Below are 132743 nucleotides of genomic sequence, written 5' to 3'. Positions count from 1 at the left end.
GAGCACTCAGTGCAGATCAGCCGCGGGTCCTCGCACCAGGTGGAGTACGAGATCCTGTTCCCGGGCTGCGTCCTCAGGTAGGGACAGGCCCCTGTCCCGCCCGCCCCCCCCCCCCCCCGCTGGGTGCCAGCCCCTGGGGGACCCCTCAGACGGAGCGGGAACGTGTCCCTCGCCCCCCACCCCCATGTCCAGGTGGCAGTTCTACTCGGACGGGGCAGACATCGGCTTCGGCATCTTCCTGAAGACCAAGATGGGGGAGCGGCAGAAGGCGGGCGAGATGACCGAGGTGCTGCCCAGCCAGCGCTACAACGCCCACATGGTGCCCGAGGACGGCAGCCTCACCTGCTCCGAGGCCGGCGTCTGTGAGTGCACCCCCCGCCCCCCACCCAGCTCCTGAGGGCTGAAGCCACGTGTCCCAGGGTGTAGAGGGGGAAAGGGGGGCACTGCCCCCTGCCCCAGGCACAGGCCGTCTATGTTAGCGCCACTCAGTCACAAAGCTGCTCACTCGGCTCATCCTCCCCCGAGGGCATTTTTCCATTGATTTTTTATTTTATTTTTATTTTATTTTATTTTATTTTTTAAAATGTTTTTAATTGATTTTTTTACAGAGAGGAAGGGAGAGGGACAGAGAGTTAGAAACATCGATGACAGAGAAACATTGATCAGCTGCCTCTTGCACACACCCCACTGGGGATGTGCCCGCAACCAAGGTACATGCCCTTGACCGGAATCGAACCGAGGGCCCTTGAGTCTTCAGGCCAACGCTCTATCCACTGAGCCAAACTGGTTAGGGCTCCTTTGATTTTTAGTTTTTAGAGAGAGAAACATGGATGTGAGAGAAGCACATTGATTGGTTGGTTGGTTGCCTCCTGCACGGGCCCCTACCAAGGCCCGGGCCAGGGAGGAGCCTGCAACCAAGGTGGGCATGCCCTTGACCAGAATCGAACCCAGGACCCTTCGGCCAGGGTTGAAAGCTGCTCACTTGGTCCACATGTGTGTGCACCAAGAGCCAAGAGACCCGCGGACGCTGCAGGGGTTGAGAAACCTTGGTTCACAGGGACACAGGCAAGGGATGATGGGACAGGTGCCCCTCCCCCAGGAGGAGGCTGGGCACAGAGCCACACAGCTGCGCGTGGGGCCAGGAGGCCGCCTCAGCCTGGTGCTCGCCGCGTACCCCTGGGCGAACGTCTTTCCTGTCTGGGCCCTTGGCTTGCTCACCTGTGAAGCAGAGGCTACAAGCCCTGCTAGTAGGGGTGCCCGTGGGGCGGCAGCGGGCATGTGCAGGCCTGTCCCAGAACCCCAGGGAGGGGCTGGGCGGCCCCTGATGCTCCCCGATGGCCCCCCGCCGGCCCCCATGACGCAAGCGTCCAGGTGCAGACACAATGGGGTGCGGTGGCCATTGTTCCCGCTGCAACTGAAGCCGGGCTGGACACGGGCCAGGAGGCGGTCAGCGTCTGTCCAGGCCCGGCTCAGGGGTGGCAGTTCCCATGGGGAAGGAAACAGGAGTGGAGGGAACGTGGCTCTGCTTGGCAAACACAGGAAGGGGAAGCACAGCCAGCCCGCCCCCCACGGCGGGGGCAGGGACACAGGCGTGCAAAGCCAGGCCTCCAGCCACCGGCCTGTCCCTCTGTCTCCCCACCCACCCACCCCCAGACGTCCTGCGCTTCGACAACACCTACAGCTTCGTCCACACCAAGAAGGTCAGCTTCACGGTGGAGGTGCTGCTCCCGGACCAGGGCATGCAGAAGTATGAGGAGGAGCTCACCCCCATCTAGGTGCTGCGTCCTGCGCAGAGACCTCGGACCCTCCGCTTTTGTCTACGTCTGTCCCGTCCTCCCGCCAGACACGGATCGTTAGCTCCCCTGACCCTGACAGTAGCGAGTAGAGAAGGAGGAAGATTTTGGAGAAGGTTCAGAGGCTGCGGTCACATCAGGAAAGGTATGAGAGGCACAGCCTTGGAGGAGGCCAATGTCGCAGAAGAGAAAGAAGCGAGGGTCAAAGCGAGAGGCAGAGGTCGAGGAAACCCCAGAAGTAGGAAAAGGAATCTCCTGCCCTTGGCCCTCGCATCTCCTTCGATGCCTGAATTCCTTCCCTGAGAACTATGAGGCCGGCTGGCTGGCGTGGCTCCGTGGTTGAGCGTCGACCTACGAACCAGGAGGTCACGGTTCGATTCCTGGTCACGGCTAGGTTGTGGATGATCCCCAGTGGGGGATGTGCAGGAGGCAGCCAATCAATGATTCTCTCTCATCGTTGATATTTTTATCTCTCTCTCCCTCTCCCTTCCTCTCTGAAATCAATAAAAATATATTAAACGGAAAAGAACTATGAGCAGTTTGGGTTGGAGATGTTTTTTTATTTTTTTATTTTTTTTACTTCTACTCCCAAAAAGCATATACACTGAATGGCCCGATGATGATGATCTCTGACACATAGTAATCTGGCCACTCAGTGTATATCCTATAGAATAAAAGGCTAATGTGCAAATTGTCCCCTCGACCAGGAGTTCAACCAGCAGGCAGGCCAGCCAACTGCCCATGTCCCCGCCCCCTGGCCAGGCTGGCCGGACCCCACCCATGCACTAATTCATGCACTGGGTTATTATGTTATTATGTGTTGAGAGGCCATAATAAACAACAATCTGGCCGCTCCGTGTATATGTAAGGAGCACAACTTCACAGTGTATCCTTGTGAAGTTGAATGGAGAGAGGGAGCCGGTGACCAAGGACGGAAGGAGCATGACAGGAAGGAGCCTGCCAACCCGGGCAGATTTCAGCACCGTGGACAGGAACAGAGTCCTGGCGGGGGCGGGGCTCTCCTGGAGAAGCAGGCAGTAGCTGCTCCCTCAAGCAGGTAGGAGGTGCTCCCATGAGGACTCTTCCTGATTCAGGTGCAGAGCTCCCCCCACCCATCCCTCCCACCCTCGTTTCTTTCCCTTGGAACTTGCAGCTGGTGTTTTAAACAAAGGAAGTCATAGCTGACTCTAGCAGCTGTCTGGCGATGATGATGATGATGATGATGATGGTGGTGGTGATGATGATGATGATGATGGTGATGATGATGATGATGATGGTGGTGGTGGTGATGATGATGATGATGGTGATGATGGCGATGATGATGGTGATGATGATGATGATGATGATGGTGATGATGATGATGATGGTGATGATGACGACGATGATGGTGGTGATGTCAGAGCTACCATTCAGCGCGTGCTCTCTATGTACCACCCAGAGTGCCAAGCGCCTTATGAGTTCAGCTCATTTCCCTCTCCTGCCTCCCCCGGGGCTGCTCCTCGTGGCCACCTGACGGACAAGGGAAGGAACGAAGGCTCCGAGAGGCGCAGCCACGCCCCCAGCATCACACAGCCGCTCAGGAGCGGGGCCCAAACACAAGGTGTATTTTCTTTGCTTTTTCTTTACTCCAGAGACATGGCTCTGAGTCGCCCCCGAGCACCACTTCTCCAAGGCCCTGCTTGTGCCAAGAAGGAGAGAAGAAGTGACTGGTCCGTCCTAGACCTTCTATTAGTTAATCATAGCAGAGGCCTGGGTGTCTCCGTCTGCAATCCATGCCTGTGGGTAGGGGAGGTGTTATGCCCATCGGGCAGCGGAGCAATAGAGACACACAATGCTTAAGCCACTCGTCCAAGGAAACTCCCAGAAGGCCAGGCAGGGCTGGAGGCACAAAGCCCAGTGTCCTGCCCCCTCCCAGCCCCGCCCATGGCACGGCCTCCGGGAAGCACAGCCCCTGGCACCCACCTGGCCTCTGTGCTGCCAGCCAGGGACACAGACACGCTGGCCTGAGCCCCAGGTCCTGGCACAGCTACTGCCAGGGGAGCAAGTTACCCAGGCGTGGGCAGATGGGAACCAAAGGGCTTGGCTGGTGCCAGCAGACAGAGGCTCCTTGGGAAGAGCTGAAGGCCAGGCCTGCTAAGGCATGTGCCCTGACCCGGAATCAAACTGTGACCTCCTGGTTCCTAGGTTGATGCTCAACCACCGAGCCACGCCGGCCGTGCAGGAAGTAATGCCCACCAGTAGGATGATGGCGGTGGCATTGTCGTAGGCTCATAGGCAGGTTGCACAAACACGGTGCTGATCAGAGGGCCTGGTGACTCGTCAGAGCTCCACTCATGGGCTCTGTGGGTGTCATTTCGTAACTCTTGTGACGATGGAGCGCTGCACGGCAAGATGGTTCTGACTGGGAGAGGGCACCGGAGGCTGGGAGCAGAGGGAAGTGGGTGTGGCGAGGGCATTCCCGGCAGATGGCACAGCCTGAGCAAAGGCACGGAGGCCAGGTGTGCAGGGCATATCCCGGGAACGGCGAGGGGTCAGCGGAGGCGAGAACGGAGGGGCAGGGAGGTGTGGTGGTGAGAGCTGAGCCGGCCAAGGCCTGGAGGCTCGGAATGCCAGCCGCCGCGCTCAGCCTGGATCCCGGGCATCAGGACAGAGGCGGCGCTCGGGGACATTCGCCACCAGCACGGTCAGACCAGGAGAATGTCCCTGCATGCCCTGGGCATCCCGAGGGATCCCCCAAGAGTTTAGTTCGCACAAACAAGACCAGGAGGGTCACCCTCAGGTGCACGTCTGATGACCACCCACTTGTTCCCCTGATACATTCTCGGGAGTGGAGTCCCTGAGCCAGACCGCTGGCATGCTTTCTATCTGGGTTATCAGCCGATGGGAGGATCCATCGTCCACCCTGGCAGGGATGACGCTTGTCTATTAAGAACAGCCAATGCTGCCTGGCCAGCGTGGCTCAGTGGTTGAGCGTCGACCTATGAACCAGGTGCACCCTGTCTCCTGGTCACGGTTCAATTCCCGGTCAGGGCACAGGCCCGGGCTGCGGGCTCGATTCCCAGTGTGGGGCGTGCAGGAGGCAGCCAATCAGTGATTCTCATCACTGATGTTTCTCTCTCTCTCTCTCTTCCTGTCCTGTCCTCTCTGAAATCAATAACAATAAATTAAAAGGGGAATAAAAAGGGACAGCCAATGTTTGTGGAGCCCGGCCTGTGAGCCCTGCCCTGGCCGAACGCCTTCGGGAGCCATTTCTCCTGCCATCCTCACGGCAGCTGCGGGAGGTCGTTACGCAGAGTTGTCTGTGAGGAGACCAGAGCTCGGAGAGGTTGGGTAACTTGTCTTTGGTCACACAGCCTGTGCCACAGCAGGCTCTGCCCCCGACGCCGACGAAGAGAGCTGTGGGCTGGCAGGCAAGAGCCAGGGAACCAGTCCTGGGCTGGGGGACAGGTGAGGCGAGGCCGTGGGGCGGTCAAGGCCAATGGGACGTTGTGTGTGCGTTTGGGCCAGTGACTCCGACTCCAGGAAACAAGGACCTCACTGGGACGTGGTTGCCCGGAGTGAACGAGCCACACATGACCCAGGAAGCACTTCGCACTGGGCCAGGCGTTCTGGGAGCCGTTAGCTCATGCAGGGGTCCTCAAACTTTTTAAAGTGGGGGCCAGATCACGGTCCCTCAGAGAGCTGGAGGGCCGGACTATATGAACTAGTAATTCCTACTGTAACACCTTGGCTGCGCTCACTGCCCAAAAAACCTGGCGGGCCGGATCAGACTCCTCTGCGGGCCGCATGTGGCCCGCGGGCCATAGTTTGAAGACGCCTGCCAGGTGCTGCTCTCGGTAACCCGGGGAGCTGGTTGACCCAGCAGACACCGGCACCTTGGGAGATGCTGCCTCCTGGTGGGGATGCTGAGCATTGCCTGAAGGTGGCCACCGAGGGACCTGACTCCCAGCACGCTCTAGGGCAGTGTTTCCCAAGCTTCTCTCATGGCGAGAATCGCCTGATGGAGTTGTTAAACTACAGATTCCTGGATCCCAACTGAGAAGTGCCAAAACTGGAATTTTTGGGAACCTATAAGTAAAATTGTATAGTTAACTTAGTGATCTAAGCTTACAATTTTACCTCTATGTTCCCAAAAATTCTAGTGTAGCACTTCTCAGTTGGGATTCAGGAATCTGTAGTTTAACAACTCCCCCAGGTGATTCTTTGGGAAACACTGCTCTGGGGCAAAGGCCTGGGGGTGGGGAAAGACACCTCCCCCAGCCCAGCAGGGCTCTGCGGCAGCCTCCCAGGCCCTGCAGGAAGTGCTGAGCTGCGGGACCCCAGAGGAGGCTTCCAAGCCAGCCCTGGGGGTCAGAGGCCACCTTGAGGGGGTAAACTGAGGAAGGAGTGGGCTGTAGTCAGGAGAGAGGGTGCAGCTGTAGGAAGGGGGTGCGGGACGGCTGGAAGGGAGTGTCCCAATCGGAGGGAACAGGGTATGAGGAAGCCCAGTCAAGAGAACTTCCAGCCCGGCCGGCCTGGCTCAGTGGTTGAGCATCGACCTCTGAACCTGAAGGTCAGGGATCGATTCCCAGACGGGGCACATGCCTGGGTTCTGAGCTTGATCCCTAGTGTGAGTGTAGGGCGGTGGGTAGGGGGGAAATGGGGACGTGCAAGAGGCAGCTGATCATTGTTTCTCGCTCATTATTAGTGTTTCTCCCTCTCTGAAGTCAATACAAATATATTTTTAAAAAAGAGAAAGGCCCCCCAGCTCCAAGGGACCGAAAGGGACCGAATAGCCGCGGTGAACATTGGGGTGAGGGTGTCCAGGCCTCTGAGAGCCACCACCGGAGCCTGGGCCTGGGCCTGGACGTTTCAGAAGGAGGTGGCCAGATGAAGACAAGCTTGGAGGGAGGCAAGCTGGAGGCCACTGCCCTCACGCTGGCCAAGGGGCGTGATACTGGCCCGAGCAGCCAGCCTCCGCCTCGGAGGGCCCTCAGCCCTGACCTCCACCCACCACCACATCCCTGCACATCCCTGCCCATCCCCAACAGAGAGGAAGCCGACGACACTTCCTGAGGATTTATTAAACCAGGGCTGTCCTGCCTCCCGGCCAGGCCCAGCAGCCCCGGCCCCGAGGATCGGGGGATGAACTGGCCAGAGGCTCAGGCCTCAGGGTCCCCCACGCGGCATGCCCGGCTTCTCCCAGTGCCCGCTGCCCCTCTGTCCAGCCACACTGCCACGGGCGGACGGGCTGAGCCGCTGGGAGTCCTGGGGCCCCAGCTCGCCACGTGATCTTGGCCAGGTTCCTCGCCCTCTGCGGGCTCAGCCCCCGTCTCCTCCAGGGGAGGATGTTCCTTCCCGTCAGAGAGACCGGGCCCACGGCCGCTCGGTATCACCCAGTCCGGGGTTCAAGGCTTCTCGCCCCCGAGGCGCTGCGGTGGCTGCTCCTTCTTGTCCTTGTTTTCATCCAGTTCACACCCGCTCAGCTGCCTGGGCCTTGGGCCCCAAGGAGCCATGCTCCGAACCCCCTGGCAGCAGGAGGAGGTTGGAAAGCAGGGGGTGGGCCAGCCCCCGGGGCCGGGGGCCAGGCTGTGGTCAGGAGGAGCTGGGCTTCTCCGAGGAGGGGTACAGCTTGCGCAGGCTGGAGTCCAGGAGGAAGTCCACGGACCTGTGGGGCGGGGGAGGGTGATGAGCAAGCGGCGGGACCCCAGAGGAGGCTTCCAAGCCATCCCTGGGGGTCAGAGGCCACCTTGAGGGGGTAAACTGAGGAAGGAGTGGGCTGTAGTCAGGAGAGAGGGTGCAGCTGTAGGAAGGGGGGCCTGGGAGGCAGGAGGTCAGGGCCGGGGGGCGGGGCCCACCTGTCGATGGGGTGGATGATGACGGGGATGACCAGCAGCCCCAGGGCGGTGGTGGTCCACTTGCGGGCGGCCAGGGGCCAGCGGGTGGCGGCGCCCAGGACGTAGAGGGAGGCCGCGCACACGCGGTTGATGGTGAAGCCGGGGATGGCCACGGAGGCCAGGGCCTGCCATACGAAGGTGTCCACCACGGCCACGGTCACCCGGGTGCTGCGGCCGGCTTCGGGGCTTGGCGCCTTGGTGGGCACAAGAGAAACTGGATTCAGCGACGGGCGGCGGCAGAGCCAGGGAACCCTGTGGCCTGAGGCTGAGGGAAGTAGGGGGAGGGGGAGTGCAAGGGGAAGGAGGGTGGAGGGGGAGAGGGGAAGGGGAGCTGGGACAAACCCCGCTAGTATTTTATAAAAATATATATATTTTATTGATTTTTTACAGAGAGGAAGGGAGAGGGACAGAGAGCTAGAAACATCCATAAGAGAGAAACATCGATCAATTGCCTCCCGCACACCCCTTATTGGGGATGTGCCAGCAACCAAGGTACATCCCCTTGACCAGAATCGAACCTGGGACCCTTCAGTCCGCAGGCGGACGCTCTATCCACTGAGCCAAACCGGTTTTGGCAACCCCGCTAGGATTGAGTATTGGGATCTGGACTGTACCATATGCCACATTCCGTGCTGGGGGTAGACCTGTCCACAGGCAGGGCTGGGGCCGGGGAGGGGGTACACTACCCCACAAACAGGACTGGGAAGGGGCTGCCCGCATGCTTTGCCACAGTGAGGGTACCCCGTGCAAGGCTGTGGACTGGCCCTCCCGGGCGATGGCCTGGGGGGGTGGGTATTGAGGGGCAGGCTCGCACTCACCTCTCCTGCCTTCTTGCCCTTGTCGATGGCGTCAGCCAGCACGTAGGAGCTGGACACCCCATAGCTCAGCCACACCACGGCCGCGGGCACCATGGAGCGGAAGGCCTCCCCCACCTCATTGGCGTAGCCTGGACGGAGGAAAGGGGACATTTAATCCCGGGAGCAGCAGCCATTGTTCCACCAGGGGGCACTCCGGCCCCAGCCGGCACCACGGAAGCTGGAGGAGGATGACCTTGGGCATGGGATTGGTCGGGTCTCTCTGATCCTAGAAAACGGCCACCCAGGGATGCCCACCTCCAGGCTAGGGCCACCGTGGGAGAGCCGAGGGCAGTCACCACGATCACTCACTGGGCTGCCTTCCCAGTCCGGATGCTGGAAGCTTCTGCGTGAATGGAGGGGAGCAGGCAGCCACTGACTGACCGAGGGCACTGACCGAGGGCACTCACCTGGTGCCAGGCCTTCCTGTGCCCTCACAACCACCAGCTGGTGAGAGAGGCCCTGCCTGCGTCCGTCCCTGTTTGCCCAGGAGGAAGCTGAGCTCGGGCAGAGCCAGGGAGAAGCGGGGAGAGGGGTCCAGGACCTCGGGCTCCAGCCATGTCCGAGAAGGCCACCTGTTCACCCCATGCCTCCAAGGAGGGCCTGAGCTTCGATCTGGGAGACAGGACCAGCAGAGACTCCCCCCCCACCTCCCCCGTCCTCCCCTTCCAACCCCAAAAGGCAGGGCTGGGCCACCCGGAGCTGTGTGACCTTGGGCAAGTCCCTAACCCTCTCTGAGCCCCATCTCTGGTCTGATTGAGGGGGATCTGAGAACTAAGATCCCTCCGCCTGCTCCGGGACCAGAACCGGCCTAGGAACCGTTAACCAGTGAGCCCTGCTCCCCGCGCTGCGGGGCGGGGGAGTCCCCGCGCCGCCGGTGACCCTGCCCCGCGCTCACCCAGGTACCGCACCCACGTGTCCCGGTACAGGTCGCGCTCAGCGCCCCGCGGGGGCGGCTCGGACATGGCCCCTCCGCGGCCCCGGCGGCCCCGGCGGCCCCGGCGGCCGGTCCAGCCCCCTCGGCCGCGTCAGCTCCCCCGGGCCCTCCGGTCTCAGTCCGAGGCAGCGGACGGACTGAAGGACGGACAGGTGGTGCCGTCACCCAGCGCAGGGAGCGTCTGTAAATTCCCCCGCGCCGGAGCCCCTCTCCCCGGCCGGGAGGGGGCAGGGTCCGTCCCGTTATTTCTGGGGGTTCGAGGGCCGGCAGGCACCCCTCTAAGGACCACAGAGGCCGGCGTTCCAATGGGGGATCCCGTCCCTCCCGGCCGCACGTCACCGTGTGTGACCTCAGGCTTCTGTCCGGCTTGGACTATTGTAAAAAAAAAAAAAAAAAAAAAAATCGGGACGAGTCCCGCCAAAAGCGGGACGCCTGGTCCCTTTGTACTTGGAGCCTCACTTGATTCATTTCTTAATCTGGGACCCCCCCCCACCCCTCCTGGGACAACAAGGACGAATAACAAAGCCGTCTTGGGCTGTGTTGACTGCCGGCCAGACTGTTTGTTGGCCAGAGACTCACAGCTAAAGACTTGACGGGGAAAAGACTCTACAGACAGATGGCTTCCTCAAACCCTCCCCTCCACCCGGGACCCCCCACTTTACAAATGAGGAGACAGAGGCTCAGAGAAGATGGGGCACTGTCCCGGGACTGGCTTCAGATCCTGAGCTCTTAGGACCTCTCAATCCAGGTGCCAGGGAGAGTGAGGGTGGGGGGCACCCTGGCGGATGGATACTTGGGCTCCCAAGTCCCTTCCCGAGTTGCCATGATCCCGTCAGCACCGACATCCACACTGGATCAGGATGAAGACGAGACAGAACCCCTGGGGGACAGGACCCTGAAGGAAGGAAGGAAGGAATGATTGAATAATTGAATGATTGAATGATTGAATGAATGAATGAATGAATCACGAGGCCAGGGAACCAGGATTGGGGTGCAGGACTTCAGGGAAATGAGCAGAATAGAATGAGGAGGCTGGGGGGGGGGGGTAGGGATGACCAAGGAGGGAACTCTTCCCCTGCGGAACCTCAGTTTACCCGTGTGAGCAAGGAGTGCAGCTTCGTGAATCTTTTTGGAGGTGGGGGAGGGAGCAGAGCAAGCAAAGACACAGCCATAAAAGACAGGCAGTCCTGTTACCTGTTAGCCACGGCTGTAAAAAAAAAAAAAAAAGATAGTATTTATCTAATATTTATTGTGTGCTGACGTGTGCCGGGCTCTCTTCCAAGCGCTCTGCACACATGATTTCTCCGTAAGGACAGAGGTGTGTGGTACCCAGGAGGCGTTCTTTAAAGCATTCGCTTTTTTTTCAATTTATTTTTTTATTAAATTATTATCTGTGTACATATCTTACCATTGTCCCCTCCACCCCCACCCCTGCCACTCCCATCCATGCCCTCCCTCCCCAGAGTTTTGTGTCCATTGGTGATACTTCTATGCATGCATATAAATCCTTCGGTTGATTTCTTCGCTTTTATTATCACACAACAACACTGGGGGAAATGAAGTCTCCCGACTCCCTGCTGAGGGTCCCATTTTCAGCCCCGGGCGTCGCCGTCTCTGTCTCTGCGGGGTCGTGCCCAGCAGCCTGGGCTCAGCGCTCAAACGGATGCCCAGGCCCCTGAACGTCCCGGTCTCTGCCTCCCCATCACCGGCAGCGAGAGCGCAGAATTAGGAGACGGTCCCTAACGCCACGTGACCGCTCCTCCCCCGCCTCCCTCCCCCCTCCCTCCTCGGGCCCACCGCGGGCACCGGGGCGCTCGCCAGACCCACGTGTGTGTGTGTCGGCTTGCAAGGACCGCCTGGCTCCGGGAAACCAGGGTGGGGCGGGGTTTCCGCCCTGACAGTGAAGGCGCCCAGAGCACCCTGAGTGCCCTTAGCAAAGATGGCGGAAGACAGCCCACTGGGAAGGCCAATCAGGAGGCGAGTTGGCCGCGGGGCGCCAGAAAGCGCACGCCGGAGAAGCGCGGAGGGCGGCTTCTGCGCACGCGCGCCGCCCCAGGGCGGGTCCGTGTCGCCGCTGCGCGCAGGGCTGGCTCTCTGGGTGGTGCGTGAGCGAGCAGCAAAGAACGAGGCGGTACGCATGCACCTCCACTCGGTGTGCATTGAACGTTGCTTTTTATTCATTGGTTAATTTCCCTAACAGAGCGTTGTAAACCAAGGTCGGGATGTCCTCCTGAGGGCTCTGGCTGGGGCCCATGCGGGCTCAGGGGGACCCCCGCCCCCCTCCTCCTGCTGCTCCCTCCCGCTTCGCCAGACCAGCTCCCCAGGCCGGGCTGCCTTCCCGTGTCCTGTGCCTCTCTGCAGCCCAGGACCTGGTTTGCATTTGTTTGCAGGACGAAGGATTGGGATAAGTGCTATGGCTGCTCGAAGGGTCCTTGCCCTCCAGCTCCCTGTCGCTGAGCGGCCACATGGCCATCCCTGCTGGCCGCCGTGGGTGGAGGGGCCCAGGGCCTGCGAGGCTGTTTGTGGTGGGGCGGCCCCAGCCCCTGGCTCTCCCAGAAGCTGCTGGCCCTGCCTTGGGCCGCCTGCCCACCAGGCACTAGGAGCCCATGGCACCCGCCATACACCTCTCCTGGAGATGGGAGGGTCGACGGGCACCTTGGAAGGCTCGGACTGACAAATGCCCTCACTGAGTTCTGTCTGGATCCCACCTGCCATTTCTGTGTGGGCACCCCACACATGAAGCGTTGCTCCATGGGAGGCTGGAAGCCTCAGGGCTCGCACCCACCCCGGGCCTCCCTTCCCTCCCCAGAGCTGGGACCCCTGGAGGTAATTCCCTGCGCTGTGTTTGCATCGGAGGACAGTGGCGGGGTCCCCAAGCTCGCTGTCCCGGAAGCTCTGAATCAATGACAATCATCAGTAATTAAATCAGCAGCCGCAGAGGCCCCGGAGTTGCTGAAGTCCTCAAGGTGGGGGGAAGCCCTGCCTGTGTGTACCCCTGAGAGGGAAGCTCTGTGCAGACGGTGGGGAGGAGGGGGTGGGGGGACCCCAAGACCCCAGCCTCAGTGATAGAGTTCGGAAGCGCCTCTGACTCCAGCAACTCCTTGCTGCTGCTGCTCGTTATGATCTAGGCTTACACGGATTCTTCATTTGGTTGCAAGTTCCTCTCCCCTGCTGCTGGCCTCGCTGGAAATGTTACGGTTTCAGTCTCTCCCCTTTTCCGATTTCTTCCCTGCCGCCACCCCATGGGACCCCCTTTCTGTCACAGGTGGGTGTGCTGTCGGCACCGTTTTTAGGACAAACAGGTCCCATCGCAGTGCCCAGCCCCTTGAAAGGCCAGGAGATCCCCCCTCCAGCTCTGCTCCCTCTTCCTAATCCTGAAATGGAAACTCCCCAGATCCAAGCTGGGGTCCTTCTTCCAGCCCCGGTTCCTTTGGGCCTCGGGGCGCTTGGGAACATGGCTGCGACAGGGGATGGAAACGGACGGGGAGACACCGAGGGGGGCCAGGCCGGCGGCGGCGGGGGGAGGCATTACTTCGGGGTGCCCGCCCCCAGCTGCTGGATCTTCTCCTCGGAAGCCTTGTCCGGAAGCAGGACCTCCACGGTGAAGCTGACCTTCTTGGCGTGAATGTAGCTGTAGGTGTTGTCAAACCGCAGGACATCTAAGGGGAGGCAGAAAACAGGACACTGAGGCCATCCTGGCCAAGGGCGGGGGGAGGGGGGTATGGAGGGGGGAACAGCGAGCTTCGCGGACCAGGCACGGCCAGGGGGCGGCACTGAGGAGGGTGGGAGCGTACGCAGTGGCCCTTCGCCTCCTGCAAAGCCGTCTACCGGGATGGACAAGGTGTGCCCTAGCACAGGCCAGGTGCCAGGTGAGTGAGTGAGAATCGCTAAAAGCGTCTGGGACGCGTGGGAAAGCTCCAGGGTCCTAAGGGGAACGGCTTAGAAGGTTTCTATTGCAACCCGTGTGGAGAAACACTGATGGGAAAAGGAAGAATATATATATATATATTAAAATAAAAGCGGGGACAGAGAGCGCCCTGCGGAGTGAAATTATGCGAGAGGCCTCTTAGAGGAGTTAGAGCTTAAACTGGGCCCTGAATGTGAGGAGTAGAGCCCCAGCGGTTTGATCCGCGACCTAGGAACCTGGAGATCCTGGTTCGATTCCCGGACGGGGCCCATGCCCGGGCTGCGGGCTGGATCCCCAGTGGGGAATTGTGCGGGAGGCAGCCGATCGATGATTCTCTCTCATTATGGATGTTTCTGTCTCTGACTCCCTCTCCCTTCCTCTCTGCAATCAGTAAAAGTGAGGAGCAGCCAAAACCGGTTTGGCTCAGTGGATAGAGTTTTAGCCTGCGGACTGACAGGTTCCAGGTTCGATTCCGGTCAAGGGCATGTACCTTGGTTGCGGGCACATCCCCAGTCGGGGGTGTTCAGGAGGCAGCTGATCGATGTTTCTAACTCTCTATCCCTCTCCCTTCCTCTCTGTAAAAAAAAAAAAAAAAAAAATCAATAAAATATATATATTTTTAAAAAGATTAAATAAAAAAAGTGAGGAGCAGCATGCATAGCAGCAGCAGTCATTACAGCCATCAGAGGCATGGTAAGGATTGCTTGTTCAGTGAGTCAGCACCGGGCTGAGACTGATAGGTGCTACTTCCCTATTTCTCAAAATAACCCTGAGTTCAGCATGAGTCCCGTCTTGCATCCCCTACAGCAGGAGGTCCCTGTGTCACACGGCGGGGACGTGACAGAACCGGAATTCCCCTCTGCCTGACGTGGGCCCGGGACAGCCCTGCCCGGCCCGTGTCTGACGGAGGGTGGACGGTGCGGACGTTCTGAAGCAGGCGTGTGTGTGCCCCCCGGAATACACCCGGCGGAGGTGTGCCTGGCACCCCCGATGGGGAGACGGAAGGCGTGGGAAAGCTCCAGTGTCCTAAGCAGAACGGCCTCAAAGGTTTCTATTGCAACCCGTGTGGTGAAACACTGATGGGAAGAGGAAGAAGTCAGTCCTCCTACGAAGTGCCTGGGGGGAATGTCCACAGTTTATCCTCTGGCCAAAAAAAAAAAAAAAAATAAGTAAAATAAAAGTAAAAGTTGCAGAACAGGACGAATCGGTGGTGACATCTGGGCTCATACAGATTATCAAAACGACTTCGGCCTTTGCTGCTCTGACAGCCTGCACGCCCAGCGCTCCCGGGGGATACTGCCCGGGCGCCTGTCCCAGAGGCAGGCTTTCACATGGGGCCGTGCCGTCCCGAACACGCCTGCTCTTGCAGGAAAGGAATGTTCCTCAGACCCTGTGACAGGCGTTACAGTGTCGGAGATTCCTCCCGTCATACACTGGATGACAGGCGTGAATGGATGTGTGTGTGTGCATGTCCTGCGTATTAATGGCGACACGTGATGCTTCTAAAGGGACAGGACTCGGGGAGATGAGAGATCAGCCGAAGGACGTGTATGCGTGCGTACAAGCATAACCAATGGATGCAAAACACGGGGGTGAGGACATGTATGGGAGTGGAGGGGGGGGTCAATGGTAACAAATATATACATATAATACCTTAATAAATAAAAAGGGGAAAATCTATCCCTCTCCCTCTCTGTAAAAAATCAATAATATATATATTAAAATATATTTTATTGATTTTTTACAGAGAGGAAGGGAGAGGAGGAAGGGAGAGGGATAGAGAGCTAGAAACATCGCTGAGAGAGAAACATGGACCAGCTGCCTCCTGCACACCCCCTTCCTGGGATGTGCCCGCAACCAATGTACATGCCCTTGACCGGAATCGAACCTGAGACCTTTCAGTCCGCAGACCGATGCTCTATCCACTGAGCCAAAAGGTGTGTGTGTTTTTCTAAAGAAAGAAAGTCAAGTGTCTATGTACAAGGTGACATATGCTCTGTGGATGGCGTATCCCAGCCGGTGCCGAGCCTGTTCTTGCTGAAGCTCACGTACAGTCTATGCCTGCTCCCGCCCGGGCCCCAGCTGCTCGCTGACAAGGACTCTCCTCCCGGGGGAGCCGCATCACAGAGCATCAGGGAGGAGGTGGCTGCAGAGACTGGAGCCACCGGGATGTGGGCGAGGACACAGAGCCTGAGGTTGGGGTGCCGGTGTACAGACAGGCACCGAGGCCAGGAGAGCTGCCCGGCGGAGACCCTGGTGGCGTTGCCATGGAGAGGGAGCCCAGGGCTCCTCCCGCCCGCGGCTCTGTCTCCAGGACGGCCCTCCTCCCCCAGGTCCCGCCCTGATGCCGACAGCGGTGGGTGAGACGTGTGGAGGGCCCGCCGTGTCCCAGGCATCACGCTAAGGGCTACTTCGACCGTGTCACACGCCCTCCGAGGGAGGGAGCCGGATCCCCATCACGGCCATCAGGACACAGAAGCCCAGGAAGGTTGGTGAGTCACCTGCTGGAGGAGGACTAGTTAGCTGTCAGGGTTAACCCACTGGTTTTCCACGCCTAACCCCTGAGCTCTGACACAACGTTTCAGGAAACCAGTTCTGCTATAGACAGAGCATTGATATTCACTGAGTGGCCAGATGATGATCTCTGAACGCATAATAATCTGGTCACTCAGTGCTTATATATATATTAGGGCTCTGGTGCATGAATTCGTGCATGGGTGGGGTCCGGCCAGCCTGGCCAGGGGGAGGGGACATGGACGGTTGGCCGGCCTGCCTACTGGTCGAACTCCCAGTTGAGGGGACAATTTGCATATTAGCCTTTTCTTCTATAGGATAGACACTGAGTGGCCAGATAATAATGCGTCCAGAGATCATAATCATCTGGCCACTCAGTGTAGTTTCTTACAGCATGTTGCTGGTCACATCCTACATCTTTGTATCTCTGTGTCGGTAGCTCTGTCACCTTAAATTTCTAGACGTAGAGCCCTAACCGGTGTGGCTCTGTGGATAGAGCGCCGGCCTGCGGACTGAAGGGTCTCAGGTTCGATTCTGGTCAAGGGCATGTACCTTGGCTGCGGGCACATCCCCAGTGGGGGGAGTGTGCAGGAGGCACCTGATTGATGTTTCTCTCTCATCGATGTTTCTAACTTTCTCTCCCTCTCCCTTCCTCTCTGTAAAAAAAAAAAAAATAAAATAAAATAAAATCAATAAAATATATTTTAAAATAAACTTCTAGATGTAGAATTGCCGAGTCCAAGGGGATGTTCACCAATATCGTCAAGAGGTGCGATGCCTTCTCAAACGCCCACCTCCCATCCTTACGCCTCCTGAATCCAACTTCCTGTCCACCTGCTGTGCGCCCTGGAGACGAGGGACGCTCCGAGGGGTTGAGGCGGGGCTTTCCCGGACCCTGCTGCCCCCTCCTGCCCCCCGCCAGCCGGTCCCGCCTCTCTGACGTGTGGGGAGGAATTCCCAAGAGGTGTCTGATCACAGCCACAATCCCAGTTGGGCCTGGACCAGACAGGAAACGGTCCCCTGTCATCACCCAGGCCTGTGACTCACTGGTACCGGGTAGGACCGGGCGAGAGTCCCACCCTGCCGTCAACAGCCACGAACCCCGCTGTGGAGCAAGACAGGCCGCCTGCCCGCGCCCCAGGTCTCCCCTCCTGTGCAGGGGAGGGTCCCTCGGAGGGGATTCCGCCTGCAGCTCTCACGGCCGAGAGCCCCCGTGTCTGGAGGGAGAGGGGCCGCCCGGGCGGCAGGATGGGGACACTTACAGATGCCGGCGGTGCTGCAGGTGAGGCTGCCGTCCTCGGGCACCAGGTGGGCGTTGTACCTCTGGCTGGGCAGCACCTCGGTCATCTCGCCCGCCTTCTGCCGCTCCCCCATCTTCGTTTTCAGGAAGATGCCGAAGCCGATGTCTGAGCCTTCCGACGCGAACTGCCACCTGCGGGCGGGGGGGGACGGCGCCTTTCAGGACGCCATCGGGGAACCTCGGGGGGGGGGGGCCCCCCCGCCCCGGGGCCGCTCCCCACCGGACCCGCCGGGAAGGATCCGGAATCCGCCTACCGGAGCACGCAGCCGGGGAAGAGGATCTCGTACTCCACTTGGTGGGAGGAGGCGCGGGAGATCTGCACGCTGTGCTCGTACTGCTGCTTCAGCTGGTCCCGCACGTAGTAGGTCTTGGGGATGTCGCCCCCCCAGTTGATCTGGAGACGGAGCATGCCGTGAGCCTGGGTGCGCATGGGGGGCCGGCCTGCCCGGTCACCGGTCACCTCCAGCCCCCCCCCCCCCGGGGGACCCCCATACCTTGGATTTGCACTTGGGGTTCCCATCGGGATCGGTCATGGTGCCCCCATACTCCACGGGCACCTGGTCGGCGCTGATGTATTTCAGCAGAACTTCCTTCCAGTTTGCTGGCGGGGGAGGGAGGGATGGAGGGAGAGAGAAGGGTCACCACAGTCTACACCAAAGAGGCATGGAAGCTGAAACCGGTTTGGCTCAGTGGATAGAGCGTTGGCCTGCGGACCGAAGGGTCCCGGGTTCGATTCTGGACAAGGGCATGTACCTTGGTTGCGGGCACATCCCCAGTAGGGGGGTATGCAGGAGGCAGCTGATGGATGTTTCTCTGTCATCGATGTTTCTAACTCTATCCCTCTCCCTTCCTCTTTGTAAAAAAATCAATAAAATATATATTTTTTTAAAAAGAGGCAGGGAAAAGTCAACAACCATCCGTCCTCTCCCCCAACCCCCCAAAAAACACAGGCGTTCGGAGCACCCACGTGCCCACAGCACATTCCCCTGTGCAGGGGCAGCCCTGGCGCTGAGGACTGCCCTGCCCTGAGTCAGGGACCTGGGTCCCCACTGCCTGGGGCCAGGTCCTGTGGGCGTGAAGTGACCGTGAGAGGGTGGCTCGCCCGTGGGAGATGGCCCATCCCTCCGGGGAGGGGTGCACACGTCGGCAGTGCGACCGGGAGCACTGAGCAGGAGGGAGGGCACGCCCTGGGCGGGAACAGCCTGTGCGGCACACGGCGCACCTCCCCGCCCCACCCCCGTTCCTGCGACACTCGGCGTGCTTGGCTGTGACTGAGGGAGCGCACGCATCCCCGTGGGGCGACCCCGGCCAGGATTTCACATCTGCTCCTGGTTTGTTTGTTTTTTTAGACCATTTAGCTGCCAATCATTGGGTCTTTTTTTTTTGTAACCAGCCCTTTCCTGACTAGAAAAGTTTGACGCTAGGTCAGCCGTCGGAAAACCGCGGCTCTCGAGCCACATGCGGCTCTTTGGCCCCTGGAGCTTTTAGCAAAGGCCGGCTTAGGAGTGCCCTCATCAAGTTCATAACAATGCACCCACCTAGACAGTTTACGTTTAAAAAATGTGGCTCTCCAGAGAAATGTCGATCGTCGTCCTGCTGCTCTGGCTCTGCTGACTTGTTTTTTTAATGTGTTTCTTTTCGTTGATGTCAGAGAGGACGGGAGAGGGAGAGAGGGAGCTTGCCGACCGCGGCTCTAGGGCCACCGATGCCGCAGCCCACGGCCCCGCCGTCCCAAAGTCCGCCGGGCGCCGGCCAAGAACAATATTGTGACAGCGGCAGCCTGTCCCGCTGACACCAGGAGCCGCGGGGTGACCGCTCCGGGTCACGGTGCAGCCCGTGGACTCCCCACCGCGGCCCCGGACGCCCACCGCGGCCCCGGACTCCCCACCGCGGCCCCCGGACGCCCACTGCGGCCCCCGGACTCACCACTGCGGCCCCCGGACTCCTCACCGCGGCCCCCGGACGCCCACCGCGGCCCCCGGGCGCCCACCGCGGCCCCCAAGCGCCCACCGCGGCCCCCGGGCACCCACCGCGGCCCCCGCGCACCCACCGCGGCCCCCGGGCGCCCACCGAGGCCCATGGGCGCCCACCGCGGCCCCCGAGCACCCACCGCGGCCCCCGGGCGCCCACCGCGGCCCCCGAGCGCCCACCGCGGCCCCCGGGCACCCACCGCGGCCCCCGCGCACCCACCGCGGCCCCTGGGCGCCCACCGCGGCCCCTGGGCGCCCACCGAGGCCCATGGGCGCCCACCGCGGCCGGCCGGGGCCTGGCAGCCGGGGACGGCGGGCCCCTGTGGTCTCGGGGTGACGGCACCTGTCTTCCCGCCCGGCCAAGAGCCCGGGTGTGAGGTGTGGGTGGGAGGACACGCCGGGCTGCCAGGAAACCTCCCGGGTGTGTGTGTGCGTGTGTGCGTGTGTGCGTGTGTGTGCGTGTGTGTGTGTGTGTGTGTGGTATGTGTGTGGTGTGTGTGTGTCTGTGTGGTGTGTGTGTGTGTTTGTGTATGTGTGTGTGGTGTGTGTGTGTGTTTGTGTGTGTGTGTGGTGTGTGTGTGTTTGTGTGTGTGTGTGTGTGTGTGTGTGGGTGTGTGTGTGTGTGTGTGTGGTATGTGTGTATGTTTGTGTGTGAGTGTGGTATGTGTGTATGTTTGTGTGTGAGTGTGTGTGTATGTGTGTATGTTTGTGTGTGTGTGTGGTGTGTGTGTGTGTGTGGACAGCCCAGAAGCCAGAACCGCCGAGCCTTGGGGGAGATGCTGCAGGTCTCCCCCAGCTCAGGGCAGAGGGCGGTGGGTGGGGGACCCTTCCCGTCCTGCAGGGAGAGGCACTGAGGCGACCAGAGGCAGGGCCCAGGCCAAAGCCCAGAAGCCCCGGCTCTCCGACCGCCCCCCCCGCGCCCGGCCTCGCCCGCACACACTTGGCCATTCTCCACCGGCCACGTGTCGCCTGAAGGTGAACATTGAGAAACCGCCGGGTCCCGTGGCCCACGCCGCGCCCAGAGGTGGCCCCGAGTCTCCGGGATCGGCCGAGTCCCGAGCTGGCCTTCTGGTCCCTTCCTCCTCCGCGCTTGCGCTTCCTGCTCCGGCGACACCAGCTCCTGGCCGGGCCCTGGCTGCTGGGGTCCCCCTGAGCCCCGAGTGCCCCCCGAGGGCCCCCCGAGTGCCCCGCCTCCTTACAAGCCCCAGCCCTGCCCACCTGCTCCTCTGTCCACCTCCACGATCAATCCATCGATCAATCCATCGATCAATCGCGCCTCGGTCTCCCCGCTGGGCTCCTCTCCCTCTGCTGCCCTCCAGCTTGGCTGCCCCCAGCGCTCAGCTTGCTCTCCTGGGGGGCAGCCTTCTGTCCTCAAGGTCCTCACTGCTGCCTGCCTTGGACGGCTCCCACAGCCCCAGGCGGGAGCTCTCCCTCAGCTTCAGGCTCAAGTATCCCCAGGGTCTCTCTCTCTCTTCTCTCTCTCTCTCTCTCTCTCTCTCTCTCCCTCTCTCTAATATATTTTATTGATTTTTTACAGAGAGGAAGAGAGGGATAGAGAGCTAGAAACGTCGATAAGAGCGAATCACAGGTCAGCTGCCTCCTGCACGCCCCCCACTGGGGATGTGCCTGCAACCAAGGTGCATACCCTTGACCGGAATCGAACCCGGGACCTTTCGGTTCGCAGACCGATGCTCTATCCATTGAGCCAAACCGGTTTTAGCTCTTTTTTGTTTTTTTAATGTTTGTGTTTTTTAAATTGATGTCAGAGAGGGAGGGAGAGGGAGAGAAAGAGAGAAACATCCGTGATTGAGAGCGAATCACCGATCGGCTGCCTCCTGCACACCTCACACTGGGGACTGAGCTCGCAAGCGGGCAGGTGCCCTTGACCTCCTGGTTCATAGGCAATGCTCACCCTCTGAGCCACACGGGCTGGGCTCTCACACCCTCCTGAAGCTCAGCCTCCAGCTCACTCTTCCCCCGCCTTCCTCCATCGACCTCGTTGCGTCAGAGCGATCGCACCGGGCAGACAACTCACGCCAGACACGAGGACGTCATTCTCGGTTCCCCTTCCTCCTTCCTCTGCCCCATTGTCTGAGCTCTGCCGTGTGACTTCCCGGAGAAGGCCCCGGGCCACCCTCCGCGCCTCTCCCCACCGCCCCCACCGCCCCCAGTGCCCCCGCCCCGGCTCGCAACACCTGCCGCCTGGGCTGTGGCCACCGAGGCCAGCAGGCATCTGCCCTCCACCATCTCCCCGGTGCTCCCTGCTCAGTGCTCCCCTCGGACTCCGTGGCCTGCAGGGCCGCGGCCCAGCCCCCCAGCCCAGGCTCCCGGTTCCCTCCTCAGCCTCATCCCCTGCCCTGCACTCTAAGCTGCCGGTGCCATGGGGCAGGAGGCCTTTGCCCAATGCTGTTCCCTCTGCCGGGAACACCCGGCTCCTCTTAGAGCTCCAGGCCTCACCTCCTCCCCAGATCCAGTGTCCCGGTGACTCCCCGCCCCCAGAGGCCTGGGGCGCCGCAAGGGACTGGGGCCAATTCACCTTCGCAGCCCTGGCGCCTCGTCCGGGGCCTGGCACCCGCTAAGGGCTCTCAGCCGGCCCCCCCGGCTACAGGGAACCTCTGCTCCCGTGACCCGCGGCTCCTTCTCCGGGCCACGGCGAGCGCCTCTTCTAGCTGTGTCATCCGTCCTCCCCCAGGTCTCTCTCCCCGGCTGCTCGGTAAGCTCCCGGCCGCAATGCCTGGCACGGCATTCACCTTTGAACCTACGATGCTGAGTCTACCACCTTCTCCTAGGCCCGTGGTCGGCAACCCGCGGCTCTCGAGCCACAGGCGGCTCTCTGCCCCCTCGAGGGTGGCTCAGGCGGTCTGTGTTGAAGAAGTGGCATTAGAATGAGTTTACGTTTAAAAAATGTGGCTCTCCAGCTGAAACCGGTTTGGCTCAGTGGATAGAGCGTCCGCCTGCGGACTGAAAGGTCCCGGGTTCGATTCCGGTCAAGGGCATGTACCTTGGTTGCGGGCACATCCCCAGTAGGGGGTGTGCAAGAGGCAGCTGATCGATGATTCTCTCTCATCGATGTTTCTAATTCTCTATCCTTCTCTCTTCCTCTCTGCAAAAAACCAATAAAATATATTTTTTAAAAAAAATTTTGGCTCTCCAAAGAAATGTCAGTCGTTGTACCGTGGATATTTGGCTCTGCTGACAAATGAGGTTGCCGACCACTGGGCTACACTGTCTGAGAGAAAGGCTCTTATGGAAGCCGATGTGAAGCCCTGGCCGGTTTGGCCCAGTGGATAGCGTGTCTGCCCACAAACTCAAGGGTCCCGGGTCCGATTCCGTTCAAGGGCATGTCCCACGGCTCCGGTTGGGGCCTGTGCTGGAGACAGCCCATCGATGTTTCTCTCTCTCTCTCTCTCTTTCTCTCCCCCTCTCTCTAAAAGTCAATGGAAAAAAAGATCCTCGGGTGAGGCTGAACAATAATTGGATAAAGTACGCTTAAAAGAGAGAAAACGGACATGAAGACCCCAGCCCAGCCCCAGCCTGCTCCCGGGCCACACTGCCACCGGAGCAGCAGCCGGACCGTCCGCCCCGGTGGCCAGGGACCCCCGCTAACGCCACCCTGGCGCCGGGGCCGCAGGCCGGCCGCTCACCTCCCAGGACATGGATCTTCTTGCGCGTCTCCTCGCTCAGGAAAGGCTTGACCAGGTTGAAGGCCACGGGGAACAGCTTGGGGGCTGGAACAGAGGCCGACAGACGGCGCGAGTGAGGCTGGAGGCAGCGCCTGCTCTGTCCCCGACAGACAGCGTCGCCCCGGGCGCCCGGGTCGGCCTGCACGGGCCCCGGCGCCCTGGAGCCCACGTGGCTGCCGGGGCGTGAGGCTCAGCGCGGGCTCCGCGTCCATTGCCAGCTTCGCCCTCTGCACGGCGGGCAGAGTCCAGTGGGTCTCTGCCCCACCCCCTGGCTGGCCGGGAGGCACCGGTGCGCCCTAAACGCCGAGCGGACCCTGGAAAGCCGCCTGCACACGCCCAGGGCCTCCCGCTTCCCTGCTCCGGCTCCCAGGTGTCACTCTCCAATCCTGCCCCCCCACTTCCTCAGGCGGAGGCCCCCACTTACCTTTGATGACAAAGAGGCGCTTCAGGGTCTCGGGGTAATTGTCCTCCACCATGCACAGGAACTGCGGGGACAAAGCGGCGTGTCTGTGGGCACAGACCTCGGGGCCAGCCTGTGCCCCCATCGCCTCTGCCACCCACATGGCATCCCAGCAGAGGGGCCACTCCCCTATGCTCCCCCCCACGCCCCCCCCCCCCCCCCGTCCGGCCCCTCACCTCCCCGTAGGTCTCCACGGCCGGCTTCCAGAGGTGCTTGAGGCCCAGGCCCTCGCAGTCGTAGATCATGGTGATGCTGTCGATCTTCCTCCCCAGCTGCAGGGCACAGGGGGCGCAACGTCACCGCAGGCTCCCGCCCCCGGGGCCCACCCGGCTCAGGGCCAATGCTGATGGCATCACACGCTCACACGGCAGCCGGATGTGGGGATGCAGGCAGGGCCCTGCCCAGCTGCTCCCCGCTCCCTCTGCAGGCTCTGCCGTCCCCCGCCGGGCACTCGGCAGCGGCCTGTGCCTTGGCATGCAAGGCCTTCGCTCAGCGCTGTCCCGCCGGCCTGGACCGGTGCTGCCCGGCTCCATCCGGCTGCTCTTAGCCACAGCGCCGGGCTGAGGGAGGCCTCCCCTCTGCCCCAGACCAAGTGTGCTTGGTGTCTCCCTTCCCCAAAGGCCTAGAGCTCGTGCCCGGCCCGCGTGGCTCAGCGGTTGAGCGTCCACCTGTGAACCAGGAGGTCCCGGTTCGATTCCCGGTCGGGGGCCATATGCCCAGGGGGCGGCTCGATCCCCAGGGTGGGGCGTGCAGGCGGCAGCTGACCCAATGGTTCTCTCTCATCGAGGATGTTTCTCCCTCTCCCTACCTCTGTGCAATCAATAAAAAATGTATTTAAAACCAAAACAGCCAAAACCAGTTTGGCTCAGTGGATAGAGCATCGGCCTGCGGACTGAAAGGTCCCAGGTTTGATTCTGGTCAAAGGCATGTAGCTTGGTTGCAGGCACATCCCCAGTGGGAGGCATGCAGGAGGCAGCTGATCGATGTTTCTCTCTTATCAGTGTTTCTCACTCTCTCTCCCTCTCCCTTCCTCTCTGCAAAAAAATCAATAAAATATATATATTTTTAAATTATTTTTAAGTCCTTCCCGGGAAAAATAAAAATTTGGCAACATAGGTCAGTCCCGAAGCGTTGGAAATGTCGGTGGCCCACGCCCTCCAGAGGCCAGGCCTCCGCCCTGAAGCCGTGGGTGAGTCCCCGGGCGACGTCCCTGCGGCCGCGTGGCCGACCAACCGCCCGTCCCCGGTCGGCGCGCCCACTCGCCTTGGCCGTCTGGCTGTGGCACTCCTGCACCAGCCGCTCGCAGTCCCGCATCTTGGTCTTGAGCAGGTCCTGCTTGGTGGCCGAGAGGAGCAGCCCCCGGGCGTCCAGGGGCCCCACGATGTCGTACCAGATGGGAGAGCCCTCCTTGTCGTAGCCACACATGCCCCCGGACAGGTACAGCCGGACCACCTGGGTGGAGACGGAGGAGGCGCCCCGTCAGCCGGCGGGGGCAGGCGCCTTCCCCGCTCCCCAGGGCCTCCCTCGGGTGCCCCGGGCTCTCCCTGCACTGCCTGCACCCGGGGGCCCACGGGCACCCTCCCCGGGCACCACGGGGGCCCACGGGCACCCTCCCCGGGCAGCACGGGGGCCCACGGGCACAGCCAGAGCTTGCTCCGGGGTTCCGGGCCCGCAGACCCAGGACACGGGCCAGGAGCCTCTGTCTCACCTCTGGTGGCTGCCAGGTCAGGACGTTGTCGATGTCCTTCTGCTTCCGGAACTCCACGTGCTGCCAACACACAGTCAGGGCTTTATTGTCTATTTTGTTTTTAAATATATATATATTTTATTGATTTTTTTTACAGAGAGGAAGGGAGAGGGAGAGAGAGTCAGAAACAACGATGTGAGCGAAACACCGATCAGCCGCCTCCTGCACACCTTCTACTGGGGACGTGCCCGCAACCAAGGTACATGCCCTTGACTGGGAACGAACCTGGGACCGACGCTCTATCCACCGAGCTGAGCCGGTGAGGGCACCATCAGGGCTTTAAAAAAGGGATCCCAGCCTGGCCTGGCTCAGCGGCAGCACGTCGACCCAGCAAGCGAGAGGTCATCAGTGCGATTCCCCGTCAGGGCACAGCCCGGGTGGCAGGCTCCATCCCCAGGATGGGACGTGCAGGAGGCAGCCGATCAACGGTTCTCTCTCATCCTGATCTCTCTCTCCCTCTCCCTTCCTCTCTAAAATCAATAAAAATATTTATTTTCTGTTTTCTTTTTATTTATTTATTTATTTTTAAAAGGGAAAGCAGGACAGGGAGACCTCTTAACAGACATCTAGATCGTGGGTGACAGCAGGAAGGGGTGCGTCATGAGAAAGCAACGGGCAGCCGAAACCGGTTTGGCTCAGTGGATAGAGCGTCGATCAGCCTGTGGACTGAAAGGTTCCGGGTTCGATTCCGGTCAAGGGCATGTGCCTTGGTTGCGGGCACATCCCCAGTGGAAAGTGTGCAAGAGGCAGCTGATCGATGTCTCTCTCTCATCGATGCTTCTAACTCTCTGTCCCTCTCTCTTCCTCTCTGTAAAAAATCAATAAAATATATTAAAAAAAAAAAAAAAAAAATCCCCGGCCAGCCCAGGCCCAGGAGGGCTCCGTGTTTGCGGAGAAGGAAACGCACTTTTCCCAGAGGGAGCGGCTGGCACTCAGAGCTGTCGGACCACAGGCCGCGCCGGAGGCGGGCGGGGCGGGCGGAAGACGTTTACACCCAGCGCGAGGGGTAGACACGGAGGCAAACGTGTGACTCACCTTCCGCAGCATGGCCTCGGACTTCTGCAGGTCGAAGCTTCTCGCTGTAACAAGGAAACGCGGTCAGGGTTAGGCCAGCAGGCTGGGTGTCGGGGGGGCACGGAGCCCCTCCCTGTCCCCATTCCAGCTCCTCTCCGTCCACACCCCAGCTGGCTCTCGGTGCAAGCTCACGCGAGGACCTTCCCTGGAGGCGTCTAGAGGAACCACAGGCCCTGGAGAGCAAGGTCAAGGTTCGGGGCCCCGTGGGAGCAGCGTGGCAACGTCGGGGTCAAAAGCGTTGAGCCCCAGGGGGTGCGATCAGGCGGAGGGTCTTATCTCCTCTCGGGGAGCGTGGACCCTGGACTCCCTTATCAGGCGGCCTTCCCCCGACACCACGGTAATCTCTCCCGCAGCCTGACACCCAGTCCTGAGAGCCTGGCACACACAGTTCGAAGGTGAACTGGCCGGCCGGCGGCGTGGCTCCGTGGCTGGGCGTTGACCTATGAACCGGGAGGTCACGGTTTGATTGCCGGTCGGGGCACGTGCCCGGGTTGCGGGCTCGATCCCCAGTGGGGGGCGTGCAGGAGGCAGCTGATCCATGGTTCTCTCTCATCATGGATGTTTCATCTCTCTCCCTTGACTTTCTCTCTGAAACCAATAATATATACATATATATATATATATATATATATATATATATATATATATTTTTTTTTTTTTTTTTTAAAGATGAGAGAGAATCATGGATCGGCTGCCTCCTGCACGCCCCCCACTGGGAATCAATTCTGCAACCTGGGGCATGTGCCCTTGACTGGAATCGAACCTGGGACCCTTCAACCTGCAGGCTGACACTCTATCCACTGAGCAAAACTAACCAGGGCTGGTCCTTTTCTTTAAAAAAAATTTTTTTTTAAATTGGTTTCAGAGGGTAAGAGAGAGGGAGAGAGAGAGAGAAACTTCAATGATGAGAAAGAATCATGGACAGGCTGCCTCCTGCATGCCCACACTGGGGATGGAGCCCACAACCTGAAAATGTGCCCTCACCGGGAGTCTAACCGTGACCTCCTGGTTCATAGATTGACACTCAACCATTGAGCACACCGGCCTGACTGCTCTCTGGTTCTTTTTTTATTTTTTATTTATTATTATTATTATTATTATTATTGATTTTTTACAGAGAGGAAAGGAGGATAGAGAGTTAGAAACATCGATGAGAAACATGGATCAGCTGCCTCCTGCACACCCCCCACTGGGGATGTGCCCGCCACCAAGGTACATGCCCTTGACTGGAATCGAACCTGGGACCCTTCAGTCCGCTGGCCGACGCTCTATCCACTGAGCCACACCGGTTTCGGCTGCTCTCTGGTTCTTTAAGCGCTGCTCGCAGAGGTGCCCAGGCATATTCCCTGACTGTTCCCGTGACGTTCAGGGCGCTCAGCGTACCCCGGGAGGCCTGGCCCGCACCCCGCCTTCCATCGGCGCTGGACACACGTGTGCAGGCCTGCACAGCCCTCGCTCCAGACGGCCCGTTAGGTGCCAGCGTGGCAGCAGGGGCGGCTGTTAGAGGAGCAGAGCCCAGGGTTGCCTCTCAGCCTCTCCCCACCCCTGCCTGACCTTGAACCAGAGACTGTACTTCCCCGACGGGATCCTCTGATGAGCCAGACACACGGGGGAGATAGGAGGTGATGTGCTATCGCGATGGGGAGCAGGTGGACGCTGGGATACTCCGGAGGAGGAGGAGGAGGAGGAGGGACACCCCTCACTGCGAGGGGAGACCTTATCTCCCCGGCGAACAGGAGTGGCGGTGGACTGTGAGCCCCCTTATCTCGGGGAGCCCTTATCGGCCCGGGTCCAACTTCCAGGGGCTTCGGGCCCTCCCTCCGCTGCCCCTGGCCCGGTCCCTCCCCCCCCCTGCTGAGTCAGGCCCCTCGGGGGCTCCTGCAGCCCTGGCCAGGGGCGGGCAGCGCAGTGTGACGTGGGCCCTGGCCGGGTGGCTCCGTGGATGGAGCGTCGGCCCGAGGATGCAGGGTCCCGGGTTCGATTCCGGTCAAGGGCACATCCCTCGGCAGCAGGGCGCGATTCCCCGGCCCTGCTGGTCGGGGTGCGTGTGGGAGGCAACCCATGGATGCGTCTCTCTCACATTGATGTTTCTCTCCCTGTGTCTCTCTCCGTCTCCCTTCCACTCTCTCTCTCAAAAAAAAAAAAAAAAAAAAATATATATATATATATATCAATGGAAAAGTTTCCTTTGATGAGGAGTAACATATATATATTAATATATATTTACAAATTTTTAAAAGGTAATAAAAATAAAAGAAGAAGTGTAAAAAGCATGGCTCAGGGCCGAAACCGGTGTGGCTCAGTGGATAGAGCGTCGGTCTGCGGACTGGAAGGTCCCAGGTTCGATTCCGGCCACGGGCATGTACCTTGGTTGCGGGCACATCCCCGGTGGGGGGTGTGCAGGAGGCAGCTGGTCGATGTTTCTCTCTCATGGATGTTTCTAGCTCTCTATCCCTCTCCCTTCCTCTCTGTAAAAAAATCAATACAATATAAAAAAAATATACAATAAAAAAAAAAAAAAAAAGCGTGGCTCAGGGCCCTGCCTGAGAGGCCCACCCAGGAGCCACTCCCCCGAGGCCTGGGAAACGAGGCCGCCCCGAGGGCGCCACCACTTCCTTGTGTTTATTTGCCACCTGACTCTGCCCGCTGGAGTGCGGGGCGGCCACCGGCTGGGAGAGGCCCTGGGAGAGGCCCTGAGAGCGAGTGTCTGCTCTCGCCCGCGGCCGGGGGGACACCAGCGGGGAGGGGGAGGAGGGAGCTCGCTCACACCTGGGTTAGGAGGAGCCACGCCACGGGCATGCACCTCGCAGAGGCTCCCTGTAGAACCAAAGGGGGGAAGGGAAAAGTGTCTAAAAGAGAGAGAGAGAGCGAGAGGCCGCAGAAACCCTGATTGCAATTCACAGCAGCGTCTGCCCAGCCTGAGCTCCCGCCCGCCCGGGAGAGGGGAGGCGGCACGAATGAGCCTGAGGAGGAGATTCTGCCTCACACCAGCTGTGTGCCTTCGGGTGAGTGTCCTCCCCTCTCTGAGCCGCAGTGCGAGTGACCACCCTCTGCCATGGTCCTGCAAAGAGAGAGGCCCACCCGGGCCTGGGGAGCTGGGGGCGCCTGGGAGACCAGCGGCAGGAACCCAGGCTGCCTCCTCTTAGATCAAAGAGAGCGCCCTGGCTGGTGTGGCTCAGTGGATAGAGCACCAGCCTGCGGACTGAAGGGCCCCGGGTTCCATTCCGTGCCTGGGTTGTGGACTTCAACCCCAGTGGGGGGCGGGGGGGGGGCGTGCAAGAGGCAGCCGATCAATGATTCTCTCTCATCATTGATGTTTTTAATCTCCCTCTCCCTCTCTCTGAAATCAATAAAAGTATATTTTAAATATTTTTTATATATTTTATTGATTTTTTTTTTTTTTTTTTTTTTTTTACAGAGAGGAAGGGAAAGGGATAGAGAGTTAGAAACATCGATGAGAAAGAATCATCGATCAGCTGCCTCTTGCACACCCCCCATTGGGGATGTGCCCGCAATCAAGGTACATGCCCTTGACCTGGAATCAAACCCGGGACCCTTCAGTCCGCAGGCCGACGCTCTATCCACTGAGCCACTCTGGTTTCGGCAATAAAAGTATATTTTAAAGAGAGAGAGAGAGAGAGAGAGAGAGAGAGAGAGAGAGAGAGAGCGCTGCCTTGCTGTTCACAGCTCTCTGAAACTACACTTCTCCACCTAGCAGCAGTTGGGTAGTTGGTTGGAGGATCTGACAGCTGGCCCTTTAAGGCCGGGCTGGTTTTTCACTCTCTCCACCTACCCACCCCCTTGCAGCTACAGCCCTTCAGTGAGCTAGCTGCCGGCTGGGGCTGGGCGGGGGCTGTGGGTGTGCAGTGTTTGTGGGGAGGAAAGGGCAAGTGGCACTTCCCGGGGTGCACAGCCCCACGTGACTGGCTCTCCCGGCTGCCCCTGCCTTGGGGCGCCTGCAAGTGGTTTCTCGGAACGTGTGCCAGTCTGTTCCGTGTCTGCACAGAAACGGGAAACCCAGCTCCTCACCTGCCGGAGACTCTGTGCGCGTGTGCGTGTGCGTGTGCGTGTGTGTGTGTGTGCGTGTGTGTGTGCGTGTGTGTGTGCGTGTGTGTGTGCGTGTGTGTGTGTGTGTGTGTGTGTGCGTGTGGGGGTGCGGGGGTGAACTCTGCAGACACCGGCTGGGGTGCGTGGGGCACTCTGATTGTCCTGTATCTACAGATAAACAATCAGGCCTGATTTGTACTTTAATTTTTGAACTATGGTCCCACATCACAACCTAATCTCTGCTAATCTAAAGAAAGTGGAGTTTATTCTCTATTATGTTTATGTCTCGTAATAAAGTTTCTATAAAGAAGGAAAGGGGGGGGGGAGTGCGCCAAGCCGGTGTGGCTCAGTGACTGAGCATCGACCTATGAACCCAGGAGGTCCCGGCTCCAGTCCTGGTCAGGGCACATGCCCAGCTTTCGGGCGAACAGGAGGCAGCAGATCCATGAGTCTCTCTCATCAGTGATGTTTCTCTCTCTCTCTCCCTTTTCCTTCCTCTCTGACATCAATAAAAATATATTTTATTAAAAAAACATGGGGGGAAAAAGTGTCACAAGAGCCAGAGAGAAAGGCAGGTGACTCACCAAAACCGGTTTGGCTCAGTGGATAGAGCGTCAGCCTGTGGACTGAAGGGTCCCAGGTTCAATTCCGGTCAAGGGCATGGACCTTGGTTGTGGGCACATCCCTGGAGGGTGGGTGTGTGTGTGTGTGTGTGTGTGTGCAGGAGGCAGCTGATCGATGCTTCTCTCTCATTGATGTTTCTAACTTTCTCTCCCTCTCCCTTCCTCTCTGTAAAAAAAAAAAAATCAATAAAATATATTTAAAAAAAAAAAAAAAAGAAGGCAGGGGACTGGAATCTCAGAAGAGGGAAGGGTCACGAACAGAAGGATGTCAGGCGTTAGGGTGGGGGTTGAGTTTGGCCCCAGTGCTCAGAGCTCTGCCACGTCACATGCTACAACGGGCAGGGAGCCCTGTCTCGTCCTGCTGTCCCGGAGGGGGGCGGGGTGTGAGGGTAGATGCTCACCCCTGGCCCAGGGGCCACAGCCCGGCTGGAGCCGGAGGAGAATTGGCACTCGGGTCTCCCCATGGCCCTCACCTCCGAGCTGGTCGCAACTGGGAGGCCTGCCTCCCAACAGGCCACTGAGGGGCCCGGCCTCTCCCAGACGCCGGGGGGACCCCGGTTCTAAGCCTGCCTCCGCCTCCCCCGTCCCACACGCCTGGGGCCTTTCCCGAGCTGAGAGCCCAGCGGCAGCGGGATGGGAGGGCGCTGGGCTGGGACTCAGCCAGCCGGGCTCTCGCCCCCACGCTTTGCACTCCTGGCCGGCAGCTCAAGTGCTGTGTGGCATGGGGCGAGTCACCTCACCTCTCTGAGCCTCCTGTTATCTCTCCAGGAGGAGGGGGAGGTTATGTAACTGCCAGGGGCCCTTTGGCCCCTGAGGGCTGGCGACTCCGGGTCCTCAGATCGCCAGGCCCGGGGTTTCCGGAGGGTGCTATGGTGGGACCCCGAAGGAGCCCTGCCCCAGCCCCCGCAGCCCCTCTCCCCTCACCTCGGAGCCAGCGCAGCAGGAAGTGGTCGTCTGGGTCCGGCAGGGTGGGCAGCACGTCCCGGACATTCTCCCGAAACTGCAGGGAGAGGCGGCGGGGTGAGGGGCAGGGCCCGCCCGCTGCCCTCTGCCCGGGGGTCTCCACCGGGGCTTTGCTGGCCTCTCCCCACTCCTGCCCCCCATCCCCCTTCACCCCAAGCCAACTCGGCAGGCGCTGGCTGAGCATTGGGGCTGCACAGGCATTCTGTCTGCCCTGCCAGTGGGAGCCGGGCAGCGGGAGGGGGTGGGGAGGGAGTGAGACCCTGGGCCTGCCTGGCTGCGAGCCCGACCCCCCTCCACGGGGTGGGCTGGCGGCATCTTCTCGGCGAACGGAGACGGTAGACCAGGTGGGACCCGCCGCAGTCACTGGCCAGGCGTCCCCCGTGCCCAGCGCTGAGCTCGGCACTTGTCTTGTTCCTGCCTCACTCACAGTCCCGAGAGGTATTACTGTGCCCGTTTTACAGAGGCGGGGTCGGAGCTCAGAGAGGTTCAGAAACATGCCCGACGTGAAACAGCAGAGCTGGACGCAAAGCCAGGTCTGTCGGAGGCCAGAGCATGCCTGTCCCCCCCCCCCGAAGCCCCCCCAAACCCCACTAAGCAATGGAGGGAGAGCAATGTTCTGGGCAGGGGAGAGGGAAAGGGGGAGTTTGATTCTGATTCTGACCACAGCCAGCAACAGGGGGTCTCACATGGCTTCATTTTTTTTTTTTTTTAATGGCATTTGAGCCCGGTTGGCATGGCTCAGTGGTTGAGCGCTGACCTATGAACCAGGAGGTCCAGGTTCGAGTCCTGGTCAGGGCACATACCCGGGTTTTGGGCTTGATGCCCCATGGGGGTCGGGAGGTGGGGGGGCGTGCAGGAGACAGCCGATCGGTGATTGCCTCTCAAACATGGATGTTTCTGTCTCTCTCTCCCTCTCCCTTCCTCTCTGAAATCAATAAAAAAAAAATCTATTTTTTTAAATAGATTTTTTTTTTTATTGATATTTTACGGAGAGGAAAGGAGAGGGAGAGAGAGAGTCAGAAACATCGATGAGAGAGAAACATCGATCAGCTGCCTCCTGCACACCCCCCACTGGGGATGTGCTTGCACCAAGGTACATGCCCATGACGGGAATCGAACCTGGGGCCCTTCAGTCCGCAGGCCGACGCCCCATCCACTGAGCCAAATCGATCAGGCAATAAAAGAATATTTTTAAAAAGGCATTTGAGCTGGTCTTGAAGGAGGGGGAGGGGCCCTCGGGTGGAGGGAACGGTCCAGCGGGAAGCCAGGACGGTGGGAAGGTGCAGGGAGCGTCACCCGGAGACGTGACCCCAAGGCCTGGCCACGCCCCCTTCCAACGGTTCGCCGCCCGGTGTGTGAGCACACCTGCTGCCTGCCCTCCCCAGCCCAACGCTCCCCGCCGTCACCTCCCCCCGTCCCTGACCCTGACCCCGGGGCAGCCGCCGAGGGGCCCGTGAGGACCGCCACCTCTGCCCCTGGCCCGGGTCAGCCCAGGACTCAGGCCACCCAACCCCTGGCGGCTGCCCGACCCAGGACCCTCCCTGGCCCCCGTCCCAGTGAAATCACCACCTCACCGAATCCCCTGTCTGCCCGGCTTCCCCTGCCCGTCGGCAGGACCACCCAGAACCTTCCTTCCCAGCCTCGCGGGGAGGGGGCGGCCCGGCTGTCCAAAACCTTCCTGGGCCCTGCCTCGGCCTCTGTTCCCCTCACCGTGCCCGGCCACGGAGCCTGCAGACCCTGCGACCAGGCCCCATCGGCCCTCCTGGCTCCAAGAACAGCCACCCTGGCCCTAGCCCAGGGTCAGCAAACTCATGAGGCAACAGAGCCAAGTATCAACAGGACAACAACGATCGACATTTCTTTGGAGAGCCCCATTTTTTAAACCTAAAAAATTGTTATTGCCAGAACCGGTTTGTCTCAGTGGACAGAGCGTCGGCCTGCGGACGGAAGGGTCCCGGGTTCGATTCCGGTCAAGGGCATGTGCCTTGGTTGCGGGCACATTCCCACTAGCGGGGTGCAGGAGACAGCTGATCGAAGTTTCTCTCTCATCCATGTTTCTAACTCTCTATCCCTCTCCCTTCCCCTCTGTAAAAAAAAAAAAATCAATAAAATATATTTTAAAAAATTGTTATTAACTTAAGGAGGGTCCTCCTAAGCTGGCTTTTGCTAAACACTCCGGGGGCCAAAGAGCCGCATGTGGCTCGCGAGCCGCGGTGTGCTGACCACGGCCCTAGCCGGTGTGGCTCAGTGGATAGAGCGCCAGCCTGCGGCCTGAAGGGTCCCGGGTTCGATTCCGGTTCAGGGCACATGCCCAGGGGTCTCAGCCTCCATCCCCAGTGGGGGGCTGTGCAGGAGGGCAGCCGATCTGTGATTCTCTCCCATCACGGATGTTTCTGTCTCTTTCCCTCTCCCTTCCTCTCTGACATCACTAAAAACATTAAAAAAAAAAAAAAAGAAGAAGAAGAAGAAGAAGAAGAAAAAGAAAAGGAAAAAGAACAGCGAACCTCCCCCCCCCCCCCCCCCCCCGGCGACAGGTACATGGAGGTTCAGGAGGTGGGGAGGGGAGGGGTGCCCGCTGCCCAGGTGCCAGGGCAGAGCCAGGCCGGGAAGAGAGAGAGCCTCGCCTCGGACCAGGTCCCGGGAGGGCGGGCGAGGGCAGGATGCCGCCGGCCTCAGCGGGACGGCCCCCGGGAACCCCAACCCCTGAGTCACGTTGGGGATCCCAGACTCCCCACACGCCCAGCCTCTGGTCCAGCCCCTCCCGGCCCGTCACGGACACGCAGGACGGGCGGGCTGGCCCACGGTCGCCGGGGGACGCGGACCCCGGGCCGGGGGCCACCCTGGGAGCTGTCCAGGGCCCTTCCCATCGGGGCCCCTGCCCGGCCGCAGGAAATGCTCCCGGAAACGCTCGGAGCCCGGGGCCGGCTCCCGGCCCGCCCGGCTGCCAGTCCCGGGATGAATGTCGCCTTTGTGCCCCGAGCCGCCTCCCAGGCTCCCGGGCCAGCGCGTCCCCCCAGGTGGCACCCCGGGGGGCTCGCCCGGGCTGGGGCCGGCTGGGGTGCGCCAACCCCCCCCCCCCGGCCCTCGGCGGGGGTGCCCGCGGGCCCCAGGTGTCCCCAGCTGCCGCTGCCGCTGCCGCCCGCCTGGGACCGAGGATGGAGCTCCCGAGCTCGCCGGGGCTGGAGGGATGGGGCCACTGCCGGGGCCGGGATGGGCTCACCTTGGCCAGAGCCTCCTCCTGCTTGGGGCTCAGGTCGCCGACTCTCCCGCTCATCGTGGCTCGGTCGGGCTGGGCAGGCGGCGGCGGCTGATGGAGCTCCGAGCTCGGCTGGCTCTGCTGTCGGAGTCACCGACGTCCCAGCCTTTAGCCGGGGCCGCTGGCCAGCCGCCAAGCCCCGCCTTTTAAAGGATCCCCAGGGGCGGGGCGGGGCGGGGGGAGGATGCTCGGACTCCCCTTAGCCCTCCGCAGGTCGGCAGGGGGCCAGCAGGAGCGCCCCGGCCAAGCCCAGGCCAGAGGGCGCCGGAGGAGCAGGAAGTCTGGATTCCAGTCCCGGGTTATCTCCAGCTCACGGCGTGGCCCGGGGCCACACACCTGAGCTCCGGGGCCTCAGTTTCCCCGTCTGCGTTCTAAAGGGTTCTTGTACGATCAGACCTCCGTGGCACAGGATCTCTCCTCCCCTCCCCCCCCACCCCAGACGCAGGGAGCTTGCCTGGGGTGCCACTAGGGGCGGGGTGGAGGGATCAGGTCACCCTGACTGGCCTCCCTGGCTGACCTGAGTGCAGGGGGGGGGGGGGGGAGGGGCAGGGGAGGCTGGTCCTCATCGGCCCCCTCCTCCCGCGGGTCAGGCAGGCCGAGGGGGCGAGGAAGGACCTCGTCTCCGTCGCTCTGCCCACCCCGGACCTGACCTTCCCGGCAGGCACTTTGCGAGCTGTCCCTGAGCGGCTCGCACCCTCGGCCAGCACGGAGGAATGCTGCCGAGGCCGGGTTCGAGTTCTGCATCCTCACATCGCTGAGCCCAGGCAGCGGGCCGCGTCACCTGTCCGGGTCCGAGCTCCTCCATCTGCTCCGGGGAGGCGGACGGTCTGGACTTGCCGTCGGCAGGAGCGGGTCAGGGAGCTGAGGGCAGGGCCGTGCACAGGCTCTCCCTGGGGATCACTCCCGTGCTGCCCCGCACGGCCTCCCTCCGGCCAGCGGGGCTGGCCAGGCTCCCACCACCGCAGGGATGGGTGTGGTGGGGTGGTGGGTGGGGGCTGGGGGTGTGGGGAGGGAGCAGGGTGGACAAGAAGGAAGGAAGTCTTGGGCCGCCTGGCCAGCCGTTGCGGCTCAGTGGTTGAGCGTTGAACCTCTGGCCCAGGACAGCGGTCGGCAGACCGCGTCTCGCGAGCCACCTGCGGCTCTTTGGCCCCTTGAGTGTGGCTCTTCCACAGAATGCCACGGCCTGGGCGAGTCTATGTTGACGAAGTGGCGCTAGAAGAAGTTTAAGTTTAAAAAACGTGGCTCTCCGAAGAAACGGCAACCGCTGTGCTGTTGAGCGTTGGCTCTGTGGACGGATGAGTTTGCCGACCTCTGGCCCAGGAGGTCCGGGTTCGACTCCCGGTTGGAGCTCATGCCCAGGTTTCGGGCTCACTCCCCAGTGCGGGGCGTGCAGGAGGCGGCCGACCCATGATTCTCTCTCATCACGGGCGTTTCTGTCTCTCTCTCCCTCTCCCTTCCTCTCTGAAATCCTTGTACAATAAATAAAAACGGGTAAGTCATGGCCCAGTGACGTGAAGCTTGCTATCAGCTTATCTGCTTCCTCTCCCCCTCCCCTCCTTACACCCAGGGGTCGGAGCTGGGGGTTCCGGTGTGTAGCTACAGGTCTGACTGTCCTGCCATATACACCCCAGTCCCAGACCCTCCTCTCTGAGCCCCACAGCCCTCCCCACTCCTACCTACCGTGTTTCCCCCAAAATAAGACATCCTCCGAAAATAAGACCTACTTACAGGTTTCCTTCTGAGTGAAATAGAAGGCATCCCCCCGAAAATAAGCCCCCCCCCCGAGGCTAAACATGAGAGATTTGGTCCACTGATTCTGAAAGAAATGGAGTCACAGGAAATTCACCGGGAAATTCAGGAATTGGATCGTTAGGATGATGTTCCAGAAGATGATGACATGATTGTCATGGAATAAATGAGTACATTCTTGATCCTGTAGGATTCACAGTTTGTCTGGTTTGTGTTGACAACTACCGTACTACCGTACCGTATATACAGGTAATCAATTTCCTTTATTTTCATTTTACAATAAACGTGTACCGTATTCTTCTTCATGGAAAAAATAAGACATCCCCTGAAAATAAGACCTAGCGCATCTTTGAGAGCAAAAATTAACAGAAGACACTGTCTTATTTTCGGGGAAACAGGGTACCTCCGGCCCAGGCCTGGGGCCATTCTTCCCGCCCGCTGTGTACCAGGCCGCAGGCGCTGCTCTGAGGACCTGAATGAACCGGATCCCACCTGGCCCTTCCTCCCGAAGATCAGACGCCCCGGCACCCTCACCTACAAAGCGAGGGCCCGGGGTGCGTCCCCGGGAGGGGTGGCCGGTGACCGACCGACCGGGAAGTCACCCAGAGGAGGGGGCTGTCCGTGTGGGACTGGAGGAAGCCCCTCGGAAGCTTCCGGGGAGGCGTGGCGCTGGAACTGGGACTGGAAATGTGGGGCGGGAGGAACATAGAACGTTCCATTCATTCCGAGGGGACCCAGAGGCGTGAGCCGCGTGGCGATGGTGGGTGGTGGGACGCGTGACCAGAACGGGAAAGGCGGGGAGAGGAGGAGGCAGCGGGGACCGGCCGGACCTCGATGTGGCCCGGCTTATGCGGCCTTTACCCGGCTAGACCATCAGCCCCGGGCATCGGGCCCCGGGCCCCGGGCTGCTCACCCCGGAGCCCCCACGAGCCCGCTGCCCCGGCCGAGTATCCAGCACACGTCTAGGCTGTTCAGTACATGGATGCTGGCCTGGCTGGCGTGGCTCTGTGGCTGGGCATCGGCCTATGAACGGGCAGGTCACGGGTCAATTCCCAGTCAAGGGCACAGGCCCGGGTTGCAGGCTCCATCCCCAGAGGGGATCGATGACTCTCTCATCATCGTGGATGTTTCTATCTCTCTCCCCCTCTCCCTTCCTCTCTGAAATCAATTAAAAAAAATTGTAGCTCTGACTGGTTTGGCTCAGCGAGCAGATAGTGCGTCGGCTTACGGACTAAAGGGTCCCAGGTTTGATTCCGGTCAAGGGCATGTACCTTGGTTGCGGGCACATCCCCAGTGGGAGGTATGCAGGAGGCAGCTGATCAATGTTTCTCTCTCATCGATGTTTCTTTCTTTCGTTTCTTTTCTTTTAAATATATTTCTTTATTGATTTCAGAGAGGAAGGGAGAGGGAGAAAAAGCTAGAAACATCAGTGATGAGAGAGAATCACCGATCTGCTGCCTTCTGCACGCCCCCTACTGGGGATCCAGCCCGCAAACTGGGCATGTGCCCTTGGCTGAAATCGAACCTGGGACCCCCTCCCCGGACAGCAGACTGATGCCAAACCAGCCAGGGCTCTCTCATCGATGTTTCTAACTCTCTATCCCTCCTCCCTTCCTCTCTATAGAACAGCAATAAAATATATTTTTTAATTATATATAAAAAGATGAAGGAATCATCAGCTTCTGGCGTAGGGCAGGGCCTGGCTGCCTTCCTTGCTGGATCTGTGGCCAGGACCCTGTATCTAAGACCCTTCCGTGTCCCACCTACTCAGAGGGAAACAGAAGAACCGCCCGCCTGTGGGTTCAGCGCTTCCCAGTCGACAAGGCCTTTTCGGATCTGGCTTTTCCTTTAAGCCCCCGGGACCCTCCAGGGGGGAAGGTCCGGCCGTTTGTTGAGGAACCTGAGGGTGAGAGTGAGGGTGAGGGTGTGCAGAGCAGGGAATCCAGGCCCAGGTTTCTGGGCCACAGGTTGCCAGGTGCCGTGGGCCCAGGGACGGACTCACCTGGGAGCTGCCAGCAGGAGCCCACAGGGAAAACTTCCCCCGCGGGAACCAGCTCCAACCTCCCCCTGCACGCCCCCGCCCCCAGGAGTCCGGAGTTGCCCCTGACAAAGGCCCAGGTTACCCTTCCTCCGGTCTCCCCACTCCTTCCTCCACTCCTCCCACCGCCCACCCCCTGGGGAGCAGCCAGGTAATCTGATCAGATAAATCCTGGAATAATCACCTGGTAAACTCCTCCGGGCTGGTTCCTGAGAGAGGGGGGAAGGGGGGGGGGGGGAGAGAGAGAGAGAGAGAGAGAGAGAGAGAGAGAGAGAGAGAGAGAGAGAGATAAACAAGAGGAAGTTCTTAACATTTGCAACAACAACATGGATGGAGCTGGAGAGCATTGTGCTAAGTGCAAATAAGCCAGGCAGAGAAAGATAAATACCACAGGATCTCACTCATTTGTGGAATATAGTTCTGAGCAACATAAACGGATGAACAGGGACAGATCCAGAGACAGAGAAACAACCATCAGAACGTCAAACCCCAGGGAAGGTCGGGGAGGGTGGGGGTAAGGAGGAGAGATCAATCAACAGACTTGTGTGCATGCATATGGGCCTAACCAATGGACACAGACAGCAGGGGGTGGGGGCGTGAATGGGAGGCGGGAGGGGTAATGGGGGAATAAGGACCCACATGTAATACCTTAATCAATAAAGAAATTAAAAAAAAAGACCTACCCCCATCCCTTCCCAGCATCCCTTGTGGCCTCAACTGCCCCTGCCCTGTCTCCTCCTGCGAGATCCTCCCTGACCCGCAAAGCTCCGATCCAGGAACCTCTCCCCGACCTACCCAACCTCGCCTGACCTCTGCCACCCCGGGGCCTATGTCTCCTGACCTTGACCCTGACCCTGTGGGTTACAGTGGTGTCTGTCCAGCAGCAACCGCCCGGCCCCACAGGAAGAGGTCAGCCCCTGGGGTCCGGCCGGCCGCGAGGAGACCAGGCCCCGCCCCCTGGCAGCCCTGGGGTGGCTGTGCCCATCCCGGGTCCCTGGCCGGGCCCGGGGGTGTGGGCCGCCGAAAGCAGGCGGCGGGAGCCCTGAGAGCCAGGGGACAGAGGCTGAGGGTTCCCGGCCGCTCTGGGGTTGGGATTCACCCGGAAGCAGATCGGCACTTCAGGAGTCGGTCTGCGGTGTGCACGTGGGGCCTCCTCGGGGCTGTTAGCCCTTGACCTCTAGGCCTCGGACGCCTCTCCTCTCCAACAAGGACGTTGACCCGGAGATCAAAGGCCGGCGGGGGGGGGGGGGGGGACTGGCCTCCGATTCTGCCGTGTCAGCGGGAAAGGGCTGGCGCGGGGGCTGGCACAGGAACGGCCGGTTGGATGGAGCAGGCTTTTAAACCCCTCTGCAAATATTTGTGGGACACTCGACGGCCACGAGACCAGGCTGGCCCGTGGGCGGGCAGGCGGCCGTGCAGGAGAGCCCTGACTTGAACCTCCTCGCCTCCCCCCCTAGCCTCCCCCTGCCCCGCCTCCTCCCTGCCCTTCCTCCCACCAAGCAGGGGAGGAAGGAAGAAGTCAGAACTACCTGGAACTGCACGCAGGGGCTGGGCAGCGGAAGGAGGAAGCAATGGGCTCCCTCCTGTCCCTGCACGCCCCCCCGCCCTCCAGGTGGCCCAGGCGCTGGCTCCTGACCAGCCTGGGAGACAGAGCAGCTTGCATCTGCTCCTGCTGGTGCTATTCTGCAGCGTTCATGGTGCCAGGCCTGGGACGCCTCGGCGGACGAAGCCAATAGGCCTGCCCTCAAGGAGTTCCTGGTCGCAGGGACCACAGGCCAGGCAGCTCCTATACCCTGTCTCCCCACCCCCCCACCCCCCCGCTCTCTCCCCCAGGACAATGCAGACCGGAGGGGCGCCACAGTTAGGGGGGGCATCCCGGGTCCCCCAGAACTGACGGCTGAGCAGGAGTCAGCCGGGGGAGAGGGGGCAGGAGGCCTTGTCAATCACTTACTCGCCCATCCATTCATTCATTCATTCAGCCCATGTTCACCTGGGCTCTGTGGCCGCGGCCAGGGAGCTCAGCTGGTTAGCGCTCGGTCCCCATATGCCAAGGTTGCAGGTTCAACCCCCCAGCCAGGGTACATACAAGAAGCAAAGAATGAACGCATCAATACGTGGAGCAACACATTGAGGTTTTTCTCTCTCGCGCTCCCTCCCTCTCTCTCACTAATCTATAAATAAATAAATAAGATTTTTAAAATATATTTTATTGCCGAAACCAGTGTGGCTCAGTGGTAGAGCGTCGGTCTGCGGACTGAAAGGTCCAGGGTTGGATTCCGGTAAAGGGCAAATACCTTGGTTGGGGACACATCCCCAGTAGGGAGTGTACAGGAGGCAGCTGATTGATGATTCTCTCTCATCGATGTTTCTAACTATCCCTCCTCTCTCTTCCTCTCTGTAAAAAAAAAATCTATAAAATATATTTTAAAAAATATTTTATTGATTTTTGACAGAGAGGAAGGGAGAGGGACAGAGAGTCAGAAACATCCATCAGCTGCCTCCTGCACAGCCCCTACTGGGGATGTGCCCACAACCAAGGTACATGCCCTTGACCGGAACCGAACCTGGGACCCTTCAGTCCAAAGGCCGATGCCCTGTCCACTGAGCCAACCCAGTCAGGGCAGAAAAAAAAATTAAAAATATAGAAATAAAATAAATAAATAAAATATAGAAATACAATACAATACAATAAAACTGTCCCTGTGGAACTGGGGGGAGGGAGCACGCCCAGATTCAGATTGGGCTGTGGGGGCCGGTAAAGAATCAGGAGGCGTCTAGAAGGATCTTTGGAGGGGGGAGGCTATGCTGAGCCGGGACGCGCCAGACCGGGCAGGGAGCAGGGACGGCGGCAGGCCGTCCTGCCAGGGCCTCCTATTGACCGAGGCTGGTCATTTGGGGAGAGATGTGATCCCCGCCTCCCTCCCAGGGCCCCTGAGAACCGGAGAGCAGTGGCGGCTGGGAGTGAGGGCTGCACCTGTGCGGGAGGTTAACACCCTCAGGCGTTGTTCCTGGAGACACAACAGAACCCGAGAAACCGAGAAACCGAGCCGGGCTCCTCCCAGGGGCTGCTCCCCCTCCTTTCCGCAGTCCACCGGGCTCTGCGGACACGATCCTCTCCCGCCCGCTTCCCACGCCCGCACCCCACCCCCTTAAGTCCCTTCCCTTCCCAGATATCCGCGTCTAATCCCTAAGCCCTTTCTCACCGGGCTCCGGTTGTCTCCTGGGCCCCAATCCCTTTAGGGCGAGGTGGCCCAGTTCCCCGTGAGCACAGAGGCGGGGCAGGGGGGGGGGGCAGGGAGCTGGGGCTCCCCGGGGGCTGGGGGGCTGGGGGGTTGGGGGGACTGGGGGGCTGGGAGGCTGGGGGCCTGGGGGGCTGGGGGCCTGGGGGGCTGGAGGGCTGGGGGCCTGGGGGGCGGGGAGCTGGGTGGAGGCGGGCAAAGGGACTGAGAAGAACAGATCGGTGGTTGCGACATAGTCATGGGATGTAGAGGACAGCATAGGACCGTGGTGGGCAAACTGCGACTCGCGAGCCACCTGCGGCTCTCTGGCCCCTTGAGGGTGGCTCTTCCACAAAACACCATGGCCTGGGCGAGTCTATGTTGAAGAAGTGGCGTTAGAAGAAGTTTAAGTTTAAAAAATGTGGCTCTCCAGAGAAATGCCCATCGCACCGCTGATATTTGGCTCTGCGGACTGATGAGTTTGCCGTAGGAAATACAGTGAATAATACTGTAAAGGTTGTGTACAGTGTCAGACGGGCACTGTAAATAAATATCATTGGGGGGGGGGGGCGCAGAACGCTTTGTACAGTCTAACCACTGCGCTGGACACCGGAAACCAATGCAAAGCAATATTGATTGTAAACTGTCATAGAAACAAAATGAAAAAATATAAAAGAACTCCCCCCCTTGCCAAAATCGGTGTGGCCCAGTGGTTAGAGTGTTGGCCTGCGGACTGAAAGGTCCCAGGTTCGATTCCTGCCAAGGGCATGTACCTTGGTTGCAGGCACATCCCCAGTAGCGGGCGTGCAGGAGGCAGCTGATCCATGATAGGGAAACATTTTATATATATATATATATATATATATATATATATATATATATATATATATATTTTATTGACTTTTTACAGAGAGGAAGAGAGAGGGATAGAGAATTAGAAACATTGATGAGAGAGAATCATTGATCAGTTGCCTCCTGCACACCCCCCACCGGGGATGCGCCCGCAACCAAGGTACATGCCCTTGACCGGATTCGAACCCGGGACCCTTCAGTCTGCAGGCCGATGCTCTATCCACTGAGCTAAACCGGCTTTGGCATGATAGGGAAACATTTTAACTCTCTATCCCTCTTTCTTCCTCTCTGTAAAAAATCAATAAAATATATATTAAAAAAAAAAAAAAAGATAAAAGATCTCCCCCAGAGGGTTAGGGCGGGGAGGGGAGAGGAGGGGCGAAGGGGAGGGACTGGAGCCCTGCCCCAGCTCTGACACCAGCTGGCTCAAGCCCTCCGTCAGGAAGTGTGGGGTCCTTTCCACCCCAACTCCCTGCATTCAAGATAGAATCCAGATTTATTTATTTTTAAAAAATATTTTTGTATTGATTCCAGAGAGAGGAAGGGAGAGGGGAGAGAAAGATAGAAACATCCACGAAGAGAGAGAATCATGGAACAGCTGCCTCCTGCAAGCCCCCCACTGAGGAATCAAACCGTTTCCTCCTGGTTCATCGCTGGATGGATGCTCAACCTCTGAGCCAGGCCGGCCGGGCGAGGGTTTCTTGAAGACAATTTGCTCTATGTCCGGGACTCATGGCCGCAGTGAAGGGGGTCTCTGGAGCCCCCAAGGTTCTGTGATACAGCCCCCTGGCCGGGAACATTGCTGTGAGCCAGGCTCTGCCCCCCTCAGGCCTCTGTAAAAACAAACAGCAGAGACCGGCGCCAGCCCCAATGTGGCCCCGTCTCCGTGGACTAGCCTGCCACCTGGTGGCCACTTAAGTGCATGGGCCCCTGCTTCTCAGGAGGCCAGGGTTCAAGCTCTGGATTTCCCTGCCCTCCTCCCCCTGCCAGCGCCGTGGTCCACGGGCTCTTGTCTGTTGAGCACAGCTGGGTGCCACCCGGAAGAGCCCATCTCGTGCCCAGGGAATCCACGGCCCCCTCACACCCCCTGTTCCTGGCATTGAGTCTAAACCATTCCATCGCCCCTACTCTGTTCCCATTTGGGGTAACACACCCCTCGCCTCGCCCTTCCATTAACAGTTTCATTCATTTCTAGGTCCTTCGGGAGAGAGGGGGGCAGAGGGGAGCTCCAAAGGAGCCTAGACCCCAAGACCCCAGCGTGTCTCCGGAGAGGGCCCTGCCCTAAATCTGTGAGGCTCCCGCTTCACCGGTGACACAGGCCAGGCAAAGGGAATTGGCTGGCCCAGAGGTACGTGGTGGGGGCAGTCCCCCCCCCCCCCCCCAGCCAGCTCCCCGCCAGGCCTCGGAGGCGAAGCAGGCTGGGAGGGACCCGGGGCTTGGCTCCTCTGGCTGAGCATTCTGTCTGTCCATCTGGGGACTTGAATGGTATTACGATATCCATGGTGAGAAAGACAGATACCATATGATTTCACTTACATGTGGAATAAAAATAAATAAATAAAAAATAAATGGACAAACAGAACAGAAACAAACTCAGAGATACAGAGAGCAAACTGATGTGTGCCAGATGGGAGGCAGGCGGGGGGATGGGTGGAAGAGTTGGAAGAGACGAAGAAGCACAAATTGCCGGTTTTAGAAATAGTCACGGGCCCTGGCCGGGTGGCTCAGGGGATAGAGCATCAGCCTGTGGACTGATTGCCCACAATTGCTCTCCCTCCAGGTTCGATTCTGGCCGAGGGCACATGCCTGGGTTATGGGCTCAATTCCCAGTGTGGGGTGTGCAGGAGGCAGATTCTCTCTCATCATTGATGTTTCTATCTCTCTCTCCTTCTCCCTTCTTCTCTGAAACCCATAAAGAAATATATATATTTTTAAAAACAGTTACGGGCCCTGGCCGGGTGGCTCAGTTGATCGGAGCATGATCCTATGCACCAAAAGGTTGCAGGTTTTGACTGACAGTTTTTCATTTTACTGTTAATGATTTTTTTTTCCCAGTCTTTTTCTTTACAATCTGCTTCTCCGGATTAAGAAGTCTCTCCTGCCCTTCAGGGAATCAAGATATTCTCCTACGTTTCTTTGTACAAATGTTTCAGACTTTCCACATCTAGGTCTCTAATCCACCTGAACTTGGTATCTTGTGTGCGATATGCAGTAGGGCTCCCAAGTTCGATTCCACTCAAGGGCATGTATCCTGCCTCCCATGCCAATCTCGGGTTCTCCGCCTCCTGGAGTTTGGTCTGGCCGGGGGGAGGAGGGGGGCGGAGATAGGGGCGCAGGGAAGAGAGGGATACCATCTGACCCAGGCCCCAGGGAGGGACCATCCATCAGGTGACGGTGGAACCTCCATCCTCCTGGACCTAGACATCACTCCTTCCTACCCTCCTCCAGCCCTGATCAGTCTCCGCTCCGCCCCAACCGCCCCCTCAACACACACAGGTCACCCCTTCCAACCATCTCTCTTGCTTCCCTCTGTCCTAGCTAGGCTTCTTGACAATCCAACAGGCTGCGAGCGCCTCCTCCCTGACCTCCCGCTCCTGCCAGGGCGACCATGTCTCCCAGGCCACCTGCGCCAGCGTTCTCCGCGGCCGCCAGGGGGCGCCAGAGCCGCCGAGAGGCCAGCCCTCTCCCTGGCCCCGCCCCGGCCGGCCTCGGCCCCGCCCCCATCCGACGCCCCGCCCTGTCACGCCTCCGCCACGCCCCTCCAGACGTTCTCCCCGCCCCGTCCGGCCTCGGCCACGCCCCCTCCAGACGCTCGCCCCGCCCCGACGGCCGAGGCCTCGCTCGCTCCGCTGCCCCAGCGACCAGGGCCCCGGCGCCCCGGTCTCCGCTGTTTGCCGGTCCCGCCATGGACCCCGCCGCCCGCCGCGCGCCGAGGCGGCCGCCGCCGCCGCCGCCCCCTCAGTCGCTGCCGCCGCTGGTGGTGCTGCTGGTGCCGCTGCTGCCGCTGGTGCCGGTCTGGCTGGGCCTGGCCGGGCCGGGCGCCGCGGCCGACCCCGCGGGCCGGGCGGGGCGGGGCAGGGCCCGCGCCGTGCGGGTGGACGTGCGGCTGCAGCAGCAGGACGACCTGGTCGTGGAGGGCTTCTCGATGGGCCCCGAGGCCGACCCGGAGACCCCGCTGCGCGGCCGGCTGCTGCTGGTGAGCGCCGCCCCGCCGGCCACCTGGCCCGGCCTCCTGGGGACGCGGACACCCCCCCACCCCCCGCGCCCAGATCCGGCCTCCCCCCCGAACGGCGGCCCGGAGCCCCCTCCCAGCCCGCCCAGGCCCCCAGCATCCCGGCTTCTAAAGCCTGGGGTCCAGATGCCTTCCTTCCCTTGCACACTCGGTCCCACACCGCGGCCTGGCATCCTCCTCCTAACGGCCTCTCCTCCCCCTGCCCGCGGCCCGCGGCCCCGCAGATGGACAACGTGGGTGCGGATGAGGAGGGGCTGGGGGAAGACTGGATCGCCGTGGTCTACGTGGGCGAGGAGCACGTGGCCCTGCTCCCGCCGGGGGCCCAGAGCGGCGACGTGTGGAACTACCCCAGGAACCTGCTGCATCAGGTGCCGGGATGGATGTGGGGGAGGGCGCGGGAGGAGGGGACTTCGAGGCACTTGCTTAGAGCCAGACCGCCAAGTGGGACCCGAAGGAGCTTCCAGAAAACCCCTAGGCCTGGGTGGGGCCGGGGACCCGGGTTTGGAGAATGGAGTCAGTGTGGTGTAGAAACAGGTGTGTGTGTGGGAGAGGGGGAGGTGGGGGGGGGCCAGAATGAGTCAGGACGCCCCCCAGGCTCTGAGAATATCCCATGGGGGGTTCCCGAGGCGGGTGGAGGAGGGCAGGCCTGCCCTGCTGGGACCGGGGAGGGCACAGCATGTCTGGGTCTCACAGAGCATGGGGGGGGGGGGGGGGGAGAGGCAGGACCCATAAGGGTGTCTGCACTTGACCTCAAGGAGGGAGCTTATAGCCGGTCCGCCCAGAGGAAAGGATGCCTCCTCCGGGGCCAGGAGCTGAGTGTGGGCAGGGAGGGCATCGCTGGGCACCGGCCAGCCCCGTCTCTGTCCTGCAGATTCGGAGGGCGTTCATCCTGGGGGCCTCCACCCTGCTCCTCATCATCCTGAAACAGAACGTGGTCCGGGAGGTACACCAGCGGCGGCTTCGGGGCGCTCGGGCTGGGCTGGGGTGGGGTGGGGTGGGGTGGGGTGGGGCTGGGGGACCAAGGCCACCCTGTGCCCCCACAGATGGACGTAGCTCACCTTCTGCGCAGGCCCATTGTGGTCCTGCATTACTCCTCCAACGCCACCAAGATGCTGGACGCCCTGCTGCAGTGAGTGGGTTTGAGCTCCAAGCCGGAGGCTGGGTGTTGAGGATCCCGGCTCGGCCATGGGCTCGGGGCGGGGGAGGGGGGAAGGGGTGTCTTGGGGACAGGGCCTTTCCTATGATCTAGAAGGCGGGCGAGGAGACTGCAGGAGGGGCCAGGCCTGCAGGAGGAGTCCGCGCTGTGGGTGGGGGGCACTGGCTCCCGCCAGGGGGAAGCGGGGATCTGATGGGCAGGCTCCTCCCGGGCTCCGGGGCCGCCCCGGCCTGGCTGGGGTGAGACCTGGGGAGACCTATCGCTGGGGAGGGCCCGGGCCGAAGCAGAGGGCTGCAGAGTGATAACGGGGGGCGCTGCGATGGGGGGCGGGGGCTCACCTCCCCAGAGCCCTCTGTCCAGCTCCTCGGTGGCGGCTCCCCCCCCCCCCAGGAGGACCCAGGCCACGGCTGAGATCACCAGTGGGGTGTCCCCATCGACCAACACCGAGTGGAAGCTGGCCCTGTGGACCACCTGCGGCCTGTCCAAGGACGGCCAGGGCGGCTGGCAGGACCTGGTGTGCCCAGGAGGGGGCCGGGCCCCGGAGCAGGTGCGTGCAGGGAGGGGGGGAGGGAGGGAGGACAGGGGAGAGGAGGGAAGGGGAGGGGAAGGGAGGGGGAGGGCATGGCAGGGGAGAGGAGGAGAAGGGAGGAGAGGGGAGGGAAGGGGAGGGAAGGGGAGGGAAGGGGGAGGGAGGAAGGGGAGGGGAGGGGAGGGGTGAGGAAGGAAGGAGAGGGGAGGGCAGGGAGGAAGGGGGTCCCCAGAGGGGCGCAGTGTGTGAAGGCACAAGAGGAGGAAAGGAGCGAGGGACCCTCCAGAGGGAGGGGCTGGGAGTTGGGGGCCTGAGGCAGGCTGAGGGGTTTGGGTTTCTCATGGGGGAAGGGTGTCTAGGAGGAAGGGGGCCACAGCAATGGGTCAGCTGCTCAGGAGGGGCCTGGGCTGGGGCTGGGGGCAGAGGGGCCTCATGTGTAGGACAGAGCAGGCAGCCGGCAGGTGGAGGTGCCGGGAGAGGGCTCCGGTGCTGAGGGACCTCCCTGCCTGGTCCTGGGGTGGGTTTGCCGGGGAAAAGGGGGGCAGGGCCCATGTCGCTGACACCCGCTCCCTCCCCAGAGGCCCCTGCAGCAGCTGTGGAACGCCATCCTGCTGGTGTCCTTGATCCTGGGCACCGGCCTGGTGGTGCAGGTGCAGCGGCATGCAGCCTGGTACAGCCAGGAGGAGCCCGAAGGCCAGGTGGGAGCCAGCCCAGGGCGGTGGGGCCCCAGCCCCCAGCCCTCGGCCCTCTCAACGGCCCGCGTTCTCTCCTCCCCCAGCCCCCCCACCAGGTGGAGCTGCTCAAGCGCCGTGTGGTGCGCAGGCTGGCCTCCCTCAAGACGCGGCGCTGCCGGCTGGGCAGGGCGGCCCAGGGCCCCCCGGAGGCCGACGCCGACACCTGCGCCGTGTGCCTGGACTACTTCTGCAACAAGCAGGTGCGGCCGCAGCGGCCGGCCACCGGCCGACCTGACTCCCCTCTACCCCAGACCTCGGAACCACCCACCCGCACGCCGGAAGCAGGATGGGGGTGGCAGGCCGCTGGGGGTTCAGTTCCCTGGCCGGCCAGGGGCGTGAGGACCCGGGGCCAGGCAGCCCCCGGAGGCCTGCAGCGTGGCCTGAGCCCCTCCCCTCCTCCCCTCTCCCCGCAGTGGCTGCGGGTGCTGCCCTGCAAGCACGAGTTCCACCGGGACTGCGTGGACCGCTGGCTGATGCTGCAGCAGACCTGCCCGCTGTGCAAGTTCAACGTCCTGGGTGAGCGCCGCTGGCGGGTGGGCGGGGCCCTCGGCCGGCTCCGCCCGGTCCCACCTGACTCCGCCCTCCCTGCTCTCTCCCTCCTCCTCCCCCCGCAGGGAACCGCTACCCAGAGTATTAGCGGCCCCAGCAGGCGATCCGCTCGGGGAGATGGAACTGACGCCCCCACCTGCGCTCTGGCCCTCGGCCTGGGCTCTTGGAACAGGATGGCAGGACAGGACAGGAAACCCTGACGGGGGGAGGAAGGATGGGGCCTTCCTCCCCCTGCCGAGCAAGGCACCCCACCAATCCACAGCCCCCCGGCCGACGGTGGGGGGCACAGATCTGCTGGGAAGCGAGGAAGAGGCCCCTTGGGGGCCTGTGTGTGCCATCCTGGGCGTCTGCCTTCTCTGCAGGAGCCCCCGGGACCGGGGCAGGGGCGGGGGGAGTTCTCTGCCTGCCCGTCAGGACACTCCGAGGCCGAGGCTGCAGTGGCCACTTCTGTGCTTATTTATTGGGGCGGGGAGGGGAGGCGCGGCCTGGCCTCGGGGCACCCCGGCCAGACCGGCTTTCAGGACACTGGCCAAGGTTGGGATGTGAGACCCAAGCCAAGGGCTCAGGCCGACCCGCGGGCCCCTCCTGCCCAAGAGGCCAGGGCCCACAGAAGCCATCCAGGCCGTGCCCCTCGGTGGGGGGTCACTGCCCAGGACACGTGAAGCCCCGGATAAATGTGGTGCATCCCCCAGGGGCATCCATTTTTTTAAAGACTGGGGGCAGGGGAGGTGGCTTAACATTAAAATAAACACGGATGTATTTTAACGTAAGAAATAAGACGTGTGTGGATGTTTTAAGGTTAAAAAAACAAGCCTTGGGCCCTCCTGCCTGAGGGAGGTGGGCAAGCCTGCCCAGCCCTGCAATTAGGCCGTGAATGGCCTTGACTCCGTGATGAAGTGTCCCTGAGAGGGACAGCGAGTGGGCTTCCCCCGGCCCCATGAGGGATGCTTCGCTGCGGACTTGGAGATGGAGGGGCCCCGCAGCAAGGAGGGCCGGGCCTCTGAGCCTGTGCAGCCCAGCGACAGCCATCGGCCTGGAACCAGGCCTCGGGGCCAGCACTCTGCCAGGACCAGAGGAGCTGGATGCTTCCCTGGAGCCGGACGGAACGCAGCCTGACAGGTACCGTATTTTTCGGACCATAAGACGCACTTTTTTCCCCCCAGAAGTGGGGGGGGAAAGTCCCTGTGTCTTATGGTCCAAATATAGCCTACACATATACTTAAAAAAAAAAGTTTTTTTACTTGCCCGGCTCTGTGTGGTCTCTGTGTGCTTGCCCGGCTCTAAAATGGTTCTAAATGCTGCTGTTTACTTTACAGGGTTGATTACATGTGTTTATGACTGTGATGTTGGGTTTTAATGCCCATAAAATATTTTAGGACACTATTTGTTTCAGAATCTTTTTTTCTTCATTTCCCTTCTCTAAAAACTGGTGCATCTTATGGTCCAGTGCGTCTTACGGTCCGAAAAATACGGTACTTTGATGTCAGCTTCTTAAGAGCCTGCCCCGCCGGCCGGGACGTGTGAACACAGAGCCGGGAGCTGAGGGTGCTGAGCAGCTGGCTGTGCTGTCCTTCCCCGCACCGGGGCCCGGGCTCCGGCCGCACCGGGACCCGGGCTGCACGGCCGTGCCAGTGGCCCCTGGGCACCCTTCTCTGAAACCGGGGTGCCCGCCTGCAGCCTCCTCACCGGGGGGCGATGTCAGAAGCTGGGAGCGCGCACCCCCAGTCCTCAGCAGGGTCTCGGGCCTGTCCCTCACAGTGTGGCTCGGGGCGGCTGCAGGCCCGGAGGCAGCCGGACGGCAATGGGCTGGCCTGGCGGGTGGCACGGTGCCGGCCCCGGGGTCAGGCCGGGGAGAGCCGGGGCTGGCGGGGTGCCGATCAGGCTCGGCGGGGCCCTGCCCTGCTCTCAGGCCTCCTGGGGATCCAATCTCCCGGATCCAGAGGAACCTTTATGGCTTCCACTTCCGGAGGGGACTCCGCAGAGAACGGAGTCTTGAACGTCCTCAGGGCCGGCCTGAGGGAAGGTGCCATTGCCCAGAGCAGGGACCCCGGCCTCAGGCTCCTTTCTCAGCTCGTGTACCCCCATCGGACCCACCTCCAGCCGCTCTCCCCGCTGCACACCCTTCCACTGACCCCGCCCTTCGCTGGGTGTTACCAAGTCCCCTTCGGCCCTAGCCATGGGGATCAAAGGGCTGCCTGTCCCCTGGCCCAGATGCTAGGAGCCTCTCTCTGCCCTCGGTGTGCCCTCTTCTCCCTCTGCCGTCCGTCAGGAGCCCCCATTAACTGAGGCCCAGGGTGTGCCAGGCCTCTGCAGGCGATGATCTCAGTGGCGGGGCCTGGTGGTCCCTGCCCAGGACGGGGTGGGCAGGCTCTGCCCGGGCTCAGACGGCGCTGGGAGGCCGGTCGCTGTGGGTGGCGGCCTGGCTTTATTCTGTCGGGTGGGCTGCCAGCTGCCTGCCCTCTAGCCCCACCCACCGCAGGCTACATGGGCGGCTCCCGGAGCTGGTGGGCAGAGCCGGCCGGCCCCCGGCTCGGTGACAGTCTCCTCCTGAGCCGGGCCAAGACCTGGATGGGGTTCTGGGCGCAGGTGGTGGAGTAGGTGACGTCCTCCAGGGAGGACTTGCTGGATCGGCCGCCGGTCTGCGAGGACGGCGATGCCCGGCGCTGGCCCGGCAGAGTCTTGCCCGCGCTGGCTGCCCTGCTGCCCGGGGAGTGCCACCTGCCCAGAGGCCTGCGGAGGACCAGACGGCAGGAGGCCCCGTGAGCAGGAGGGATGGCCCGCCCGTCAGCCCCTCCTCCTCCGGCCACGCCTCACTCACCGCGGGGACGCTCTCTGGGCCGGGGCGGGGGCTGCTGCCCCCTGGACTCCCTGGCTGGGCCGGGCCCAGAGCTGGTCCTGCGGGATCAGCTGCGAAGAGAGCCAGCCGAGCTCAGAAGGACCCAGGCGCCTCCTGTTCAGAGGGTGGCACAGCCCGAGAGCGAGGGGGGCCCGGCCTGTGCCCATGGCCCTTCCTCTGAGGGGCGGGGCTGGGGGAGCCTCCAGGTTTGCTTTCCCACGAGGCTCCTGAGCGCACTTCCTATGTCCTAAAACCGTAACATGCAAATCGACCAAACGGCGGAACTACTGTCGCTGTGACCTGCACTGACCACCAGAGGGCAGATGCTCGACGCAGGAGCCGGCCCTGGTGGTCAGTGCGCTCCCACGGGGAGGGCCGCTCAGCCAGAAGCACAGCGGTGGTGGTGGCAGAAGCCTCTCCCGCCTCCACGGCAGGCAGGACGTAAGGAGCGAGGGGTCCTGGGCTGTGAGAGGGTGCAGGCCAGGCTGAGGGCCCCCCCATACATCCTCCCCTCCCCCCAGTGCACGAACCTCATGCACCAGGCCTCTAGTGAGAGTACGCAGGGCCGGAGCGGAGGACATGGAGCCCGAGGCAGTGACATCCCCATCTTAACCCGTGTCCAAGAGCCAGCTTTCGGGTGAGGACCAGGCTGCCCACCTTGAGCGCCCCCTGCTGGGCCACCTCCCGAATCTTGGACAGCATGGCCTGGAGCCGCCCGTTCTCCTTCTGCAGGACCTGGATGCGGATGTCGTTGGCCTGCACCTGCCTCTCCATGTCGTCCATGACGTTGCCGGAGCCTGCAGGGACAGGTTACCCAGGCCCTCGCCCGCCAGGTCTGCCTCTGGTGCCCGGCGGGACAGGGCCTCGGAGGCAGGCATGGTGGGTGGCCCAGTAGGCACAGGGGAGCCGGGCAGGGTCCTGCACGGGCCTCCCATCCTCCTCCCTCTCCCGAGGCCTGGCCTCCCTCCCCGCCCCCTCCCCCCGCCCCCACTGGAGACGACATTATAGAACCAGAGCTGGGTGAAGACCTAGCAAACGGACAGGCCTGTTTCTGGAAGGCCAGAGAGACAGCGCGCTGCCCACAGCCACGCGGCCGCTCCTGGGCGCGAGCCAGGCACTCGGCAAGGACGCGCTTTCCGTCCTGCAGGGAGTCATGCTTCCTTGGGGCTGAAATGACCGGGGCGAGCCCCTGCCCTCTGGTTCTGGGTTTGCAGCGGCTGCTCCCGCCTGGCAGGGCCGCGGAGAGGGCCACGGGGTCCGGCACCCAGCGACAGGTCCGCGCTCGGGATGACGGCTCCTGGAGGCCGGTGAGACTGCCTGGATCTCCCCGGGGCTCGTGACTGGACCCGCCCCCGGGGCTGAGAGGGAGGGCTGCAGGGCCGGACCAGGACCCAGGACCCAGGTCCGCTGCTGAAACGGTCCCTAGCACGCCCGGCCATGGGGTCCGGGACCCTGGACGGTGGGGTGTGCCCTGGAGCAGGCCGCATCGTGTGCTCTGGGAGATGCCCGGACAGGGGCCCGGGGACGGCTAGCGAGGACTGGCAGTGACGTGGTGATGGGCAGTCCACACAGGGAGCCAGACCTGCGTGTGGATGGGACTGTGTGACCTGGGCAGGTACCTCACCTCTGGCTTCATGTCCCCGTCCATACAAGCTGGGGCGTTGCAGACCCCCAGGTCCCGCCGCCCTGGGTCCCCGTGTGTCCCGTGCACCACCCGGGGGGGGGGGGCGGCCCTTACTTTGGCCCTGGGTCTCGGCGGGCCTGTGCAGGTCCGGGAAGGCCACCAGCAGCCGCTCCCGCTCTCTCAGCGCCTCGAGCTCCCGCTCCAGCCCCGAGACGGTCAGCCGCAGGTCCGTGGCCGCCCGCTCCAGGCCCTGCTTCTCCCTGTGCAGGCTCTGCAGCAGCTCCTGGGGCAGGGGGAGGCTCAGACCTGCTCCCCCGGGGACACCCAGCCCTCCTACTCCCTGGACGTGGGACGGGCCTGCGGGCACCCGGCTCCCTGGGGGCTCCTCCCCCTCCCCCTGCCCGCGCCCACCTGCTGGGCCTGGAGCTGGCACTGCCCCTGCTCCCGCTCGCTCTGCGCGCTCCGCAGCTGCTCCTCCAGGTGGGCCCGCTGGGCCTCGGCCTCGGCCAGGCCGCCCTGCAGCTCCTCGCGCTCCTGGTCCAGGCTGTCCAGCTGCTGCAGCAGCGCCCGCTGCTTGGCCTGCAGGGACTGGGCCGGGATGGGCGGGCGGGGAGGCCGTGAGGCCCATGGGGCTCGGCTGAGCCATGTGGGACTAAGGAGGCGACAGTGTCTGTGACCTCTGCCCCCAGCCCTCGCTTTTGAACCCAGCCAGCCAGTGTGTGTGTGTGTGTGTGTGTGTGTGTGTGTGTGTGTTGGGGGGGGTGAGTGGGTGGGCTGTGCACACGTGTGAGAGGCAAGGGGTTAGAGGGTGGCCGTTCCCCCAGTGCCTGGCCAGGGGAGGCGCAGATCCTTCATAGAGGTGAGTCAACCCAAACCCTGTGTGTGTGTGTGGGGGGGGGGCAGGCACCTTACACAGAACCCCCCCCCAGCGGAGCCCTCTCCCGGAAGCCCACAACACAGGCAGCCAGGGCGCTGGCCTCACCTCCTGGTGGCGGACCATGCTGTCCACGCGGGCCTTCTCCTTGTCCAGCTCGGTGCCGGCCCAGCGGATCTGCTGGCTGGCCCCGTCCAGCCTCCCGGCCAGCAGCTGCACCTGCTCCTCCAGCTGCCGCACCCGCCTCTCGGCCTCCGCCCTGCGCTCGGCCTCCTCCTGCAGCTGCTGGGCCTTCGCCTCTGTGGGATGGAGCGGGCGCAGGAAAGGACAGGGCTGGGGGGCCCTGGGTGCGGGCCCCCGCCCGGCCCCGGCCCCAGGCTAGCACCGGGGGGATGTGTCACAGCACGTCCCTGGGGCTGCGTCATTGGCCAGAACGTGGTGCTCGAACCCCATCTGAGGTGGGTTCTGAAAACGGAAGTGGCACCCCCGTTCGGGTCACTACCCAGCAGTGTGGTCGCTCAGGCCCGTGCTGTCCCCTTCACCTCTGCGCCAGGAGCCCAGGGGACGGAGATGGAGCACGGGGCACGGGGAACGGGGCACGGGGCACATGTCAGGGCTCCTCACCCACGGCCTGCGTGGTCTCCTGCTGCTGCTTCAGCTCCCCCTCCAGGGCGGCCACCTTCCTCCTGAGCTCGCCCGTTTCTGTGCAGCCGAGAGAGAGTCCCCTCAGAGGCCCCCTCCGGAGGCCCGGCCGGCGGCCTGCGTGCCCGGGGTGCCCTGGAGAGTGGCGGCAGCCGTGCCCTGCGGAGGCGCCACCTGGGCCGGAGGGGAGCTCCGGGGAGCCGGGTCCCCGGCCGCGCTGCCTCCAGCGGGCCGGCTGCCGTGTCTTCCCCCCTCCCGGGACCCGTGTCCCCCGCGGGGGCCACGCGAGGGCTCTGCCCAGCTCCCTCCGGCCTCACGTCAGCGGGCGCCGGCCGACTTCCAGTGCCAGTGGCCGTGTCCTTTGCCTGACAGCTTTTGCCAAAGCCAGAGGCCACCCTGCTGGCCAGAGGTGCCATGGGGGAAACTCCCAGGAGCCCCTTGGGGAGCCAGCAGGAGCCGGTGGGTGAATGCCCCGCGCCCTGGCCCTTCGGAGGGGACAGCTCTGGGGTGCCTGCTCTGCCCTGGCCAAGGGGGTCCCCGTGGGCTCACGCCCCAGTTGCCGGGGTGGCACCGGCCTCCTGACTGTACTGTTTTGACTGCCTTCCCGCCCTGCCCTGCGGCCCACTCCCCAGCCAGGGCTCCCCGCCCCCCTGCTTGTCCAGCAGCCCCGGGGCAGGGTCTGCAGCGGGCAGAGCCCACACGGAGGCCGGAGGCTGCACAGAGCCCGCAGGGAGGGCTCCCCGGGGGAAGAGGCGCGAGGGCCCGGCCCGCAGGACACAGACCTGCGAGCAGCTGCTGCCTGTCCCGCTCCCACCGGGCCTGCTGCTGCTGGGCCTCGTCCGCCTGCCGCTGCCGCTGGCCCTGCTCCTGCCGCAGCGCCTGCTCCAGCTGGCCCAGCTGCGCCCGCAGGCCGCCCTTCTGCTCCTCCGCCTCCTCCAGCTGTGCCCGCAGCGGCCCCACCAGCTGCGTGAGGGCCCCCATGTGCTTGCCCAGGCGGGCCAGGTCCCGGCTCTGCTCGGCCGCCCAGTGGCCCACGGTGGCCGCGGGCAGCGGCTTGAGGCCCGTGCCGCTCTGCACCAGCTGCTGGAAGTGGCCGAGGGACGAGGGCAGGTTCTGGCTCTGGCACAGGCCAATGAGTGCCCGGCCCACCTCCCGCAGGCTGCCCTGCACGCTGGCGCAGGCGTCGCAGGGCACCAGGGCCGTCTCCACCGTCTGCGAGTGGACGCTGCGGGTGCCCTCGGCGGGCCGGGCCGGTGGGTGCAGGGAGACGCGCACCGAGAGGCTGCCGGGCTCCTGGCAGGCGGGGGGCAGGCCTGGAATCGGGGAGGGGGGCTTGATGAACTTGGCCGTCACAAACTCGGGGTTCCTGGCGGGCTCGCCCTTGGCCGTGGGCTTGGAGAGGGGGGCCTCCCCTTGGAGATGGGGGTCTCCACAGGCCCTTTTCTGTGTTCGGGAAGAGAAAGGGAAAGCAGGTAAGGGGGCGGGGGGTGACAGGCCTGGGAGGGGACCGCTCCCCTGGGGTTTCATTTTATTTATTTTCTTAAAAATATACTTTATTGATTTTTTTACAGAGAGGAAGGGAGAGGGATAGAAAGCTAGATACGTCGATGAGAGAGAAACATTGACCAGCTGCCTCTTACACACCTCCTATTGGGGATGTGCCTGCAACCAATGTACATGCCCTTGGCGGGAATCGAACCTGGGACCTTTCAGTCAGCAGGCCTACGATCTATCCACTGAACCACACTGGTTTCAGGGCCCTTGGGGTTTCAGTGACAGTGTCACCCGAGGCTCAAGCCCTCAGCTGTTGGTGAACACCAAGGTGAACTAAAGAACCTTTTTCTGTCCCTCCGCTGCCGGAGTCCCTAAGCCCGGGCCTCCTCTCTGCTGCTCCCCACCCCCGACCCCCCCACCCCGCCTCGAGGCAGTTCCCTCTATGAGGCCGGGAGAGGGACAGTGACCGGCCTGGGGCGGGTGCCGGGCTCTTTCCCAGGGGACGTGACTGCTCTGGGGTCCCCGCGGCCCTCGGTGTCATTCCTCTCCCATCGGGGCGACCGTGGTCCTCCCTCTGGGTGGCCGTGAGGACGACGGGATGACCCTCAGCCATGGTGCTCCTACGAACACTATCACCCGACAACGCCCTGGGAGGGGGGGACCGCCGTTGCTCCCATTGCACAGGCGAGCAGACTGAGGCTCCGAGGAGGCGGCGTGTGCCCAGTGTCCTGCAGGGAGAGCAGAGCCCGGCGGCCCGCCCGTGTCCCCGAGGCCTGTGCTGGGACACGGGGCTCGACTGGGCGGCTCTGGAGCTGACGCTGTCCCTCAGCGGGGTGGAGCCAGGAGCGGGCACGGCCCGTACGGTGTGCCGGGCCGGGGTGGGGGGGTGGCGGCAGGGGGGCTGGTGTGAGGGAAGGGGGCCGGCTGACCCACCTGGGAGAGCATCTGCTGGTAGAGCAGGCCCAGCTTCAGCAGGCTGTTCCAGAAGCGCCGAACGGTGAGCCCCACGGACATGCAGGGCCCCAGCGCCCGGGCCGGGGGCACCGTCTGCTCCGAGCTGAGGGCCTCCAGGTAGCTGGCACAGCTCTGCAGCAGCAGCAGGAGCCTGCGGGCAGGGGCACGGGGTCAGGGCCGGTGCCAGCGCGCCCCCCGCCGTGCCGTCGGCACCTCTGACTCCGGGAAACCGGCCCGGGCACCGGGGCCTGGTGCGTCTCAGCACACGCTCTGCCAGGCCGGCTGCAAACCCACCCCAGGGCCGCCTCCTCCGGGAAGCCCTCCCTGCCGAGCCTGGGGCCTTCTCGGTGCAGCTCTGCCCGCCCGCACTGTCCCGGCGTGCTGCTCCGGGAGGGAGCTCTGGGAGCCGGGCCCAGCCTCCGGGCGGCCTGCGTGCTCAGAGTGCTGGGCAAGCGGCTGCCTCGCGGCACGGCGCAGGGTTCGAGCCTTCGCCTTACAGGGGACCGAGCCGAGTCCTGAGCGGGGAGGAGCTTGCCCACAGCCGCCCGGTGAGCGTGCAGGGCCGGGCGCCCTGCAATTTCCTGATTCTAGTTGGGGGGTTTGGGGGTAAGGGGGGGCTCTGAGGGGCAAGCTGCTCCTGAGGCCATGGAAACTTGGGGTGAAGCGAGCTAGGCCTCCATCCTGACCTCTGAGGTCAAGGTCAGAGCCAGGGGCTTACTCTAAGGAAGATGGGTGTTGGGGGGATGTTTGTATTTGTATTTGCCCGGGAACCAAGCTCTCACAAAACGCCCAGGTGGCTAAGTGACCCGTTGCTGCAGGTGCAGGGGTCACCCTAACCCACTGGCCCTGGGCAGAGTGCGCCAAGGGGAGGTGGTGCCCACTGCTCCAGGCCCTGCCTCTCTCGGCCGAGGTGTCCGAGAACAGAGGGGTCAGTGTGCCCGCTCACAGGCGAGCAGCGCTGGGCGGGAGCGCACTCGGAGAGAGGGAGTGGCGCGGCCTTACAGAGCGCCGTCCGCTCAGCCAGGAGGAGACCGTCTCGGTGGGATGCTGCTGGGCCGCCTGCATGGCCTTCAGCCCTGCCCATCACCCCCTCGACGTGCGCTGGGCCCCTCCCCACGCGACAGCCTGAGCCGGTGTCAGGGCCCTTTCCCCCGGGCCCCCATGGCTCAGACGGCGGCCTCTGCGGGCGGAATGCACACGTGGAAGCCAGCGAGGCTCTGGCTGACCCGGCAGGGGGTGGGCAGAGGGAGGAGGGAGGGAAGGGGTGGGAAGACACAGAGGGGGCCGCGCACGCGGGGCCTGCAGGGACGAGGGGCGCAGAGCAGTCCGGAGGAGGGCACAGCACGCGCCCTGCGGTGGCGGCGGAAGGCAGGAAGGGGTGGTCTGTGCGCACACAGTCAGCCCCACACCGGCTCCAAACGGACGCCGGGGGCTTCTCCAGGCCTCGGGGTGGGTGGGCGCCCTGGCTTCCTGGTCTCAGGCCGGCGGCATCCCCCAGCCGCTGGGGTCCCTGCTGGACGGGCCCCATTAGCAAGGTTTGGGAGCAGGGGGACGGGAAGGGAAAGCGAAGGACCGTGCTAATGTTACTAACAGCACAGGGTGTCGGGGGCGTGCAGGTGGGGGTGGGGGTGTGTGTGTGGAGGATCCACTGGCCTCTTCCCAGCAGGGCCAGGGTTCGGGAAACACAGCCCACGTCTGGCCCCACGACACAGCCCGCAGGCGGGAACAGCACGGCCCACCGATGCCAGGAGAGAAACTCTGAATGGCCGCTGTGGGGTCCCCGACACATGAGACCCCGAGGAGGCAGCTGGAAGCGGCCAGAGGGGCCGTGGTCAGAGCCAGGGAGCCACGGAGCCCGGCAGAACGGCCGGCAACGCCCCGAGGGCGGACGGGCGAGGACAGCACCGCACACGGCACAGGAGGGACCACCGGGAGGGCCCCGAGCGGACCTGGCCCCCCGCGGTGCTCAGAGGCCACGGCTGCCACCAACGTCGCTACCAGGGGCGGGGGTCCCGTGGCTGCTGCCGGCTTACGGGGGTGTGTGTGTGTGTGTGTGTCTCAGCACCCCGAGGACAGCAGGTCGGTCGGGGCCCTCACCTGTCAATGACCAGCTCCAGGAGCACGGCGTGGGACAGCTGGGTGAACTCGGGGTCCCCCGGCACGTGGTCATAGTGCTCGAGCAGGGCCACCATGTCCAGGTCACAGGCCACGTGGTCGGGGAACTTCCAGGAGGGGAAGCGCACGGGGCCGGCCCGGGAGAAGACGTCGACGATGGTGCCCTGCAGGTCGGTGAGGTCCTGGCGCAGGCTGTCCATGCAGGCCTGGCTGCCCAGCAGGTGAGCCATCCTCAGGGCCCCTGGGGTGGGCAGAGAGCAGCCCCGTCAGCCGGAGCCACGTGGCTGTGGCTACCGGGACCTGCCTCGGCCCCGGGCTGCCCCCTGGCTCCTGGGCCCAGGCCCCGGTGTGGGGGGGAGCCTGCTCACCAACCCCGGGCCACCTGGCCCTCGGAGGCCTTTGCAGGCGTCTGCGAGCAAAGCGCTGGGTTCGGATAAGACGCCGATAAAAGCTCCCCATGGCCCTGACCGGTGTGGCTCAGTGGATAGGGCATCGGGCGGCGGACTGAAGGGTCCCGGGTTCGGTTCCCGTCAAGGGCGTGTACCTTGGTTGCGGGCACATCCCCAATAGGGGGTGTGCAGGAGGCGGCTGGTAGATGTTCCTCTCTCATCGATGTTTCTAACTCTCTATCTCTCTCCCTTCCTCTCTGTAAAAATTCAATAAATTATATATATTTTTTAAAAAGCTCCCCATGGGTAATAGTTAGGACGATGGTGATCACATGGTTAGTGCAACAACAGCACGGGCCACCCCGGTCGGGGGCGGCTGTCTGCCTGCTCCGTCTCCCCTCTGTCCCTGCGGCCCACACAGGACGCTTCTTGTCCATCTTCAGAGTCTGTGGACCTGGGATTTGGGTGAACTGTGCTCATGGCCCGCGACTCGGAAGGCGGGCAAGCGACAGACACTGTTCCCGCCCCTCCCGTGGCCCCTCCCGTGCCCCCGGCGGGCGCTGTCCGAGCCAGCACTCTGTTCCCGGCTGGGCAGCCCCGTGGAGGCTGAACCCTGACCCTTACAGGGTGGGGGTGGGGGGGTCCAGGGAAGGCTTGTCTTCTGTGGATTCTCAACAGCAGAAAGTCCAGAACTAGCTGGGAAACGCGTTTTCCTCCGGCCTACCAGGTGAGCCGGTGAATAATGCGGATTTTTTCAATTGATGGAGTTACACATATGTATGCGATTTGATGTGTATGCTATGTTGTATTGACAACAAGCTTCAAAACGTCATATGCCAAATTTTCTGAAGGTGTTAACATCATAAATATTTTTAGGATTAAAAATGTCAAATTTTGTGCCAAAAAAAAAAGCATTTGCGGAAAGTAATGTTGTGCGTTTGAGAATCCCAAATGCACAAAATTACGGGTTGATCCAGGGCAACCATCAACATCGACTGCAAGTCCAAATGCTTCGGAAAGAAGACAATGCTCTGAGTCTGGTGGGATCAGGAAGGTGTGGCGTATTATGAGCTTCTAAACCAGTTGAAGCCATTAATACTGATCGCTACCGACAACAAATAATTGATGTGAACCACCTTTGATTGTAAAATGGGCCAGAAGACACGGCCAAGTAATTTTGCTTCATGATGACACACCATCGCACACTTCAAAACCAGTTAAAGACACGTTAAAAGATCTTGCCTGGAAGTCCCCCCCGCCGTATTCACCAGATCCTGTGTGTTTATCCAGCATGCGATGCCTGAGGGCCTACTATGTGCTGGGCACGCGGTACAGGGAGGAACCATGATCTGTGTCAAGAGGGTCTCTGCAGAAGGTGTGCCAGCTGTGTCAGTCCCTCCCACAGGGCACAGAGCATCTGCCCCCAACACTCGCGTACGCACGCAAACACACACAGGCCCGTGGGCCTCACACGTGTGTTGCTTCAGTGACTGCCTCTCGGGAGACACTGCCGCTCCTGAGATTTTATGTCCCCGAAGAACGAGGCTGAAACCAGCAGAGAAAAACAGACACGTGTCCTGGTTCCCCTTCCCGAAGAGGGCGGGCAGAGAGCCAGCCAGCGACGCCACCCTGGGAGGAGGCCCTGGCATTCCGGAGCCTGCCCAGATCCCAACTCGCGTGAGATCCCCGTTTTTGTTTTTTTTTATATCAATCTTTATTGTTCATATTATTACAAAGGTTCCTCATTTCTTCCCCCCTCCACCAGGTTCCCACCCCATCCTCCACCCCCTCCCCACCCCCTATTGTCCTCATCCATAGGTGCACAGTTTATGTTCAGTCTCTTCCTCCCTCCCTTTCCCCGAGAACAGTCAGTCCACTCCCCTCCCATATTGCCGACTCTACTACAATGAACTGCTATTATTGTTCATCAGGTTTTTCAATCTCCTTTTGTTGTTGTTGTTGTTGTTTTTTAATTAATAAACTTTTACACTTCCAAGAATAAATTCTAAAATCTAATAATTTTAAACCTTGTTTTTTTTTTTCTGCCCTGGGAATTGAGAGCAAACTTGTTTACGTGTAAACTTGCTTTTTTTTTTTTTTAAATAAATCTTTATTGTTCATATTATTACAAAAGTTCTTCATTTCCCCCCCGCCCCCCCTCCATGGCTCCCCTCCACCAGGTTCCACCCCACCCTCTGCCCCCCCCCCCCCGCCATTGTCCTCATCCACAGGTGCACAGTTTATGTTCAGTCTCTTCCCCCACCCCCACTCCCCTTTTCCCTGAGAATCATCAGTCCACTCCCCTTCCACACCTCTGATTCTATTCTATTCAACAGTTAATAATGTTCATCAGGTTTTTTAATTCCCTTGGTTTTTAGGTTCACTTGTTGATAGTTACGTGTTTGTTGTTCATAAAGATCCCGGGTTCTGATAGCAGCGCAAATGTCAACCGACAAGGAAGAGCAGCGTCGTGTACCTTGCCGACTACGAGGGACACGGGAGATGTGCAGATATGAGCGCGGTTTGGAAACCACGTAGGTATGTGTCAGGGGAAGGCTTTCGAATTTCTGAGGCTGCCAGCCCGCCCAGCTCCGCGCCCACCGAGATGCGAGGTCACCACGGTAACCATGCCCTTTCTGAACCCTCAAACCACATCTGTGGCGGCTGCTCGTCTCTGACTCAGGGTTGCTAATTGCCCGGATCCCTGGGGACAGTGAAGACACGGAGTGACCACCAAGGAATAAGTTAACTGCTGGAGGAGAAGGACTGAGAGCGGCCGGGCCTGGGTTCCCACTGCACCCCACGAGCTGCCATAAGAAATAAATGACATGCCGCCTGTGATGCTCGGCACAGAGTCTGGCTCGTGGTCATGTTGGAGACATCCCAGCTATGGTTATTATTCTACACGCATGACGCTGACGCGAACTGCTTATGGGGGGAGGGGTGTCAGGGAAGATGCGAGAAGGCATCCCTTCCTATCACGGCCCCATTTCACAGACGAGGAAGCCAAAGTCCAGGCGAGCGCTCGGAGCCTGCCTGCCTGCAGGGGCTGGGCGGGAGAGGAGAGAGGACAGGGAGGGGGAGGATCGCAGGGGTGGAAACAAAAAGATGGGATTCCTCGGGGATCTGGGAGGCCCCTGTGGGAGTGAGGGGTGGAGCCCAAAGAAGCGGCCCCAGAGTGAGGGGTGGGGACAACAGGGACATCTGTTCTATTTTCAACAATCAAGATAAATTAAAAAAATAACGGAAGCAGCCCCTCCTGGAGATGGCCCATGTGGGGCTTGCAGGGGGGACAAGGGGAGGCAGCGGGTGGAACCTAGACAAGGCAGGCCCCCAGGGAAAAGGGTCCAGCTCAGTGGATACAGCGTCGGCCTGTGAACTGAAGGGTCCCAGGTTCGATTCCGGTCAAGGGCATGTACATTGGTTGCGGGCACATCCCCGGTGGGGGGTGAGCAAGAGGCAGCTGGTCGATGTTTCTCTCTCATCGATGTTTCTAGCTCTCTATCCCTCTCCCTTCCTCTCTGTAAACAATCAAAATATATTTTAAAAATAAAAATAAAATGCCGAAACCGGTTTGGCTCAGTGGTAGAGCGTCGGTCTGCGGACTGAAAGGTCCCGGGTTCGATTCTGGTCAAGGGCATGTATGTTGGTTGCGGGCACATCCCCAGTGGGGATGGTCGATGTTTCTCTCTCATCGACGTTTCTGGCTCTCTATCTCCCTTCCTCTCTGTAAAAAATCAATAAAATATAAAATAAAAAAATAAAAATAAAAAATCAATAAAATATATTTTTTTTTTAAAAAAGAGGGGCTGAGGGGGTAAGATGGGGGGCTTTGAGGAGGCAGGCCCGAGGGGTGTGGCTCTCCAAGGTGAGAGGCCCATGGGAGGGAGCTGGGGAAAGGAAGGCGGGTTGGAGCGGCGAGGGACCGGCTTGGAGTAGGGGAGGGGGGAGCGGGGGGCTAGGGCCGTGGGGTGCAGGCGGGGGGCGTCCGGCGGGTGATGCAGAACTTCTTACCGGTCTCTGGTGTCGCAGCTTCGGCCCCCGCTTTGTGCCGGCTCATGGAACTGGCCCCCGGCGCGCCCGCAGCTCCAGGGAACCCCAGCAAACCCTCTCCCGGCGCCCCGATCGCTGCCATGGCAACGGCGTCCGGCACCCGCCACTCCGGCAGGGGGGGGGCGGTGCGGGAACAGCGCATGCGCAGGGGAGGCGGGACCGGAAGTGCGCGTCAGCCTCGCCTCCCGGGTGACGGCTCACTCGGCCGCCGCCATCTTGTGGACTTGTGGTAGCGCCGCCGCCGCGGGGAAGCCGCTGTGAGGCCGCGCCGCTCACCCACACCGAGGCGGACTGGCAGCCCTGAGCGTCGCAGTCATGCCGGCGGGACCCGTGCAGGCGGTGCCCCCGCCGCCCCCCGTGGCCACGGAGCCCAAACAGGTATCGTGAGCCCGCTCACCGGGACCGGCAGCCCGGGCCTAGGCCTCGGCGCGCCTCACGTTCGCTGGAAGTAGCGGCCGCTTAGGAGGCCTTGGAGGAACTACAAGTCCCAGGAGGCAGCGCGCTGGGACCGCGGCTCTCCCCAGTGTGGCCTGCGGACCCCAGCTTCTGGGAGGTTATTAAATGCGGAGTCTGGAAAGCACAGCATAGGAAATATCGTCAGTGATATTACAATAACTGTGTATGGTGTCAGGTGGAAATATGGGGAGGAGTACACAAAAGTATACAAAATATACTTTCGTAAAGTATATATGAGTAGCAGCTATGCTATACGCTGGGAACGGATGCAAATAATATTGAATGCATACTGTAATTGAAACATTAAATTAAAAAAATTAAAATGTTAAAAAAAATAAATACAAACCGAAACCGGTTTGGCTCAGTGGATAGAGAGTCGGCTGCTTGGGGACTGAAGGGTCCCGGGTTCGATTCTGGTCAAGGGCATGTACCTTAGCTGCGGGCATATCCCCAGTAGGGGGTATACAAGAGGCAGCTGATCGATGACTCTCTCTCATCGATGTTTCTAGCTCTCTCTCTCTCTCCCTTCCTCCCTGTACAAAATCAATAAAATATATTTAAAAAATAGATAAATAAATAAATAAATACACCCCAGCTCCTGTAATAGAAATCTGCATTTTAACAAGACCCCAAAGTGATTCATTAAAGTTTGGGGAAAACACAGCTCCCGCGCATCTCCTGTGGCAATTGGGCCCACCGGGGCCCCCAGTGATCTGCTCAGTAATTTCTAATGTCCCAGCTTTGAATGCTAATTCTCCTGCATCTGCTCAGTACTCAGTCTAAGCCAGACATGGAGCCTGGGTCCCACGTTCCTGGGATGAATGAGAGCTAGCTCATAAGCTAGTAAGGGGCCACGTACCCGTGAATATTCCACAAGTGTGTGTTGCTCCGTGGGCCAGTTAAGCTCTCTTGTCCTCGGTGTTGTCATCTGTGAAATGGGGGTAATTACGTTACTTACCTCATAGGGTGATACAAGGAACCCCAATAGGAACCCCATAAGGGTGATACAAGGTAATATATGTAAAGTGCTTAGAAAGGTGTATGCCACTTACTCTGTTGTCACTGAATTTGGAGATTGAGGGAGGAGGAGGAGCACGTTTCTGGCCTGGTTGGCCAGGTGCCTGTGTGGCCATTCAGGAGGAAAGCGGTTAGAGGTGACAGAAGTGCCTGGGAAGCAGTTGATCTGAAGCTCCGGGGTGCCGAGTGGTCCGGGGCATCCGTGTGGGTGGGATTGTTTAGGCTGGAGGTGGTAGGAAGCGAGGAGGTGGCTGTGAGTGTAAGGATGGTGTGAATACTGTGAAGAGAACCAAGAACAGGATTTTGGGGGTGCCTGACGTTACAGAACAGGTTTCTCGGGGGGCATGGTGAGCAAGAAGGAATGACGGGCGAGAATGGGGCCTGGAGTTGGGCGGAGAGTTTTGTAAGGGGCGGGCATGGGTCACACAGCCAGATGACCGCTGCACTTGGCCGTCGGCAGCTGTTTTTGACTTTGACAAGGGCACTTGTGACGGATGGGGGCCAAGTGGGGGGTGAGGAAGTGGGAACGCAAGGCTGAGGGAACTCAGGGTGTTTAGCAGAGGAAGAGGGGTGGGGAGAAGGCAGGAGGAGGAAGGAATATGAGGGCAGAGGAGAAACTTTATTTTTCTGAGATGAGAGACCTGACTCTTCGTTTACTAAAGGAAGACCAGCGAGGAAAGACGATTAGAACTTAGGGAGGGTTAATGTTGAGTGTCCAGTGCGGTTTCACAAAACATTGGAGCGAGTGGATGCAGAGAGAAAAGGCATTTAAGCAGAAGGAGCTGCCCCAAAGGAGTTCTTTTTTAAAAATTAATTCAGCAATCAGTAAGTATCCCATGCCAAGCATGTCGCTTGCTCTGGAACATGGGTCCATGTTCTGGATTCTGGAACGTGGCTTCTCAGAATGATCCGAGACTGGCACCTGAACCACCTGGGCGCTTAGGAGAAATGCAGATTCCTGGTGTCATGGACACAGTCTAGCTCAGAGGTCGCCAGCCAGCCAGTGGTCCGTGGGTCTGAAAGGTTGGCGACCGCTGGTCTAGCTGGTGAAGCCAGGAAAGATGCTGCTGCTTTTACTGATCCCCAGGAGGGTCCCTCGCAAGCACAGCGCCAGTGAGGGAGCCCCCCCTCTGGAGCTGAGGGTTCTGGCCCCAGGGAAGTCCGCGGGAGAGTCTGATGTCCAGCCCCAGACCAGGCACTAAAGACTTTGTTTTCTTCTTTTCCAGCCCACAGAAGAGGAAGCATCTTCCAAGGAGGATTCCACCCCTTCCAAGCCCGTGGTGGGGATCATTTACCCGCCTCCAGAGGTCAGGAATATCGTGGACAAGACTGCCAGCTTTGTGGCCAGGTAACCCAGCCGCTTCTGCTCGTGTGGCTTTTGAGCGCCAAGCGCTCTGAATCCGCACAGGTTGGCACTGGGTTTCAGAGAGGGGCTGTGGGTGGGACTCACTGACCTTAATGGTCAGTGCACCTTCGAAAGCACAAGTCGTCTGAGCAGTTAGGTCACCGGCCAGGAACACAGGCTTGATCCCTACGGAGAGGTGCTCTGAGTGTAGGCCCATTGGCTCATCCAAAACCACAGCATGGCGGTGCGGTAGGCCGTGGTCAGGACCGGCATCTGACACGGCATGGCAATGGCGGAGCGTGAGGCACACAAGCCCCAGCGTCACAGGAACCCGTGTTTCCAGAGCAGGCCCGAGGACATGTCTGTCTAAGCCACTGGCCCGAGGAAGACAGAAAGGGGCTGGTCATCCTCACTGTGCGAGGACCCAACCCTCAGAGCCTCTGGTGACCGCTCTGCAGAAGGGACTGAGACGCCTCCTCAGTTGAGAGGCAGGCGGGAGATAGGGGGACGGACCCGTTCGGGTATCTCCTGCAGGTGTCTGCTGTCTCCTCCGGTGGCATGGAAGGCAGTCCGAGTCCCTCGTGTCCCTCCCATCACACACACACACACACACACACACACACACACACACACTCACACACTCACACGTCCTCATGTGGACTCCTCTGGACGGCCACGTGACCCCAGAGATCAACACGTCCCCTCCTTTAGGGTCTTTAAAGTATTAGCAGCCAGCAGGCCCCATCCAGCCTACAGTCTGTGCCATTTTTTTGTACTCAGATTACTTAAAAATGGGGAGATCGCACCATAGATCTGGACAGCGCCGTGCATGGAAGCTGAGCTGGGCCCGAGCAGACTGCTGCTCTGTCAGGGCATGTGCTCCCCGGGGGCCACGCGGCAGCCCCATGGCGATATCTCCCTCATAGATGGGAGTCCTTTCCCGCCTCCCGCGGAAATGACAGGAGGGAGGCTTTCTGTGCGGGAGTGCCGGGCAGATTGGTCTCCGCATATTCCGGGCTTTCACTCACCTGGGAATTGGTAAAACTGTCCTGTGCTGGACTGAACGTCACCAGCCATGTCAGCAGGCGGAGGGTCTGTGATAAATGTTTATAATGTCTCATGGCAACACTCATGCTTCCCCTTCTCCCCTCATAGTTTAAAAGCAAACGGGAAAGGCTGTGTTGGAGGAACAATCGACACGATCTCACTCCCAGAATAGTTCCTGCCAGCTGCTTTCCCCTTTTCCTGTTTCTTTCTGGCCCTCAGCCTCCTTTTTTAGATCCTGTAGCACCGGCAGAGGCACTTCCACATCCTGCTCTTCCCCTCGTGCTTGTTAGAAGCATTTTCCCACGTGGCTTCGTGGTCTGGGGCCGCGTGGGCCGCTCTGGAGACGCTGCACCGAGTTGAGGCAATGGGTCTTCCGTGGCTCGCCGTTCCTATCTTTCCTTCGAAGTAGTTTCCAGCATTTCAGTTTGGCACGTGAAGCTGCGGGGGAGTCTCTGAGCATTTTCTTTCCTGTTTAGATAGTTTCTGTAGAGGAAATAGCGTGGCACATTCCTGGCTGAAGGAGGATTTTAATGATTTCTTACACATTTTGCCAAGTAGCTTTCCAGTAATTTTGTGTCACCCTCTTCTGCTCAGAGTGTAACCAAGTTCCCTTAAAAATAATAAATATATGCACCCGCATCTCTAGATCTATTGTTGATTGCCTTGTAGGCATTTCTAAAACTCTGCACCTGCTTTTGTTGACATTGCAATGAAGGGTGGCATTTCAATCCGGAATACAGCAAACATGGAGGACCCTTCGATTCACACAGACTGATTGATGAAGCAGCGCATACCGTAAAGATCACTAACCAATGGGTTTCCAAAAGCGTGCGTGTGCGTTTTTGTAGGTTAAGTCTTCCCTTCTCCGCGTTTTCCTTTCAAGGAACTGAAGTGGAAATTACCCTTCAAAGTCCACCAGCTGGCTTGAGTCAGAATCCTGTCTCTCTCTGCTGAAATCTTTCTTTCGTGAGAGAACACAGTTTTAACATTAGGCTAACTGAAAGCAACATTGTTGTAATCTGCCCGATTGTTCCCAGATGTGGTGAGGTTATGGCTTCAGAGGCCGTGATAGCGGAGACAGTCAGAGCCCCTCTTCCCAGCAGCCCCTTATCTTCCCGGCATTAGCGGGCTGTGGTGGCTGAGTTTTGGCAGATGTGCATTCGCTCTCCTCGTGTGTAGCTTGCCTGTGTAAGGAGCGGGACCAAAGCTGCTTTCTCAGCAGTTGCAGTGGTCGTGGTATTAACTCTTTTTCCCTCCTTCTAGAAATGGACCCGAATTTGAAGCTAGGATACGACAGAACGAGATCAACAATCCCAAGTTCAACTTTCTGAACCCCAATGACCCTTACCATGCTTACTACCGCCACAAGGTCAGCGAGTTCAAGGAGGGGAAGGCTCAGGAGCCCTCGGCCGCCATCCCCAAGGTCATGCAGCAGCAGCAAGCCGCCCAGCAGCAGCTGCCCCAGAAGGTTGGCACAGACCCCCTTCCCCTTCCCCAGGTCTGAGGGAGGCCAGGACCGGGAGGAAGAGGACAGTAATGACCTCTGCTGTCCAAACCGCACAGCCACAGGGAGAGACGTGGGTCCCTCCCCCATCTTACAGAGGCAGACACAGGCTCAGAGCGAGTCCTGTCGACAGCTGGCATTTCTTCAGCACTGCTCTGTGCTCGGTGCTCTAGGAGTCTTGTCTCATGCATCTCAGGAGCTGCATGAGGAGGCGAGCAAAGTGATCATTTTACGGATGGGAGATCTGAGGCTCAGGGAAGTGTGACTTACTCAAGGCCAGAGGCAGGACCTAACGTGCATGCGTTCAGCCTCTTCTCTCTGCCTTGTCCTCGGCCCGTCCTTACGCCATCATTCTATCTCACTTTCCCAGTCGCACATCCCATCCCCTAAAACCTGGCCTGCCCTCATACCCTCAGCACGAGGCCCAGGACGGGGTGATTAGGATCGTCAATGGGGACTGGAGGGGTTGGCACATTTTGCTTCCTTTGTAGGCCCAGACTGGCCCCTTTCTTGCTCTGGCAGAGGTGCCTCGTTTTATGGGAGAGGGAAAGGCTGACTTGGCCAACTTACACCACTAGGGCCTCAGGCTACTTCTCAGTTCCTTCCTCTGTGAAAAGGATCCAGGGTACCCGTTCTCCCCCCACGGTTCCTGTGGAGACAGATGAGGAAGCAAACGTGGAAGTCCTTCCACCAGTGGGTCCTCCGCACACACACGGCCTCCTGCGTCCTCTCTCGCCCTCGGTTGGGATTTCTGAGCCCTGTTCCTATCAGGTCTCCTGCTCCCCAGTTTTAGTGTTTAATTTCAGGGCAGCAGCAGAGACAGAGAGGGGCAAGACCCACTGGAAGCCTTTCAGGTTGCTGAGGCCACAGCTGGCCAAGAAATTGCTGCTCTTGTGAGTCAGGACTCACACCCGGTGCCAGAGGTGTACACACCATGACCTGAAGCTTAGAGGCCCCCCCCCCCCCCCCCCCCCCCGAGCCTGTGCCTCGTGCTCACCCGTCTCCTGCATCTTAGGTCCAAGCCCAGGTGATCCAGGAGACCATCGTGCCCAAAGAGCCCCCGCCTGAGTTTGAGTTCATCGCAGACCCCCCCTCCATCTCGGCCTTCGACCTGGACGTGGTGAAGCTGACGGCCCAGTTTGTGGCCAGGAACGGGCGCCAGTTCCTGACGCAGCTGATGCAGAAAGAGCAGCGCAACTACCAGTTCGACTTCCTCCGCCCGCAGCACAGCCTCTTCAACTACTTCACAAAGCTGGTGGAGCAGTACACCAAGGTGCCTGTCAGGTGCAGGCCGGGTGCCGGGCCACAGAGCATGCTATCTGCTCACTGTCTGCAAGGACAGGGTTCCTCCGTGGGCCCCTGGGTGGTGCTAACATTTTATTTCCACGTGAAATCTTGATTTATATTCGGTTTCCCTTTTAAATGCAACATTAACTGCTGTTTCTAAAGAAATTTGAAATGTGTGATTGATAACTGTATTAGGTGAGTGCCTACTATATGACAGGCCAAGTGGTGTTAGCTAGCTGCTTTAAAAAAATACATACATATATATTATTGATTTCAGATAGGCTGCCTCCTGCACACCCCCTACTTGGGATGGAGCCTACAGCCTGGGCATGTGCCCTGACTGGGAATTGAACCATGACCACTTGGTTCTTAGGTCAATGGCCTACCACTGAGCCATGCCGGCCGGGCATGCTAGCAGCTTTTAACTGCATTTACATTTCAGGTGCCTAGCATAGGGCCTGAGAAAGAAGCAAGCCTGTAATAATTGTCTCCTATTACCCAATTTAATTCTCACCAGAACCCCTGAGGCAAAAGTATTTTCTCCCCTCTTTTAAAAGCAGGAGCAGGCTCAGAGCTGAAGCCACTTGCTCATGGTCTGTCAGCTAGTAAGTTGCTGTACAGACGGACCGTGTGCTGGGTGATCTGCCATGGTCCTGCAGACTTCCCTGCTGATCCTTACAGCAGCCTTTTAAGTTGCTTGTGCCAGCTTACGTGGTGGTGCCACCGTTTTGTACAAGGAAACCAAGCTACAGAAGTTAGCTGACTTGCCGCAGTCACAGAGCCAGTGAAGCAGGGATTGGGATCCAGAATCCCATGCTTTCCCTTCCGCACCTTTCCACAGTCCAGGAGGCCCCTCTTTGTCCCGGTTGTGCTGTGCTGACTGCTGCTTTAATAACTCTGTGTTTCAGATCTTAATTCCGCCTAAAGGCTTATTTACAAAGCTCAAGAAAGAGGCCGAGAACCCCCGAGAAGTTTTGGACCAGGTAAGCCTATTTAAAAAAAAAAAATATATATATATATATGTGTGTGTGTGTGTGTGTGTGTGTGTGTGTGTGTGTGTGTGTGTATATATATATATATATATATATATATTTTAAATTTATTTCAGAGAGGAAGGAAGAGGGAAGAGAGATAGAAACATCAATGATGAGAAAAAAATAATTGGTTGGCTGCCTCCTGCATGCCCCCCACTGGGGATCAAGTGCGCAATCCAGGCAGGTGTCCTTGACCGGAATTGAACCTGGGACCCTTCAGTCCGCAGGCTGATAATCTGTCCACTGAGCCAGTGGGAAGCCAGCTAGGGCTAAACTCATTTTTTTATAACCAGTTACTGATGTGGAAGTTGCATGTGGGTTGTGTTTCGTGTTTGTGAATAATCTCCAGGGCAGTGCCTTGTGTTCTAGGCACAGGAGTGGGGGGAGAGAGGCCTTCCGCTCCCAAGCCCAAAGGAACCTGGGTTCTGTGCCCCAACCCTCTGCTCTGCTCTCAGCGTCACCAGGCCTCCCTCTTTTTTATTCTCACGAGAAGCCAACTCCTGAGCAGGTCCTGGCGTAGCCCAGGTTTCAGAGTTGAGGACAGAAGGCATCTCTTCAGAACACTGCCTTTGGTGGCCAGGTCTTATGTTTAGACCAGCCGCTTGTTCTGGGGGTAGCAGCGGTCATTTCTTCGTTTGATATGATTATGCACTGTAGTGCTTTGTGCCTGCACATTGCAAGACACTGTCATGTAAGTGTCTTCAGCTTCATGTCATCAAGTACCTGACTAGGTTCCCGGAGTCAGAATGACATGGATCTGCCTTTTGCCATCTGCTGCTGCTGCTGTTCATGAGAGGAGATAGTGAACATTTGTTTAGTTTTTGGAGCAGTGTTGTACATATTTCAACAAACATGGCTGTGTTGGATGGTCGCATGAAGTCTTGTTTCTCAGGCTCTCAGGCCGCTGCTCTTGAGCACTCGGTTGCCATGCAGACTTCTCCTGAACACAGCTCCTCGCTACCTCGAGCAAACAACTTGGAGGTTATAACAATGGCTGGCCTTGGGCCTCTGCAGACAGTTCCTGTGGCTTTTAGAGTTGTCATCCTGTCCGAACTGGGCCTGGCTGAGACCAGACACAAGTGCTGGAGTTTGCTCCCTGGAGTCCCCCTTTGTCGGCACGGCAGCTGCTCCCTGTGCTGCAGGAGGTGCGGCTTGTTCAAGGCCCTGGGTTGACCCCTCCGTCAGGAGCAGACCCTGATTCCGCTCAGCTCCCGTGTCCTGGCTCTGCAGGTGTGTTACCGCGTGGAGTGGGCCAAGTTCCAGGAGCGGGAAAGGAAGAAGGAGGAGGAGGAGAAGGAGAAGGAGCGGGTGGCCTATGCGCAGATCGATTGGCATGACTTTGTGGTGGTGGAAACGGTGGACTTCCAGCCCAACGAGCAGGGTAGGTCTGAGGAGATAGGTCTGTGGCCGGGTGGGCAGCCGGGCGTCCAGAGCCGTCCTGGGAGAGCTTGTGCGGGTCTCCCCAGAGAACAGCGGGCTCCTCGGTGTCCCTTTCCCCTCTGCTCCCGGAGCACTTCCTTCTACCGCACTGTCCCAGCTAAACTTAATTCAAATATTCACTGTGTCAGCCTCCGGTGGGCTTGGGAGAGGGGAGAGAAGTCAGCCCCAGCCCTCGGAGAGCTCACCGCGTGCAGAGAGGATGGATGGGCCTTTAAAGGAACATCTGTCTCCCCCTCCCCCAGGGAACTTCCCTCCCCCCACGACCCCGGAGGAGCTGGGCGCGCGGATCCTCATCCAGGAGCGCTATGAGAAGTTCGGGGAGAGCGAGGAGGTGGAGATGGAGGTGGAGTCCGATGAAGAGGATGAGAAGCAGGAGAAGGCGGAGGAGCCCCCTTCCCAGCTGGACCAGGACACCCAAGTGCAAGACATGGACGAGGTGCGCCCCGGGCCCTGGGCCGGCCTGAGGCCGACCTTTCCCTGGAGCCCAGGAGGGGGGGTGCTCTCCTCCGGAGTCCGAGATCCAGCCCCTTGTGAGGCGCGAAGGAGGCGTGGGTCCTGGATAAGCAGCCGCCCGAACCCCCAGCACAGAGCGCTTCCAGCCTGGGCAACAAAGAGGCATTCTCAAGCAAGGGCTGGTCTGCGGCCTCCCCCTGCCCTGAGGCCCTGCTCCTCACCCCCCGCCAGCTCTGAGGGAACCCTCCACACCTCGGCTTTGATGCATTCGCGCTTCGGCCCAAACGGTCGGCAGTCCCAGCGCTTTCCGAAGCGCAGCCTGTGCTTCCTTCGGCCGCCTCCACCCTCAGAGCCAGGCCTTCCAGGCAGGCAGAGCTCCAGGCCAAGCCGCTCCTTCCCTCAAAGAATCTGCATGCGGCCGGGAAGAAAGGCCCTGTGTCTGGGAATTGGCTTTCTCCCTCCCTCCCAGCATTACTCGGAGCAGCAGCCCTGCTCCCCGCACCCTTCCCTGGCACGTTAAGTGCTTGGCCTCCTGGGACTGCCTGGTGCCAGCTGCTGGAAATGCCTGGGCAGAGCGTTAGTGCCACGGCCGCCAGCATTCCCATTCATGCTGCGACGAGCAGCCTGGCTGGCTGCCGGCTGGCCTCGCTGCCCGGGAGGCTTAGCACATGGCCTCTGGCTTTAGGCCTAGGCGCCTGGCCATCCCGAGAGCCTCAGGGTTCGGCGGCTTCTCGGCCCCTCTCTAAACCCCGCCACTGCTCTGCTTTTCAGGGTTCAGATGATGAAGAAGAAGGGCAGAAAGTGCCCCCACCCCCAGAGACACCCATGCCGCCGCCTCTGCCCCCGACTCCAGACCAGGTCATTGTCAGGAAGGACTACGACCCCAAAGGTAGGCCCTGCTTTCCCGCCCTCTCATCCCTCAGCCCTGCCGGTTCAAGAGCGGCCCGAGGTGGCTCATAAGGCAGCAATAGCCCCTCAGCCCAGCCTCACCGGGGGCCACAGGGAGGAGCCATCTCCTGGCATTCCCCCAGCGCCGGGCGCCGGGTGGCACTGAATGGCTGTGTCAGGGATGAGTGATGTGCGAATGAAATGACACCCTCTTTACCCAGGCTGCTACCCAGGGTGTTCACTCAGCATCTCTTCCCTTTTAGCTTCCAAGCCCCTGCCGCCTGCCCCTGCTCCGGATGAGTACCTCGTGTCCCCCATCACGGGGGAGAAGATCCCCGCCAGCAAAATGCAGGAACACATGCGCATCGGGCTGCTTGACCCCCGCTGGCTGGAGCAGCGAGACCGCTCCATCCGCGAGAAGCAGAGTGACGACGAGGTGTACGCTCCAGGTGAGGGGGTGCCCCCGCCCGGTCCACACCCTTCTCTGACTCACCTGACGCCCTTTGACCATGGGGATCTCTGAGCTACAGTTAATGTGCTTTAAGCAAACACAGGAAGCAGCAGTGAGCTCCACAAAAGCTTTCAAGGTTATGCACGGCCCGTGATGCTACAAAAGAGCCCCCCATTTTGCAGAATGACTAGGGATAGGACTCCTCCAAAGACAGGCACCTGACGGGGATGGCGTGTGCCCATTGACACCCAGAGCCAGATCTGACCGGCTGGGAGGTGCTCGTTCTGCGGCTGTCTGAGAAGGAGCCTCACAGGCACCTCTGACTGCTGTGTGAGAAGCAGCAACGGGACCGTCCCAGAGGGAGGGGACCCAGCTCTCCGTCCTGACGTGACCCTGGCCTCTCCGTTGCCTTTCCTTCGTCAAGGAGTTGGACAAGCTCTGGTTTACAGGCTTCTTAGAGCTGATTGGGCAGCCCTCCCCGGCTCAGAGGACAGGCATGCTGGGGTGGGACTCAGTCAGCCTTGTCCCATGGGCCCCGCCTCCACCCTGCACCCGGAGAGCCGCTGCCTTGTCAGAGGGCACGTGGTTTAGAGTCCCTTTCTGTCCCGTCTCTGTCCAGGTCTGGACATCGAGAGCAGCTTGAAACAGTTGGCCGAGCGACGTACCGACATCTTCGGTGTGGAGGAAACAGCCATTGGTAAGAAGATCGGCGAGGAGGAGATCCAGAAGCCAGAGGAAAAGGTGCAGTTGGGATTCTCCCAGTCTTCCCTGCCCTCGGACCCCCCCACACTGGGCTAAGCTCTCGGCGTCCTGACAAGCCATGGTGTCGCTTTCCCTCGCAGGTGACCTGGGATGGCCACTCGGGCAGCATGGCTCGAACCCAGCAGGCTGCGCAGGCCAACATCACCCTCCAGGAGCAGATCGAGGCCATCCACAAGGCGAAGGGCCTTGTGCCAGAAGATGACACCAAAGAGAAGATCGGCCCCAGCAAGCCCAACGAGATCCCTCAGCAGCCACCACCTCCATCCTCGGCCACCAACATACCCAGCTCAGCCCCGCCCATCACCTCCGTGCCCCGGCCGCCGGCGGTAAGCCAGAAGCCCCTGTCTGTCCTGTAGAGCGTGGTTCTGGGGTTGGATTCTACCGGCTGAGAATTGCAGCTGCTGACTGCAGGGCCTGAGTGCCGAGCGGGTCAGAGACAGAGAACCCTTTAATTGGAAGTGAGAGCCTCTAGCCTGACCCTCTGTCTGTGTGGGAGGATGAGAACAGGGAGGGAGGCCAGTGGCAGATGCAAAGCATCTGGGGGCAGAGGGGCTGCAGGGCTTAATGGGCCTTTGAGGAGCCCTGGCTCGTCTCCAGGAGGCTCCGTCAAGGTCAGCCCTTTGGCTCTCTCAGTGTCGTCACCAGGGGCTGGTTGAGTCCCAAGTGGAAAGCTGCCCCTGGCCTCTCGGCGAAGTTCCCATCAGCCGGGGTGAGGCTGCGATCTCAGCCCCAGGGGCCGGAGTTGGAGCCCCGTCCTTAAAGTCTGCAGTGACCTTTGCCTGGGCTTCCTGTGACCTTGGGTCCCTTCTCCCCACAGATGCCGCCTCCTGTCCGCACCACAGTGGTGTCCGCAGTGCCCGTCATGCCCCGGCCCCCGATGGCTTCCGTGGTCCGCCTGCCCCCCGGCTCGGTGATCGCGCCCATGCCGCCTATTATCCACGCGCCCAGGATCAACGTGGTGCCAATGCCTCCCTCCGCCCCTCCCATCATGGCACCCCGCCCCCCTCCTATGATCGTGCCAACAGGTCAGTGTCTCCTGTTGCCTTCTAGGCTATTGGTCAGGACTACAGGCCACGCACTGAGCAGAGCAGTGGCTGGTGGGCTAGCTGGTCAGGCCCCGGGTCTAGCCAGATGAAAGCCATGGCTTCCCCGTGTGAGTTCCCTGAGCCAGGAGCAGGAGCAGGAGCCACGGCTCTTGGGGGAGATGGTCTGAGGTGACAGAGCTGGGGTTTGTGCAGCAGAGGAGTCAGGCCCTAGGCAGGCGCAGAGGCCTCACACCGATTACTGCGGGCAGGCGCCCCTCCATCCATCAGTCCTGCCCCTTTCCAGTGCCGGCTGTCCCCTGGCCAGGAAGCCGGCAAGGAGTGGCCCTTCACACCTCCCACTGGGAGAAACAGGAAACCTTTGCAGTCTCCCCCCTAAGGTCTCACCAGCCCTGATTCCTGGGCCCTCCCCCCCCTCACACAGCTGCTTATTCCTGTCCTTCCAGCCTTTGTGCCCGCTCCGCCCGTGGCCCCTGTGCCAGCCCCAGCCCCAATGCCCCCTGTCCACCCTCCGCCGCCCATGGAGGATGAACCTGCCTCCAAGAAACTGAAGACAGAGGACAGCCTCATGCCCGAGGAGGAGTTCCTTCGTAGAAACAAGGTGTGTGACCCCACAGCGCTGCCCGTGGCTGAGCATCCAGCTGGGAGTCCAGTCCGCCCCAGTCCAACACTGCCCGGCCCCCTGTCCTGCTCCCGTGGTTTTGGCTTCCAGGCCCGGGTCAGCCATGTGGCCCGGGAGGGCTTCTGAGCACATACTTAATGTGGTTCAGCAGCTGGAGAAGCAGACAGCATTGGTTCCACAGTGTGGACTGTTGTGGAGGCCGGAGGGAGACCAGGCTGCACAGGCAGCAGGACTTGTGTGTGGAAGGGACCCTCAGCCCCAGAGCAGCCATTTTCAACCTATTTCGTCTCACGGCACCAAACTATTCCAGGCATTCTGCTGCACACCAAAAATGTATATTTTTGCCAACCCGACCAACAGAATAGGTATAGTTTTGATTCATTCACAACAGACACCTGTTGTTATGTTAGTGGTGTCATTTTTTTATTTGACGATCTAAGGGAAAAGATGTCAGGTATTGCCATGTTTTAAAAATTCTAGCAGCACACCAGTTAAAAATCGCTGCCCTTTGGGAAATCCTGCGTACAGTTCTTAATTTCATTGTGGCCTTCTCCAATTTCAGCCCGCAGGAGGTCTGCCTGTCGTGGGGATCCTGTTGGGGAGCTAGAAATAAGGGGAGGAGGGGACCTTGGCACTTCAGTCCCTAGGAAAGTTGTTAGGCCCGGTCCACGAGGAGGCAGGAGCAGTCCCAGCCCCGTTCCCCCAGTGCATTTGGCAAATCTTTTTCTTTTTTTCTCAGTAGTGTTTCCCATCTCTTGAGGGCTCAAGTGCCAGGGTAAAGCGACGTACTGTTCGCGCACTTGTCCCTTTAGTGCTCACGACAGTACCGTGCGCTGGTTGTGGTCAGCTGCCGAATAGGCATGGCATTGCAGTTCAAAGAGACCTAGTTACCAGTTAGCGGGAGGCTGAGTTGAAACCCAGGTTTCTGATTTCACAGTTCATATTCTCCCCCCGTGTAATTCTTGGGGTTTGCAGAGCATTTTCATGTCACTTCTTCAGCTCTGGACTCACCAGGTGGCAGGGTAGCGGCCGTTTTAAAGAAGAGAAGCCAAATCTTGTGCCAAGTCCCCAGTGGCATCAGGGACCAGTGTCCAGGAGCCCTGGTGGGGAGGTGACACCGTCTACTGGCCCAGGAATAGGAGAGCGTAGTTCCCGATCGGCGCAGGGGTCCCAGGCTTAATGGCCACCTCCCGTTTTGCAGGGTCCAGTGTCCATCAAGGTTCAGGTGCCCAACATGCAGGATAAGACGGAATGGAAACTGAACGGACAGGTGCTGGTCTTCACCCTCCCGCTCACTGACCAGGTATGAGTTGCTGCAGGGGAACCGAGGGGTCAAAGGGCAGCTTCCTTCAGCTGACCTTAGCAAAGAGCTGAATGTCCTCTCCTTGTCCCACAGGTCTCTGTCATCAAGGTGAAAATTCACGAAGCCACGGGCATGCCTGCAGGGAAACAGAAGCTGCAGTATGAGGTGAGTCGGTGTCTGGTCCTGCCCCTTGGGTCACAGGGCTTCTGTCAGCCCAGAAGCTAAGTCCGCTGTGGAACCAAAGGAGTGGGAGATGCCTGGATGTGGCCATCTGAGTCCATCCTAGAAGTAACGGTGCTGGCTGAGGGGAGTGCTGGGCAGCTTAGCCTGACAAGGTGAGGCTGTAGTGGGTCACAGTATAACCTCTGGCTCCTGTGTTCACTGAGTTCAGAATGTGACAGACGTTGGGAGGGAGTGAGGCTGCGCAGTGTGCTCGAGGCCACATGCCCACGCTAAGCACACGTCTGTTTTCCAGGGCATCTTCATCAAGGACTCCAACTCGCTGGCTTACTACAACATGGCCAATGGCGCCATCATCCACCTGGCGCTCAAGGAGAGAGGCGGGAGGAAGAAGTAGAGGAGAGGAACCGTCAGGTCCCAGCCATTGCTGTCTGCCTCTCCCGTCCCTCACCCCTGCCCAGACCTGGAGACCCCGCCTGTACATTGGTCTCCCTCTGAGTTTGGAAATGTAACGTGCCCTGTGGTTTCCTCCCCTCCCCCTCCCACATGGTGAGAGAGGGCTGCCGCCGCCTGCTCCCCAGTGGTCTCTGGAATTCCTTTGTGTTCGAGTCTTGATTTGAAGAGATTCATTTCTTCTGGCAGCCCGTTAGGAAACGTGAACCCGGGAATGTTCTGGGGATGGTGTCATAGTGCCGATTGGCGCTTGGCTGATAGAATGTGCTTGTTATCGTCATTAATCATTTGTGTTTTGCCACAGGCTGCCTAATAAACCTCCCGGACCCTTTCTTGTGAAACCAGTGTCATGAGACTTGTCTCTCGGCCACCTGCACCCTGTCCAGACTCCAGGCAGGGGGGAGCGGGGAGGAGGGAGGAGCACTGGCTTTTTAACTAACTTATGGACACCATCAAGTCTTTGATGACTCATGGGAGGATGTATTTTTATTATCCTTTTAAAGCGTTCGGACTCTAAAGGCGCAGCCCTGTGATTTAACAGACTGTACAGATGTTTTCCACAGCCACGAGCACAGGAGAAGAAGGACGGGCGAGATGCAGTTCCTGGGTCAGGGGTCAGCGGTGAGACACATGCAGATGAGGGTAGCGGCTTCCTGCAGGCCTGGAATCATCCCTCACCTCATTGGCTCTTGACCCTGGGCCAGTGGCTTATGCTGAGTGAGCACAGGGACATGAGGTTTTAAAAAAAAAAAAAAAGTAATTGTGCTGAGGCCATGAACTATTCCAAGGACTATAAAGTTGAACCAATTTACCCCTATTGTCCTAAACATTATCAATTTTAACTCATGTAATACTGATGTGAGTATTCCTGCGGGTGCGTGTAAACAGCATCTGCCTGTTAGCTCACAGCCTGTAAGTCACAAGTCCAGGTGTGGTGTGACTGGATTCTCAGCTCTGAGGCCCAAGGCTACCTGCATTTCTTGGGACTTGGCCCTCTTTACCTTCAAAGTCAGCAACGGCACGTTGAATCCTTCTCATGTTCCGTATCTCTGCCTACTGAGCATTCCTGTTTTTCCCCGTGAGTAAACAGGCACAGAGAGGTACGTCGATTATCCACAGTCACACAGTGAAGAGGTGGAAATGTGTGCAGAATACTTGTCAGTCCTGGCCCCCCAGGAAGGGCCAGGTGCAGGCTGTTGTTTTGGGATTGCGCTGTCGCAGGGAGGAGGTGCTGCTGTAAGTGACCTGAGGGGAGGCGGTGACAGCCTGTTGGTACCTGCTTCCTGGTTTTAAATATAAATTGATTTCATTCTGAACATCTCATGTGTGTGTTCCCCACGAGTTCCCAGAGCCTTTTCTTTGCAGTCAGTCCCTCTGTTTGGTCCTCCTAGCTGCCCCATGAGGTCATCTCTAGGCCTCAGAGTGGGGAGGCCATTTCCATAGAGCCAGTATTTTAGTCAACACTCCATCCCTGTGTCCCCCATGGCTCTGTTACAGATGCTGGACCAGGTTTTTAACTTGCTCTGTGGGATGTTACTCCGCACCCTTCTTGACATTTGCCTCCTGCCTGGCTGCTGCAGGTTTTCTCCAGGAGCCTGGCTAACATTGGGCTTTCTGAAGTGGGCTCTGTAGGTGGAGCCCACTGCTCGTTGCTTCTCCATGGCCAACACCCCAAATCCCTCAGAACACCGCCTGGCTCTCACTGCAAGAGGGAAGGGGTCAGGAGGCCTGGGCGAGTCCCACACTCTAAGCTCCTTTCTCCCTGCCATTGGCTCTGGAGATGGATACGCCTCCACAGACTGGCCGGTCTGCAGGCCCTCCAGGACGGGCTGTGACCAGGCCTGGAATGCTGCTGGGAGGAATGTAAGTGAATGGGACCTTTGAGTGGCCCTCTGGGGCCCAAGCCCAGCTTCCCAGGGCTCCTGAATGGGCATCTGTCCTGGCCCAGCCACAGAAGGCCCATTGACCACAAGGCAGCCTGTGTCCATCAGCAGCCACAGGCCCAGCACTGTGTGCTTCTTGTTCAGGGCCTGCAGCATGTAGGCAGCCCCTTGCTTGCACAGCTTTTCTCATCTCCATCTTCTGAGGATTCTCTGCCCACTGTGTGGATGGATGAGCTAGATCCGAGGCCAGGCAGTCAGTGATGAGGGCCCTGGGAGGCCAAAGCAGCTCTTCCATCCCTGGTGACCACGCTGCCCTCACTGCTCCACCAGGCAGGACGCGGATTGGGGGCAGATGTTCCTGGTGTGGCACTGCTAAGGAAACTAGGCACAACCTGATGATTTTAAAGACTTGCATAGAAACATCCAGTTACTGAGAAGGCACATTCATGAAACAAAGACTCCGAGCCATGTTAAATTAGGTAAACTTCCCTGCTGCAGCCACAGGCTGTGCTGGGAACAGACAATGATGAATTTACAAGAGCTTTGCAAGCCACAAATGCCACCCCTCCTGGCTCCCATCTACTGGGTATCCGTGCGCCAGATGCTTAGCACATCACACTCAAGTCTCAGAACAGCTATTCTAAGGAGGTATTTTCCCCCCCAATATTTCCATTTTGCAGATGAAATGGGCTCAAAAAGAAATGATTTGCTCAAGGTCACCCAGTGACAGAGCAGAGATTTGAATCCTGGGTGATCTTAACATAAGAAAACCAGAAGGCCTTGAGAAACAGCTATCCAGTCTCCCAGAGAGGAACACCAGGTCCCTCTAACCTCCCACCTCACACCAAATACCCTTGGGGTGGTCACCACTGCAAACATGTGCCTTTACAGAACTGAATATGTTTGGGAAATGGCCCCAGGACCAGAATTATGGAGTCAAAGGGTTGTAGATACTTTGCCAGCGTTGGGGCTTCATATCTGCTCCAGGTGTATCTGGCTCCTCTCCCTTTCTTGGGATCGGCCCACAGCCCGATGTGAGGCCCACTCTGCCCCGCCCGGGAGCTGGGACTGAGAGCCCACCACTCTGTCTGGAGCCACTGGAGGGGAGGGAACATCCTCCCAGACTGAGAATTTAAGACCAAAATAGCCTGTGCCCACTCCCAGTCTGCTATTGCCCTGTTTATGGAAACCCAGAAGCCTATGGAATGTGAAGACCGCACAGCAAAGTCTTCAAGAATGTCTGGGCCACACGGCATCAAGGAAATGACTGGTGAGGTCACTGAAGTCTTAGGAACCGCCTCTTGGGGCTCCCTAAGGGCCCCTGAGCAGCCAGCCTGTCCCAGCCCTGCAGCTCAGGTCTGGCTCTTGCCGTCCCTTCCCGGCTCTGGGCCTGTCTCCCTTACAGCTCTATAGTAGGTTGTCAGATGACACCATGGTACTGGACTTACGTGAAGAACTATCATCATGGCTCCAGGTGCTGACAACCCCTGGGGTCAGAAGGAGAAGCGTCGGCTTGGGGACTGAGGGGACCCAGGTTCGATTCCGGTCAAGGGCATGTACCTTGGTTGCGGGCATATACCCTACTGGGGGTGTGCAAGAGGCAGCTGATTGATGACTCTCTCATCGATGTTTCTATCTCCCTTCCTCTCTGTACAAAAATCAATAAAATATATTAAAAAAAGAAAAAAGAAGGAGGCTTCTGGGAGCTAAGTCTGTGTGGATACAATGGGTTCATGCCTCCCAATATAAGTGGTTGGTAAGAGCTAGGTTCAAATCCTGGCTCTGCCATAGCTAGTTCTGGGACCCTAGGCTAATGATGTCACTTCTCTGCACCTCAGTTTTCTTAACTGAAAAAGGGAACTGAAAATAGTATCTACCTTGTTGCTAAAAGATTATAGGAGACTAGAGGCTCAGTGCACAAAATTTGTGCATGGTAGGGTCCCTACCCACTGCTGGCCACTGGCCAAAGCCTTCCTCCATTTCGCGCCGCCCCCTGGTGGTCAGCGCATGTCATAGCAAGCCATCAAACTCCCAGCTGGTCAAACTCCTGAGGGGATACTTTGCATGTTAGGCTTCTATATATATACAATAGAAAGATGGTTGAACAATTTGGAAAACCGCTTGCCAGTTCCTCAAAAGGTTTAAACAGAGTTACCAGGGGGCCCAGAAATTCCCACTCCTGGATATTTAGCCAAGAGAAACAAACATATTTTCCCACAAATGTCTGTGCCTCAATGTTCATAGCAGCATTATTCAAAATAGCCCCCAAAATAGCAACAACCCAAATGACCATCACTGACAAATGGATAAACAAAATGAGGTCTATCCACTCAAGGGAATACTATTCAGCCATAAAAAGAATATATATATAATTTCCATTGATATGAAATATCCAGGAAAAGGCAAATGTATGGGGACAGTAAGTAGATTCGTGGTTGCCAGGGGCTGGGGGGAGGAAGCCTGGGGAGTGACTGCTAGTGGATAGGAATTTATGTTTGGAGTGATGAAAATGTTTTAAAATTAGATTATATATGCACAACTCTATAGGCTTAAAAACTGCTGAATTATACACTTTAAACGGGTATTTTTTTTTTTTTACAGTATGTTGATTATATCCCAAAGTTATGTGTAAGTGTGGGAAGATTATCAGAGAAAGTGGGCAGTGCGTGGCTCAATAAACTTTGGTTATTCTTTTTTTTCTAATTTAATTTTTTTTATTGTTGATACAGTTACAGATGTCCCTCTGGTTATTATTTTTGTTGTTTGGTTAATCCTCACCAGATATTTTCCATTGATGTTTATAGAAAGAGTGGAAAGGAGGGGGAGAGAGAGAGACATCCATGAGAGAGACACGTGATCTGGCTGCCTCCCCCCAAGCACCCCTGCGACCCCTGGGGCCGGGGATGGAGCCTGCCACGGAGGGACGTGCCCTTGACCTGAAACAAACCCGGGACCCTTCAGTCCGGGGGGCAAGGCTCTACCTACTGAGCCCAACCGGCCAGGGCTGGCTCTTCTTCAAAGGTCTCCCAGGAGCTCGCTGAAAGCCCCAGAAGCATGAGCAGGGCGAAGGGGCTGCCGAACTCCATGCTCCTGGCTAGTCCTCAAACCCATCCTGAGTCTCCTCAGAGCCCCTCACAAAAGCAGATGAAATAATCCTCACCCACGTCCTGGGGGGGAGGGTGGTCTCGCGATGAGCCGGGAGGACGATGCGGGATCCTCAGCGGACGCCCGCCACCCCGGCCGGCTCGGCCTCACAGGTGACAGGCTCGGCTCCCGCCAACCCGGAAAGGCCAGCGGAACGCTTTCAGGTGAGCCCCGGTGATTGGCAGCCCCGAGGGGAAGTGGGGCTGCCCCGCCTCCTCACGTCGGGCCTGTTGGCGCCGTCCTGGGGGAGGTGGGCGGGCCCTGGGGTCCGCATCGCCCATTGGGTGTGGGGGGAGGGCTCCGGAGGGCCCGCCTCCGGCCTCGCCGCGGCCAATGGGTGCGGCGCGTGGGCGGGGCGGCGGCGGCGGCGGCTGGGCGCTGGGCGGCGGGGCAGCTCGGGCGGCTGAGGTGGCGAGGTGTCCGCGGAGGCTGAGGCGGCGGGCGCGGCCGTGATGGCGAAGAGCCCTGGCGAGAACGGGCCGCGATCGCCCGCGGCCGGGGGCAGCCTGTCGGGGACCCGCGAGAACCTGGCCCCGGGCCCCGACGCGGCCGCCACCGACGAGCTCAGCTCCCTCGGCTCCGACTCGGAGGCCAACGGCTTCGCTGAGCGCCGCATCGACAAGTTCGGCTTCATCGTGGGCGCGCAGGGCGCCGAGGGCGCGTGAGTAGCGCCGGGGGCCGGGGCCGGGGCCGGGGCCGGGGGCCGGGGGCCGGGCCGGGGCGCGGGACCCGCGGGGCAAGGCGGGGGGTGGGCTCCTCGCGGACCGAGCGCCCTCAGGGCCGACCGGCGTGTCCCTCTCCCGACCAGGAACTACGGGCCCCCTCTCCCCCCGCCCCGCCCCCACTTGCCCCCGGGCAGACTGACCCCGCTCCTGGGGCTCCCAACCCACTGCCGACCGGTGGACCCACAGGCTGAGCCCACCTCCCCCCTCCGCCCCCCCGCCCCCTCCGGGGAAAGCCCATGGGTCCTCCCCCCAAATTCAGGACAGACACTGCCCCAGCGTCACTGCTGCCCCGGGCCTTAGGGCTGATTGCCTTTGCCCCTCCACAGGCTACAGATGGCTGCCCCTCCCCCAGCAGGCATTTTCTGCACCCCTCTACCTCCCCCCGCCCCAGACGCCATTGCCTCACCACCTCTCTGCCCCTCTCCAGGGGACATCGTAGGCAGAGGTCAGAGGGACACACTATCCGGCCCCCTTCTCGCTCCTCCACAACAGAAACAAAGACCTCCGGACAGACAGCCCCCTCCCCTCCTAGGAGGGTCCCAGGGTGCCCCTCCACCTCAGAGGCAGTCCCCCCTCCCAGCACCCGCAGGGTGACAGCGCCTCCCCCCCAGCACGGGCTGCCTGCCTGCCGGCTGGTTCTGTGCATCCTCTGGAAATGGGCGAAGGGGTGCAGAGGGGGAGCCGGCGGGATCCGGTCCCCGATCCCCAGAGCACCCAGGCCCTCCCTCAGCCGGCAGCCAGGGAAGTGGGAGGCCCTGGAGCACCCCCTTCCTTCCCTCCGAGCTGGGCAAACTGGGGAGCCACTCTGCCTTACGGAACCCCCAGAGCCCAGTCCTCGGAGAGATGGGGTGCAGAGGCTGACAGTCCCCTTAGGGAAGACCGACTCCGGACCCCCCGCTCTTACCCCAGCTGTGCTCAGAACAGACAGCCCCCCAAAATCACCTCGGGGGGCCGCCGTGACCCCACTCCCGGGGTCTTCCTCCACACCCCTCCATGGCCCCCGCAGCCTCCCTGGCGACTCCTGGAGGTGTGAGAGCTCCACCCCACCGGGCAGCCCCGGCAAGGTCACTTCCGGGGTGCTCCCCAGTCCCCGGGCCGCTCCTCTGGAGACACGTGGGCCCCTCCCTCGGGAGAGGAGCTCCCTTCCTCCAGCCTCTGCCCCTTTGCTCACCCCGGGCTGAGCCTCCCCGTCCAGGGCTCAGAGCGCCCCCCCTCGGACCCTCTTCCTGTTTGGTCCCCGGGGATCAGCTGTGAGAACCCAGAGGGGACTGGAGGGGTGTTTTCTGATCGAGGGGCCCGGGAGGGGCGGGGGATTGAGAAGTGGAAAAGGAGGCTCCCGGTGTGTTTGTGGGCTCTGGGAAGGAAGAGCTGGGATTTGCTGGTGGATTCTGGGAGATAGGAGGACCTGCTGCCTGTTTAGCGGGCGGTTAGGCGGACCTCAGGGTGGCTGGACCTCAGGTACAGTGCAGAGTGCTGTAGTGGGGAAGGGCCGGGCCGAGGAAGCACTCACACTTCCTGGCTGTGTGACCTTGGGCAAGATCCCGAATCTCTGAGCCTGTTTACTCTGTAAAGAGCAGCGGTAACGCCTCCTCCCCAGATGACTGGGGTTAAAGCGATCAGGCACGTGAAGGGGTTAGCACGGTACCTGGCGCGGATAGTGGCCCAGAAAACGTCAGTTTTCTTCCTTTCCCTTCTAAGGGTCTGAAAGCTGAGGGGAAGAATGAGGGCGTACCTCTGGCATTTGGAGACAGAGACCGAGAGGCCCCAGTGGGAGCACCTCCCTTTGGCTGTGGTCCCCAGCCAGGCCGCCAGACATCTGCCTTCCCACCCTCTAACCACAGCGCCGGCTCTGCAGACTCCCTCTGCATCGCTGTGTCTGCGGGCCCCGGCTGAGGTGGGATCCCAGGACCCCTCCTCCCTCCCTGACTCACTTTCTTGACCCTGTTGGTCACCCCAAAATCTCTGGTGTCTGAAAGCTTTGATGTTCCCTGCGTTGTTTATGTTGTGGTTCCAGAAAAGCCAAGAGTAAGTCCCTGCCCACAGCCGGAGAGGGGAAGTTAGGCGAAGTTTCAGGGTGACCGCCCTGAACCCGGTCTCGTGGTTGAGGGCTAGGAGTCCATGTGCTGTCCCGAGGAGTGAAACATTAGCACTGATGGCTGCGGTGGAGATGGCGGGACTCTGACTCCGGATTAAAGGTCCATTCCAGGCATCCCGGGCCAAAGGTTGTCTCAGAACGGTCAGTTTTGACAGGTGTCGGGGGTCGGGGATAGGGAGAAAAGGAGGTCAGAGGCCATCGCACTCAGGTGCCTGGCATGAGAGCATCTTAAAATTACAGACTTTTTGAGCTGGACAGAATCTTAAGATTGATGAACTTAGCCCTTACACATTATACAGATGAAGAAACTGAGGCCCGGAGAGGAAAATAACTATTTGATATTACACAGCATATTAGCAGAACCAGGGCTTGAAGCCAAGGTTTCTGACTCCCAGGTCAGGACAGCTCCCACTGCCTTCCCACCCGTTAATATGGTCTATGGTCCTAGCGGAATCAGGTGCTGGACAGGCAGGAACTTACTACCCTCACCTTCCTGGGCTCGGCTCAGCACCCCTGACTCCCTCGGCAGTGTGGGAGTGTGGGAGTGACCGACCAGCTTAGGGCTGGCACCGGACTTCCTCACCTTTTCCCCGCAGGCCTGCAGCACAGTCAATACTCAGTATTTATTCACAGAAGGACTTTTACTGACAGATGTTTTAAGTCAGAAAGCTCAAAGTGACCTTAGAGATGGCTGTCCTCCTACAGTTTATCAGATTGATAAACTGAGTCCTGAGAGCAGTGATCAGCAGCCTTATCTCTTCAGTCTATTAGGAGCACCATCAGGAATTGAACCCAGAACTGATCCCTAGCCCTAAGCCTTTCCTACTTCTTCACCTTCCCTGTCTTTGAGCTTACTCTGCAGGGAACATTTGGTGGGACTGGGATGATCACTCCCCGCTTTTGAGCAGAAGCCAGTAAGTGGGGAAAGGAAGGGAAGCAGCCAGCCACTGCAGGGCCCTGTGGGTGGCATGGGCACAGACGGGTGCTGGCAGCGTTAGCATCTTTCTCTTTCCCTTTTGGCTTGGCTGGGAACGGAGCTGGTCGCTGAAGCCCAGGAAGGACCAGAAGCGGAGGCAGAGTGTCCTCAGCGGGGAAGGTGGGAGGAGCCATGTTTCTATGCCTATAAAGTTGGGGGTGGGAGGAGCAGACCAGTTTTGTGGTGTGTTTTTTGGGGGGGTGTCCATTTTGTAGGATAGAGGACGCAGTCAGGAAGGGAAAGAAAGATACAGATATTAACTCACCTGGCCTGAGGGAGATACCTCACCTCCCTCTTCTTTTCCCACGTGATTGCCAGCACTGGCCTGAGGCCGGAGCTTCCCACCCAGTCCGCTCCGTGCTACAGGCCAGATGAGGTGAGGAGCCATGTTCTCTGGGATCCCGTGGGTGTTGGCTTCCTGTTAGGGGAGAGAAGGATTTGAATTGGGCCCAGGGGAGAAACATCTGGAACAGCAGTATTGTCTTCTGCTGATTCAGTTCTCCTGTCCCTTGGGTCCTCCACTACCCCCAGCCAATTATGGCAGGCCTATGACTTCGTAAATCATAGCTTCATCATTTTCTTAATTGGCATCCCTATAGTTTGATCTGTGCCAGGTTTTTGTTGGGGTATGGCCAGGGCCCTCTTGGCAGACCAGAGCCTGCCTCCCTGCCTTCCCACCACCTTCTCCACTTTACAGGCTCGGAGCATCCTATTTTCTTGAACTATAATAGTATAGTCCCCACGAGAGCACAGAGCTGGCAGTAGAGTGGTCCCTGGGTGGCCCATCTGGAAAGAGGCAATTGCACATGTGGGCCCTGGCCTGTGACTAGACCACAGGCCCTCCATTTTCCCTCCTCCTTCTCATCCTCTGGCTTCAAAGGAAAATCCGGTTCGGTGGCCCTGTGGGTGTTCTGAGCCTCAGACAAGACTCGGCTTGATGAAGGAGGGGGCCAGCGCAGCAGCTGCTACCCTGGGAAGGTGCCTGAGTGTCCGCCTGTTGGGAAATCCTAAGCTGTGGGAAAGAGATAAGGTGGTGGGGCCTGCTTGATGTTTTGTCCTCCCAGCATCTGTGTGAAACAGGACCTCCAGAGGGCCAGTGAGGCCTGGCTCTGGGCCAGCCGCCCAATCTGTTCTCACTAAGGTGGGGGAAAGAAAGTGCTCGGTGCTCCTTCCACAGTCAGGCTCCGGAGTCCTGCCTGCTCCACTGGCAAACCAGTGCTCCCGCTGCTTCACCTGCTTAGAGGCCCCCTCTCCGGATTTCAGGGCAGCTGCCAGCGTTAGCTTTCTTGACTTCCTCTTTCCCTTCTTCTCACCCCACCGTGCTCCATCCTGTCGGGCTCCTCAGAGGCTCTCACAGTTTAGCTCCTCACTGTTCTTCAGGGAGGAAAATAGAAACAGGCTCAGGAGCCTGGGAGAGAAAGTCAAGGTTACTTTTGCTAGTTTATCCATCTTAGCAGTGGGCTTATTTACAAAACATCTATTGAGCGCCTATTCTGCCAGCCCCTGTGATAGGGACAGGGAATACAGAACTGAACAAGATATCTGTGCCTTGTTGCCCTCAAGAGGTTCACAGACTGTTGGAAAGTGAACCACACACAAATCGTTCTAATGGTGAGCAATAAAGGCTATCCTTGAGGTATGTGGTTGCTGTGGGAATATAGAGGAAGAAGAGCCAGCTCCACCTACAGGAGCCCGGAAAAAAGAAGTGGCACTCGATCCGGGGCTCAGAAGGAGCAAGGGAAGGCATTCCATTGGATGGGAGGGAATCGTGTACAAAGTCGGAGAAATGTGTGCAGAGATGACAGGAAGAGCAGGAAGCCGGAGGATCGTGTGAAGCAAGAGGAGGCTAGGAAAGTAGAATGGGCTGACCAGGACTAGCTTTGAATAGCAGACTGAGGTCCTCTGGGTTTCATTCATCAAGGCCAGCCTGGTGCTGGCGTGGGAGGTGGTATTGAGAGTGGCTGGGAGAGTTTGGGACAGCGCGGAGGGGCTATGGAGAGCCGGGAAGAGGTCAGAGCTGTGAGGATGAAGGGGCCAGCAAATCAGTAGGGCCTGGTGCCTGACTGGCTGTGTGGTCTGATAGGGAGCTGGGAAGGCTTGGGACAGGCTGAAGTGGATCTGGACTCTCACCAAACCCATCTGGGGGCTGTCCAGCCACGGGGAGGGAAAGATGACTGTGATCTTCCTCTGTTGTGGACAGCAAGCTGCTGTTGACTCTGCTTTGTCACAGCCCTGGGCTCCCCAAGGTGCCTGGCATGGCTGGCATGCCCAGGGCACGTCAAGGGGTTCTTTGTCTCTCTCTCTCCAGTAGGAGAGTGGGTTAGCTGGTCTGGTTGGGAGGGGATGGGAGAAGGGTACTGAGCTTTGTGGTCTCTGCCCAGTAAACATATTAGATGGCCAGGAAGGCTGCAAGGAGAGAGGAGTAAGGCCTAAGGGCATGGAAAACCTGCCTTAGGAGGGTAGGTTTGGGGTTTGGGCACAGTATTAGCTGATCAAGGGGAGGCAGATGATAGCTGAGGGTTGGCTTGACCTCACCTCGAGTTATGTTTCCTGGAGCTGGTGCCTCAGCTGGGATGGGTGGAAGCAAGTCCAGCGCCTATAAGAAGGCGAACACGTCAGCTCTTAGGGGCACAACCAGCCATTTCTCAGAGCTGGCGATTCTGGCTGGAAATGTGGACTTCGGCTCGTAGTGGGAAAGGGCTCTGCCCACTCCACCATTGACCTTTGTGGGGTGCAACTTAGGCAGGTCCCCTCACCTGACCATGGGGTTAATGCTCCCCGTTTTTCATTGAGCTCTTACTGTATGTGCAACCATGTGCTAGGCTTAGGGGATACAGACCTGGTCCTGCCCTCCCAGAACTGAGATCCTAGCAGGATGTCAGACATTCAACACGTAGTTAGAGGAATGCCTGTGTGCGGAAGGATTGTGAGGATCGAATGAGATAACTGGTTAGGAGCACGTGTAAACAAAGACTGCTGGACAGGGGGTCAGGAGACCTGAATCCAGGGCCTCAGAGGGCCCCCAACTTGCTATGTGACCTTGAGGAAATCGCTTAAGCGTTCTAAGCTTCAGTTTCCCCTAGATATACACTGAGGCAGTTTTAGTGGGATGATGTTGACTAGTTCCTCAGCTTCTAACATTCTGAAAATGACCTTGGACTATACGAAAACTGCTTTGAGAAGTTTTTTATGAGGCACCACACACATGCAAAGAGTTGTCACGGCACAGCCTACCGAGGCCTGTGCTCCCGGCATGCTCTGCTCCTCCTGTGAAAGGATCTCTCTTTGTATGTAGAGCCAGTGGCCCTCACATTTTTGGGAGTGTAATCAAATCAAAAGATGCTTTGATTTGTCTAGTTCTTTGGTCTGCAAAGTGCTTTCAGCCCCATTGCATAATCCTCGCAGGAGCAATGGGAAATCAGTAGGGTGAGTTTTATTTGACCCAGTTTGTAGACAAGGAAACTGAGACTGAGCAAGTGATAGAACTGGGCCTGGAACCAAGGACTCCTTCTTTCCAATTTTTCATTTTACCAAAGCCAGTGGCCACCTGTGGCTTCTCCTCCCCCTCCCTGTCCCAGCCTAAGACTGCAGCTCAGCCCTCAGTACCTACTCTTCTCCTCAAGTCGGTATTTGGCTTAGTTATCATAATGGATGGCATGCTTCCTGTCCCATTTCTCCACGCACAGCCACTCACACAGCCCAGGACAGGGCAGAACCAGGTGGGTAGTGAGGGGCCTAGGAACACAGTGCCGAGAACGGTTATTCCTCCTCAGTGCACTCTGGGGTCTGGAGACTGTGTGTCCAGAAGTGACCATTCCCGGCTAGCAACTTTTGATATCAGTGCTTTCCTTTCCCTCTCTGTCTTGGTTTCACAAAAAAGAACCCAAATTTGGGCCTGGGAGAGCCGGGTTCAGAACACCAGCAGACCTGGCTTCCCGTCCTGGCTCTGTCTCTTTCTTGCCATGTCACCGCTCTGAGACTGTAAACGGGCCAGGGGGTAGCATTGGGAGAAGGGGGTGTTATGAGGATCTAGGAAGGCAACGTTAGTAAAGCGTAGTCTCTGCCACAAAGTAAGGGACCCAGGGCACATAGGGACTCTTAAAATTGGAGTATGAATTATACTCAGAGGTTCACGTCAGGTCTTGGCACAATGGTGAGGGAACAAGGAAGCATGGTGTGAAGATCCAGATTGTCTCATGTGCTCTGCTGCCCACTCCCCCTTGGGCCTTGGGGGTGCAGCAGGAGCCGATGCCACTCAGCTTGTCGTCTGGAGCTTTCTGGCCTGCCAGGGCAGGTTGGAAATCCCCCATCAGTTCCTCATTGAGTCATCTGGAACAGTCTTCAGGTGACCCTGACTCCGAGGGCCCTCATTTTCTCCTTGGCCTGTGACGACAAAGCAGAAGTGAGAACAGAGGTGGGTCTCTTGAAAGAGTCACTCAAAGCATGCAGCCAGAGGCTGCCTGGGGCCTGTGTCCTCCTGGGTAGTAACAGTCTCTTGTGGACGGAGTCAGAGCTTATTTCATAATTCCCACCACCCTCCTGTGTTTTTTATAGACTTTCATCCTGGCCTTCCAGGCCTGCCCCTGAGTGACCCCGTCCATCCTCCCAGCACGGTGATGCCATTTCATACGAAAGCCTGCCTGGTGGACCAGTCTTTCACTGACACCACTTCATTTTATTCGTTTAATTCTGAGACGTACTTATCATTGTGATCCCCATTTTACAGAGGCAGCCACCAAACTCCAGAAAGGCAGAATGACTTGTCAAGCATCACACCGTTTATGGCTCTGAATCCACCAAGGTCCAAACTCCCTGGGAGCAGACTGTGTGCACTCTGCCGGGTGGACAGCACTCCGTCTGGAGTCGAGGGATAGAGCAGGAGCGGAGCAGGGCTGGGTCGCCTCCTAGAGCTGTCCTCTGCTCACCTTGGGCCTCGGATAGTTACTGACCGGCTGGCTGGCTGGCAGAGGAGAGTGATACTTACAGGACCTTCCCATGGGCTTGTCAGGATTAAATGGATTAATGTGAGTTAGTGTTGAGCACCATGCCTGCTGCAGAGCAAGTGCCTGGTAAGTGTTACAGCGGACATTCAGTTACATTAATTGGATATTAGAATGATAATGTTGTAAAAGGCCATCATCAAGTACATCTGTGCTCGGTCCTGTGCTGGAAGATGCAGAGCTGGTAGCAGGCCCGAGAGGGAGCGCTCTTTATCAGGCACTGTCTGCTTACCCACCTGCTCTTAAGGTGGAGGACAATATCCTGTCTCCCTGACGGGAAAACAAACTGGGTGCCCGAGGACACAGAGCTAAGGAATCTCTGTTCTAGGCCCGGGACTGGGCAGAGACAGAGCCAGGCAGAGCCCCTCCCTCCAGGGACAACTTTGTGGAATGCTGCCTCAGCAGAGTGGACAGTGGGTGGAGAAGCCTCGCCTGCCCTACTGGACTGCTCACATTCCGCAAATCAGCCAGGCCCCGTTCTGTTAGCTGTGCTGGCTCTGCTGGGCCTTCCGCCTGAGCGCCCTTTCCCCTCTTAGCCTGGCCATGTCCGGTCACTCTTCAGGGGCCATCTCCAAAGTCAGCTCTCCTTTACAGCTTCCCTCACCATCCTGCTTCCACCCCAGGGCTCCTCGCAGTCCCCTAGCACCTCCTACGTGCTCCTGTGACAGCTTGTACGTGTGCTGGTTATTTACTCACACCTTTGTCTCCTATGACAGACTGACCTCCTCAAGGACACGGAATGTGTTTTTTCATATTTGTAGACTCAGGGCCTGGAACCCAACCCCTAGAGCAGTGGTTCTCAACCTTTCTAATGCCGCGACCCTTTAATACAGTTCTTCATGTTGTGGTGACCCCCAACCATAAAATCATTTTTGACCCTGCTAGCGGTTCTCAACCTGTGGGTCACGACCTGCAGGTTGAGTACTGCTGATGTAGAGCCTAAGACCATCGGAAAACACAGATATTGACAATACAATTCATTAACAGTAGAAGAATTACACTTGTGAAGTAGTAACAAAAATAATTTTGTGGTTGGGGTCACCCAACATGAGGAACTGTATTAAAGGTTAACGGCATTAGAAAGGTTGAGAACCACTGCCCTAGAGAGTTGTGTATGGAATATAGTGAGGTGCTGATTGTGACTTGTCCCTGGAGTGGTCAGGAAAGGCTTTGTAGAGATGAGAGGAAGCTCTGCATGAGCCTCAGAGGATGAGTGGGACTGAGTAAGAGTGGGGTAGGGGTGAGGGAGGGCAGCTCAGAGGGCTATCTAGAGATAGGACTAGGGGCGAAAGAGGGATCTCTAGAGGGAATAGGAGTAGCCTGAGATTTTGTGGGACAAGGAAGGCAGTGGGGGCCCTTGAAGGAGTCTGGGCAGAAGAGGGACCTTATGTAAGTAGTGATTCAAGACAGATTTGGTAAGACATAGCAGTAAGATCTAGCAGTTTGGTAAGGATGCCTGGTGGCTGCAGGTGCCCACAGTGAGATTGCGATCTGAGGACCCCGTTGTCGGAAGGGGAATCTCAGGCATTCTTCCCGGTAGGGGTGGGGGCTTGGGAAGGGGTGTTTTCAGTTGTAAATAGTCTCCACACTTTTCTGTAGTTGTCCGGGAGAGCTGGTCTGGGCTTTCTGCTTTGCTCAGTGCCTTTCCCTAGCTGGGGGGAGGGGGGAGTCCCTGCTTTTTAAGCCAGCAAGGCGGGCGCCTAAAGGAACCATTTCTTCTGTCTGAATCTCAGGGTGGGGGTGAGGGTGCTGAAGCTGAGCAGAGTGGAAAGCTGGGCAGAGACCCAAGGCACCGAGGCCAGTGAAGGATCAAGAGAACCTGTTTACCATTGTGCACTGACCCAGGGCTGGAAAGAGCAAGGCCAGGGAATTCCGAATGGGAAAGGGAGGCAGGCCGAGAACTACTTTGCATTGGGAGTGGGGGATGGGGGGGTGAGGGGAAATGAAGCAAGCCAGACTCTCACACCCACTCAGGGAGCCTGGACACTGCCCTGCCTCCAACTCAGGGGCTGCCAGACCACAGAAGGGAGCACCAGGCCGCTGCGCACCATCTTCCTTTTCCAGACTGACTCACAGTGTGGCCTCTGGGCAACAGGCCTCCCAGCCCTCACTGTGGCCTTTGGCACACCACCGACACATCCTCTCTCGCATTCCAGTTTCCTGTGATCGGTTATGGTGGCACCAGCACAAAAGCCATTTGTACTGTCAGTCATCACCACCTCTTAGGTGAATGAACTCCAGAAGTGGTTGCCCAGTGTGCAAAGTAGGTCAGCTCTCTGTTTATCCTCACTTCTTCCAGCTCCTGGGGGAAGAGGGGGTGTTCCCTGGAGCTGTGATTGTCCATGTTCTCTCTGAGCTTTCCACATTTCCATGTTGCTCACTCCTGCCCTTCTCTGCCCAGAGGGAAGCGGCTTTCCTGGGGAGGGCAGGGGAGGGAATGTGACAGGTATTGAAGCGAGGTTACATGGGCACTCTCTTTATGGGACAGTTAGTGATCACGTGGCAGCTTTCACTTCTAGGTTGTGCGACCTTGGACACATTACTCAACCCTGCTGAGCTTGAGTGTTCTCGTCTGTGAAATGGAGATACTGGAGGCTTCCTTGGGGAATTGTGTGCCTGTGCAGTGCGTGGCAGAGCCAGGAGACCGCCAGTGCTGGGAAAGTGTCAGCTCTTACTGTCTCGTGTGATCTTCACCACTACCCTCCGGGAAGGTGCACTGTCTCCGTATTACCGAAGGGGAACCGAGGCTCAGAGCGTGGAGCTGTCTGCCCCTTTACACAGCCACGAAGTGGTGGAGCTGGGATCAGAAGCCAGGAATCAGAGCGTGTGTGTCATTAAATACGTTCCTTAATCTCTTGGGGCCTCAATTGCTTTTGTGTAAAATGAGGAGAATCCTGCCTTGTGCATGCGTATGTGGCTGTGTATATGGACCAGTCAGGTGAGAAAAGGGATGTGAAAGTGTCAGGTAAGCTGCAAATGCTATTTGCTGGCCACCCACCAGGCTGGGCTCATATATTTATTGCTCATTGAAGCCCTATAAAATGTGAGGTGTGTGTAACGGTCCCACTTAGAGATGAAGGTAATACTTAAGGGGGGCAGGGATTTTGCCCATGGTCTCAGGTGGAGGATCTGCAATGGAGGCCTGGGTTGGTAGGCTTCTCTTCACTCTCCCCCACACCCCACTTGGCCTCCCCAGGGGTTGAGATGAGGAGAATCAATCCTTCTGGCCCGTGACCTTGGCTTTCTGATGGGCTGTGTTTTTCTTCCTTTGGGCTCGTTTGGAGAGTAAAGCTTGGAGGAAGGGCTTAGATTGGTTCCTGGGGACCTATCTTCCACCGCCACATGAAGGGGTCATGGGCACAGGGGCCATACCTGACCGAGCCTGCCAACCAGAAGGGCTGTGGTATGCCTGGGCAGAAAGCAGACAGCTAGAAGGACAAGGCGAGCAGGAACCCTAACTTGCAGTCTCAGTAGCCTTGGGAAACAGTCTCTGAGCTCCTAGAAGCCCCCAACCTCTGGGTTTGGGGTGAAGGCTAGGGGACTGAGAGCCTACAGAACAAATGGAGTCAGTGGTATGCTGCTGACACCTTGGGCCATGGCGTAGCACCGCACAGCTAAGCCTCGCTCAGCCCAAGAGCCCAACAGAATCTGGGACCTGGGGCTCCCTGGCAGCCCTCCTCTGCCTCCTCTGTGCCACTCCCTCAGGAGAGGGCGGCTGGCAAACGGAACATTGCCCAGTCTTGCTGTCTCCAACGAGGTTCAGCTTGAAAGCTGCATCCATTCATCATATTGAGCTCACGGAGCTTTGCTAGATATGGGCACAGCACTCACTGGGGCGGTCAGGAGGAGGGGGTTAGACTGTCTCCAGGGACTTGGGGCCCAGAGCTACAGCTGGACGGCAACATCTTTAGAACAGCCTTCTTTCCCCACAGCTCTCCCCAGGGAGTCAGAGGCAGTGCACAAGTCACTGTGGCAGAGGGGAAGTCCTGGTTCCTGCCATTTATTAGCTTTGTGACTGCCTCTCTGATTGGGTCAAGTTTCTCATGGGCCAAATGGGAATAGTAATTAATCCATGAGGGATCCACCGCACTGGACTGTTAGGGCACAAATAAAATTTCTAAAGGCGGCTTGTAGCCCCCAGTGCAATGCCGATGAAAGGAATGATGTCATGGCGAAACCCAGGCAGGCATCTGATGAACACTGCCAGTGCAGGTGCGAGTTACAGGAGTTAAGACCCAGTCCAGTGGGTAGGGATAGTGCAGAGCAACACGACCAAATTGCCGTAATGAATTGCTCATTTTATTTTTATTCTTTTTTAATTCTCTCCCGAGGATATTCTTCCACTGATTTTTAGAGTGGGAGAGGGAGGGGAAAAAGTACAGTATCGATAGAAACACATTGATTGGTTGCCTCCTGCAGAGCTCGGATCAGAGCCCAGGCTGGGGAGGAGCTTGCAACTGAAATATGTGCCCTTGACCAGGATCGAACCAGGGACCCTTTGGTCTGCAGGCGGATGCTCTATCCACTGAGCCAAACTGGCGAGGGCGCCAGTGTTTAACCTGGGCTGCTAGAGACTGTTCTCAGTAAGTTCTTTTGGTTGCAGACTGCTTCAGGCCACCTTACGGTAAGAGGGGTTTTCTGGAGGATGAGTGAAGCCCTCAATCCTGAAGCATCCCCATGGCCACACGGTCAGCTCCCAGTCACTGGAAATTGGCTCATCTTCTCCTCACTATCAGGAGAAGCCACCTCAAGGCCTCTGTGCCATCATGCTTTGCAGGACAGGCTGACCTCAACTTCATCTCCTGGCTCCTTTCTGGGCACCCTTCGAGGGTCAGTTCACAATGCAGGCCACCTGATCATATAGGGGAACTGAGGCTCAGAGAGGCCAAGGGCCTTGCCTGTCATGGAAGGAATTCCTATATCAGACAGCCGTTTGATCAGATGCCTTTTGAGGTCCTCACTGATTGGACTAGAAGATACACCACTCTTCTGACTTTTAACAAATAGATAGCCTACAGCACTTCGGGTGCATCCTGTGCATGAAGAAGTCTCCCTGCAGTTAGAGAGCATGCGCTGTGCTGAGAGCTGGGTACAGCCAGACCTGCAGTGTCTCCCTTCTCCCCAGGGGTTCAACTCTGCTGTTGGAGGAGAAGGCATTCAAATGGCACTATTTCCTCAAAATTTTTTCAGTTTAAGGTTTTAAAAATCAAAACAGAATCTTTCCATTGACATGTACATTTAAAGTAGTGGTGGATTTAAAAAAAATTTTTTTTGTATATTTCTGAGAAAATCTTGCCAAATCAGTGGTGTAGCTTAAAATCAGTAGTGTCTTAGAATCCAGGAAATATGGTCGTTTGTTTTGTACCCAATTGAAATTCCGGTTTGCGGTCTGATGTTCAGGCTTTGAAACTGCCAAAGCTGTTATCTGTCATCAGTTACAGGAAAAAAAAAAAAACAACACAGAACTTGAATGTGCTCCCCTGTGTGTCTGCATTGGACAAAGTGGGTATTTCTGAGGCCCTGCAACTAGAGCTTATCAACAAAGACAGACCTGAAGTGTTACGTGGGGATTCTTTGAAAACTGGCAGTCTCAGGTGAACGCCTTGCCCTGTATGAGCCTTAGTTTTCTCACCTGCTAAATGGCGAATCTGATCAGATACGATCCACAGCCATGACTGCCAGAACTTCTGGTGGACTGACTCAGTGTGGACACTCCCTTCCATTCAGTGATTAGGAGGCTCATCCTCTGACTGCATGGCTGAGTGTGTGTAGGTGGTGAAAGGCAGGAGACTTGTGATGCGTGGTTCTCTGGTTTCCGCTCCCTTGGCGTTTGGGGTTGCAGGACCTGATCTGAAGGTGTGTTTTCTCTTCTCAAGGAGGGGAGTGTCCTCATGCCTTGGTTCTGCCTCTAGGTGGTGAGCGGGTCAGAAGTTTAAGGCCGGGATGGCCAGTGTCAGAGTGCCCAGGGTGGCCGGGTTTGTCTCCGGCTGTCCTTCCCCAGCTGTTGAGCTCTGAGGCTCTTTGCAGGCGTGTGCAGTTCCCCAGAAAACTGGCACTGACGGAGAGGACCGGCCCCCTGTGTCTCAGAGGCCGGGGCTGTGCCAGGGCTCCTCCCCTGCTCTTCTAACCAGTAAAAGTCAGCAGTGCATTTCCTTCCGGCAGAGCGAGAATCAGATGAGGCCTGCGCCCGGCGTGGCCTCACCATGTCCTGTTCCTGAGAGCCTCGCCCCAGTGCCTTCCCCGCTCTCTGCTCCGGGAGGCCAGGCAGGGCTGAGTGCAGGCTCTTGGCTAGGATCGGACTTGGGTTTGAATCTGGGTTTTTCCACTGATTTTCTGTTTCACTCTGAGCAAGACATCCTCTCTGGATAGCTTACTTCTCAGTATTGTCAAGGACTTTTTTTAAATTGGGAAAAAAAAAAAAAAAAAGCCCAAAAAGGAAATTTAAAAGATCCATAATCCACCACTTTAAAAATAACTTGAGTAAGAGATTGTGTGTATTAAGAGGTATACATATCCATTTTGTTGTTGTTTTACTGATATTGCTCTATTGGTTAAGTAGTAAAACATATGTAAATACTCAGACTGCAAATGCTCGTCTCCTCTTTCTCATTGCCCCTGGAGACTCACTGCTTAGAGGAAACGCACTCACTTAAGTGCCTCTGGCAAAGGCAGGAATTCCTACCCCAGCCCCTCAGCTGCTTTGGCGCATGTCTGCCCGCCTGCCTGGGGCGGGTCTCCATGCTAAGGTCTTCTCCCCACTGGGCACTCAGTGCCAGGGGGATGTTAATGCCATGAGGTCCAGGACTTTGGTCTGGTCACATGAGTGCTTCCCCACAGCCTGCCCAGATGCCCTGGCCCTAGCACAATGCCGACACAGCCGTGATAGCTGCTCAGTTGGTAGATGGGTGTACAAATACAGGTGGTATTTGTTGGGGCTTTGAAGTGTGTGTAGGATTTTGATTGGTAGAGACAACTTGGAGAGCGTTCCAGCAAAAGGCCTGGCATGAGCAAAGTTTGGGAGATGGGAGAGGGCCAGGGTGTAATTGGGGAAACTATGAGTAACTCGTTTTGCTGGAGTGAAGAGGTGAGTGTGTTATTTCTGTACTTGTTGGACTAGTTTTTTCATCCAACGCTGCACTTTGCAAGAAGGCCCTCTGAGGAGGCTTATTTATCAGGACAGATCTAGAACAGGAATGTTTCTTTGGTGCACAAATGCAGGCACTCCGGCCTCTGCCTCCGAAAGACATGGTGACCCTTGGCCCCTTGACACGTTGGGGGAGTAGGCACTGGAACCTGGTGTGTCTCTGGACTGTGCCTTTCAGGGAGGGGGCAGCGTTTCCTCCCTTCTGTGTCAGGACATTCATGCGTTAGCAGCCCCAAAGGGGACGCAGGGATGGAGGGAGGGGGAAGAAAGATGACTGACGACTGCTGGCTAGGGCCTAAGCCAAGGCCTTTGCTTCTCTTGGCACCTCTGACCGGCCCTGCCCTCTGCTCCACAGGCTGGAGGAAGTCCCTCTGGAGGTGCTGAGGCAGAGGGAGTCCAAGTGGCTGGACATGCTCAACAACTGGGACAAGTGGATGGCCAAGAAGCACAAAAAGGTGAGGACCCCGCCATGAGCCTGGGGCTGGGAGACGGTAGCCGGGGGAGGAAGAGGGAGAAACTGTTAGCTTGGAGGAGCAGGGGCTTCTCCAGCTGCCGCTGCCTTAGGTGTGCCCCATCTGCCAGTCCGCAGTGGAGCAGAAGCTGTGTGGAGGGCAGTGCCAGCCTTCACTTGGTCCTCACAGGACTTCAGACTCATGCAGAGTTTGTCCTGGAATCACACTTCAAAGCTGCTCTCAGCTAAAAGCCCCTCTAGGCAGCCTTCCTCCACCCCCTCCTGGGGGAGTCCTCACTGCTGCTTAGTCTGGGGACTTTATAATTCTCATCATAGCTAACTTGTGGAATGTTTGCCGTGTGCTGGACACTTGACTTGGCTAATCCTTATAACTGTCCGGTGAGGTTGGTAGTAATGGTACCCCACTTTACAGATGACCTGCAGAATTAAAATTTGAACCCCGGTGTCTAATACTTTTAGGGCCTATGCTCTTTATCACCACAATAAGGGGATTTCTTTACCCTGTAGGTTAATTTGGTGAGTTTCCTTTTGCCTCCTGGCCAAAGCAAAAGCGAAAATGCGGGTGGCCTTGTGTAGTCCGGCTATCTTTAGGCACCAACTCTATTGTCTGTTAGGGATGTCCTCCAGTCTTATATGTGTATGTGTGTATTGGTATTTTGGCCCCATTGGCAGGTTCTAGTTACTCCCTGGCCTAGTGGGGGTCTGTCCAGAGCCTCACAGCGGGGGTCTCTGCATAAGTTCCTAGTGCAGAGAGTGAGCCCCTGGCTCACTGTCATCAGCTGGCACTCTGGTGTGGTCCAGGCTGGCACAGCTAGCTGCAGGGCCTAGCAGAAAGCTCAGGATCAAAGGTCAGGTACAGCTGGGGCCCAGCCCTGCTGCCTTCCTCCCTTCATGTCCAAGGTTAGCTGTGTCACTTCGCCCTCACTTGTCAGGTGGGAATGACAGCGCTGTTGCCAGGCTCTCCCAGGAGGCGGTGGCTAAAGCCGTGCCCGGGGAAGAGAGGTGCAGCGAGGCCTGGGCTCTTTCCTGCTGTTCTCTGTGGGCGTGAGGGCACTCATTTTTGGCTTATTATTAGAATGTCTTTCTCTCTTTCTCGTCTCTTTTTAAAATTTTTATTTTTAAGGCAGGGGCTCCTCACCTGCCTCCAGTCAGACTCTGGGGTCTATGTTCCTGCCTCCTCACCCCGCAGGCTCTTACCTGAGCTTCAGCTCCTCCATTGTGGCCACTAGTGGCTCTGACCTTCCTGCTGCAGCTCCCTGCAAACGGGGATTCCAGAGGGCTGCCCGGGGAGTTCCTCTCAGCTGAGCCACCAGCAGCACTTCCTCTTCCCCTTTGCTTCCCTGACACTGTGGTTAGAGGCTGAGGGCTACCCTGCCCAGCAGGGGCCACCACAGGAGGTCTCACCCGCCCCTACCCAGAGGCCCTAACCTTCTGCTCTACGCCTGCCCCTCAGCTGTGGCCACAGGGGCCCTGGGCGGTTTGCCTGCCTGACCGTGCAGGCTTGGCTCTCCTTCATGGCACAGGAAGGGCAATACCTGTTTCCGGAAGTGTGTTCAGACCCAGCACTTCTCCTGGACTTACCGGAGTCCCCGGGAGGGGGCCCGGCCTGTGGCTAGAATGCTGCCTGCCCCGATGGCTCTGCTGGAGCACTGCGTTCACAGGCAGCAGTGGTCTCACACCACTCACAGCGGCTCCTTTCCCGAGGCGTTGCTCTGGAGAATGAGAATCCCTTATGCTCTCTGCTTTATGCTTACTGATCCCCGTCGTTGCCTTCTTCCCTAAGGTACTGATCCCTGTGCTGAGGAGGATTCCAGAGGCCAGAACGGGGAAGGCTAGCTGAACTGTGGGTCTCGCTCCCCAGCCCTGAGCCTGAGCAAGGGCGCGGCCTCTGGGAGAGCCTTGGCGGACTGAAGGTGTTCGGGGGGGCTTCCGGGGCAGACCACATGTGACAGGGCTGTGATGATGGCGGCTGGTTCGGCTGCTGACCCTGAGGGGAGCCTGAAGGCCCGTGACTCTGGGCTACACTACATCCCTTTGTCGAACCCTGCCCCGACCCAGTGGCTTCCGTAAGGAGACCCTTGTCCCACAGCCGCAGGAAACTTCCCAGAGTCCGGGGCAGTTCCCTTCCGCTCCCTCTCTCTCCCCACTTCCCAGAGCTTCAGTCTGGCTCCTGTGACCAGTTACTCTGCTCTTCCCCCACTGCCCTCAGCCTCGGCCTCCTTCCTGGTTCTTGACTCTCTCTGACCTTGGAAAGTTTTCTCTTGTTTGTGCTGGTCATCAGGAAGGCCTGGCTCCCTGCCTTCCCGCCTCTGAGGGTTTCAGGGGGATTGTTTGAGGGGGTTTCCAGGTGAGAGGGAGGTAGGTGTGATCCCAAGGCCCTGAGCTCCTGGGATGGAGGGGTGGAGAGGAAGACAGCGTTTATTGAAGACAAACTGCTAGGCATGGTCCTCCCCCAATTCCTTTTTTTTTTTTTTTTTTTTTTTTTTTTTACGAAGAGCCAAACCCAGGCAAACAGCTGAACCCATGCTGAAGGGCGGAGCCTACCCCCCAAGAGCCAAGTCTAGACCTAAAGAGCTGACCCTCGTCCTGAGGGCGGAGCCTAGCCCCTAAGAGACTAGCCTAGCCTCAGAGTCCAGCTGAGCCCTGAAGAGCTGGAGCTGGTTTCCAACGGCTGAGCTTGGTTCCCAAGAGCCAAGCCTAACCCAGAAGATCCCCTCACCCCATTCTGATGGAATCCTAGGTAGTGTCATTCTGATATTAACCATCAGGGGAGCTGCCTCAGAGCCTCATCCAGCCCCAAGCCCAGGGTGAGCTTGGCCTGCTCTGAGAGGCCAGTGAGGTCAAAAGTGCACGGGACTGGATCCCTCCAGCCTGGGTAGTGTAGCTAGGAGCTAGTGGGGTCCTCTATGGTGTGGTCACCTCTGATGACTTGACCTTATTCTTCTTCTCACTCTTTGCCTCATTTTCCCCATTTGTGAAAGACATGATGGCTTTTCATCATATCTTTGTTTCCTGATAAAAATAGCTAGGATATGAATTGAGCACTAGCTCTGAGTCGCGTGCCACCCCAAACGCTTCCTCTCTCACCTCTCCAGTGAGAGGTGGGGAGGACCTGTGCCATTTTAGCACGCAGGCTAGCTGCCTCTGATCGAGGGAGCTCAGGGCTGGGGAGAGCAGAAGAGAGGCAGGGACTCTTGACCAAAACAAAGAGGAAGCCTTTGTGATGAGCTCCGATCTTCCTTCTAAGTTGTGCCGAGATCTCTCCTCTCCAGGCTGGCTGTGTCCTGCCTCATGGCTACTTAAACACTCCCATGAAAGTGTCCCAGCCACATTCTCCACATTCTTGGTCATTTCATGAGCTGCCCTCCGTGCGGCTATGGCTGTGCCCCGCACTGTGCAGATCCTTCCTGCTGACATCCTGTGGGCGCCTCCAACTTGTATTGTTCCACTTTGATTCCGAAAATGATTAGAATTTGTGGTAGACCTCAGGAATACTGTCGCTGGCCTGGGGGATGTGAGGACTCTGCCATCACCTGGTGGCAGCACAGTTAATTGCATCCCCCCCTCCAATCATGGGATCTGCATTGTAGCAATAGTAGGAAAGTCCTCTTTTCTCCCCTTGCGATGTGCTCACTGAGGGCCTGCCATGCCCAGCAGAGGGGCTGGGCTGGCACAGAGCCCAGGGAGCTGCTGGGTGGATCACTGGCACTCGCCTCTCTTTCACTTTCAGATCCGTCTGCGGTGCCAGAAGGGCATCCCCCCTTCTCTGCGGGGCCGGGCGTGGCAGTACCTGTCTGGGGGCAAGGTGAAGCTGCAGCAGAACCCTGGGAAGTTTGGCGTGAGTTGCCTTTCCTCTACTCTGTCCTTCCTTCCTCATCTCCTGGCATATTCGCCGTGGCCGTGATCCTCCACGCATTCACCCAGACCTCAGCGCTGTGAGCAGTGGCAGAACCACCCACCAAGTACTTGACTGCCCATTCCAGCTTTTTCTCTGGGCAATCACTCAGGTTTGCTTTCTTTGGCTCCGTGGGCCCCTCCCAGCTCTTGTTTATCAGGAAGGGACACTTAGACCAGGGCTCTGACTGCCTTGGGCAGTGTGCTTAGGGCCTTGGGGGTCTGCCCGGTAGGACTACAGAACCCTGAACACTTCCTGGCTTCCATCTTCCACTCTTTCTCTTGTCTCGTCCAACACACCAGCACCTGATGGTGGGAGCTCAGAGTTAGAGAGAGCAAAGAGAGGCGGATTCTTGACCAAAATAAAGAGAAAGACATTTTGATCAGCTCCGATCTTCCTTCTCTCTCTCTCTCTCTCTCTCACACACACACACACACACACACACACACACACCACACTTTCCCTACAGGGAGACAGGTAGCACAAGAGTTGGGATTGACAGCTCTGAGTCAACCTAGCTTCCAGGCCCAACGAGATGCCACCATTTTTCTAATGACAAAGCCTGGCAGATGGCTTTTCTCTGGCCCGGGGCTCTCCAATACTTGGAACAGTTGTGTCCTCCTAGCCATCAAACTCCTAACACATCCCCTTGACTTACTTCCAGGAGCTGGATATGTCCCCTGGGGACTCCAAGTGGCTGGACGTGATCGAGCGTGACCTGCACCGACAGTTCCCTTTCCACGAGATGTTTGTGTCCCGGGGAGGGCACGGGTAAGCAGGCTGGGTGTGGTAGTCTGGTGGTGGCTTTAGGCCCTGTCCCTCAGGAGCCACAGGAGGTAAAATGAGTCTGGGGGTGTTATGGGGCCCAGGAGCTAAAACTATACTTTCAGACTTTCTTTGGTTTGGGTCTGATAGTCCTCTTAGCATCTCTTACCTCTGGGCAACTTTCATCATTTATTTCATCATTGCCCGGCCTGATCATCCTCTGGAAACAGGTTTTAGCGGGGAGAAGGAGTGTTAGAGAGAGTGGGGTGAACAAGGGAATGTAGGGAGAGAGGTGGCAGGCCAGGGGACGGAGACAGATACTGGGATAAAGGTGGGCTGGCTGAGGTGACCCTGCTTTCTCTGAGGCTCTGCTCTCGCCTGTCAAGTGGGGAAGCCCTTTTCTTCCTCCGTCTTCTGGCCACGTGAGAGTCTATGTGCTGCAGTGGGAGACTGACCCCTTTGTGACCACAACCAGGCCACGTCCCCGCTCCAGAGAAGTACAAATTCTGAGACAGGTCTGGTCTAGTGCGGCCCGGATGAGGGCAGTGGGGGTCAGAGTCACAGCTGTCATTCCTGCAATGCTTGGCATTTCTACAGTCAGCAGGACCTGTTCCGCGTGCTGAAGGCCTACACGCTGTACCGACCTGAGGAGGGCTACTGCCAGGCCCAGGCCCCCATCGCCGCTGTCCTGCTCATGCACATGCCTGCTGAGGTACCACCGGCCCCGGCAGGCAGCGGGGGGCAGGGAGCACCCAGCAGCAAGGCCTTATGTCTCTCTCACCCACAGCAAGCATTCTGGTGCCTGGTGCAGATCTGTGAGAAGTACCTGCCCGGCTACTACAGCGAGAAACTGGTGAGTGCTTGCTGGGCCCAGGCCCTGTCCCCAAGCCTCTCTCTCCGCAGGCACTCCTGCCCCTGTTTGAAACCTTCTCAGCCTTCTGTTGCTTTCAAGCTAAGTCTGCAGGCCTGCAAGGGCCAGGTCTCCCAGGCTCCAGCACCATCGGCTCCACACTTGTTTCCATCTCAGCCTTCAGCTGTCTGGCCACTCCAGTGCGCCATGTGCCTCCCTGCCTTGACCTTGGCACAGGCTTAAACCTCTGTCCCTTTCCGTCCCTGCCTCCTTCTGATAACGCCCCCTTTCTGCCCTCAGGGAGCTTTCCTGGACCCTTAAAAGTGGGACTCTGGCACATGCTTACCCAGGGTTCCTGTTCCTGCCATGTTCTAGGCACTCAGTCCCCTCCCACTCCCCTCGTCTGTTTGCTCCTGTGATTCATGTCTTCACTACATGCTCACAAGGGGGACTGGCTGGCTGTTGGCTCATTGTATCCCAGAACCCACCTGAGGAATGAATGAATGCTCGCCTGGTCTGGGGCCTGGGTGTAGTCCTGCCCTGGCTGCTGGTCCATGGTCACGGTCTCACTGTTCCCGCAGGAGGCAATCCAGCTGGATGGGGAGATCCTCTTCTCGCTGCTGCAGAAGGTGTCGCCTGTGGCCCATAAGCACCTCAGCCGGCAGAAGATCGACCCCCTGCTCTACATGACAGAGTGGTTCATGTGTGCCTTCGCCCGCACCCTGCCCTGGAGCTCTGTGCTGCGCGTCTGGGACATGTTCTTCTGCGAAGGTACCAGCCTGAGCTCTGGAGTGCAGCTCACAGGGGATCTCTATTTTCAGGAACTCCCTGACGGCCCTCTTGCACTCACTGCCTGCTCCCCCGTACAGGAGTCAAGATCATCTTCCGGGTGGGCCTGGTGCTGCTGAGGCACGCGCTGGGATCCCCGGAGAAGCTCAAGGCCTGCCAGGGCCAGTACGAGACCATCGAGCGGCTGCGAAGCCTCAGCCCCAAGATCATGCAGGAGGCCTTCCTGGTCCAGGAGGTGCGGGCCACACCTTCCCCTCACCCCTTGGAGGGTGTAGTCCCCTGCCCCCGAGGGTGGGTCATGGTGCCAAGCTCAGTGCCCAGCAGTCAGCATGGGGTGGTGGATGCCATCCTATCTGAATGAGAAGAGGCACGGGGAGGCCTATGTCTGGGGCCTTCCGTCCTGGACCTCTCGGGGATGAGGAGAGCTGAGCCCGTCACCTCTCTTCCTCTGGCACCACACCCACAACTTGGCTTTAATTTCCCGTTTTCTTTCTTTTGTGGATTCTCTCTCAGGAGCTGTAATTAGCTGACACATAATTAGGCGAGTGGAGTCATGAGGGAGGGCAGCGGGTCTCGGGTGCCTGGCTCACCACCGCTAGGGGACTTGTGACCACCACAGGGGCCAGACCTTCATTCTTCCTATGGTCAGCCTTAGAGACCAGGACTGGGGGACTCTAAGTTCTTCCTGGTGCCCACCTGCCTGTCACTGCTCCCGCAGGTGATCGAGTTGCCAGTGACGGAGCGCCAGATTGAGCGTGAGCACCTCATCCAGCTGCGGCGCTGGCAGGAGACGCGCGGTGAACTGCAGTGCTGCTCGCCACCCAGACTGCACGGTGCCAAGGCCATCCTGGAGGCAGAACCAGGCCGGCCCACCCTGCAGCCATCACCGTCCATCCGTCTGCCCCCGGACGCCCCGCTCCCTGGCTCCAAAAGCAAGCCCAAGCCGCCCAAGCATGTTCCGAAGGAGCAGCAGAGGCAGCAGAAGGCGGGTGGTCAGCTGGACAAGACCCCAACGCCAGGGCAAGCCAAGGTGGCGATTGCTGGCGGAGATGCATGTCCTCCGCAGGAAGTGCCCCCGAAGGACCCAGCCCCTCAGGACTCAGCTCCCCCGGTGTCAGCCCACCACTGCTCCCAGGAGAGTCTGGTGTCCCAGGAGAGTGAGGACACCTACTTGTAACCCTGGCATCTCAGGCCTCCAGGGCGGGGTCTCCACACACCTACGTGGTTCACGGACTGACACATTCCAGACTGCCCCCCTCTGAGGGTCCGGCTGCTGGCCACTGGGTGCAGAGACTGGCTGGCCCAGGGCAGGTTCTGCCTGAGCCTCCTTATTTATTTTCTCCAGAGTGGAGCTCGGGCGGACCCCGCTGGGGCAGGCGGAAGTGAGGGCCTCACTCGGGCCTCTTCTGGGGGCATGCTCCCAGGGCTAGGGCACTGATGAGGGGAGAGGGTGGGTGCAGGGTGGGGGACTCTCTGTGTAAAATAGAAACATGGTTTTGTACAGAAATAAACAGGTTTGTATAGAGAGCTGGTGTGCAGCTAAGCGCTGGGCAAGGGGGTGCCACCACCCCTGGTGCTCAGCATCTCTCCCACTTCCTCCAGAGCCCTCATCCTGGCCTCGGCACCAGAGCTCTCTGAGGAGTACCTTATCAGAGGGGATGCCGAGTCCAGGGCCAGCCCCCTTCCTGGTCCCCCTTTCCCTTACTCCATCCCTCAGCCCTTGTCCACCATCTGGGAGTCACCAGGGCTGGAGCCCAGTGCTAAGGCAGAGTGGGCATATTCCCCAGGCCTTGATTCCTGCTCATCACGGATGGGGTGGGATCCCTAAGATCGATCCTTTTGGAGTATTCTCCCTAAGGCCTGGCCTGGATGCTACTTTGGACCTGAATAAGATTCTTTTTTTTTTTTTTTAATTGATTTGGGGGAGAGAAGTATTTTGTTGTTCCACTTATGTATGCATTAATTGGTTGGTTCTTGTGTGTGCCCCAACTGGGGATGGACACCGTAATCTTGGTGTATTGGGCCACCGCTCTAACCAACTGAGAAAGGTTGAGTGCTCGTTCCGGGCTGGGTGCTGGCACCATGGGTGGGAGACCATGACTGCCCTTACACTTACAGCCAGCTTTCCATGGGGAGGAGGGGAGAAGGCTGGGTCTTTGATAAAAGGCCACCTGTCGCTTACTGAGCACTTAGCATGGTCCACGCTGGGTTGGTTGCGTCACCAGCTGATCATCAGGTGGGCTCTGTTATCTCCATTTGACAGGTGCAACAGAGAGCCGAGTGAGAGGTGAGCTGGTCCCAGCTTGCACCCGGAGCCCCTCAGCTACCCCTCCTGGCCATGGAGGGCCAGGCCGGCTCTGCGGTCACAGCCTGGTGACTGCTGAGGTTACGGACAGGGCGTCCCTGGGAGAGGCCCCCCTTCTGCTGAGGAAGCAGCTTTTCCAGTCAAACAATAGCGGTTGTTCTTGGCAGGCCACCAGGCGAGGCTGGGCCTCGGAGGGAGCGGGCGCGCGAGGGAGGAGTGCAGCCTCCCTGGGAGCTTTCAGGCACCTCGGGGCTTTGGTCCGGAACATCTTGTTCTGGTACAGCTGGGTATACTGAGGCCTGGGAGGTCAAGGGTCACCTGGGCCTGTCAGGGCAGGTCATCACTTCCTGCTTCCCAGCCCTCACACCTGTGCTTTTCCCACCCGTGCTGCACCATTGGGGAGAAGAGGGCTTCAGCCTTTGAGGACGGTCCCCTCCCCCTGACCCTCTAGGGAGCAGGCCAGGATGTGGTGGCTGCACAGTGTTCCACAGGAACCCACTGAGCCAGGGAGTCCGGGGAGGGAAGGCACTGCGCCGCCTCCACCCGCCCGCAGTGGAGGCTCCCAGGCAGGCAGGAGGCCTGTGTAGGCCTGCTTTAACCTGCTTGGTTCAAAGCCTCACATCTGAGGCCTGAAGATGCTAGAGCCAGACAAGGCCCCTCTCCCCGCCCCCAGAGCACGCTTAGTCCTGCTACTGGGCCAGCTTGGGTGGGCTGCTGCCTGCGCAGCCTTGGGGGGTCTTCTTAGACCCCAGGAGGCCTGAGCAGAACCCAGTCCTGATGTCAACGTGAGCCCACGTTTGTCCTAACAAGTCTCAGATCTGGGGCATCTGCCAGTGCTGGGGGCCTCCGTGGGCACAAAGCAAGTTTCGATATGCTCAGGCCACAGGGTTTCGTCCAATAGCTGCTGGCTTTGGGAGGCTCAGCAAGGCTCAAGCCTCGGGTCTGAGAACACTGCCCAGGGAGCCCAATGCGTGGGCCTGTCCTCTGAAGTCCGAGCCTTGGGCATCGCTGGCCTCAGTCCTGAGGGGCCTCCTTACCCCCGGCTGCCTTCAGCACCCTCCCCAGCAGTGTGGCAGGGGTGGATGGGGCCCTTACGCTCTCTGTGACTGGTGGGGAGGCGGATCCCACCAGAGGAAGGAGGAAGAATACTTCGTTGGGAGAGAGAATCCTAGGGCTGCAGAGTGGACCCCTACCCCTCCACGCTTCAGGGTTGTGGAGGCAGCGCCTCAATGACCTCAACCATAAGACCCGCATGAGGGCCCGAAGGACAGAAAGAACTCCACGTTTCCTGCAAGCTTCCCACCCAGGATCCACCCGCATCTTGCAGAAAGGGTGGAGCTCCGGGGAGAGGCGCGGTCTGGGCGGGGCCTGAAGGACGGTGGGGCGGGGCCAGCTGGCGATCCCTGAGCCAATGCTAACGGGACGGGGGCGGGGCTCTGGTGGCATAAGGGGCGTGGCCTCTTCTGATAGGCCGAGCGCATCGCAGGGCGGGGCCGGAGGGGCGGGGCGCTGCGCGGGGCTGGGCGGGTCCGAGGCCTGGTGGCTGGCGCGGACTGGCGTGAGCGGCGGCTCCTTTAAGCCCCCGGGCCCGCCCCCCGGCCCTCGGCGTGGCCGGAGTCTGGCCGCGGAGGGCTCGGGTCCGCGCGGGGGACCGCGATGGAGCTGCACATCCTGGAGCACCGCGTGCGGGTGCTGAGCCTCGCCCGCTCCGGCCTCTGGCTCTACACCCACCCGCTCATCAAGCTGCTCTTCCTGCCCCGCCGGAGCCGGTGCGCGCGCGGGTTCGGGGCCGCAGAGGAGGGTGGGCTCCACCAGCGCCCCGGGACGGGCACGGGGTCGGGAGGGTAGAGTGGCCGCGGGGCCGGCGGGGCCGGGCGGGGAGGGCCCATCCCTCTACCTCCTCCCCCACCGCGGCCGCCATCCGGCCTGGCTGCACCCTCCCCGGACCGCCGCCTATCCGGGCCGGTGCAGCGCCAACAGCCTGCGGTGGGCGATGCGTAACTCCTGTAACTCCGCTGGAATCGCATGCGGGTGCCCGTCCCTTCCCGGGGCTGCCGGGAGCTTCTCCCGGCGCCTCCCGTCGGGGCAGAGGGGCAAGTCCGGGCGATTCCAGGTCCGACGCCCCGGGGGCTGAGGACGCGCGTGCGGGTCAGCCTCTCCTCCCCCCCCCCCCCCCCCCCCCCCCCCGGGAACGGAGGGGCGGGGCGGGGGCTCCTCCGGAGGTGGGGGGCGGGGAACAGCCCGCGATCCCCGAGATGGGGCCCATTCCCCCCCACTGGGAGGAAACTGAGGCTTGGGAAGGGACAGGGAGGCGCCTGGTAAGGGGTTTCAGGGGCGGGTGGAGCGGTCTGCAGCCCCCTCCTCCCAGCCCGGGCTGAAGGTGCCTCCCGCCCCCACCCAGGTGCAAGTTCTTCAGCCTCACGGAGACGCCGGAGGACTACACGCTCATGGTGGACGAGGAGGGCTTCAAAGGTGGGCTGGGCCAGGTTTCAAAGGTGGGCGGCCGTGCTTCCCTCCTGGCGGGGTTCTCACTCGATGTCGGGGTCCAGGGACAATGTCAGGGTCCAGTGGCTCAGAGCCCAGGCTTTGCAGCCAGAGGCAATCTGGCGTCAGCTCGGACTCCGCCGCGCACTGGCTGTGTGCCCTTGAGCAAGTCATTTCCCCTCGCCGCCCGAGCTGTTCGTTTCCTCTTATTTCAAAGGGGTGCAGTTAGTTAACGGTCCTGGTCTAACGGGGTCCCGTGAGGGTTTTGCACACAGGCTGCTGCGTGCGAAGGGCGCTTAGCGGCGTCAGCCTGGCCGCGGGGCCTCCGTGAGGCTTACTGGCAAGATTCGGGGGGTTCCTGTGGCTGCTCCACTCCCCCCCCCCCCACTCCTCACCCCGGCCGTTATTTCCGCCTGGACTTCTCTCCCCGGGGCTGGCCATCCGTGCCCTCCCGGACTCCCTGGGAACTCCGGAGTCTGCGGGCCGGGGAGGGCCTGGATCCAGGCAGGGAGCAGGCACCCGGCCCAGGGCAGGGTCCTGGGGGCCTGTGGGGAGTGGGGGAAAGGGACCGCCTCGCTGTGCTTGGGCAATGATAGCAAGCCGCCCTGGCCCCGGCTCTTAGTCTGGACTGGGCGCCAGGCCGGGCACTGCCTGGCCTCTGGAGCTCAGGCCAGCCAAATGGGGCTTGACCCATCTCCCACTGCTCGGCTGCAGGCCTTAGTTTCCCTGTTGGTGCTGCAACCACCTTTGGGCCCGCTGGAGAGGGAAGGGCATCATCCCTCAGCCATCCTGGTCTCCTGGCGCCCCCTCCTGGCGCCCCACGGTACAACTCCCTCCCCCCCCATAACCCATAGAGCACCGTCACCAAGTACGCACCATCATCCCCTTTTACAGATGAGCAAACTGAGGCTCAGAGCAGGTAAACCGCTTTGCACCAGGATCCGCAGCACGTACACGGCGAGGCCAAGGCACAGGCGGGGGGTGGGGGTGGGGGTGGGGGGAGGAGGGGCCGGGCCCGCAGGCCCTGACCGGGTCCCGTGCCCTCTGCCCGCAGAGCTGCCCGCCTCGGAGTTCCTGCAGGTGGCCGAGGCCACGTGGCTGGTGCTGAACGTGTCGTCCCCCAGCGGCGCCGCCGTGCAGGCCGCCGGCGTCACCAAGATCGCCCGCTCCGTCATCGCCCCGCTGGCCCAGCACCACGTGTCCGTGCTGATGCTGTCCACCTACCAGACGGACTTCATCCTGGTGAGCTGCCCGCGGGGGCGCCCACACGCGCAGCTCGGCGAGGCTGGGTGTGGCCGCCGGGACCCGCGTGCGACCCGTCTGCCCGCGGCCAGGTGCGGGAGCAGGACCTGTCCGTGGTGATCCACACGCTGGCACAGGAGTTCGACATCTACCGCGAGGTGGGCGGCGAGCCGGTGCCCGTGGCCAGGGACGATGCCAGCAACGGCTTCCCGCGGGCTCAGCACGGTGAGGCCCTCCGGCACCCAGACCTGGGGGTGGGGGACGGGGTGGGGTTCCCCTTCCCACGGAGGCCCACTGCTTGTGTGCGGACGGACTGGCTTGCGAGATGCGGGCCCCGGGGCCGGGGAAGCCAAGGCAGACGGGTGTCTGTGGGACAGGATGCTGCACGCCACCCAGGCCAGCCACCAGGGGGCGCTCCAGCCCACGGTCCTGCTTTCACTCTCTCCACCTCCTGGTTCCCGCCCCCAGCAGGGCCCAACCCCACGGTGCATCCTGTCCAGAGCCCGCAGAACCGCTTCTGTGTCCTCACGCTGGACCCCGAGACACTGCCGGCCATCGCCACCACCCTCATCGACGTCCTCTTCTACTCACACAGGTGGGCCTCCCGCGCCCAGGCCCTGCCCTGCCCCTCCGCCACCTGCCCCTCCGTGCCCTTCACTGGTGTTTGGGGCAGGTCCCAATGCTTCCGCTGGAGCCCTCTCCTGGGGAGTGGGCGGAGCCTTCGGAACAGACAGAGTTCGCGTCCTCCCCCAGCCCCACCCCCACTGGCACCATCAGGAGATCGGGGTCCTGCTGAAACCGGTGTGGCTCAGTGGATAGAGGGTCAGCCTGTAGCGGACTGAAGGGTCCAGGGTTCGATTCCGGTCAAGGGCATGTACCTTGGTTGCAGGCACATCCCCAGTAGGGGGTGTGTAGGAGGCAGCTAATTGATGACTCTCTCTCATTGATGTTTCTAACTCTCTGTCCCTCTCTCTTCCTCTCTGTAAAAATCAATAAAATATTAATAATTAAAAAAAAAAAGAAGATCGAGGTCCTAGGACAGGGAAGGAAAGTGGCCCAGAGGCGGGGGGGAGGGGGGGAAGGTGCCCAGGGGTCTCGCACCCAGCAGAGTCCCCGAGCCCCCTGTCCCCCTCCCCAGCGCCCCCAAGGAGGCAGCCCCTGGCGATCCCGGGCCCTGCTCCATCACGTTCTTCGCCTTCTCCCTCATCGAGGGCTACATCTCCATCGTCATGGACGCAGAGACGCAGAAAAAGTACGTGGCCCCCGGCTGAGCCCGCCCGGGAGGAAGGAGAAGGAGGAGGAGGGGGAGGGGGCGGAGGGGGAGGAGGCGGAAGGGGAGGAGGAGGAGGAGGAGGAGGGAGGAGGAGGAGGCAGAGAAGGAGGCAGAGGAGGAAGGAGGCGGAGGAGGAGGCAGAGGAGGGGGAGGAGGAGGAGGAGGAGGAGGGGGAGGCGGAGGCGGAGGAGAAGGAGGAGGCAGAGGAGGAGGGGGAGGAAGGAGGGAGGAGGAGGAGGAGGAGGGACGCTCTGGGGTCACCAGTCGCTCCCGCCTCCCAGGTTCCCCAGTGACCTGCTGCTGACCAGCTCCTCGGGGGAGCTGTGGAGGATGGTGCGCATCGGGGGGCAGCCGCTGGGCTTCGGTGAGGCCGCGCCCGGTGCCGGGGGCTGGGGGGGGGGGGGGGCCGCGGGGCGGCCGGGGTGATCCCCACGGACCCCCTCTCCGCCCGCAGATGAGTGCGGGATCGTGGCCCAGATCGCGGGCCCCCTGGCCGAGGCCGACATCTCCGCCTACTACATCAGCACCTTCAACTTCGACCACGCGCTGGTGAGCGCCGCGGGGTGGGGCCGGGGCTCCCGAGGGATCCGAGGCCCAGGAGGGGGCCCTGACCCTGCCTCCCCGCCCGCCCGCCCGCAGGTGCCCGAGGACGGCATCGGCAGCGTCATCGGCCTCCTCCAGCGGCGGCAGGAGGGCCTGGGCTCCTGAGGCCCAGGGCGGGACCGCGGCCTCCCGCTCGCCCCCCCGGCCCCCAGGGACTCCCCTAAGCTGTGCCCCCAGCCCTGGGGTGAGCCCGCTCCCTCTCCCGCCCCCTCACGCAGGGGCCCTCCCCTCTCCGTATAAGCTGCGTGCAGGCGCCGGCCCCCGCCCACACGGAACGCGGTGCTCTGGCCCTCCCCCCCGGGAGCCCTCCCCCCATCACCCCCCCCCCCCCCCCCCCCCGGGAGCCCTCCACCCATCACTCCCCCCCCCCCCCCCCCCCCCCCCCCCCCCCCCGGGAGCCCTCCGCCCATCACCCCCCCAGCCTCGGCGTTTGCACATTCCCTGCCTGAGGCTGCACCACCCCCTTGCACACCTGGGCGGCGGCCCCCGGACAGGGCCCCGGCCTCGCTCTGCGTCCGGTGGGGCTGCCTTCCCGACCGGGTGGGCTCCGCCAGTGCCTCCCCCTCCGGGGGCCTCCGAGAAAAGTGTTTTTACGTCTCTCCGCTCTTTATTATTATTATTATTTTTTTACCAACTTGTTAATAAAGGGCTGGTGCTGTCCGGACGGGCTGTGGTCTTTGGGGTTGTCTGAGCCTCGGGCACAGCTGCTCGGCTGCTCCTCGGGCCCCGCCTGGGTGCTGGGTCCCCGTGTGCCATCCCATGTGGCTGCAGCGCCCGAGCCCCAGGAGGCGGTGACTTAGCCAAGGTCACCGCCTGGCCCCGAAGTCTGGCCGCCTCCTTCATTCCCTGCTGCTCCCGGAAGGTCCTGGACACGGAGGACACTCCGAGGCCTCCTGCCTTGGACCCCCCAGCGTTCCTTCCACCGCGGGCAGGGCTGGCCCGTGGCGACACCCCATGGACGGCCCAGGGGCCCCTTTTCTCCAGGCCGCTGCCTGCTTGTCTGTCTGTCTGTCTTTCCCAGGAGTCCCTGTGGCCAGGAGACCAGTCAGTTCCTGCCACCAGGGCTGTCCTGGCACCAAGGGGGGAGGGGGCTGTCCCCAGGAGGGCAGGATGCCTGGAGGGCCATCTGGAGCCCACTCTGTTCTTTTTTAAAAATATATATGTCTATCTCGCCCTAACTGGTTTAGCTCAGTGGATAGAGCGTCGGCCTGTGGACTCAAGGGTCCCAGGTTCGATTCCCGTCAAGGGCATGTCCCTTGGTTGCGGGCACATCCCCAGTAGGGGAGTGTGCAGGAGGCAGCTGATGGATGTTTCTCTCTCATCGATGTTTCTGACTCTCTATCCCTCTCAAAAGTCAATAAAATATATATATTTTAAAAGCATGTCTCTCTTTATTGGTTTCAAGAGAAGGGAGAGAGAGAGAAACATCAATGATGCAAGAGAATCAACGATCGGCTGCCTCCTGCATGCCCTCAACTGGCGATCAGGCCCGCAATCTGGGCACGTGTCCTTGCCCGGCATCGAACCTGGAACCCCCTCGGTCCACAGGTCCACGCGCTATCCACTGAGCCTCACCAGCCAGGGCCCTCTCTGCTCTCGATGGCTACACGCCTGGACCAGAGGCTCCGTCAGCACATCTGGCCCCGAGTTTCCTGTCGCAGAGGGGCCGCCTCCCCCAGCGGGGAGCCGGGCTTCCACCGGGGCCTGCTGGGGCCCCTCAGATGCTGCGGGAGGTTATCAGGTGCCCTCAGCCCAGGCCCGCCCCTCGCAGGAAAGGGAAGAAGGGTGTGACTTCGCCGTACTCCGCTTGCGGTGGCTCCCCAGAAAAGTCAGAACGGGGGCCAGGCCCCTGGCAGTGCGCCCGCCCTGGCCCTGGGGGCCTGGGGGCCTGGGGGCCTTCAGACCAGAGTTGCTGAGACGCAGCCAGGCCTGGTGAGTGAGCAGCCAGGGGCCCAGGGCCAGGCATTTGCCCTGGGCCTCGGTTTCCCCAAGTGCATGGAGACAGGGGTCGGCGCCTTCAGGACCCTGTGCCCCGTGGCCCTGGCTTGGGGGCGTCTCTTTATGGTTTGTCTTTCGTGGGGGAGGGGGGTTCCATTTCTCCTTGTAGGGCCCGTCTGAGACCTTGCCGGGCTCCAGCGACGCCCTGGGCTGAACGACCAGGGCTCCTTCACGTGCAGCCGGAGGGCTGCTGGCCCTGCAGTCAGCTCCGGGGTCCCTCCGCCTGTCTGTCTGTCCCCCCGAGGCCCTGCTCGGTCTCAGCGTTTCTGTCATCCCCAGTGCCTAGACCCCAATGTCGCTTAGTTCCTGGAGCTGCCCGCCGGGCTGGCCTGCCTCGGACCCGGGCCTTCAGGTCGGCCTGCCCACGTGTGTCTCCACACGGGTGTCTGGGTGGTTCTCAGCTCCCAGGGTGTCCTTGCGGGTCACGGCGCCAGCTCTGGGCCAGCATCTGCCCTGGGAGACCGAGACCCCCGGGGGCAGACGTACGGGCCCCGGAGGTCCCCGGGGACACTTGGCTGAGAAGGGGCACTTCCCAGGGGTCTGACCCTGGGCCTCACCCACTGCTGATGCCCGGATGTTGTCATCACAGAGGCTGGAGTTGTCCCGGGCTGAGGAGGGGGCTCACGGAACCCCGTCCTTGTCCCACCCCGGGCCCTGGAGGGTTTTAGGGCAAAGCAGTGAGACTGTGGGCTCAGTTGGGGTCATTCATGATCGGGTTTGGGGGGGCTTGCTGGCATGTCGCCCACGCCCCTGTCCTCCCAGCTCCCGGAGCCCCGGTGCCCCTGCCCATCAGCCCCGCCCGCCCGGCCGAGGGTCGTTGCCCAGGCTGTGGCGTCCGTGCGGGTCGCCATAAGCGTGGCCCCTGGGCCTGGGCGGGCCCCGGGGAGTGGGAAGGTGCCTGGCGTCCAGCCGGCCGCCAGCCTGTGTCCGGCCTCAGCCGGGAGGATGTGAGCCGGGGCCGGGGGCTCCTGTGGGCGGGGACGGAGATGAGGAAGCCCCAGCAGGGAGAGCCGCGGCCCATCCCCACCCTCTCCTCTGATGGTCACGCCCGCACAGAGGAAGTGACCCCGTACGTCCTCCTCGAAGGTGTTTAAGCAGAAACGCGGGGTTTCCAGGCCTCACCCCCTCCCCCGCCAGGCAGGGCTGTGTGGTGGCTCCACCGCTGGGTTCTTGGCTCTGCGTAGAGGGGAGACTGAGCCGCACCCCTTGTTCCTGCTCCCCCGGCCCTGGGGTCCCCTTGGGGGGGGGGGGGACGGAGGGGGGGGGCAGTCTGCACCTCGATGACTGAGCATGGGGCTGCTGCTTCCCCGTCCCCACATGGGGGACTCCATCCATTCGTGGATTCAACACATGCTCTTTTTTTTTTTTTAATAATATATTTTATTGATTTTTCACAGGGAGGAAGAGAGAGAGATAGAGAGTTAGAAACATCCATGAGAGAGAGAATCATCGACCAGCTGCCTCTTGCACACCCACTACCGAGGTACATGCCCTTGACCGGAATCGAACCCAGGACCTTTCAGTCCGCAGGCCGACGCTCTATCCATTGAGCCAGACCGGTTTCAGCCCAACACATGCTCTTTATCCTCTTTAGCCCAGGGTGGGGGTGAAGCACAGAGAGGCAAAGCGACCTGCCCAGGCCACACAGCAGGGCCCGGCAGAACGGAAGGCACAGAAGCAGGAACCCGGGGAGTTTCCCCCCCCCCGGGGCCGGGGCCCTCTCGCTGAACCCTGAGGGACGGGCCGGTTTTGCAAGCTCCCTCGCAATCCCAGCTGTCTGCGTGGGTGGCCGGTGTCTGCTGCCGGTGGCAACGCGTGCGTGGGCAGGCACGCGAGGCCTGGCCGCTGCTCCCTGACCCCGGGCCCGGCGGACGGGCGTGTTGGGTAACGGCCCTGATTGCTGTCACTTTCCCCGGCCAGCCCGGGGCCGGGCTGCCAGAGCCGGGCTGTCTCCGGGGGCTGCGGGCAAGGTCGCGGCCGAGTGGGAGCAGGAGCCTCGGCGGGCATCGGTCTGGACGACTCCTTCGGCGGGAAGTGTGTGCGTGTCCGTGTGTCCACGTGTCGGTGTCTCCCGCTGTGTGCCTGTGTGTCTGTTGGAGGCCTGTGTGTGTGGGAGCTGTCCCTGCATCCGATGGTGTGTGAGCGGCAGCTGTGCCTGGCTCCATCTCTGCGTGTGTTGTGTGTGTGTGTGTGTGTGTGTGTGTGTGTGTGTGGCTGGAGTGTGCATACGTGCCTGTGTGTATAGGTGAGCGCATGTGGTACATATTTCTGTGTGTCTGCTTTTGACTGTCCGAGGAAGTGTTTGTGTGTGTGTGTGTGTGTGTGTGTGTGTGTCTGTATGTGCATCTGCATTTTTTGTGTTTTCACCGGGTTTGACGGCGGGGACGGCGGTCGGTCCCAGGAAAGGCTCGGATCGCAGGTGCGTGGCCAGACCCAGGTCCCGCAGACCCCGGCCGGGCCTGGGTATTCCCTCCTGTGGCTGGGACCGGGAATGGGCGTGTCCCCCACAGGCCGGATGCCGGCGTGGGCGTCTGTCCTCCGCCCGGGCCTTCACCGCGAGGCCTGTCCTTCTCGCCCACAAATCCCTGCACCCCGGCGGGGGCCTCACACAGGGAGTCCCTTACGTGCAGGGTGAACGCGGGACTGAAAGCCACTCGTCTGTCTGTGTCCACGCGAAGGCTGGCCCCTCTTCCATTTTATTTTTTAAAATATGTGGTTTTTAAAAAATATATATTTTAATGATTTTTTTTTACAGAAAGGAAGGGAGAGGGATAGAGAGTTAGAAACATCGATGAAAGAGAAACATTGATCAGCTGCCTCCTGCACACCCCCTACTGGGGATGTGCCCGCAGCCAAGGTGCACCCCCTTGACCGGAATCGAGCCTGGGACCCTTCAGTCCGCAGGCCGACGCTCTACCCACTGAGCCACACCGGTTAGGGTTAAAAATAGTGTGTTTTTATTGATTTCAGAGAAGAAAGGAGAGACAGAGAGAGAGAGAAACATCAACGATGAGAATCGATTGGCTGCCCCCCACTGGGGATGGAGCCCGCAGCCCGGCCTGTGCCCTGACCGGGGAATCGAACCGTGACCTCCTGGTTCCTAGGTAGACGCTGAGCCACGGAGTCACGCCGGCCCGACAAGACCGGCCCCTTCCTCTGAGCTGTCCGGGGCCCTGAGGCAGCATCTGGGAAGTGGCTTCTGGCACGGAAGCCGGAGGAATGCCTGGGCTCTCTCTCTCTTTCAGTTCATCTTCTAGGAAACGGGCAGCTGCGGGGGGGAGCGGCTGGGCTGGCTTCAGAGCCGGCGCAGCACCGGAAGGCGCCGTCAGCGTCTTTGCCGCTGAGGCTTCCCGAAACAGAGCTCATGTGCTCGGGCAGGGATGATGCTATTCCGATTTCCGGGGGGAGAAGCCCCCGGAGAGGGCAGGCCTGTCCCGCCCTGCAGCGCGGTCAGCCCGCCCTTCCAGGGAACGTGGGGCGGGCACATGTCCTGTCCCACACCCCGAGGGCCACGGACGGCGTTCTGGGGCGTCTGCCGAGGCCGCCCTGTACGGCCACACCTGCGTCCACTCACCGAGGATTTAGTGAGAGGGGCGACGGGGAATCACCCGCATCCTCGGGACTGGCAGTCTGGCGGAGGAGACGCCCCCACGTTGTAAAAATGGACAGCAGCTCTGAAGGGCGCTACAACGTGGGGTCCCATCGTGCTCTGAGGGGGTCCGGGGGGAGCAGGGGCAGGAGCCGGCCCGGTGGAGGCAGTCAGGGAGGGCTTCCCGGAGGAGGTGACGCTGGGACGGGACCTGGATGTCCAGGCGGAGGAGCAGGTGGCATGCTGGGAGCAGCCTGTGCCAAGCCCCCTGGGCGCGGGCACTCAGCCCCCCGAGGGGCTGGAGAGGACCAGGGAGCCGGCAGGCCCAGGGGCGTGAGCGAGCCGGGAGGGGGCAGGCAGGTCCTGGTGGCTGTGGCCGTGACCTTGGCCTTCCCAGCACGGCAGTGGGGCACCAGGGGAGTGAGACGGGGCTGTGTGGGACCAGCCCATCCAGAGGGGCTGCGACGGCAGCAGAGGATTTTGCAAGTGGCTCCCGTGTCGCACTCCCTCCTCCCTCCTCCCTCCCTCCCTCCCTCTCCGGCCACTTCCTGCCGCATCTGCTCTTCTCTGAACGGGCCCGTGGCCGCCTGCGGTGACCTGGACGTGGGACGGACCGACCGCCTCTCTCCTCCGAGTTCAGGGAAAGCGGTATCCCCAGAGCGGCCGCCTCCGGGCCAGCCCCCTCCCGGCCTCTGGCAGCCCCCCTCCCCGGGGCCCCACCCCAAGGTGGCTCTCCTGTCTCCCCCGGGGAGACCCCTTCGTGCTCCCTCCCGGCTGGGTGTGCGTGTGCCCTCTGCCGGGCACCCGCCTCCCGGGCCTCAGTTTCCCGCCTCCAGGGAGAGACGGCGGTTCCTGCCTGGGCGGGGCGGTGAGGGTCCACGCAGCCCGCCCATGGGAACCGCTCGGCGCTGGGCCCGGCGCACGGAGGAGCCAGACACCTGCTGATCACCGCGGCCGGGCGCATGCGGGGCACCAGGACGGCTTTCGGCAGGAACGGGATGTTCCAGATCGGCGTTGTGTGTGGTCATCGGGAGGAAGGCGGCTCCTTGGACTTCCTGATCCCCGGCTCACGGCGAGGCCGTGTCACTGCCATGGCTGCTGGAGGCTCGGGGTGGGGTCCCCTCGCCTGTCCCCTCCCCTCTCCGAGGCCCTGGGCCTCCCCTTGGGCCTGGCCACTCCTCCTCAGAGAGGCGCCGGCCCCACCGGCCTTGTTGGCCTGAAGGCTCCCTGGCCAGGGGCCTGGGCTAGGGCTGGGGTGAGCCGGACAGCAAGGTTCCGGCACAGAAGCGAGTCCTCTCTCTCTCTCTCTCTCTCTCTCTCTTCCCCTCCCCTCCCTCCTCTGCTGTACTTCGCTGGATACGTGTTTGGGCCGCTCGGGAGGGGGTTCAGTTACCGACTTTGGGGGAGCCCCCGGGAGCAGGGGCCACGCGGGTCCCGGGGGAGCCGTGTCCCGGCTCTCCGGCCGAAGCGTCCCCCAGCCCGGCGTGACCTCATGACCCCCTGGTAGCATCTCGCTCGCTCACCCTGCGGTTTATGTAACAGCGTCTTTCCCAACCGTCCCCGCAGCCACCCTGTGACATCAGCAAACGTGAGCCTCGTCTGCCCCAGCGGCGGGCGGGCGGGAGTCCGACACAACTGCCCACTAAGCACCAGGGTCCTCGGGCGCGGACTCACGGAGTCACGCCGCCCGCCCGTCTGGAGCACCGGCCACCACGTCTTTAGAAAACGGGGGTGCCCCTCCCACAGCATCGGACGGAGCGTGTTGAAGTGCACACTCAGTGTTGTTGTTTTTTTTATGTATTCACGGCATTGTGCAACCTTCGCCACCACCTAATGCAAAGACATTTCATCACCCTGTCCCTGAGCATCACTCCTCACCCCCAGGCCCCCCCGCCCCCACCCCAGCCCTGGGGAGCCACGTCTGTCTCTACGGGCAGCTCATCTCAAGGGAACCCTAACCCCCTGGCCGGTGTGGCTCGGTGGATAGAGCTTTGGCCTGCGGATTGAGGGGTCCCAGGTTCGATTCCGGCCAAGGACACATGGTTGTAGGCTCCATCCCCAGTAGGGGATGTGCAGGAGGCAGCCGATCAATGATTCTCTCTCATCATGGATGCTTCTATCTCTCTATCCCTCTCCCGTCTTCTCTGAAACCAATAAAGAAATATATTTTTAAAAATAAAATAAGCTGAAACCGGTTTGGCTCATTGGATAGAGTGTTGGCCTGCGGACTGAAAGGTCCAAGGTTCGATTCCAGTCAAGGGCATGTACCTGGGTTGCGGGCACATCCCCGGTGGGCGGTGTGCAGGAGGCAGCTGATTGATGTTTCTCTCTCATCGATGTTTCTAATTCTCTATCTCTCTCCATTCCTCTCTGTACAAAATCAATAAAATATATTAAAAAAAATAAAAAAATACAATAAAATAAAGGGAACCCTAAAATACGTGGCCTGCGTGACTGGCCGCTCTCACGTGGCATCACGTCTTCAAGGCTCGCCCGCGTTTCCTCCTCAGGGCTGGGCGATATTCCATTGCACAGAGACCGCAGGTTTTAAATCCAGTTCCTGCTGGTGGTCGTTGGGATTGCATCTGTGCCGGGGCTGTTGTGGATCAATGCTTCTCTGAACACGTGCGTGCTCCCCCGTTTTCAACTCTCCCGGGCGTGTGTCCAGCCGTGGGGCAGCGAGGCGTCTGACACTCTGGTTACCCTCTGAGCACCTGCCAGACGGTCCCCTGAAGCGGCCCGCAGCGCCACGTCCACGGCCGCGGAGCCCCGGCTGATTCCCCCACATCCTCCCGCCCTTGTCACGCCTGCCCGCGGGTGTGAGGGGGTCCGGGTGTGAGGGGGTCCCGGTGTGAGGCGGTCCCCGGTGTGAGGCGGTCCCTGGTGTGAGGTGGTCCCGGTGTGAGGGGGTCCCGGTGTGAGGCGGTCCCCGGTGTGAGGCGGTCCCTGGTGTGAGGTGGTCCCGGGTGTGAGGTGGTCCCTGGTGTGAGGTGGTCCCGGTGTGAGGTGGTCCCGAGTGTGAGGTGGTCCCCGGGTGTGAGGTGGTCCCGAGTGTGAGGTGGTCCCCGGTGTGAGGGGGTCCCCGGTGTGAGGGGGTCCCGGTGTGAGGTGGTCCCCGGTGTGAGGGGGTCCCGGGTGTGAGGGGGTCCCGGGTGTGAGGGGGTCCCGGGTGTGAGGGGGTCCCCGGTGTGAAGGGGTCCCCGGTGTGAAAGGGTCCCGGTGTGAGGTGGTCCCGGTGTGAGGTGGTCCCGGGTGTGAGGTGGTCCCGGGTGTGAGGTGGTCCCGGTGTGAGGTGGTCCCGGTGTGAGGGGGTCCCGGGTGTGAGGCGGTCCCGGTGTGAGGTGGTCCCGGGTGTGAGGGGGTCCCGGTGTGAGGTGGTCCCCGGTGTGAGGTGGTCCCGGGTGTGAGGGGGTCCCGGTGTGAGGTGGTCCCAGTGTGAGGTGGTCCCGGTGTGAGGGGGTCCCCGGTGTGAGGTGGTCCCCGGTGTGAGGGGGTCCCCGGTGTGAGGTGGTCCCCGGTGTGAGGTGGTCCCGGTGTGAGGGGGTCCCTGGTGTGAGGTGGTCCCGGTGTGAGGTGGTCCCCAGGTGTGAGGTGATCTCGGATGTGAAGGGGTCCCGGGTGTGAGGGGGTCCCGGGTGTGAGGTGGTCCCGGGTGTGAGGTGGTCCCGGGTGTGAAGGGGTCCCGGGTGTGAGGTGGTCCCGGGTGTGAGGTGGTCCCCAGTGTGAGGTGGTCCCGGGTGTGAAGGGGTCCCGGGTGTGAGGTGGTCCCGGGTGTGAGGTGGCCCCGGGTGTAGGTGGTCCCCGGTGTGAGGTGGTCCCGGATGTGAAGGGGTCCCCGGTGTGAGGTGGTCCCGGGTGTGAGGTGGTCCCGGGTGTGAGGTGGTCCCGGGTGTGAGGTGGCCCCGGGTGTGAGGTGGTCCCCGGTGTGAGGTGGTCCTGGGTGTGAGGTGGTCCCGGGTGTGAGGTGGCCCCGGGTGTGAGGTGGTCCCCAGTGTGAGGTGGTCCCGGGTGTGAAGGGGTCCCGGGTGTGAGGTGGTCCCCGGTGTGAGGTGGTCCCGGGTGTGAGGTGGTCCCCGGTGTGAGGTGGTCCCCGGTGTGAGGTGGTCCCGGGTGTGAGGTGTTCCCGGTGTGAGGTGGTCCCGGGTGTGAAGGGGTCCCGGGTGTGAGGTGGTCCTGGGTGTGAGGTGGTCCCGGGTGTGAGGTGGTCCCCGGTGTGAGGTGGTCCTGGGTGTGAGGTGGTCCCCGGTGTGAGGAGAGAGAACCACGGGCCAGCTGCCTCCTGCAGGGGTTCTACTGGGGATCGGGCTCGGCACCTGGGTGGGTGCCCTTGACCGAGAATCAAACCGTGTGACCTCCTGGTTCCCGGGCCAGCCCGCAACCACTGAGCCACACTGGCCGGGTCCTTTTTGTTTGTTTTTAAATGTAATCCCCGCTCCTGACCCAGCGGGGGCTGCAGAGGGCCCCACGGCTGCAGCCTCGTCCGTGTTTCGAAGGACGAGGTTCTCAGTGGCCTTGTCTTTGGGCTCTCGCACCGGGTGCAGCCAACAGGCCACACATGGCCACAGCCGTCCTCGGCCTGACCGACCAACGTTCCTTCGCTTCCCGGTCATCCTGGGGCAGAGGCGCCTGTGCCGGGTTCGAGCCGGGCTGTTGTCCCTCCATCCGCTGCACCACCGTCACCTGCAGAGCGGACACTGAGGCTCAGAGGCGCGGAGGCTGGGTCGAGAACACTGGGCTCGGTCCCGCTGTCCTGGCCCCGTGGCTGAGTGTCGACCTGTGAACCAGGAGGTCAGGGTTCGATTCCCGGTCAGGGCGCAGGCCCGGATGGCGGGCTCCATCTGCAGGGTGGGGCGTGCAGGATGTTTCTCTCTCTCTCTCTCCCTCTCCCTTCCTCTCCGAGATCAATAAAAACATATTAAAACACACACCACTGGGCTCCCAAGTGCCTCAGCCTCCGACCCCCACCCAGCGGGTCAGGGCCCAGGTCTCTCCGCTCCGGGGGCCGCCCCCCGCCGCCCGGCCTCTGTCCCCGCGGAGGGCGGGCCGGGAGCCGGGGAGCAGCAGTTCCGAGGAACCAGCTGGCCCTCGCTCCCCGCATCACGCGGAGCGGTGACGTGGCCGGGAGGGGGCCGGCCGGGCTGTGGTCAGGGAGCCTATTTATACCGGCCGCGCCGTGTGTGTCGCAAGCCCTTCCTGCCGGCGACAGGGACGTCATCGGGCGCTGACCTCACCAGAAACGCTGACGCATCTCCCCTCACGCTTCGCTCTGATGGCCGGCCGGCCGGCCGGGCCTCCTGGCCTGGGGACCCCTGGGGTCCCCCTGCCCACGAGGTCACGGGGCAGGCCGAAACCGGTGTGGCACCGTGGATAGAACGTCGGCCTGTGGGCTGAAGGGTCCCGGGTTCGATTCCGGTCAAGGGCACGTACCTTGGTTGCAGGCACATGCCCGGTGGGGGGTGTGCAAGAGGCAGCTGATTGATGATTTAATCTCATATTGATGTTTCTGGCTCTCTATCCCTCTCTCTTCCTCTCTGTAAAAAATCAATAAAATATATTTTTTAAAAAAAAAGGAGAAGAAGAAGAAGAAGAAGAAGAAGAAGAAGAAGAAGAAGAGGAGGAGGAGGAGGAGGGAGAGGATACAGACACACACACACGGGCCGAGGGAGGGCCACGCGAGGGGGCAGCCGGAGAGGGGCTGTGGGATGCGTCGGCCTTGCTGACACCTCGCCGACCCCGGACTTCGAGGTCCAGGCCTGAGAGGAAGCAGGTTCCTCGCGCACCGGCCGCCCGGACTGCGGCCTTTAGGTCTGGCGTCCGGGGCAAGCCGACAGAGGAGCCGTTTCTGCCTGTGGCGGCCCTGGTCCCTGGCACCTGCACGGACCCTCTGTGAGCCCTGAGCTCACAGCCTCTGCAGGGCCACCATGCAGGGTGACCTCAGGCAGTGACCTCATGCCTCAGGGGGATGTACACACAGAGTGGCCGGATGACGATGATCTCTGAACGCATGATATTCCGGCCACTCAGTGTGTATCCTATAGAATAAAAGGCTAATATGTAAATTATCCCCACGACCAGGAGTTCGACCAGCAGGCAGGCCGGCCAACTGTCCATGTCCCCTTCCCCAGACCAGGCTGGCAGAACCCCACCCGCGCACGAATTTAAGCATCGGGCCTCTAATACACACAAACACACACACACACACACACACAGAGTGGCCAGATTATTATGCGTTCAGAGATCATCATAATGATGATCACACTAGGGAATGGCACACGAAATTTGTCCTTGCAACCCCAGCTTTGTCCAGAAGGTCCTTCTGCTGTCTGGTCTAATTAGCATATTACACTATATATATATATATATATATATATATATATATATATATATATATATATAAATTGGTTTCAGAGGAGAATGGAGAGGGAATGAGAAAGAGAAACATCAATGATGAGAGAGAATCATGGACCGGCTGCCTCCTGCAAACCCCACACAGGGGATGGAGCCCGCACCCCGGGCGTGGGCCCTGTCCGGGAATCGAACCCTGACCTCCTGGTTCACAGGCCGATGCTCAGCCACTGAGCCACGGCGGCCTTGTTAAGCCCGGAGACAGTGGGGAGAGGAGGAGGGTGCCCAGGCTGCCCCCCGAGGACGGAGACCCGTCCGCGGGAGCTGAGAGGGGCCGGGAGCTGCCCAGCCGAGCTTCTCTGAATTTCAGTTTCCTCCCGCTCAGGAGCCAGCACGCCCTGCCGGCCGCGCCCCCTCACGCGGCTGTTGCAAAACGCGAGCGGGATGTGAAATGAAGAAGGAGCGGCGAGGCAGGGGCGCAGGAAGCGGCTCGCGGGGGTGGGCCCCGAAATGAGGAATTGAGCGGGAGCAACGCGCTCAGCGGAGAATCCAGAGCCGGCCCTCGGGGTGGCGATGGTGGGGTGACCGGGCAGTGGGGTGATTGGCCACCGTGGGGTGATGGGACACGGTGGGGTGACCGGGCAGTGGGGTGACGGGGCACGGTGGGGTGATTGCCTATGGCACAGCGAGCGCCCTGCTGGGGTGCCAGGGAGTGGGCGGGCTGAGGAGCCGCCTGGGCACAGGGCGCATCTGGGGGCGCCCACTGTGGAGCCCGGCACCTGGGTGGCTGGCACAGGGGCGGCAAGGGGGCCATTTGCTGAATGAATGAAGGCTTTTAAAAAAAAAAAAAATAATAATAATAATATATTTTATTGATGTTTTACAGAGAGGAAGGGAGAGGGATAGAGAGTTAGAAACATCGATGAGAGAGAAACATTGATCAGCTGCCTCCTGCACACCCCCTACTGGGGATGTGCCCGCAACCAAGGTGCATGCCCTTGACCGGAATCGAACCCGGGAACCTTGAGTCTGCAGGCTGATGCTCTGTCCATTGAGCCAAACCAGTCAGGGCAACGAAGGCTTGATTGGTCATCTCTGCAGAGGGGACAGCCCGTGGGCACAGCATGGGTGGCCATGACGGGTGCCAGGGTTGGAGATGGTCAGGGCCCATTCGCCCTGGCACCTGGGTTTTGCCCGTCCAGGCTCCGGAGGCCTCTGGCCAGCCACCTGCTCCCAGGCCCGGCCAACGTGCTGGACCACCAGGCGGGGCCTGCAGGCCTGGGCAGCCCCTCTGCCCCCTCTGCCCCCGCCTGGGCCTCGGTTTCCCTCCTAGGGAGGCACCGTCTCCAGGCCCCTTCCCGCTGGCGCTTGGAGGCCTGTGGGCCGGGAGGACCAGCCCACGATCGCTATCTTTCAGAGAAAGTGAAACCTGGTGCCAACCGTCACCACGGCGACTCCCCCTCCGACTGGTTTCCCCTCTGAGCTCACGGCTTTCCCCTCCCCCCCCCCACATCCCTCCCTACCCCACCCACCACTCCCCAGCTAGTACTTTGAATCAGGCTTTCGTCTTTCCCTTTCCCTTCAAAGAACCCTCGCCTTTTATGTCCATGACGCGGGCCCTGTGAGGTGGCTTTTCAATTCCTCCTCCTGCAGGTGGGCTGAGGCCCGGAGGGCGAGGCAGGTCCCAGAGCTGGCCAGCGGGCTCGGACCCGTGTCCCCCAGGAGGACCCCGCTGTAGGGGTACCGGGGGCGCGGTGGGCATGGGAGCCGAGCCCCGCTGTGGGGCATGCAGGTCCCGGGGCCGGACCACAATCTCGGGGCTGCCAGCCTGGGTCTGGCCCTGTGCCCAGAACCCAGCGGTTTCCGCTCGCAGATGTCCCAACAGCCCCGCGGAGGGCGGGAAGGCACCGAGAAGGAAGGTGTCCTGCTCCCCTCGGCCCCAAACCACAGTGGCCCCGAGGCCGCCGGCTCCTGGGCTGAGACTGGCCGTGGGCCTGGCCGGCCGGCCTGCCCCTCCGTCTCCCCCCTGCCCGCCCGCCCGGCGCCCCGCCCGCCGATGGCGCGGCCCCCCGGCCCCCGGCCCCCGGCCCCCAGGAAGGTCGGGGCCGCGCTTTGCATCACCCCTGGGCGTCGGGCTGCCCTCGAAGAACGAATTCGAAGAAAACAGGAGGAGGAGCGGCGTGCGCGGCGCCGGCGCCCATTGGCCGCCCGTGGGGACCTCGGTTTTCGGGGTCATGTTCCCAGAAGGCCTGCCCTCCCCCCTCCCCTCCCCACCCACCCGGGAGGTGTTGGCCAATCGCTCGGGCAGGCAATAAAGTGGCTGACAGCCCGCGGGGCTCCCAGCCCGGAGGTGGCACCCCCGCCAGGCGCAGGCCGGGAGCTCGGACACCAGCATGTGGGCACCGCCCGCGAGGAGGACGCTGCTCAGTAAGTACTTCCTTCCTCCGCGCCGGCACCTGCTCACTGGGAGCCACGGGCGCCTGCGGGGAGCGGGGTACCTCCGTCCGCCCCCCACCCCTCCCCCCGGGAGCTGGGGAGACCGAGAGAAGGATGCTGAGACAGAGAGAACATGGCATCTTCACAGCGGGGGGCAGGGCATCCCAGGAGGGCTTCCAGGGGGAGGCATCGCGGAGCCGGCTCAGGGAGCCGGGGCGGGGGCCGATGGGGTGAGCGGCGGGGGCAGGAGGCGGGGGGAGGAAGCCAGAGCCGCGGAGCGGGAAGACACGGGGCAGGCGGACCGGAGGGCCCCCTTCTCGCCTTGATTTGCAGGGTCACACACCCCGCCAGGCAGGGGCCCCCAAGCCCACACAATCACACAGCCCCATAGCCACACCCACAGGGTGACACGCGCAGGCAGAGCCCCGTGACATCATCGGGCGCCCTCAATCTCACCAGCCCGGGAACCCCCACCTGCGGCCGGGGCCCCCCGCCGGCCGGGCTCCCATCTGATGATCTCTGCAGCCCAGCACAGAGCTGCGCAGGCCGCAGGCACACGCCCTGGCCGGCACGCACACTCCGCACACATGGGGGCGGGGGCCTGGGAAGGGGGGCCCGCTGTGCCCGAGGCCCGGCCCCCGCCCCCCCCCAGCATCTTCCCCGCAGCCCGGGGGGCCCTCGGAAGGGAACTGGTGTCACCGCCTTCCGGCCATTGCACCACGGCCCCTTCCGACCACGTGGCTGCCGGGGGTGGGGGGAGGCGGGCGAGCCGTCCCTGTGCCCGGCTCCCCCACCCCCGCCCCACACATGCCCACCGGCTCCCAGCACCCCTGTGGGCCTGGCGGGCAGGAGTGGCCACCTGTCTGTGGAGAGAGGAGGGAGGCTCGAGGCTGGGGGGCAGGCTGGCGCTGTGTGACTTGGGGAACCCTGCTTCGGACCTCGGTCTTCCTGGCAGTAAAATGGGTCTGTCACGGGGGCCGGGGGTAGGGTGGGGCAGGAGCCGTTCCTGAGCCCGGAGACGTGGCCGAGAGAGTCCCGCCCGGTCCGGCCCCGTGGGCTCCGGGCCCGGCCTCCTCGGGGCATCGCAGCCGCCGAGGTTTCGGGTGCTGGGCAGGGCCCCCCCGGTGGGCCCGTGTGTGGGCAGCGTGGGTACCCGTGGCTCAGATCCAGGAGGATGGGTGCATCCTCTGAGCCCCCCACCCGTGGCTTCCTCGCCGCGCCAGGTGACACCCCCTCTCTCTGCCCCAGTTCTGACCCTCAGGCTCCTGTTCCTGCACCCTGCAGCCCCCGGCGCCTGCCCGGGCAGCAGCCAGGAGCTCCTCACGCAGCTGTGGAAGCTGGCGAACCTCATGCAGCACCCCGGCTCGCTCCTGGAGCCCTACGTGAGCACCCGCCCGCCCCGGGGGGGGGGTGGGCACGGAGTCTCCGAGGACTCGGCCTGACTCAGCGCAGGAGGGACCCCCCAGAGGACGGGCATGGGGTGGGGAACCACGCCCCCGTGTTATTCCGGCTAACACCCCTCGGAGGCGTACCCCCGGCTCAGGGGCCTGGAGGGCGACCCTCCCTCTGCCCGGCACGCTTACCACACACCTGCCATGGCCTGTCCTCGGCCGCCGAGGCCCAGCCGCGGGCAAAACAGTCCTGCTCCCCCGAGGCTCATGTCACCCTCCCACCGACACGCCCCGCACTGTGGTCCCCCCACAGACTCCCTGCATCCCTCCGACCTCGCTCCCTGCAGTAACCGGGCGTCTTCTCCCTCTTGGGCCTCAGTTTCTGGGTCTATACAATGGGCGGATTAGATAGGGGGTGGACGAGGGAGGTCGAGCATTGCAAGGCTGACCAGAGCAGACGTGTGTGTGAGTGTGTGTGTGTGTGTGTGTGTGTGTATGAGTGTGTTTGTGTGTGTGAGTGTGAGTGTGTGTATGTGTGTGTGTGAGTATGAGTATGTGTGTGTGTATGAGTGTGTTTGTGTGTGTGTGTATGAGTGTGTGTGTGTGAGTGTGAGAGTGTATGTGTGTGTGTGTGAGTATGTGAGTGTGAGTGTGAGTATGTGTGTGTGTATGAGTGTGTTTGTGTGTGTGTGTGTGAGAGTGTATGTGTGTGTGTATGTGTGTATGAGTGTGTTTGTGTGTGTGAGTGTGAGTGTGTGTGTATGTGTGTGTGTGAGTGTGAGTATGTGTGTGTGTATGAGTGTGTTTGTGTGTGTGTGTGTGTGAGTGTGAGAGTGTGTGTGTGTGTGTGTGTGCGCGCGCGCGCCTGCACGCACAGTGGGGGCTCCGGCACTCACCCCGATTCTCCTCCTTCCCCCCCAGATCCAAGTCCAAGGCCTGGAGGAGTCGGGACTGGCCGGGAGCTGCCGGCAGCGGCCCGGGGCCTTCCCCGGCCTGCAGGAGCTGCGGACGCTGGGCCCACGGGCCTTCCTGCAGACCCTGAGCGCCCAGCTGGGCCCCGTGCTGCGCCGGCTGGCCGCACTGCAGCAGGAGGCCCCCCACCCGGCCTGGGGCGAGGCCCAGCGCTACCTGCTGGGCATCCGGAACAACATCCACTGCCTGGCCCTGCTGCTGCCCGCCCCCCCGGAAACGCCCGGCCCCCCGCCGGCGCGCCCCAGGACCCCCCCGCCGCCCCCCGCCACCCCCAACAGCTTCGCCCGCAAGCTGGAGGGCTGCTGGCTGCTGCACGGCTTCCACGGCTTCATGCGCGCGGCCGGCCAGGTCCTGGGCGAGTGGAGGGCGGCCCCCGGCCCCCGGAGCCGCAGGCACAGCCCCCGCCGGGCCCTGCGGGGCGGGGGGCGCCGGCCGCGCGGGAGGCAGCCCCCCAGGAGGGGCCGGAGACAGGAGCCCCGGGGACAGCCGCCCCGGTAGCCTCAGGGGTCCCCCGCCCCTCCCAGCAGGGGCAGGACCAGCAGGTGCTCCTCAGGAGACTCCCCGCCTCCACACCTGCTCCCCGTCTCTCCGACGTGCACTTTAAAGGGGTGACAGCCCGCAGGCTCCTCTACCTCCTCCCGGACGGGAGACAGGACGTGTGTCTCCCCCCTCCCCCAGCCCCGAGTTCCCCCAGCCCGGGGGGGCGGCCGGGCCAGGCCACGTGGGGCCAGCTTTCCATTGATTCAGGGGTCTGATGACACAGGCTGACTCACACCAGACGGCCGCCCCCCCGCCCGGCCCGGAGTGCTGCCGGCCGGCCCTCTCATGACTGGCAGAGCCGTGGCCCCCAGACTTCCTCCTTTCGGGGCCGGTGTGGTTCTGGGGGTGGGGGTGGGGGTGGAGAGGGGGGCGGTCAGGGCCTGAGCTGGGCTCCGATGCCTCATCACCGGACACCTGGACGTCTGGGTGACCTCACTGGGGCAGCGATGACAGGGCAGAGCGTCCTGCAGGAGAGACTGGGGGGTGGGGTGGGGGACGGC

General features: G+C 60.3%; 9 protein-coding genes across 19 annotated transcripts in view; 6 read left to right on the top strand and 3 right to left on the bottom strand.

Annotated features, from left to right (window-relative positions):
* Positions 1-2124, top strand: part of LOC118725272 (SEC14-like protein 3) — an 8161-nt gene extending 6037 nt beyond the window's left edge. Inside the window, exons 10-12 of one of the 2 annotated variants that reach the window (XM_045585717.1) lie at positions 1-39; positions 193-362; positions 1654-2124. The exon at positions 1-39 is cut by the window's left edge and continues 63 nt beyond it. In XM_045585717.1, the coding sequence (XP_045441673.1) occupies positions 1-39; positions 193-362; positions 1654-1753 (309 nt within the window). In that variant the 3' untranslated portion in view covers positions 1754-2124. Of the gene's footprint in view, positions 78-192; positions 363-1653 lie in introns of both variants that reach the window. The other variant, XM_036448860.2, reaches the window with a different exon arrangement.
* Positions 2125-6838: 4714 nt separating this feature from the next.
* Positions 6839-9567, bottom strand: MTFP1 (mitochondrial fission process 1). 2 transcript variants are annotated; one of them, XM_045585720.1, is made up of 5 exons: positions 9545-9562; positions 9422-9502; positions 8488-8615; positions 7631-7863; positions 6839-7440 (listed from the first exon to the last, which is right to left on the bottom strand). In XM_045585720.1, the coding sequence occupies exons 2-5, from the start codon at positions 9486-9488 to the stop codon at positions 7368-7370; spliced, it is 501 nt and encodes a 166-aa protein (XP_045441676.1). In that variant the 5' UTR covers positions 9489-9502; positions 9545-9562; the 3' UTR covers positions 6839-7367. The 2 variants fall into 2 exon arrangements, with proteins under 2 accessions (XP_045441676.1, XP_036304755.1); XM_036448862.2 differs by having other exon boundaries at positions 9422-9567.
* Positions 9568-11613: 2046 nt separating this feature from the next.
* On the bottom strand, positions 11614-48264 carry SEC14L2 (SEC14 like lipid binding 2). 3 transcript variants are annotated; one of them, XM_045585715.1, is made up of 13 exons: positions 48258-48264; positions 34969-35031; positions 31710-31785; positions 26077-26120; positions 25003-25062; positions 24558-24746; positions 23471-23566; positions 23259-23319; positions 22796-22879; positions 17676-17782; positions 17436-17575; positions 17144-17313; positions 11614-13119 (listed from the first exon to the last, which is right to left on the bottom strand). In XM_045585715.1, exons 2-13 carry the CDS (start codon positions 35020-35022, stop codon positions 12989-12991), a joined length of 1212 nt encoding a protein of 403 aa, XP_045441671.1. In that variant the 5' UTR covers positions 35023-35031; positions 48258-48264; the 3' UTR covers positions 11614-12988. The 3 variants fall into 3 exon arrangements, with proteins under 3 accessions (XP_045441671.1, XP_036304750.1, XP_045441672.1); XM_036448857.2 differs by lacking the exon at positions 48258-48264 and having other exon boundaries at positions 34969-35120; XM_045585716.1 differs by lacking the exons at positions 22796-22879; positions 48258-48264 and having other exon boundaries at positions 34969-35120.
* Positions 45672-49838, top strand: RNF215 (ring finger protein 215). Of its 2 annotated transcripts, none has more exons than XM_045585718.1 (9): positions 45672-46057; positions 46318-46461; positions 46965-47036; positions 47137-47222; positions 47640-47796; positions 48357-48476; positions 48557-48712; positions 48926-49028; positions 49127-49838. In XM_045585718.1, the coding sequence occupies exons 1-9, from the start codon at positions 45767-45769 to the stop codon at positions 49147-49149; spliced, it is 1152 nt and encodes a 383-aa protein (XP_045441674.1). In that variant the 5' UTR covers positions 45672-45766; the 3' UTR covers positions 49150-49838. The 2 variants fall into 2 exon arrangements, with proteins under 2 accessions (XP_045441674.1, XP_045441675.1); XM_045585719.1 differs by having other exon boundaries at positions 45674-46057; positions 48569-48712.
* A 1632-nt stretch (positions 49839-51470) lies between these two features.
* CCDC157 (coiled-coil domain containing 157) lies at positions 51471-64184 on the bottom strand. Of its 3 annotated transcripts, XM_045585711.1 has the most exons (12): positions 64004-64114; positions 61461-61534; positions 59583-59841; positions 57465-57636; positions 55820-56480; positions 55020-55097; positions 54504-54694; positions 53933-54109; positions 53636-53804; positions 52555-52694; positions 51880-51968; positions 51471-51791 (listed from the first exon to the last, which is right to left on the bottom strand). In XM_045585711.1, exons 3-12 carry the CDS (start codon positions 59828-59830, stop codon positions 51542-51544), a joined length of 2175 nt encoding a protein of 724 aa, XP_045441667.1. In that variant the 5' UTR covers positions 59831-59841; positions 61461-61534; positions 64004-64114; the 3' UTR covers positions 51471-51541. The 3 variants fall into 3 exon arrangements, 2 of the variants coding, with proteins under 2 accessions (XP_045441667.1, XP_036305027.1); XM_036449134.2 differs by lacking the exon at positions 61461-61534 and having other exon boundaries at positions 64004-64184; XR_006742395.1 differs by lacking the exon at positions 61461-61534 and having other exon boundaries at positions 51747-51791; positions 53643-53804; positions 64004-64184.
* Positions 64185-64225: 41 nt separating this feature from the next.
* Positions 64226-79668, top strand: SF3A1 (splicing factor 3a subunit 1). Its single transcript, XM_036449132.2, has 16 exons — positions 64226-64420; positions 66742-66863; positions 69171-69375; positions 70427-70684; positions 71607-71681; positions 72963-73113; positions 73415-73608; positions 74397-74514; positions 74777-74962; positions 75584-75705; positions 75807-76052; positions 76544-76751; positions 77216-77370; positions 78593-78694; positions 78788-78859; positions 79170-79668. The coding sequence occupies exons 1-16, from the start codon at positions 64358-64360 to the stop codon at positions 79269-79271; spliced, it is 2379 nt and encodes a 792-aa protein (XP_036305025.1). The 5' UTR covers positions 64226-64357; the 3' UTR covers positions 79272-79668.
* Positions 79669-84713: 5045 nt separating this feature from the next.
* Positions 84714-108592, top strand: TBC1D10A (TBC1 domain family member 10A). 2 transcript variants are annotated; one of them, XM_036449109.2, is made up of 9 exons: positions 84714-85015; positions 100650-100749; positions 104497-104604; positions 105326-105432; positions 106024-106138; positions 106214-106279; positions 106858-107047; positions 107146-107300; positions 107784-108592. In XM_036449109.2, the coding sequence occupies exons 1-9, from the start codon at positions 84807-84809 to the stop codon at positions 108240-108242; spliced, it is 1509 nt and encodes a 502-aa protein (XP_036305002.1). In that variant the 5' UTR covers positions 84714-84806; the 3' UTR covers positions 108243-108592. The 2 variants fall into 2 exon arrangements, with proteins under 2 accessions (XP_036305002.1, XP_036305003.1); XM_036449110.1 differs by lacking the exon at positions 84714-85015 and adding an exon at positions 89073-89128.
* A 2302-nt stretch (positions 108593-110894) lies between these two features.
* On the top strand, positions 110895-115263 carry CASTOR1 (cytosolic arginine sensor for mTORC1 subunit 1). 3 transcript variants are annotated; one of them, XM_036449111.2, is made up of 9 exons: positions 110895-111139; positions 111772-111842; positions 112909-113096; positions 113189-113321; positions 113565-113691; positions 114235-114348; positions 114651-114733; positions 114824-114918; positions 115009-115258. In XM_036449111.2, the coding sequence occupies exons 1-9, from the start codon at positions 111027-111029 to the stop codon at positions 115075-115077; spliced, it is 993 nt and encodes a 330-aa protein (XP_036305004.1). In that variant the 5' UTR covers positions 110895-111026; the 3' UTR covers positions 115078-115258. The 3 variants fall into 3 exon arrangements, with proteins under 3 accessions (XP_036305004.1, XP_036305005.1, XP_036305007.1); XM_036449112.2 differs by having other exon boundaries at positions 110898-111139; positions 113568-113691; positions 115009-115255; XM_036449114.2 differs by lacking the exons at positions 110895-111139; positions 113189-113321 and adding an exon at positions 111349-111483 and having other exon boundaries at positions 113568-113691; positions 115009-115263.
* Positions 115264-128914: 13651 nt separating this feature from the next.
* On the top strand, positions 128915-132709 carry OSM (oncostatin M). The gene is made up of 3 exons (XM_036449117.2): positions 128915-129331; positions 130589-130722; positions 131653-132709. Exons 1-3 carry the CDS (start codon positions 129298-129300, stop codon positions 132199-132201), a joined length of 717 nt encoding a protein of 238 aa, XP_036305010.1. The 5' UTR covers positions 128915-129297; the 3' UTR covers positions 132202-132709.
* Positions 132710-132743: the final 34 nt, after the last annotated feature.

The sequence above is a fragment of the Pipistrellus kuhlii genome, unplaced genomic scaffold, assembly GCF_014108245.1.
Source record: "Pipistrellus kuhlii isolate mPipKuh1 unplaced genomic scaffold, mPipKuh1.p scaffold_m20_p_20, whole genome shotgun sequence".
NCBI classification, from domain to species: domain Eukaryota; kingdom Metazoa; phylum Chordata; class Mammalia; order Chiroptera; family Vespertilionidae; genus Pipistrellus; species Pipistrellus kuhlii.
The sequence above is the reverse complement of the archived record's forward strand: the minus strand, read 5'-3'. Positions and strand labels throughout refer to the sequence as shown.

Excerpts from the sequence above, each read along its gene's own strand:
- SEC14L2 (XM_045585715.1), bottom strand. The coding sequence starts at position 35,022 with ATGAGCGGGAGAGTCGGCGACCTGAGCCCCAAGCAGGAGGAGGCTCTG. Across the intron at positions 23,320-23,470 it reads CCGTGGAGACCTACGGGGAG|TTCCTGTGCATGGTGGAGGA; the intron begins GTGAGGGGCCGG and ends TTGTCCCCGCAG. Across the intron at positions 17,314-17,435 it reads TTCCCCGGCTGCGTGCTCCG|GTGGCAGTTCGCGTCGGAAG; the intron begins GTAGGCGGATTC and ends CCCCGCCCGCAG.
- SF3A1 (XM_036449132.2), top strand. The coding sequence starts at position 64,358 with ATGCCGGCGGGACCCGTGCAGGCGGTGCCCCCGCCGCCCCCCGTGGCC. Across the intron at positions 66,864-69,170 it reads ACTGCCAGCTTTGTGGCCAG|AAATGGACCCGAATTTGAAG; the intron begins GTAACCCAGCCG and ends CCCTCCTTCTAG. Across the intron at positions 76,752-77,215 it reads TCCTATGATCGTGCCAACAG|CCTTTGTGCCCGCTCCGCCC; the intron begins GTCAGTGTCTCC and ends CTGTCCTTCCAG.
- OSM (XM_036449117.2), top strand. The coding sequence starts at position 129,298 with ATGTGGGCACCGCCCGCGAGGAGGACGCTGCTCA. Across the intron at positions 129,332-130,588 it reads CGCGAGGAGGACGCTGCTCA|TTCTGACCCTCAGGCTCCTG; the intron begins GTAAGTACTTCC and ends TCTCTGCCCCAG. Across the intron at positions 130,723-131,652 it reads GCTCGCTCCTGGAGCCCTAC|ATCCAAGTCCAAGGCCTGGA; the intron begins GTGAGCACCCGC and ends CTTCCCCCCCAG.
- TBC1D10A (XM_036449109.2), top strand. The coding sequence starts at position 84,807 with ATGGCGAAGAGCCCTGGCGAGAACGGGCCGCGATCGCCCGCGGCCGGG. Across the intron at positions 100,750-104,496 it reads TGGCCAAGAAGCACAAAAAG|ATCCGTCTGCGGTGCCAGAA; the intron begins GTGAGGACCCCG and ends TTTCACTTTCAG. Across the intron at positions 105,433-106,023 it reads GTGTCCCGGGGAGGGCACGG|TCAGCAGGACCTGTTCCGCG; the intron begins GTAAGCAGGCTG and ends GCATTTCTACAG.
- CCDC157 (XM_036449134.2), bottom strand. The coding sequence starts at position 64,184 with ATGCGCTGTTCCCGCACCGCCCCCCCCCTGCCGGAGTGGCGGGTGCCG. Across the intron at positions 55,098-55,819 it reads CAGGCAGCAGCTGCTCGCAG|AAACGGGCGAGCTCAGGAGG; the intron begins GTCTGTGTCCTG and ends TCGGCTGCACAG. Across the intron at positions 53,805-53,932 it reads GCCAGCTCCAGGCCCAGCAG|GAGCTGCTGCAGAGCCTGCA; the intron begins GTGGGCGCGGGC and ends CCCCTGCCCCAG.
- CASTOR1 (XM_036449111.2), top strand. The coding sequence starts at position 111,027 with ATGGAGCTGCACATCCTGGAGCACCGCGTGCGGGTGCTGAGCCTCGCC. Across the intron at positions 113,692-114,234 it reads GTCCTCTTCTACTCACACAG|CGCCCCCAAGGAGGCAGCCC; the intron begins GTGGGCCTCCCG and ends CCCCCTCCCCAG. Across the intron at positions 114,734-114,823 it reads GGGGCAGCCGCTGGGCTTCG|ATGAGTGCGGGATCGTGGCC; the intron begins GTGAGGCCGCGC and ends CTCCGCCCGCAG.
- RNF215 (XM_045585718.1), top strand. The coding sequence starts at position 45,767 with ATGGACCCCGCCGCCCGCCGCGCGCCGAGGCGGCCGCCGCCGCCGCCG. Across the intron at positions 46,462-46,964 it reads CCAGGAACCTGCTGCATCAG|ATTCGGAGGGCGTTCATCCT; the intron begins GTGCCGGGATGG and ends TCTGTCCTGCAG. Across the intron at positions 47,037-47,136 it reads AACAGAACGTGGTCCGGGAG|ATGGACGTAGCTCACCTTCT; the intron begins GTACACCAGCGG and ends GTGCCCCCACAG.
- MTFP1 (XM_036448862.2), bottom strand. The coding sequence starts at position 9,488 with ATGTCCGAGCCGCCCCCGCGGGGCGCTGAGCGCGACCTGTACCGGGAC. Across the intron at positions 8,616-9,421 it reads CACGTGGGTGCGGTACCTGG|GCTACGCCAATGAGGTGGGG; the intron begins GTGAGCGCGGGG and ends TCCTCCGTCCAG. Across the intron at positions 7,864-8,487 it reads AGGGCAAGAAGGCAGGAGAG|GCGCCAAGCCCCGAAGCCGG; the intron begins GTGAGTGCGAGC and ends GTGCCCACCAAG.